The sequence below is a fragment of the Leucopleurus acutus genome (genome assembly GCF_964270905.1).
Source record: "Leucopleurus acutus genome assembly, chromosome: 19".
NCBI classification, from domain to species: domain Eukaryota; kingdom Metazoa; phylum Chordata; class Mammalia; order Artiodactyla; family Delphinidae; genus Leucopleurus; species Leucopleurus acutus.
Window position 1 is genome coordinate 6,526,994 of NC_139161.1, and position 124,211 is coordinate 6,651,204.

The 124,211-nt window shown below is 55.8% G+C and overlaps 5 protein-coding genes across 5 annotated transcripts in view; 3 read left to right on the forward strand and 2 right to left on the reverse strand.

Annotated features, from left to right (window-relative positions):
* CD300LF (CD300 molecule like family member f) overlaps positions 1–7,869 on the reverse strand; it is a 17,824-nt gene extending 9,955 nt beyond the window's left edge. Inside the window, exon 1 of the mRNA XM_082860659.1 lies at positions 7,761–7,869. Coding sequence (XP_082716785.1) covers positions 7,761–7,803 — 43 coding nt within the window. The 5' untranslated portion in view covers positions 7,804–7,869. The remainder of the gene's footprint in view (positions 1–7,760) is intronic.
* Positions 7,870–30,780: 22,911 nt separating this feature from the next.
* Positions 30,781–37,513, forward strand: RAB37 (RAB37, member RAS oncogene family; the record flags this gene model as incomplete). Its single annotated transcript, XM_082860660.1, has 9 exons — positions 30,781–30,873; positions 33,559–33,669; positions 34,661–34,702; positions 35,212–35,278; positions 35,380–35,432; positions 36,371–36,436; positions 37,006–37,062; positions 37,136–37,212; positions 37,408–37,513. The coding sequence occupies 9 exons, from the start codon at positions 30,781–30,783 to the stop codon at positions 37,511–37,513; spliced, it is 672 nt and encodes a 223-aa protein (XP_082716786.1).
* A 2,651-nt stretch (positions 37,514–40,164) lies between these two features.
* On the forward strand, positions 40,165–57,305 carry NHERF1 (NHERF family PDZ scaffold protein 1). The gene is made up of 6 exons (XM_082861739.1): positions 40,165–40,827; positions 51,286–51,447; positions 52,491–52,644; positions 54,905–54,945; positions 56,095–56,184; positions 56,396–57,305. The coding sequence occupies exons 1-6, from the start codon at positions 40,366–40,368 to the stop codon at positions 56,585–56,587; spliced, it is 1,101 nt and encodes a 366-aa protein (XP_082717865.1). The 5' UTR covers positions 40,165–40,365; the 3' UTR covers positions 56,588–57,305.
* A 2,157-nt stretch (positions 57,306–59,462) lies between these two features.
* Positions 59,463–62,611, reverse strand: NAT9 (N-acetyltransferase 9). Its single transcript, XM_082861234.1, has 6 exons — positions 62,529–62,611; positions 61,501–61,610; positions 60,781–60,924; positions 60,112–60,171; positions 59,809–59,903; positions 59,463–59,701 (listed from the first exon to the last, which is right to left on the reverse strand). Exons 1-6 carry the CDS (start codon positions 62,603–62,605, stop codon positions 59,567–59,569), a joined length of 621 nt encoding a protein of 206 aa, XP_082717360.1. The 5' UTR covers positions 62,606–62,611; the 3' UTR covers positions 59,463–59,566.
* An 838-nt stretch (positions 62,612–63,449) lies between these two features.
* On the forward strand, positions 63,450–119,303 carry TMEM104 (transmembrane protein 104; the record flags this gene model as incomplete). The annotated part of the gene is made up of 10 exons (XM_082860695.1): positions 63,450–63,536; positions 64,134–64,250; positions 71,587–71,708; positions 74,423–74,504; positions 74,964–75,060; positions 76,034–76,114; positions 80,281–80,380; positions 80,822–80,930; positions 104,068–104,161; positions 118,543–119,303. The coding sequence occupies exons 2-10, from the start codon at positions 64,206–64,208 to the stop codon at positions 119,301–119,303; spliced, it is 1,491 nt and encodes a 496-aa protein (XP_082716821.1). The 5' UTR covers positions 63,450–63,536; positions 64,134–64,205.
* Between the last annotated feature and the right edge of the window lie 4,908 nt (positions 119,304–124,211).

Consider the following 124,211-nt stretch of genomic DNA (forward strand, 5'->3'; position numbering starts at 1 on the left):
GTAAAAAGGACTTAAATTTAATAAACATATATTTCAGAAGTTAAACGAAAAACAGAAGGAGGAGTAGGAGGAAAGAAGAAAGTAGAAGAAAGGAAATAATGAAGTTAATAAAAATTAATGAAGTGGAAAAAATCATATAATAAGGAAATCAAAAAAGCCTAGAGTTGGTTAAAAATAAATAAATAAATAACCCTAATTAGATATTCATTACAGAAAGAGGGAGGTCTAAATAATGAATATCAGGAATGAAAATGGGGACATCAGTACATATCCTGCACACATTAAAAGGATTATAAGGACTTCCCTGGTGGCACAGTGGTTAAGAATCCGCCTGCCAATGCAGGGGACACAGTATCGATCCCTGGTCCGGGAAGATCCCACGTGCCGCGGAGCGTGCGCCACAACTACTGAGCCCGCGCGCCTCGAGCCTGTGCTCTGCAACAAGAGAAGCCACCGCAGTGAGAAGCCCGCGCACCGCAACGAAGAGTAACCCCCGCTCGCCACAACTAGAGAAAACCCGCGCGCAGCAACGAAGACCCAATGCAGCCAAAAACCAAAAAAGCTAACAAGAGGATAAGGCAATAATAGGGTAGGATAATAAAAGGATATCTAGATAAGATTATGGCAATAAATTTGAAATTTTTTGGAATAAACAGATGCCTAGCAAAAATAATACAATGTGCTAAAACAACACAAAAAGAAAAAGAAATCTGAATAATCTTACAACTAATTAAATAAACTAAATCCATTATTAAAAACCTCTCCAAAAGAAAACTCGAGACTTCTATAGCTTCAATGGAGATATCTATTTACTAAACATTGAAGGAAGAAGTCATGTCTACCTTACACAAAAGAATTCTGAAACAAAGGAAAGGAGGATGCAATCCCAAATCCATTTAATGAGACTGGCATAATCTTGATGCCAAACCCTGACAAGGGCAGTGCAAGAAAGAAATATTATAAGCAAATATCACTCATGAATATAAGTGCAAAGGTCTGAAATGAAAACTCAGCAAGCTGAATCCAGGGCATCTTTTTAAGATTCATGCATATGTTATAACGTGTGTCAGTATTTCATTCCTTTTTATGGCTGATCACTGTTCCATGGATCTGCCACATTTTGTATATCCATTCATCAGTTCACAACATTTGTTTTTCCCACTTTACACTAAGATCCCACATGCCGCGAGGTCAACACCCATTCATGATTTTCTAAACATTCTTAGCAAATGAAGCGCAGAACATGCTTCATCTGATAAAGACCATCTATTAAAAGCCCCAGGGCTTCCCTGGTGGCGCAGTGGTTGAGAGTCCGCCTGCCGATGCAGGGGACACGGGTTCGTGCCCCGGTCCGGGAAGATCCCACATGCCGCGGAGCGGCTGGGCCCGTGAGCCATGGCCGCTGAGCCTGCGAGTCCGGAGCCTGTGCTCCGCAATGGGAGAGGCCACAATAGTGAGAGGCCCGCGTACCGCAAACAAACAAAAAAAAAGCCTCAGCAAATACCACAATTAATGTGAGACATTAGCATATACTTTGTAATAATGTGTTAACCTGGACATTGATTCTGTATCCACTTTTCTGTACATGTGCTGTTTTCTGAAATTCTGACCAACGTAGTGAGACATGGAAAAATATAAAATATATAATTATTGGGGGGAAATAATAACATTTATAGAAAATTTTTAAATCTTAAGTTTAAAAGGATTTTCATTTATAATGGAATTCAATAGAGTGGCTAAAGCCACAATAAATATATTAAAATCAATGGCTTTCCTATAAACCAGCAACAAGTAGTTGGAAAATAAAATAGAAAAGTGCTCATTTACAGTAGTAATAAAGGTGTATTAAATACCAAGAAATAACTTTAACAGAAACAATCAGGACTTATAGAAAAAAAACCATACACAAACACAATGAAGTTTTCTTGACAGACATAAAGGTTTAAATATAAGAGAAGAGCTCTGTTATGATCCTGAATGAAAATGCTGTATACTGTAAAGATTTTCCTCCTTCCCAAATACATTTATAGATTTAACTCAAAACCCCCAGAACATTTTTAGAGCATGTACATTTTTTTTCAGATAATCTCCATCTATACACATGTGTGTATATATATGAATATGTATGGCTATGTAATAAATATTATATTTAATATGTGCTAGAGATTATTTGAATAAATGAAGAGACAAGAATTTTTAACATATTAAAGATGAGCAGTAAGGAGGGACTTGCCTGCCAGGTATCAAAATAGTACCAGGCCAGGGGCTTCCTTGGTGGTGCAGTGGTTAAGAATCCGCCTGTCAATGCAGGGGACAAGGGTTCGATCCCTGGTCCAGGAAGATCCCACATGCCGTGGAGCAGCTAAGCCCATGTGCCACAACTACTGAGCCTGCGCTCTAGAGCCCACAACCCACAACTACTGAGCCCGCGTGCCACAACTACTGAAGCTCTCGAGCCTAGAGCCCGTGCTCCACAGCAAGAGAAGCCACCACAATAAGAAGCTTGCACGCCACAGCGAAGAGTAGCCCCTGCTCTCCACAACTAGAGAAAAGCCCATGTGCAGCAACAAAGACCCAACGCAGCCAAAAATAAATAAATATTTTTAAAATAAATTAAAAAAAATAAAATAGTACCAAGCCATAATAAAGAAACCAGTTTGTGAATATAACAAGACTGTATACACATATCAATAGGACACAGTCAATAGCCTAAAAACAGACCTAGTCTATTTAAGAATTTCACATATACCATAGAAGACTAAAACGATAAACAGAGAAGGGAAGGGTTAAGGCATAACCCTATCCTGTCACCTCTCAGTGTGCCCCATTTAGGTAAATATAGAGAGATTAAGGAGGTCAGCATAAAATAGCAAAGCATTTTTTAAACTGAAAGAAAACAGAAGTGAATCTCTATAAAATTCCTGGATGACAGGGAGATCTTTCGAAACTTGAAATCAATGGACAACAGGAAACAAGAAAGAGTTAGTAGTGAATTTGACTGCATGCAAATATAGCACTTGGACATACCAATAAAAAAAGACTGAAAAGGCAAAGAACAGACTGAGAGAAATATTTAGAACAAACAACATAGAAAAGGATTAATAGAGTTTCTCTCGATTAAGAGTGTATAGAAGAAAAACATTAATACCCCATTTGGAAAACTGATGAGAGGTAAGAGGCAAGTCACAAAGAGGAAATTCAGCAGCTAATAAAATTCAAATGTTTCATTTAAATAATCTAGCAAATAAGAAATGTGGAAGACAACACCTTTTTTCACATAACAGACCAATCAAGTTTTGATGACTCACTTTTTTGCTGACGGGGGCCAGGTGGTCCAGGCACTGTGAGAATATGCTGGAAGGAATGTAGCTGGTTCAGCCATACAGAAAGCCATATGGCAGTCATATGTACCAAACACAGTCATGCCCTTTGCTCCAGTAATGCTACCTCTAGGATTTGGTTCTCAGGAAATAATCAAAGAGGCTAACAAAAAGGGTGTGCACGAAGATTCATCACATAATTAGCAAAAATAAAGGAAACAAAGTTAACTTCCACCAATTAGGGAAATAAGTATATAATGAAATATAATGCAAACACTGCTACTTATGCTTAGAAATATTTTTAATTATGTGGAAAATTCTCATATGAAGTGAAAATAAGGGTGTTAAAAAATTGTATGCAGTATAACACCAATGAACTTTTAAAATATGCATAGAAATCAAAGCTTAAACATAAATAAACCAAAATCTTAACAACTGGTCACCTCGGGCATTAAGACAGACATAAGGTTTTTTTGCTTTTGTTTTTGTTTTGATTTTTATTTATTTATTTTTGGCTGTGTTGGGTCTTCGTTTCTGTGAGAGGGCTTTCTCTAGTTGCGGCGAGCGGGGGCCGCTCTTCATCGCGGTGCGCGGGCCTCTCACTGTCGCGGCCTCTCTTGTTGTGGAGCACAGGCTCCAGACGCGCAGACTCAGTCGTTGTGGCTCACGGACCCAGCTGCTCCGTGGCATGTGGGATCTTCCCAGACCAGGGCTCGAACCCGTGTCCCCTTCATTGGCAGGCAGATTCTCAACCACTGCGCCACCAGGGAAGCCCCAGACATAAGGTTCTTTTATTTTTCCTAGTTCTTCATTTTTTTCCTGTACTTTCCCAAGTGTCAACAATGAGCATTTACTACTTTCAAAATCATAGGAAAAACGAATGCCTGGACAGGGCTGTTTAATAGTGTGGTAGGCAGAGCAATGGCCCCCAAGGATGTCTGTGTCCTAACCCCCAGAATCTGTGAATATGTTCACCCTTACATGGCAAAAAGGGACTTTGCAGATGTCATTAAATTAGGGATGTTGAGATGGAGAGATTATCCTGGATTATCCCGGTGGCCCAATATAATCAGAAAGGTCCTTAACTGAGGGAGGCGGGAGGGTCTGAGTCAGGGAAGGAGTGATGATAATGGAGCCGGGGCTGAAGTGATGTGGGACCACACGCCAAGGAAAGCAGGCAGCCTCTGGACTTCCCTGGCGGTCCAGTGGTTAAGACTCCGCACTTCCACTTCAGGGGCCGCAGGTTTGACCCCTGGTGGTCGGGGAAGTTCCGCACGCCACAGGGTGTGGCAGGCAGCCTCTGGAAAGCCTCTGGAAGTCGAGGAATCAAATTTTCCTCCTAGAGCCACCAGAAGGAGCGCTGCCCTGTTGACTCATTTTAGACTTCTTATCTCTAGACTGTAACATTATAAATTTGTGCTGTTCTAAGCCACTAAGATTGTGGTCATTTGTCCCAGCAACCCTAGGATTCTAACGCGGATGGCCATTCCATCTTTAGTTGTCATTGAGTAACAGATCTGACCCTTGAACTCGACTGAGCATTTAGTATCAGCTCTAACCCTTGGACCATCTGCTCCACTCACTTCTTGGACCCCTCTTCCAGGTCCCCACTCCCCATCAACCTGTGCTGTGGGAACCCTCCTGGCACAGAGGCAGCCTGGAGCTCCAAGAAGCAGCATCCTCCCTGGGCATGGTTACTCGCAGCCCAGATGATCAGGAATAATCCTAGGTCAGGTGGAAGCTAAGCCCCAGGGGGAGGTGAGCGGCTCACGGTCAGTGAGTGACAGTTGGGACTGGACCCCATCTCCGGCTCAGCAGGGGACATCAGCTAATTTCCACTCTGGGTCAGCACGTCTGGGGTCTTGTCCACCTCTGCCACCACTTACGGTGAGGCTTAAGTTGGACAAGACAGCTCATTTTTCTCTGAAAAATAGCGTCATTAAGACTCTTTTCTCATAGAAAATGAATGCTATAAAGCCCGGTGGGAACTTTCTGGGGTATCTTCTCGTGTACTTTTAAAACAATGAACCCTTGCAAAGAGGGAAGTAGTGTGGGTTAAATGTGTTACTTGCAATCGGAAGTTCTATGGGAAAGGCTGATGACAGGTGGCACAGAGGTTCCCACTTGAGACTGGCTTCCTGTTAGTGCACAGCTGAGCCTGTCCCACTTCAGACAGATATTCCCGCTCTGCCTCAATCACTCCTAAACCATATACACACGCGTGCGCGCGCACACACACACACACACACACACACACACTACTCTCACATCTGCTCACCGTCAAGTTCCCCTGTTCCCAGAAGTCAGGGAAAAAAGCAATCCTTTACGTGCATTCCCTGCTTTGCTTGTCAATTTGTCCCCTGACTTCTCACCCCAAATCTATCTTCTCTGTTTCTACACCGAAACTCAAGGCTGAGCACCCACAAGCCACCCGCAGCCACCGGCAGGAGGAGAGCCACACATCTCTCTCCTCCCCAGAGACCTTTTCCCCAGAGATAATAGTATCCTCCCAATCGGCCCCAGCAGGCTGTTGTGAAGTGTGTAAGGAAGCCACAAGGCCTCTCTGTTCCTCAAACGTACCACGGCCAAGCTCATTTCCACATCAGAGCCTTGCTGTGCCCGGTGCCTGAAAAGGCGTCCCTGATCTGAAGTGCCCGTTCCTTCTCGTCTCCCAGGTCTCAGCTCAGAAAGCGCCTCCTCAGAGGGCTCCTTCTAAGCCCACCCTATCGAAAGCACAGCCACCACCCCCCGAGTCAGGGCATCTAGCTCAGCTCTGTTCACAGCACGTGTCACTGCTTGGAAGCATCATTTTCATTTCTATGCCTGATGGAATGAACGATCCAATCAGACCACATAAAAGAGTCACGGGTCACAAAGGGATGTCCGGTGGTCACGCCCTCTGGAGACTCAGGTCCAAACGCAACCACAGAAACTTTTCTCAGGAGAACACGACTGCTCCTAATTCTTCTCTCTGCTCCTTAATTATTTTCTTATGGAGATATAATTCACATACCATGTAATTCACCCTTTTAAAGTGGACAGCTCAGTGCTTTTGTAAGATACTCCCAAAGATGTGCAAACATCACCACTAATTCCAGAACACTGTCATCATCTCAAAAGAGAAACCCCATACTCATTAGGCGTCCCTTCCCCTTCCTCCCTCCCCCAGTCCCTGGCAACCACTAATCTACTTTCGGTCTCTATGAATTTACATATTCTAGACTTTTCATATGAATGGAATCATACAAAGTCCAGCCTTTTGTGTCTGGATTCTTTCACTGAGCTTAATCCAGGTTGTAGCAGGTGTCAGTACCTCATTCCTTTTCATGACGAGTAGTATACCATGGTATGAGTATACCACGTTTTATTTATCCATCCATCAGTTGATGTGCATTCAGATTGTTTCCGCTTTTTAGCTATTATGGACTATGTTGCCCTGAACATTTGCATACCAGTTTTTTGTGTTTTTTTGTTTGTTTGTTTGTTTGTTTGTTTTTGCAGTACGCAGGCCTCTCACTGTTGTGGCCTCTCCCGCTGCGGAGCACAGGCTCCGGACGCGCAGGCTCAGCGGCCATGGCTCACGGGCCCAGCCGCTCCGCGGCATGTGGGATCCTCCCGGACCGGGGCACGAACCCGTGTCCCCTGCATCGGCAGGCGGACTCTCAACCACTGCGCCACCAGGGAAGCCCCCCCCCTTGACTTTTAATCAAAATGGTATCCATGGGACTTCCCTGGCGGTCCAGTGGTTAAGACTCCAAGCTTCCAATGCAGGGGGTGCGGGTTCGATCCCTGGTTGGGGAACTAAGATCCCACATGCCACACGGCGTGGCCAAAAAAAAAATGGTATCCATCAACCTCAAGTTGGCTTCAACCCTGTGTCTCTGCTCACGTCCCTGTCCCCTTTTCCTCTTCATTCTACAAAGCTAACCTCCTCTCGACCTTTCCATTCTACTATTTCCTTCCCCAAAAGCCTAGAACTGCCTCTCCCTCTCCATCTGGCAAACTCCCGCTTCCCTTCCTTCCAGGCCCCCTTCACCCTCACCCCTTCCCGAGAGCCCTTCCTTGCTCATAAAACTTTCTGGAAGGCGACAGTGCAGGAGCGATTATTCGCCAGTTCTCCTGAGCAGCTAGGGTGCCTCTGCTTTTCTGTGACCAGTGGGGGCCATCCGTCTGTCCATTTTGAATGACCAGCCCCTGGGTGGTTCTAGGTTCATCATGAAGACCACGCCCCATATTTCTGCATCGGCCGCTGTGGGCACCGCAACACAAGGGTGAGGGATTGAGTGGATGAAACACACAGGCTCACGACTGGGAGGAACTACTTAGAAAGGGGGTTGGTTTCTCAGCAGGACACCTTGCTGGGCTCCCCCCTCCCTCTGCCAGCCACTTCCTCCTGCCCCATAGGCTTTTTCCGAGAGAACAGACCCAGGCCCAGCTCACCTGCGAGCCGGCGGAGGAGATAGAACAGCAGCAGCAGGTGCATTTTCTCCTCACACGGGTCCTCCTTGGTGGAGCGTGTCAGCGAGAACCAACTGCAGTCTGCTTCATCTTCCAGCCCTTCTGCGTTCACTTATTCTCACTCTTGAACTTCCTCCTTCAGGCCCTTCCCACTGACGAATGAGACTCAAAGAGGAAGGAGGTGGAATGGGTGAAATTTCAAGGCAGTTGGCAATTCAAGAAGTGATCACAAATAAGCTTTTGAGAAGTACCTCCCTGTCCGGAGCCATGATGGGTTCTCTAAAAGGAGAACTTTGCTCCTTCTTGGCCTTGAAGTTTGCAGACCCACCAGTTCTGAGCAGCTCTTACTCAGTCCTTCTCTGTTGGTGGGAAGACTGGGATGGGGGAAACCCAGCCCCACTGGAGAAGTCGCGGGGAGCTAAGGCTGATGAACACAATGTCCTAAATGTGTAATTTCAAGCGTAGCCAAATTCTCGGGAGCCTGGAAGGTCAGGAGTTCCACTGTATCACAGGGAGCTTGAGCCAAAGTCAGAGAAGAGATTGTAGGTTCCAATCTAGACCAGAGATTGGAATGAGGGGGTGAGGGGGTAACAAAACCCAGACTACCTACTAAAAGAAAGGGGCTCAAAGAGTAGGGACACAGGTATTCCCCGGGGGTCCAGTGGTTACGGCTCCGCACTTCTTCCACTGCAGTGGGCACGGGTTCGATCCCTGGTCGGAGAACTAAAAAACAGAGTAGGGACAAGTGAGCAGGGAACTACTGGTCCAATGGGCAAGAGGGGCCTCTGTCCTGAGAACATACCAGGAACTCTTGTTGCTGTGCCCCAGTTTACAACGTGAGAATCCGTGGATATCGATTCCAGCCTGAATCCTCCAGAAACTTGTCAGTTATACCTTCCTGAAGAAACCAGCTCATTGTTCATGGCTATTACCCCCAGCTCCTCTCACCCCCTGACACACACCTTGTAATAACTATCTGTTGCAGTGGGAAGAAAGGATGCACCAGCTTCGCCTGCCTGACTCCCTTTCTTTTTTGACAATTTTGTGCCCATCTCCCACCCCTCTCCCCCATCAGAATCCCAGCAGCACCTGGGGTTAAGCACAGAAATTAGGAAAGAATTGGACGTTTCTCGTATTTTGTTCCTAGAGCCACTTTTGCTGTGTGTCACACATACCTTGTGACATCTTGAAGAGCGAGTGAATCCCAAGGAGAGATATAAGCCCTCACAGGCTCATCAGGAGTGAGTAGGCATCAGGAGGGTTACCTGCGCTGAAAAACACAGCAGCTGATAAGCCAGGATGTGGCCAGAATTGGCCTCTCACCTTACATACCTCCAGACCGTAAAATAAGGTCAACAGTACAGGGTGAGAGCTCGGTCAGCCCTTGGTCCCCGCTGCTCAGCAAAGCCATCCTTGGCCTGTGGCACTGAACAGCTATGCCAAGAGACATGGGGCCCCAGCAAACAGGAACACCATTTGGCTTCCAGGGGAAATGACCAAGGCATTAAGCAATTTGGAGCACCCTGAAAAATAAGGGACAGGTGCTTTGAGGGATGTGGGGTAGTCTTTCCTTTCTTGAGAGCAGGCAGTAGGAGTAAACAGCCTCTGAACTACCCCAAAACTCTGCCTGTGGCCTGACCCTCTGCTCCTGGGCCCTTCTGGATCAAGAAGAGAAATTCTTCTTTGAATCAAGAAAAGAGAATTCTTGGGCTTCCCTGGTGGCGCAGTGGTTGAGAGTCCGCCCGCCGATTCAGAGGACACGGGTTTGTGCCCCGGTGCCCCGGTCCGGGAAGATCGCACATGCCGCGGAGTGGCTGGGCCCGTGAGCCATGGCTGCTGAGCCTGCACGTCCGGAGCCTGTGCTCCGCAATGGGAGAGGCCACAGCGGTGAGAGGCCTGTGTACCAAAAAAAAAAAAAAAAAGAAAAGAGAATTCTCTGAGCATCTCTGAGTGATAGCAAGTCTGTTCCTCTAAACAAATGCCTCTGGGCACTAGGGGAGCGTCAGGCTTTTCTGGGGGCCCTCTGTCCTCAAAGACCCATTTGAGGTCCTCATCCCGGCTTGGCCATTGACGTCTACATGAGCAGTAACCTTCAATGGCCTCCAATGTCCCCATCTGCGAAGGAAGGAATTGGACAGGTCCTCTGAGATTCCCCTGCCCCGAGGCACCTGTGGGTGTGTGCGTGAATATGTGTACGTATGCACACATGCGCATGCACGTATGAGCACATGTGGTGTGTTCCTGTTTGTATGTGGGCCCATGTGTGGGAGCTGTGTTACAAGTGTGCAATGCATTGTGCATGCTAGTGCTGTGTGTGCATATATGTAGTGTGTGTGTTGTGTGTGTGTGTTGATGCAACCGTCAGGTTCTCCTGGTGACAAGGAGCAAGGAGCCTGCTCAGGCTACTTCTCTAGGTCATGTTGGACTTACAAACTACAATCATTTCAGAACCCAGTCTGTGCTCAGTGGGAGGAGCTCCTGTATCGAAAGGGCCGGTTTTGTTGAGTCTCTCCCACTCTGGAATAGAAGGCCCACGAGACGTCTGTTCCAAGACCCACTGGAGAATTACAAAACCAAAGTCTAAACCAGGCGGAACTGAAGAAAACCAAGGAACTAAGCCTCTCTATGGAGGAACAACAAGAAACAGCCAGACTTCACCGGGACCAGAGCAGATGGGTGTCCAGAAGCCAGGCACCCCTGGGCTGAAGGAGCCTCACTCTGGGCTCTGCCACCAGCACGGCAGTGGCTCTGCTGTGCTCCCCTTCTCAGCTCTTCTCACTGGGGTGGCTAGATTCTCGCTTCTTTGTGACAGTGAGGAAGAGGTCCATTTGCCATGAATCGATGGTGTCAGCACCCCTCACTTGACCAGACCCCTATATCAAATTTTGTGTTCATAATTTGGGGATCCTTTTTTTCTTCAAAAGGGCCCCCAACATTGTATAAGCTTCAGGCCTGTGATAGATGGTCCCACCCTGGATATCTACCCTTTGGCTCCCTAGCCCTTCTCACAAAGAGGCAGAGTCTCTCCCCCCTCCACTCGAGTCTGGACCAGACTTAGGATCTACTTTGCCCAAGAAAATGCAGCAAAAGTGATGCTGGGACTCCCCTGGTGGTGCAGAGTTAAGAATCCACCTGCCAATGCAGGGGACACGGGTTCGATCCCTGGTCCGTGAAGATCCCACATGCCGCAGAGCAACTAAGCCCGTGCGCCACAACTACTGAGCCACACTCCAGAGCCCACGAGCCACAACTACTGGAGCCCACGAGCCACAACTACTGAAGCCCATGCACCTAGAGCCCTTGCTCTGCAACAAGAGAAGCCACTGCGATGAGAAGCCCGCACAGCACAATGAAGAGTAGCCCCCTCTGGCTGCAATTAGAGAAAGCCCGTGTGCAGCAATGAAGACCCAATGCAGCCAAAAATAAGAAAGAAAGAAAGAAAGAAAGAAAGAAAGAAAGAAAGAAAGAAAGAAAGAAAGAAAGAAAGGAGGGAGGGAGGGAGGGAGGGAGGGAGGGAAGGAAGGAAGGAAGGAAGGAAAGAAGAAAGGAAGAAAGAAAGAAGTGATGCTGCACCGTTTCCAAACCCCAGCCTGCGGAGGCCTCCTGCACTTTCTCTTATTCTCATGCTCTTCTGCTTCTGCCACGAGAACACGCCAGGCTAACCAGTGGCTGGATTGAGAGACAGGTGGAATGGAGCGAGGCGGCCCTAGCCAACAGCCAGCTGACCCCCAGACGCGCAAGGGAGCCCACCTGAGGCCAGAAGGACCACCCAGATTAAACTGCCAATTCACAAACTTATTGCATGCCACTGAGTTTGGGACAGTCCATTGCGGCATTATTGTAGCAATCAAAAACTAAAAGAAGACCCCACAAAATCCAGACCCGCCCTGACAGCAGCTCATCCTCCACTCCATGGTTTTATCTGCCCCATGGTTTCTGTTCACTCCAATCCTCTCTGCCCTTCTGACTTTTCCTTGCAGCTCCTCAAGGATGGCCTGTCCTGGCCCTTCTGTCTGAAGACTCTCACCCTCACCTCTTCCCCAATGTGGCTCAGATCAGAACAGCCTTTGGACCACTAGAGCCATCCGTGCCTTGTGATTCAATAAATTGGTCTAAATTACAAAAGCAATACATGTTCATTTCAGGAAAGTAAATTGTGAAATAGAGATAAGGTCAAAAAAAGGATTTAATTGCTTCACTTTTAAGAGATAATCACTTGTAACATTAAGGTTTATACTTCACCCATCTTTTTTATCTCTTCCTGCAGAAATGCAACGTTATTCCAGAAATTAGGTAGAGTCACTAATGTATGAGTTCATGTCACTCACTGCTCAACAGATTTCCACCGCAAACAACACTATCTCCTTCAGGGAAAGATGTCCTATAAAACAAATATCCTCAAGGAGGATGGTTTTAGGGAATTCCCTGGTGGTCCAGTGGTTAGGACTCGGTGCTTTCACTGCTGTGGGCCGGGGTTCAATCCCTGGTCAGGGAACTAAGATCCCGCAAGAAGCGTGGCACGGCCAAAAAAAAAAAAAAAATGAAGGATGGTTTTAAAGCTTTGGAGAGTAGAACCAGTTCACATTTCTTTTTGGTGGAAATGCCTCCAGCAACTATATGACCACAAATTCCTCTTCGTCCCGTTGCACTTGCAAACTACAGTCTTTTCAGAACATAACTTGTCCACAGGTGAAGGAGCTCCTGTGTTGAAAGCACCAGGCTCGTTGGGTGTCTCCCACTCTGGATTAGAAGATCTGTGAGGGCTGTATCCCCACTGGCTAAAACCACATTTGACCCTTAGTAGATTCTCAATAAAGTAATTGGTGGAAAATGAATGAACGAATGAACCATTTTTACTGCATTGTCATTCTTCCCCTAGCCATGTAACCTCTGCTAAGAAACTCTGTCTAGCACCTAGGAACCAGTCATAAACCATAATTGTTCTCAGCAACTGTCCCCAACCCCTTTCGGTTCACCTTGGACCCAACCTCACTCCATCTTTTCTACCCACTATGTGCTACGCTCCGTGTTTCATATCGTTACATATTGAACCCTCACTACAAATCTAGGGGAAAGGTGATGTGATTCCTATTTTTTAGGTAAAGAAATTAAGGCTCAGAGAGGAAGTACCTTGTCCAAGGTCACACGGCTAATAACTGGCAAACCCAGGATTCAGCCCCAGGTCTGGCTCGTATAAGCATGCCATCCTGCTTCCTGCTGGAGAGGTTGAGGAAGAAGCCAGCTGCCCTTTGATCCTGTTCGGTGCTGACAATGAAGAGGAAGGTCAGCATCAAAGAGTGAATAAGACAGAGCATCCTTGAGCTGCTTGTCTTCAGGGTATCCACTCCAACGCTGTTTTTTCTTTAATTTTATTGAAGTATATTTGATGTACAGTGTTGTGTTAATGTCTGCTGTACAGCAAAGTGATTCAGTTATTTATATACATATTCTTTTCCATTATGGTTTATCACAGGACTGAATATAGTTCCCTCTGCTATTCCGTAGGACCTTGTTTTTTATCCATCCTATATATAATAGTTTGCATCTACTAATCCCAAACTCTCAGTCTTTCCCTGCCCCCCACACTTGGGAACCACAAGTCTGTTCTCTATGTCTGTGAGTCTGTTTCTGTTTTGTAGATATGTTCTTTTGTGTCATGTTTTAGATTCCACTTATAAGTGTTATCATATGGTATTTTTCTTTTTCTGACTTACTTCACTTAGCATGATAATCTCTAAGTCCATCCATGTTTCTTCAAATGGCATTATTTCATTCTTTTTAATGGCTGAGTAATATTCCATTCTGTATATGTACCACATCTTCTTTATCCATTCATGTGTCAATGGACATTTAGGTTGTTACCATGTCTTGGCTATTGTAAATAGTGCTGCTATGAACATAGAGGTGCATGGATCTTTTCGAATTATAGTTTTGTCTGAGTAAAGACAAAAAAACCTTCTCCAAAAGTGAAAGAATGTGTTATCATGAACTGGAAACTGATTGAACAAAGCAAGTGACTGATAACACCGGCGTTGAACATTTTCCAGGTCTAACGCCCCTCTAGTCTGCAGTCTATGGAATGAGAAACTGAGTCTCAACCAACCTCTTGTCCAGGAATTCAGGCAGAGGCAAAACTTCTTTTTTAGAAAAACATAGGTCTCCAGAGAGTGAGTTTACCCCCTACTAGGATCAGAAGATGAAAGGGTTCTTTGATTTTCAGAACAGAGTGTCTGTCATCTCTGCTGCCTGCTCCTCGGGTATCCAAGGGGTGCAACACCTGCTGAAATTGATGAAACGGAATAGCTGCTATTCAGGTTCCCTTTGCCCAAAGAGCCTGATCCATTTTAGGGTGCTAGATTTGTTTGCAAAAATAAAATCAAGTATTTTTAACCAAAAGTTAGGCTAAATATTGGCATTCTTCTTGGCTTTTACCAGAGTTGTCCTAGCTCACCATGTTTCCCCAACACAGACACAGACTTTTTCAGATTACAAAAGTAATGTGTGGGACTTCCCTGGTGGTCCAGTGGTTAAGATTCCATGTTTCCACTACAGGGGGCATGGGTTCGATCCTTGGTCAGGGAACTAAGATCCCGCATGCTGTGTGAGGCGTGGGCAAAATTAATTAATTAATTAATTAATTTTTTAAAAAAGCTTATGCAAAACCAGCATATACACCTAAGTGAGGTACACATAGGTCATCATACAAGCAGACCTCTCTGCCCCTTCTTCTTTTGCTTAATAATATAGTTTTTCCCAAACAGCACATATAGATCTTCCGCATTCTTTTATCATTTCCAATATTGCATTGCATGTACATTCTAGAGTTTATTTCACCTATACCAACTGCTTAATTATTTGCTCCTACAAATGCTACAATGAGCAGCCCTGTACACATATCTTGGTGTACTTTTGCAAGCAAAGCCATAGAATTGCTGAATCAAAGGAATTTGCTTTTGTAACTCTGCTATTGTCAACTGTTCTCCAAAATGCCCCAATGTAGACTCCCACCAATGATGTATGTGTGAGTACCTGCTTCCCCAAGTCTCAGCCAATATTGACCATTATCAAAGTTTTATCAAACCTTTGTATATTATTTTGTATCAGTCAGAGTTCTCCAGAAAAACAGAACCAGTAGGGAATATATCTATAAAGATAGATTTCATTCAAGGAGTTGGCTTACACAACCGTGGGAGTTGGCAAGTCCAGAATCTGTAGGGATGGCCAGCAGATTGGAAATTCTCAGGCAGGAGCCAATACTACAATCTTGAGGCATAATTTTTTCTTTCTCAGGGAAATCTCAGCTTTGCTCTTAAGGTCTTTCAATTAACTGGATAAGGCAAATGCAGATTATTGAAGACTTACAAGTCAACTCATTGTAGATGTTAATCACATCAAAAATATGCCTTCACAGCAATCTCTAGATTAGTGTTTAATTGAATAACTGGGATTATAGCCTGGCCACGTTGACACATAAAACTAACCATATATACACACACATAAAATATATCTATTCATAACCTTTGTTCATTTTTCTATTGAGACTTTCTTTTGAGAGCTCTTTATATTACTTGGTGTTTTAACCCTTTGTCTGTACACGTCTTGCCAATATTTTCCCTCTGTCTTTTCTTTTTTTTTTTCCGGTTTGTAACTGCATTTTTTTCTTTTTTTTTAACATCTTTATTGGACTTAATTGCTTTACAATGGTGTGTTAGTTTCTGCTTTATAACAAAGTGAATCAGCTCTAGAGCTGGCGAGCCACAACTACTGAGCCCTCGAGCCACAACTACTGAAGACCATGTGCCTAGAGCCCATGCTCTGCAACAAGAGAAGCCACCGCAATGAGAAGCCCACGCACCACAATGAAGAGTAGCCCCAGCTTGCCGCAACTAGAGAAAGCTCTCACGTAGCAATGAAGACCCAACATAGTCAGAAATAAATTAATTAATTTTTTAAAATGGGCATTTGTAATTTTGCAGAAGATGCAGAGTTTTTCCTATAGTTTTTGTATCGACCCTTGCTAAAAGCCAGGGACTAACATTAAATCACATTTCCATAGAGGCCTCTCAACGGGAGCTGGGCTAATGCTGTCTAAATACATTGCTTTCCTGTGACTTTGTGATTCAGGGGAACATTTAGAAAGCAAGATGAATGCGGTGGTTACCATGGCTCTTACAGAGCCTCTGAGCGACCTTTTTTTTTTTTTTCTTTTTTAACATTGGTGTGTTCGTTTCTGCTTTATAACCAAGTGAATCAGCTATACATATACATATATCCCCATATCTCCTCCCTCTTGCATCTCCCTCCCACCCTCCCTATCCCACCCCAGCGACCTTTTAAATAAGACAGGAAATTTAGATGCCATAAAGAAAAAGATCAATAGATCTGATTGTATAGAAAAAAATACTCCGGTCTACAGAAGATACCAGCAACAAAATCAAAAGACAGAGGGGGACATATATACACTACCAAATGTAGAATAGATAGCTAGTGGGAAGCAGCCGCATAGCACAGGGAGATCAGCTCGGTGCTTTGTGACTCAGTAGTTGTGGCGCACAGGCTTAGCTGCTCCGCGGCATGTGGGATCTTCCTGGACCAGGGATCGAATCCGTGTCCCCTGCATTGGCAGGGGGATTCTCAACCACTGTGCCAACAAGGAAGCCCTACAAATGCCCATTTTGTCATTCAGGACCTCTTGTATAAGAATCTACATAAGAGATTCCTCTCAGCAGCTCATGCCAAGAGAAAATACTCATTGATTGACAGGACTCAAGTACCACACACCCCTTCTGGTTTCCCATTTTGTCTTGACTGCCAAGAAACCCAGAATCAAATGTAATTCTCAAATGCAGGAAAAACCCAGCCTCACTCTGGGGCAGAAATTCCTCGGGCAGCATCATTAACTGCCCTCTTTTATGGTGGGTTTTGTTGTAAATCACCTCAAGTCCCTTTTGGATGTGGATGAGGCACAAATACGGACATAAACAAAATGACTTAAGAAGAGAGAACAGGGTTCAAGATGGCGGAGTAGAAGGACGTGCACTCACTCCCTCCTCGAGAGCACCGGAATCACAACTAACTGCTGAACAATCATTGACAGGAAGACATTGGAACTCACCACAAAAGATACCCACATCCAAAGACAAAGGAGAAGCTGCACTGAGACAGTAGGAGGGGCGCAATCACAATAAAATCAAATCCCATAACTGCTGGGTGGGTGACTCACACACTGGAGAACACTTATACCACAGAAGTCCACCCACTGGAGTGAAGGTTCTGAGCCCCACGTCAGGTTTCCCAACCTGGGGGTCTGGCAATGGGAGGAGGAATTCCTAGAGAATCAGACTTTGAAGGCTAACAGGATTTGATTGCAGGACTTTGACAGGACTGGGGAAAACAGAGACTCCACTCTTGGAGGGCACACACAAAGTAGTGTGCACATGGGGACTCAGGGGAAGGAGTAGTGACCCCATAGGAGACTGAACCATACCTACCTGCTAGTGTTGGAGGGTCTTCTGAAGAAGCAGGGGGTGGCTGTGGCTCATGTGGGGACAAGGACACTGGCAGCAGAAGTTCTGGGAAGTACTCCTTGGTGTGAGCCCTCCCAGAGTCCGCCATTAACCCCACCAAAGAGCCGGGTAAGCTCCAGTGCTGGGTCAGCTCAGGCCAAACAACCAACAGGGAGGGAACCCAGCCCCACCCATCAGCAGACAAGCGGATTAAAGTTTTACTGAGCTCTGCCCACCAGAGCAACAGCCAGCTCTACCACCACCAGTCCCTCCCATCAGGAAGCTTGTACAAGCCTCTTAGATAACCTCATCCACCAAAGGGCAGACAGCAGAAGCAAGAAGAACTACAATTCTGTAGCCTGTGGAAGAAAAACCACATTCACAGAAAGATAGACAAAATGAAAAGGCAGAAGACTTTGTACCAGATGAAGGAACAAGATAAAACCCCAGAAAAACAACTAAGTGAAGTGGAGAGAGGCAACCTTCCAGAAAAAGAATTTAGAATAATGAAAGTGAAGATGATCCAGGACCTCAGAAAAAGAATGGAGACAAAGATCGAGAAGATGCAAGAAATGTTTAACAAAGACCTAGAAGAATTAAAGAACAAACACCTAGAAGAATTAAAGAACAAACAGAGATGAACAATAACTGAAATGAAAAGTACACTAGAAGGAATCAATAGCAGAATAACTGAGGCAGAAGAACAGATAAGTGACTGGGAAGACAGAATGGTGGAATTAACTGCTGCAGAACAGAATAAAGAAAAAAGAAATGAAGACAGCCTTAGAGACCTCTGGGACAATATTAACAACAACATTCATATTATAGGGGTCCCAGAAGAAGAGAGAGAAAAAGACCCGAGAAAATATTTGAAGAGATTATACTCGAAAACTTCCCTAACGTGGGAAAGGAAATAGCCACCCAAATCCAGGAAGCGCAAAGAGTTCCAGATAGGATAAACCCAAGGAGAAACACGTTGAGACACATAATAATCAAATTGACAAAAATTAAAGACAAAGAAAAGTTATTGAAAGCAACAAGGGAAAAATGACAAATAAAATACAAGGGAACTCCCATAAGGTTAACAGCTGATTTCTCAGCAGAAACTCTACAAGCCAGAAGGGAGTGGCATGATATACTTAAAGTGATGAAAAGGAAGAACCTACAACCAAGATTACTCTACCCAGCAAAGATCTCATTCAGATTTGATGGAGAAATCAAAAGCTTTACAGACAAGCAAAACGTAAGAGAATTCAGCACCACCAAACCAGCTCTACAACAAATGCTAAAGGAATTTCTCTAAGTGGGAAACACAAGAGAAGAAAAGGACCTACAAAAACAAACCCATAACAATTAAGAAAATGGTAATAGGAACATACATATTGATAATTACCTTAAACGTGAATGGATTAAAGGCTCCAACCAAAAGACACAGGCTCGCTGAATGGATACAAAAACAAGACCCATATATATGCTGTCTACAAGAGACCACTTCAGACCTAGGGACGCATACAGACTGAAAGTGAGGGGATGGAAAATGATATTCCATGCAAATGGAAATCAAAAGAAAGCTGGAGTAGCAATACTCATATCAGATAAAATAGACTTTAAAATAAAGAATGTTACAAGAGATAAAGAAGGACACTACATAATGATCAAGGGATCAATCCAAGAAGAAGATATAACAATTATAAATACATATACACCCAACATAGGAGCACCTCAATACATAAGGCAACTGCTAACAGCTATAAAAGAGGAAATCGACAGTAACACAATAATAGTGGGGGACTTTAACACCTCACTTACACCAATGGACAGATCATCCAGACAGAAAATTAATAAGGAAACACAAGCTTTAAATGACACAATAGGACAGATAGATTTAACTGATATTTATAGGACATTCCATCCAAAAACAGCAGATTACACTTTCTTCTCAAGTGCACATGGAACATTCTCCAGGATAGATCACATCTTGGGTCACAAATCAAGCCTTGGTAAATTTAAGAAAATTGAAATCATATCAAGAATCTTTTCTGACCACAACGCTATGAGATTAGAAATTAATTACAGGGGAAAAACCGTAAAAAACACAAACACAAACACATGGAGGCTAAACAATACATTACTAAATTACCAAGAGATCACTGAAGAAATCAAAGAGGAAATCAAAAAATACCTAGAGACAAATGACAATGAAAACACGATGATCCAAAATCTATGGGATGCAGCGAAAGCAGTTCTAAGAGGGAAGTTTATAGCTATACAAGCCTACCTCAAGAAACAAGAAAAATCTCAAACAATCTAACCTTACACCTAAAGGAACTAGAGAAAGAAGAAAAAACAAAACCCGAAGTTAGTAGAAGGAAAGAAATCATAAAGATCAGAGCAGAAATAAATGAGATAACAACAAAGAAAACAATAGCAAAGATCAATAAAACTAAAAGCTGCTTCTTTGAGAAGATAAACAAAATTGATAAACCTTTAACCAGACTTATCAAGAAAAAGAGGGAGAGGACTCAAATCAATAAAATTAGAAATGAAAAGGGAGAAGTTACAACAGACACCGCAGAAATACAAAGTATCATAAGAGACTACTACAAGCAACTCTATGCCAATAAAATGGACAACCTGGAAGAAATGGACAAATTCTTAGAAAAGCACAACCTTCCGAGACTGAACCAGGAAGAAATAGAAAGACAATATGGTACTGGCACAAAAACAGAAATATGGATCAATGGAACAGGATAGAAAGCCCAGAGATAAACCCACGCACCTATGGTCCACTAATCTATGACAAAGGAGGCAAGGATACACAATGGAGAAAAGACAGTCTCTTCAATAAGTGGTGCTGGGAAAACTGGACAGCTACATGTAAAAGAATGAAATTAGAACACTCCCTAACACCATACACAAAAATAAACTCAAAATGAATTAGAGACCTAAATGTAAGACCGGACAATATAAAACTCTTAGAGGAAAACATAGGAAGAACACTGTTTGACATAAATCACAGCAAGATCTTTTTTGATCCACTTTCTCGAGTAATGGAGATAAAAACAAAAATAAACAAATGGGACCTAATGAAACTTAAAAGCTTTTGCACAGCAAAGGAAACTACAAACAAGATGAAAAGACAACCCTCAGAATGGGAGAAAATATTTGCAAACGAATCAATGGACAAAGGATTAATCTCCAAAATATATAAACAGCTCATGCAGCTCAATATTAAAAAAAACAAACAACCCAATCAAAAAATGGGCCGAAGATCTAAATAGACATTTCTCTTAAGAAGACATACAGATGGCCAAGAAGCACATGAAAAGCTGCTCGACATCACTAATCATTAGAGAAATGCAAATCAAAACTACAATGAGGTATCGCCTCACACCAGTTAGAATGGGCATCATCAGAAAATCTACAAACAACAAATGCTGGAGAGGGTGTGGAGAAAAGGGAACCCTCTTGCACTGTTGGTGGGAATGTAAATTGATACAGCCACTATGGAGAACAGTATGGAGGTTCCTTAAAAAACTAAAAATAGGATTACCTTATGACCCAGCAATCCCACTTCTGGGCATATACCCAGAGAAAACCTTAATTCATAAAGACACATGCACCCCAATGTTCATTGCAGCACTATTTACAACAGCCAGGTCATGGAAACAAATGCCCATTGACAGACAAATGGATAAAGAAGATGTGGTACATATATGCAATGGAATATCACTCAGCCATACAAAGGAACAAAAATTCCTTTCGTAGAGACATGGATGGATCTAGAGACTGTCATACAAAGTGAAGTAAGTCAGAAAGAGAAAAACAAATATCGTATATTAACGCATATATGTGGAACCTAGAAAAATGGTACAGATGAACCGGTTTGCAGGGCAGAAATAGAGACACAGATGTAGAGAACAAACGTATGGACACAAGGGGGGAGAGTGGCGGTGGGGGTGGGGGTGGTGGGATGAATTGGGTGATTGGGATTGACATGTATACACTCATATGTGTAAAATGATAGCTAATAAGAACCTGCTGTATAAAAAAATAAATTATATAAAATTCAAAAAAAAGTCCTATGATAAACAATAATGGAAAAGAATATGAAAAAGAATATATATATATAACTGAATCACTTTGCTCTACAGCAGAAATTAACACAACATTGTAAATCAACTATACTTCCATAAAATTAAAAAAAAAAAAAGAAGGGAGAACAAAGACACTTGTCTGAATGGTGGCGAAGCTGACACAGATTTCTGTCACAACCACAATTAATTAGCAGTTTCATAAATGCTCCAAAAGAGGGAAGGTGGAGTAGAAAATCTAGATCTGAGGCTGACATCTGGCTTCTCCAAGCAGTAACATTCGGAGCCCCCCTGGAGGAACTTGAGGAAAATCCTGGCAGCTTCTGAGTGGAGAGAGAAACTCCTTTGTGCCTCTAAGGTAATAGATTAGGCAGACCCACCTGTAACATTTGGGAGACCAGGGCTAGAATACAAATGGTGGCCCATAAACCTTATGTCTCAATATTTTCATGTTCTAAATCAAGCTAAAAAGACTATCCAATCAAGTGCATCTGATCTTCCTACCTTGACAAAAATACCGGCCTACTGACCCAGAAGGATTTGAATGTAGGATTCTCAGAAGTTCTGCACCGAAATGTGGCAGCCTAGTGACAGCCATCTCCCGGTCCTTAGCCCGCCATCCACAGACACTCCCCTGCCCTTCTCCCTCCTGCACATTCCACACCCCAAAGGTCCTAAGGAGGATGCATGTAGACACCCCAGCCTTCACATCCAAGCTCTGTTCACATCCCTGCAAAGAGCCACCCCTTGGCCACTCCTCAGGCAACTCTAGCAGTGAGCTGGGAGCAAAGTAGAGTCTATAGGAGGGACACGGGTCTTTGGACCACTCATTTCATGGGGAGGGGCACAGGCAGAGGATGACCAGGGCTAAGGGTGGTCCTGGATTTAGGGAGAAATCATTCAATTTGTAAATTGATCCACTCTGAGCTCCCCATGGTGACCCAGGAAAAAAGTCTGGGTCATCAATTGATTTCCTGATGTGATCATCTTCACGGGGCTGATGTTTCTAAAAAGGCCTATACAAGAGCATCGTCCTGGCCCTGCCTCCAGGCAGGATTCACCTGGATCTGAAATGCTGAACCCCGTCACCCCGGACTGTGAGCTCACTGAATCAGAAGACGTCCTAAGAAGATGGAACTGTTTTCATATGAGAGAAGAAAGTGATGAGAACTCTTCACCCTGGAGAGGAAAAGGATATATCCTTTAGTAAATGCATGAGGTGGGCACAGATGGACAGATTGACCCCTCACATTCTGGAATATTCTCTCTAGGAAGCACTTCCTCCAGCTTGAGGAAGTTTGATTTGAGACGTGAATTATTAAAGCCGCTACACACAACAAACAAATGGAGCCTTTTAACCCGGGAGGAAAATAAAAGCTGAATGGAATTTGGTTCGCGAAGTGTGGGTGGGGGACGGTAGTCAGAGGAGGTCCAAAGGCAGCATCATGGATAACCCCATGTTTGCCCTGCTATCGAGTCAACGCCACGGTCAGAGCAAACAGGGCTGGCGCCCACGGCTCTGACCTAAGGAGGCCTTGTCAATCTTTATGCTTTTAAATTTTGGTTTTTTATGTCTTTATGTTTTTCCAAGTTGAGCTAAAGTTGGCATCTCCTAAGCCTTTCCAATGACTCTGAATGCTTGCCTTTGGAAAGTGGCTACTGTCCTCTTTGAAACTAAGGCATTTACCCATTCATTCATTCATTGAGCACCCACTGGGTATCAGCCTCTGGGTGCATGTATACTTCTTCCCTGCTGCTTATGATTTTCTTTCAAATACAGCACCTGAACTTCCAGCTAATTCTCCCCACTTACTTCTTCCAAGTTCAAAAGTAGCCAGACCCTTCTTTCCCAGACTCTGCTTCCCTTTGAAATGCTGTCCTCTCCAAGGCCAAGTGCAAACTCTTCCCAAGATCTATATGCAGACATCCTGATTTTTTTTTATTCTATAGATTTTCCCATACAGGAAACCCATTGTGTTAATCCAGGTCTTCCAAGAAGCAGATGCCAAAAGGGAATTAAATGCGCGAGGATTTTATTAGTGGAAACACCTACAAGATAAATGGGGTGGGAGCCAGGAGAGGTAGGGAGAGCGGTGAGGCCATGGGGGAGGGCAGGTCTGACCCCAGGTGAAGGAGGGAGAGCAGCAAGGTTGGGTAGAGGCTGCTGTGAAGTCTCTGGAAGGTTCTGTAAAACGTAGAGAGAGTCCTTGAGCCTAATTCGGCTTTTAGGGGAGTCTTGTGTCTCCCAGGAACAGATCTGCCTCAGTGTTCCCGCCACGCTCCACCTTTGGCCAGGAAGTTCCCGTGGGAAGCATGGCCTCAGCACAAACACATCAGTGATGGATTGGATCACAGAGTGCAGCCACGGGGGCCTCAGTCAGGAATGCCCCTGTGTTCGGAAGTCTGAGAGGCACATTCTCAAGGTCACCTCAGATGCTAATTAACTTGGGTTGAAACGAGGTTTCCTCTGTGCTTTCACGCTGTCCTCAGTGGTTTCAATAGGAAATCCAGAGTTTGGCCTGTGTCTGTGTGTGTGTGTGTGTGTGCGCGGGGGTGGATGTGTGTGCACACATGTATATGTGTATTTAGAGAGCCCACTCCCGCAGCCACCAGGACCACTCAGCAGCCTAATCTACACCGCAGGCCCTCAAACCCCTCTGCTGCTCCCTTTCAGACCATCCTGGTGGGCGACAGCGGCGTGGGGAAGACATCTCTGCTCGTTCAGTTCGACCAGGGCAAGTTCATCCCGGGATCCTTCTCAGCCACCTTGGGCATCGGATTCACAGTAAGTACCTCTGGGCTCGGGGGCCCTGCTGGGCCTCTGACAGGGTCCCGGCAGGAAACAGGTGGATGCTCACATTGGATCATTCAGGAGGTTTAATAGAAAGGCTATTTACCAAGATGTAGTCCATGGGTGGGGAAACCAGGAGGGATGGCCCAGGGCCCTTGGGCAGTTTCAAGGCGTCCATCCCACCCCGAGCCTGAAAATCAGTGAGGAGGGCACCGTCACCAGAACCAGGGACAAAGGGGGCTGCGTGGGCAGGGCTGGGAGGAGCTGCCACCCTCGGTGGTGGAACGGAGCAACCAGTGCAATAAGTCGGCCGCCCTCCCGTGTTGCTCTCCTCCTGCTTCTCCTCCATCTTCTTCCTGGGCTCCGCTCCAACTAGTAAGCAAGGGAATATCTTGATACAGACACAGGGCAAGAAGAGCCTGGAGAGGCAAAGGGATGCCTTAAAAGTTTAAGCACAGGGCTTCGCTGGTGGCGCAGTGGTTGAGAGTCCGCCTGCCGATGCAGGGGACACGGGTTCGTGCCCCGGTCCGGGAAGATCCCACATGCCGTGGAGCGGCTGGGTCCGTGAGCCATGGCCGTTGAGCCTGCGCGTCCGGAGCCTGTGCTCCGCAACGGGAGAGGCCACAACAGGGAGAGACCCGCGTAACGCAAAAAAAAAAAAAAAAAAAGTTTAAGCACAATCCAAACTTGGCATTGTCATGTGGGTCCTAGGGCGCTGGCAGGTCAAGGGTTAAAGTTCAGGTTTTAGCACTCTGTCTCTCCCTGGACACAGCCTCAAGTTTCCTCTATTCCCAGCCCTTCTGTGGGCCACGAAGCCCTCGCTCTAGCTCACATCCCCACTTTCACCATGGCTGCTGGCTGCTGTCAGAAGACCTTGAACCCTGGGGAGGCCTTTGGAAGGGTCTCAGCCCTCTCTTGGACAGTGGCAGGAGCAGCAGGACCCTCTTTTGGGGTCTCCAGAATCCTCATCCCCAGAGATGCAGAAGAGCAAATGTCATTTCTTGGGCAGCATGGGTATTTGAAAGGCCAGCCCCCGGGACCGAACAGAGCACCAGGCCTGCGAGGTGCTGGGACACAGCAGAGCCACGCTGGTGGGAAGAGAGAGGGGACCCCCAGAATCTGGGCCTGCCCACCGGGTCACAGTGCAGAAGGCAAGGGCCCACGACGGAGCAGAAATGAGAGGCTGGCCAGGGTGTGCGCCAGGGCCTGGAGTGATGGGGGGGACCGAGCCCCCGGAGGGCGGGGCTGAGTCCAGGGGGGCGGGGCTGAGTTCCAGGAGAGTGTGGCCCATCCTGGCAACCCCCAAGCCTTGGACCAGGCTGCCATGAAATGAACCAGGATGGCGGTGTCAGGCGTCCTCCACCGCGGGCCCACGTCACCTGCCCCTCAGCACCCAGGGCACACGGTGTCCCCACAGTCACACTCCTCACTCATTCCAACCCCGTCCTTCCGCCTGTCAGAGGACAGGAGGCAGAGAGTGGGGTGGGGAGTCTGCTTCACACTCCACAGAGGCACAGGGGTGGGACCTCCAAATTCTGCCACCAGCCTGGTAAGAAAAGTGAGGCAACTCGCCCGTGAGAAGGAAGAAAGTGTGTGGTCCACAGGGCAGGCCGGGCTCTTCCCCTCTCCTGGGCCAGGGCCTTCCAGAGGCTCAGCTGCTCGCCTGGCTGAGCACCGGTCAGCACCTCAGGACAAACCCGTGGGCAGCTTATGCTGAGTGAGGGCCTGAGTGCCCAACTCAGGCCTGAACCTGGGCTCTCCTGTGTCAAGTACATGACCTGGGAGCAAAATGGCTACATAGTCTACCCCTCAGCTGGGACACAAACCTAGGGGAACCCCCATACTGGTGGTAGAGGGCAGGGACAACAGCCCATGATGGGAACCACACCAAGGACAAGTGACTGACCCTGGGCCTAGACACACTGCCCAGTTATATACAAAGAGGTCTGCGGCTCTCGCTGAGAAAATGTCTGTCTCCTCCGCAAGCCCCCTTCCCACCCCTCATATAGCACTAAGGACCCTCAATTCCTTTCCTTTCAAGAGACAGGTCTCTTTCCAACCCTCTGTTCAGAGCAGCTCGATCTTTGTGGAGCAGCTGAAGTCTCCTGTGTTGTCTGACAAAGGGGCTGGAGGGCATTGGGGTCTCCTTCCAATATCAGTGGTCTGGGGAGCCCCAGAGAGCTGGGCTGCAGGACACTCATTTGTCTGTCTGTCATTTGCACAGAGGTTTGAATCACTGCCGACAGCTGGCCATGTGCAAGTGCCCTGTGGCCAGCCCTGGTTGTGGCTGAATTCCTGGTAACTGAGGTCCTGCTGGCCTAGCTCATAAGGCTGAGTGTGGCCTGGGCAGCAGGAGAGGGGAGGAGTCCTTGATCTTTACTTTAAAGGAGACAGAGGTGGGGAATTCCCTGGTGGTCCAGGAGTTAGGACTCTGCACTTCCACTGCAGGACAGCAGGGGTCACGGGTTCGATCCCGCATGCCATGCGGCCAAAAAAATAATACTACTACTAAAAAATAAAGGAGACAGAGGTAAGTGGGGGGAACCACCTGGTGTCTGTCCTCAGGCCACTTCTCAGAGCCTCTGGAGCCCACTGCTTCCGGAAGCGGGACCGGCCCAGGTCCTGGATAGATGCCCCTCAAACCAGTATCTTCCCCAACTGCTCCCTCATCACCTCCATCAAACTGGCTGCTGAGTCCTGCGGATGGGTTCACTGGGGTGCTGACACCGACCGGGCTCACACACTAGTTGCTCCAGCTGGCCCCTCCCCCATGCCAGTTCAGGTCCTCCTGGCTACCTCTTGCCTCCGTGTGCTCCAAACTCTGCAGTCTTGCCTGAACACTGCTGTAAAGTTCATCTTCCGAAAGCCTTGCCCCCGCGCCCCACCACCAAGCACCATCAGTCTCACTACCGCCTTCCAATAAAGCCAGAACCCCTCATCTGTCAGCCGAAGTCTTGCACAATTTAGCCTGGTGGTTTTTCAAGCACTCATGCAATGCACATGAAAACCTCCATTTTGTCTGCGGTGCAGATCCCAAGCTCACCCACGCCCACGTGGGGACCAGGATTTGCATGTTGTCAGCCGCCGCGGACTCTCATGCAGATGCTCCACGTGCCTCAGTCCCCCAGCCTCTGTCTTGGTCTCCCCTCCACATCCTGACCCAGCACTCACAGGGCTGTGCACCTTTCCCCCCAGCTCTGGGGGTTTCTTCCAGCCCCCTCTGCTCGTTCCCCGATCTCCTCGGCTGCACACAAGGGCCCCTCTCTGAACCACCATGAGGTTTCATGAGGCATCATCACCTGCTGTATCAGGAAGGGGTGTGGCTGTGTGGGATGACTTGTGCACAGGCGGGCAGGGAGGTCTGTTAGGGGTAATGGGGGGTGTATGTGCCTTCTGGATTTGGAGGTGATAGGAGGGGCTGGGGTCATTGAAGAGGCGCTTTCTGGGAATTCCTCGGCGGTCCAGTGGTTAGGACTCCTCGCTTTCACTGCCAAGGGCGCGGGTTCGAGCCCTGGTAGGGGAACTAAGATCCTGCAAGCCCCATGCCACGGCCGGAAAAAAAAAAAAAAAGAGGGGCTTTATTTGGAGGGTGATTTGTACATCTGGGGACGGCGTGAGACATGGGGGCCAGTTAGGGGTGTATGTTGGTGGTGTGGGATGAGCTGTGTCTGTAACTGTGATGTGGTGAGAGGTGTTTAGGGGGACGCGAGGTGTGTGTTTGGGAGGGGTGGTCATTTAAGATGCGTGTTTGGGGGGGCCGTGTAAGGCATTGTGTGTTTATGGTATGATATGAGGTGTGCCTGTGTTCATGATGTGACATGTGTGTTTGTGGGATGATGGAGGGTATGTGTGCTTGTGGTGTGTCATGAGGCGTGTGTGTGTGATTGTAGCTGATACAAGACGCTGTACGTGGCTTGATCTGCGATGTGTCTGGTGTGAGGGGTATGTGTTCCTGTGACGCTGCATGTATGTGAGATTTGAGGCGTGTGTGTGTGCTGTGTGCATGATGTGAGGTGTCTATTTGTGGTGTGGTGTGAGCTGTGTGTGTCTGTGTGGGTGTGAGGTGTGGGTGGGGTGACGTGTCCCTGGTGTGAGTACTTGGGGAGATGCAGGCTGGCCCAGCGTGTACACAGCACTAGAGAGGCTGTCGGGAGGCCTGGACCTCCAGGTCACCCATCTAGAGCCCCCATCCTTGAGTGGGTTGTGCTCCCTCCCTTTGGGGCAAAACCTGCCTCTCCTGCACCCCCAATTCTGAGCACCCCTGACCCCCTCTCGCTCTGCCTCGCTGGCCGCTGCCCTTGAACACCCCGCCTGACGCTGCAGTGTCCCAGAGGACAGTGTGTAACACTGCATACAACACAGCCCACAGGCCCCAGACCCAGCGGGCCACACAGGCATGACCCAGAAGAGGGCGGCCGGGCCTCCCCGGTGCCACCAGCCCACTCGGACTCCACTGCAGCGTACAGCAAGACAGTGCTTGTATTTCTCCCCTACTTCTGGAGCGTTCACACTGATGGGCAGCCGTCTCCGTCCCAAACCTGTGTGCCACAGGACAAAAAGGGTCTTGGTGGAGCCAATATAAACCACAGCCGGAGGCCAGAAACCAAGGCGTCGGCAGGGCCACGCTCCCTCTGAAAGCTCAAAGGGAGGGTCCTTCCTTGCCTCTTCCAGCTTCTGGTGGCTCCCGGAAATCCTTGGCGTTCCCTGGCTTGTAGCTTCAACACTCCCATCTCTGCCTCTGTCTCCACATGGCCATTTTCTCCCCGCGTGTCCTCTTCTTATAAGGACCCCAGTCGTACTGGATTAAGGGCCCACCCTACTCTCTATGACGTCATCTTAAATAATTACATCCGCGATGACCCTCCTTCCAAATAAGGTCACGTTCTGAGTTACTGGGGTTTAGGACTTCAGCATCTCTTTGGGGAGTGGGGGGAGCACAGTGCAACCCGTATCAGCCTGGTTGGCAGTGGAAGGCCCGGGAGGACCAGGCCAGGTCCCCTCTCTCCTTCCTCCTTGGTCATTACCCACTGGCGCTGAAACCTGCTCCCCTGCAGGGTTCCTGGATGAACCCTCAGGAGCCCGGAGCCCAGGACATTGAATGGACTGGGGTGTTACGTACAGCCAGAGCCTCTGGCACCCGAACAGCAGGCAAGGACGCACACCTGCAGGGCTGTGTAGAGCTGCTCCTTGCCCAGGTATGGCTCCCCATATGAGTCCCTCCCTGTGTGCAGATGAGGTTACGGCACACCACTTCCGGCAAACAGCTCCAGCTGACGCCAAAAGTCACGTGGTAGGAGGCGGGTGCACACACAGTCCCCTCGGGGCCTGTGGTCACCCATAAGCCATGCCTGCCCCTTGCCCCTCACCCCAACATGTAGGTAAAGAGGTGCAGGGCCCCTGCCTCTCCTCACACCCTTCACACAGTTCCTTTGCATTGCACCCACCCCGTTCCGCGGGAACCTGACCTCACTTATATAAGACGTTGGGACAGCGTAACTGAATGGTTAGCCCAGGCCAGGGCCCCTGAACTCTGCTATGGACAACCCCGGACATACTCTCACCCTCTGTCACCAGGAGCTGCAGGGTTCGTTAGATGTCCTGGAGACTCTGCTCAAAATGATTCACCACAGGGACTTCCCTGGCGGTCCAGTGGTTAAGACTCTGCGCTTCCATTGCTGGGGGCGTGAGTTCGATCCCTGGTGAGGGAAGTAAGAACCCAGGTGCCAGTGCGGTGGAGCCAAAAAAAAAAAAAAGATTCAGGACTTCATGAATTCTTTTGATACCAAACGTTTAAGGCCTACTCGGTGCCAGGGGTCAGCTCTGCCATCGGGAGCGCCTGGATTGGGAGGTGTGCAGGGAAGCCCACCTCGGAAGGCTCTCCGGGGTGGGTACATTCTGGGCGCAGCCCAACAGGGCAGGCAGAAATGGGAGGTGTCAAAGTCCAAGCACCGGCCAGGGGCCCCGAAGTGCAAATGTGCTGCAAGGTGAATATCCATCGGTCGGTAAACACAGTTACATTCAGATGACGTCGAGCTGGGGTGCATTAGCAAAAGCGAAACTGCCTGAGAGCTGCGCTCGGAACGCACGCCTCCTCGTGAACCCCGCGCCGCGCTGCCCAGGGGCGTCTCCAGCCTCCCCCGCCCCCGCTCCCGGAGCCACCTGTTGCCCGCCAGCCGGATGGAGCCCGGGCGCCGCCTCCTGGCCACGCTGCGCAGTGGCAACCCGGGCGCGGGTCCGCGGGTCCCAGCGAGGCCAGACCTTCCCCTGAAGGCGGGGTCTCCAAGGACAGCTCCCGGTGGGAACCGAACCCCGGCAGCTGGCAACCCTGGGGACCGGTCGGTCCTAGGGCTGGATTTGGCCCACGCCCTCAGGCCAGTGTGGCGCACGGGGGCCCTCCTGCCCCTCGGGAGCTGACCCTGCGGTCCTGCGCGCCCCAGCGGGACAGCCCGCTCCACGCCAGTGTCTTTCAGGTGGCGGACGGAGGGAGGAGCCCGTCGGGGTCCGGGCCGGGGGCGGTGGAGGGGAGAAGGAGTGGGTGGAGCCTAAGGCGAGGCGGTTCCTGCGCCGTCCCTCGCCCGCCGCCTACCCCAGCTCACCTCTGGTCCAGGGACATGACGGGCACTCCTGGCGCCGCTGCCACCCGGAACGGCGAGGCCCCCGAGCGCTCCCCACCCTGCAGTCCGAGCTACGATCTTATGGGCAAGGTGGGTGGGCACTGCACCCAGCGCTGGGGACTCGGTGCCGGCTCTGGGGGTCACCCCTCCCCGCGCTCTTCGCCCTGAGACCCCGGCCTCCCCGCCCAAGACCCTTTCTGGCTGCGCCTGCGTTGGACTCATCCCTTCCCCCCAGGCAGCCGGGTCTCCCAGAATAAGGAAGGAGGGTCGAGACAGAGCCCTGGGCCCATGCCAGCGTCCAGGGATCTGGGCTGGCTCCGTGGGAGAAGGGAGAGGAAGGTCGGAAGGAGCGAGTGACTCCCCACCCAGAGGACCGCAACCCCATTTTCTTCTGCCACACTCCGGCCAATACGAGCCCCAGGAATCCCATGCTTCTAGGTAGGGTTTGAGCGCACAACCCTCCAGGGTACAGGCACCCGAAGCGCTGGGAAATAGGGCTGCCTGGCGACTTGGAAAGGACGCCTCCTGGCGGCGGGGAAACTTGCAGTTAATGCCCTTCTCCCAGTTTCCAGGCCTTAGGACTGAAGATCTTTAGGACCCCAGCTGCCCCCAGGCGCTACCCCTTCCCTTTCCACCCCTGCAGTCACTGCCCACACCTTCTTCTGGGAGGATGTTGCTAGCCAGAATGCAGACCCACATGGGAATTTTTAGAACCTGAGAAAGACCTGGGGCGTTAGGCACAAGTCTCCCACCTGGGAGAGCTTAAGTCAGCTGTCTGGGGCTGGTTCCCTCTGCGGGTGGCCCTGAACGGAAGCAGGTGGGGCTGGTGGTGGACACTGGTCTGTATGCCCTCCCTCCATGCCCTTGGAGCAGGCAGGTACCAGGAACTCTGAAAGAGGTGCTGAGAGAGCCCAGAGCCTCCACTCTTCCTCTGTACGGTTGGGGATAGATTAGCGAAGGGGCCGCCCATCTCATGCTACATGGCCTTGAAGGAGACCTGCCTCTTTCTGCGCCTTGGGTTCCTCCTGCAACCCCCCTTGTTTCAGAGGAAGCTACTCTGCAAGTCACCCACCCAGAGCCGTTGCGATAAGCGTCCTCTGTGGGCTCCAGGCAGGAAGTTGGCCCCCACTGTGTTCAGGGGAGGGGAGCTGCTGAGGGCCAGCCCCAGGCCGCTGGGAACTGCCTGACCTCCTTGCCTGACACGCCAGCTGGGTGTTTGCCTAGGAGGTGGCAAGGCTGAGCAGCTGTTTGGTGGACTTGCCTGGCTGGGTGGGTGGCATCATTTGCTCAAGGCAACCGTCAACTGTAAAGTACACAGGTGCTTGCCCTACCTCCCTCTCTCCCTCCTTCCCCATCGGGTACTGGGACCCGGGAGCCAGGGAGCAATGCAGGCTCCAGAAGGCTCCTTAGCCCCCAGCCTGCCATCTGTCCCCTGGGCCAAGCGGCATCCGTGGAGAGTTGGCCTCTGGCCCCCACCAGCCTTCGTGCCCGAGGCCTGCCTAGGAGACTGAGTCCGGGATGGTCTGGGAAGAGCCTGGTGGGAGCTCCTTGGGGAGGATTAGAGGGGATGGGGCCACAGGCAGGCAGCACCCAGCCCGGGCCACTCTTCTGGAGTCAGGTGGTTCATGCCAACATTGTTGACCCTAGACGTTAACAGAGTCTAGAAAGGCCTCAAAGAAATTATCCCTCTTTCCTTCTAACCACTATGGAAACTGCCACAGAAGGGTTAAGAAATCTTCCCGAAGTCCCCAGTAACCCACGTACAAGCCAGGACCCCAGCCTTCATACACCTTTGGTTCAGCCCCCCACCTCTCCACCAAAGTTAGCTAATCCCATACCCCATGCCCACAGCAGGAAAGCCCTTGGGCTCCATTGTCAAGGTCAGAGCCTCAAAAATAACTCGAACCTAGTCCCTGCTCAGCCCATTAAGTATCGACTCGGCCTGTTGGGAAAGTTCCAGCATTAGGTCTGGACCTCTGTTCTCCAAGACTGAGGAGTGACAGGACAGAGGGGTCCCCTCCCCCGCCCATGGTCCCCAGAGAAGATGAGCAGAGACTGGACAGACAGGAAAGGGACAAACATACCCCCCCACACACTCCCTCCTGCTCTGCCACCTACAGTGACCAGGGATGCCAACTGTCAGCCATTTGTCCCACGTGGGAGGTTTCTGCGGAACGAACTTCAGACTAAATGTCTCTCCGCTTCAGTATAAATTTCAACCTTCCCTAATTCATGCAACGCTTTTATAAACATAAAATGTCATCAGGAACTTCCAAATAAATGTAACCAAAAGTAAAACACCTGAACAAAAGTAAGTTTAGAATATGGCTTTGCAAATGACAGAGCCGTGCCCCCAGCAGATTCTGATACACTCCCTTGGGTGGGAATCCCTGTCCGAGGTATTAACACTTCTCTTTCTGGCACCATAGCCCCACCCACGTGTGCACACATGCGTGGAACACACACAGAGAGGGAAGGGATCCTAGCACGGTGCAGAGTCGAGACCACATGAATGTGGTTGTTCTCTGGGGCCACCGAGCACGTTTGAGGTCCTGTTAGTGCTAAGTTGGCAACTCAGGCTTCCAGGAAACCAGATGAGGACAGGAGGGTCAGAGGGAGAGCCTGAGAGGCAGCCGGAGCCGGGGAGTGTGGAGAGGAGAGGCAGGGTGAAGGCAGCAGCAGGCTTTTCCAGAAGCAGGTGCCCTCGGGGCAGTTGGCATCCTTCCCTGGCTCTCCCTGGAAACCCAGCTAATTGCCTCTGCCCCCATCTCCTAGGTGATGCTTCTGGGAGACTCGGGCGTCGGCAAAACCTGTTTCCTGATCCAATTCAAAGATGGGGCCTTCCTGTCCGGGACCTTCATAGCCACTGTCGGCATAGACTTCAGGGTGAGGTGGCTGCAGGCTCCTCCTCCAGCAGCGAGCCAGGGGCTACGGCTCAGGCACGGGGGACGGTCCTCTCCTCACCTGCGCTGGCTTCTCAGGACCGCTGTGGCTCACCCTAGGGCACAGGATGCTCCCCTAGGGACCCCAGAGGTGGCCAGCTTAGAGGAGTCTGGGCTTGGGGAGGCTCTTGGCTCCCCTACAGGATGAGAAATGAGAGACTGAGTCTTAACATCCTGCCCCCAGCCGGGCAGACATATCCCACAGTGCTAGCTGGGCCCCCCCCGGCAAGACCTGAGGTCAGCCAGTCTTTCTGGAGTCCCGGGAAGCCCAGCACGGCACTAGGTGGAGGAACTGGGCTGGCCCTGTGGGGACAGAGCAGCTTGCCAGCATCCCTCCCTCTCACCTCGAAGAACCCATCTTTACAAATCGGCATCCCGGATGCCGAGGGCTCTGAGCACTGCACACGCGCACGGGCCAGGAGAGTGAGGGTCTAACCCTGGCAGGGGTGCTCTCAAAGGCCAGGTGCCTCCCTCCCAGTGCGAGGGGAAGCTTCACTGAGGAGAACTAGTGGACAGCCAGGGGAAAGACGGCCCTGCAGATCCAGCCTCTGCAGTCCCCGAGATGCTGGTGGGCGTCTCATCTCTAAGAGCTTGGAGGCTGGGCTCCGCCTGTGCACCTTGCTGAGCCCGGGCCGGGGCGAGAGGAGGGGTGCGGTCAGGCAGGTTCTCAGGCTCTCCCTGCCTTGGCGTGTTGTGAGAAGGGCAGACGGAGTCCCCAGAAGAGAGGACTCCAAAGTAGGGGTACCTGGGGACAGAGTCCCACTGCCCTGATGGGGTGATCTGGCTGGAGACGTCTCCGGGGCTCACCGGACCCCCGTGGCCCTGGGGAGCAACCAGACAGGATGTTTGCTGTACTGTAGGATTCAGCAGAAGGCAGAAACCGAGACTCCCCTGCCCTCCACGCCCACCTCTCCCTCTGCCCTTTTCTCTTTCAGAACAAGGTGGTGACCGTGGATGGTATGAGGGTGAAGCTGCAGGTGAGACCAGCGGCTGGGAGGGCTGGGGTGTGGGCGAGAGGATGGGGGAGCCTGCCCAGCCTCCGCACCCAACCACAGGAGGCCTGCGGCCCTGCGCTCCGCCTGGGCTAACTTCCTGTGGGGGTCAGGAGAGGAAACGGCCTTTGTTTGTTTGATGTCTGCAGAAAAAGCCGTTCCCAGGCACCCTCCCTTCTGTCAAAGGCAGCAGCTCTAAGTGCCTTCAGACAAGCTTAGGCTCGCTTCAAATCATCCCCAGGTTCCCAGGCCTCATCTACTCTGGGAGGTTGGACACCTCTAATCCCTGGGCTGGGCAAGAGGCAACAGCACCGAACAAGCTTGAGAACTCATTAACTACCGCCATCCGGGACATCACCAGATGTTCACAAGCCCATGAGAAACTAAAGAAGGAAACATCTCACCTCCCCGCCCATCTCTCGTACCACAACATGGCTTTCCTCTGCCCAGCACAGTCCCTGCCCCCTTCTGACCATTTGTCCATCCCTTCCTAGATCTGGGACACCGCAGGGCAGGAGCGGTTCCGCAGTGTCACCCACGCTTATTACCGAGATGCCCAGGGTAGGTCCCTCACGTGCTCCACCTCCACCCCCTCCCAGCCCACTTGTAACATCCACCGTTCTGCCCCAAGTTCCCCATGTGACCTCTCTCTCCCCCTCCAGCCTTGCTCCTGCTGTATGACATCACCAACAAATCTTCCTTCGACAACATCCGGGTAGGTCCTCCCCACCCACCACTCACGAGCAGGCAGGGCAGGGCCTGTGCAGGCCAGGGCTGCTTCCTGCTTTGTGGGAATGGGTGGAGCATGGAATACTGCTGCCTCGTTAAAAACACCGGAGCTGTGACTCAGAAGTAATAAACTACTCCTGGGTAGTTGATGGGCATGTGGGCATAAAGGCCAAGCAGGCTGTGTGCCACCTGCTCATCCCTGACTATGATTCATGGAGCATTTCATGACAAAATGTTCAGAAAGTGCCCAGCTCCACCCTGGACAATTACCCACAGAGACCAAGAGGAGAGCCCAAGCAGAAAAGTCTACCCATACATCCACCCCAACTTTCAAGAAGGTGACTCAGGCAGACAAAGCGAGTGGCTCCCTCCTCACAAGCAAACTATTAAATAGTCGAGACAGTAATTCAACAGATACAAACACTGACTCTGTGCGCAGCATCGTGACGATTTCACATGCTCCCTGACCTCAAGGGGTTGACAAGCAAACTGGGGGAACAAGACATACAGATATAAAACTGCTTATAAACTGGATGGAATCCATGGCACTCCTACTGCCACCTCCAACCCCATGCTCATGGCAGACATCACTAATCAATCACAGTATTTTTGATCACTAAGCCCTTATGGGGCCTTAGAACCCTCAACAGGGCACTCGAGGAGACTGCTGGTGACTACCAGCTGATTTATAAGATATAGCCTCTGTCGCCTCTGTCTTTCATAGAACTGAGAGCTACACTGCAAGGGGTTTAGAGCTACTCAGGACTGGAGAGGCCCAAACAAAGATGTCGATGAGAGAATGCACAGGGCATTATGATCGGTGTTCAGGGGCAGTGAGTAGTCCAGGATAATCCACAGGGCAGAAGAAGGAAAGGTAGGAGGGAGGAGGGGAATGGCTGGGGCTCAGCGCACCCTCTCCCACAGGCCTGGCTCACTGAGATTCATGAGTATGCCCAGAGGGATGTGGTGATTATGCTCCTAGGCAACAAGGTGAGTGGCTCCAGGGCAGGGTCAGCCCACCCTTCTCCCACTGCCGCAAGTATTAGCTGGACGTCCTTCCAGCAAAGCACTCTTTACAGCCTCCAGTTCAGGAGTCAGACCTATCTGGAGGCTTCAGTCCATCATATCTGCCCTCTTAAAGCTTTGGAAATGGCCCCCTGCAGGGAAAGGTCAAGCTGCTTCCTGAGAGATCCAGGGATGACCAGCTGCTCAGCCCCTATTAGATCCTAGGGACTAGATACACGGATTAAGAGCTGTGTGTGGAAAGGGTTAACCTCAAATACTGTCAGCCCTTCGAGGCTGGCCACCACCCCCTTGCCAAGCAGAGTTACCCACCTCCCTGAGTTGGGGTGAGATCCCCCTGCTGGGAGCTGGGTAAGAACTTGAAGAAGGCAGAAGCCCTGGCCCCAGGTGGATCATACCACCCGCAGTCCCGCAGGCCACCAGCAGAGGGCGGGAAGTACCTGCTCCCAGGGCAGAAACCTGGGCCCGCGGGGCGGGAGAGGGGCCATCCGGGGTCAAGGCTTCCTTCCCCAGAGTGACCCACCTGGGCTTGACAGGCGGATGTGAGCAGTGAAAGGATGATCCGTTCAGAGGATGGAGAGATGCTGGCCAGGGTAAGTGACTGCCTGGGGGGAGTGGGGGTGGGCAGCCGGAGACTGGCCACTGAGGCTAATCTCACCCTGGCAGGAGTATGGAGTTCCCTTCATGGAGACCAGCGCCAAGACGGGCATGAACGTGGAGTTAGCCTTTCTGGCCATTGCCAAGTGAGCGCTGAGCCGGGAAGGGAACGTGCAGGGCAGGGTGACACCATCTGGGAATTCGGTAGGGCCTGGCCCTTGGCCCAGTCCCCGGGCCCAACCATATTCTGCATTCGGAAGCCCCCTGGCCCCGGGCCGTGGGAGTGGGAGAAGGCTCAGTTCCTCACTGCCTGCCCAGCCCATTTCTTCTTCCTCTTCAAGGGAGCTGAAGTACAGAGCCGGGCGGCAGGCTAATGAACCCAGCTTCCAGATCCGAGACTATGTGGAATCCCAGAAGAAGCGGCCCAGCTGCTGCTCTTTCTTGTGAATCCCAAGGGGCTGAGAGGAAGCTCCAGAGACGCACAAGGATGCAGCCTTCTCCCTCAGACCTGGTTTATTCTAAGCGGCTGAGCCAATGAGGAGAGAGTTGGGGGACCCAGTGCACAGCCCCTCCGTACTCCTGCCCCTATTCTAGCTCCTGTAGCTTCCCTGCATCCCCGGAGGAGGGTAAAATATTTTTATTTCATTTTAATGATACATAATCTAATCAAAAGGGCACCAGAAAACGGAGGAAGGGAGCTGGTGCCCCTTTTGCCTTCTAGTGCTAGGACTCAGGGGCCTGGGCCTCCCACCTACCCACCATGAGGGTGATATTGCACCAGCTCAGCACCAGGGGGCACTGATGCACTTCTGGGGTATGAGGCAGGTAGTGACCCCATTCCCACCCTTCAGCTGGCAAGAGGCTGAGCAGACCCAGGCCTTCATTTCCTCCGGCTCCCCAGAGAACAATCTTCCCCAATAAGACAGGGCCCTTGTGCCAGGAGCGAGACCAAAGCCTCAGGAAGATAAGAGATGTGGAGATTGGGCAGGGACCCAGCTCCCCGGGGGGGAGGGGGGGAGAGGAGTAACAGAGATTAGGTCTGTTAGGCTACCTCTGGCCTTACTAGCCCCTCTCTGGGAGGTGCACCCCATTTCCCCCAGCCCACAAGCACATTAGGGCACCTGGAAACATCTGGTTCCTATTCACTGGACCTCAGATCCCAGGGGAGCCCCTCCTCCCTGAATCCCTGGCCTTATCTTCCTACCTTTCTGCCTGTGTCCCCAGACACCTACAGTTACTGATAGGGAAAGGTTATTCTTCTGTTCCAATCCTTTGGCCGGTATGCAGCCCACAGGCTACTTCTTCAAGCAGCTGTAGTGCTTCCACTGGATAAAGAGGCAGATAAAAAGAAAGCCCTGACTCCTGGAGTAGGTGGGAGGTAGAAGTGAGCAAACCTCACCCCATTGTGTAACCCCTAAACCCAAGGGCCATCTCCTCCCCCATCAGCCACATCCTTTTCTTCTCAGATGGACATTCGGGCCCAAACTGCTTTATCTCCCTTCGTACTGAGCCAGGTTAGGGAGTGAGAGGTCATCCATTTCTGGGAAAATCAATGCATTGTATGCAAAACAAGGTCCTGTGGGTGAGGCTTGGGGTGGGGAGACGGGCAGCAAGGAGTTTACATGCTAAAGGAGTTTACATGGGGCCAAGGTCACATGTCTCCCAAAGCCCTGACCCCAACAATGGGAAGAGGGCAGGAGACGTGCAGCTTATGACCTAGAGGCACCTTTACTCCAGCTCTGTTCACCAGGGGTGGGGAGAGGGGTGAGAAAGGTATGCACTGTACATTTCTGCAGCTGCTGCATTTGCTTTCAAGGCAGAAATCTTGCTCCCAGAGCAGAGTCAGCACGATAAGGACGCTCTCCAGGCCTCTCCCAGGCAGAGCAGGGAGGAGCCTGACCTTGCCGGGTTCTTCTGGGGCCCAAGGCAGGTCGCAGGCAATCCAATCACATGGGCTGCTCTGGGCCTTTGGCATTTGTGTTTTTCAGAAGTAAATGGCAGTATTTTGGAAAGTACACCCTGTCCATTGCTTCTTTGAGGTGCACATGATGCGGGGGTCGGGGGGGGGGTTGCGGGGGCGGATCATGTTGAAAGGATTGTCGTTGCTTGTCACTGATTGCCAAAATCATTTGCTTCTCATCCTTCAATGTCCCCAACTAGTCACCTCATCCCTAACAGACTGCCCCCAGCCTCTGTGACCAGCCTCTCATCTGAAAGTAGGAGCTGAAAGGTTTATCTTACGGTCCTAATCATTCTTCCTTCTCTATTGAAAAAAGCCAGGGCTCCTTTTCCTATGGAATGTACCCAGAGATTGGTTACCTGACTCTGATCTGCCTCTCCCCAACCCCACCTCCCTAGCCAAAGGCTGACGCCAATTCCCACGCCATTGTCCCTAGGTGGCCTGTCTTGGATGGGCAGCCCCGTGAAGCCTTGGGCTCTCTGCTGGACCCTCACACTGTCCCAGCGAGGATCAGAGCCCGCACCCCTATTAGCAGTTCCTGGGACAAAGCAAAGTGGCCCCACAAATGGAAAAATCTCGTTATTCAAACTACTCTGTTGGGTCCGAGGTGGACCTCGTTCTTATTCGTAAGACCGCTCGCAGCACTGGAGCGGCATTGATTTTCCTGGCAACAGTCGCCCCCACCCCCACCCCCAACTGGAGTTGCACACTTTGGCTGAAGGCTGTTGAAATGTTAGGGTCCTTTACCCGAGGGTTGGCTCTCAATCCCCGAGGCAGGTGGAGGGAAATCAGAAAAGATCCTGCGGGCCGCTCTGCCCAGTACCAGGAACTCGCCCCCGCCCGGCCCTCCCCCCTCCCCCTCCCCTCTCCCCCCCACCCCCGGGCCTCAACCGGCCACTTGGTAACAGACACTTCCACTTCCTGAGCCCTCTTTCTTCTCCCGCCGCGGGGCGCCGCGCTGAGAGCAGAAACTCACCCCTGCGCGCTCCCATTGGCCGGTGTCATTCACCCTGCCAGAGCGCCTCCTCTCCGTGGTGTCTGATTGGCCCTCGGTGGTCCACACCCTCCACGCGGCCCCGCCCCCCGGAATAAGCAGCCTGGGCGGGCTCTGGAACGCTCAGACTCCGCGCACGGCGGGGATTGGTCCGTGAGTTTCGGCTTCGGCTCCTCGCAGTTCGCCTCCGCCGCTCCCAGGACACCTGCTCGCTCTGCCAGTCCGGCGGCGCGGGCTTTCCCTGCCGCCCTCGCTCTCGTCACCCGGCCCGCAGGGTGAGAAGAAGGGGTGGACCGTCACGTCTCCGGACCCCGACCGGACGCCGCTGAGCCGTTGCAGGGCGAGATGAGCACGGACGCGGCGGCCGGGGCGCCTCTACCCCGGCTCTGCTGCCTGGAGAAGGGTCCGAACGGCTACGGCTTCCACCTGCACGGGGAAAAGGGCAAGGTAGGCCAGTTCATCCGGCTGGTGGAGCCCGGCTCGCCGGCCGAGAAGTCAGGACTGCTGGCCGGAGACCGGCTAGTGGAGGTGAATGGCGAGAACGTGGAGAAAGAGACCCACCAGCAGGTGGTGAGCCGCATCCGTGCCGCACTAAACTCCGTGCGCCTGCTGGTGGTCGACCCCGAGACCGACGAGCGGCTGCAGAAGTTGGGCGTCCAGGTCCGGGAGGAGATGCTGCGCCCCCAGGAAGGATCCGGGCAGGCCGAGCCGCCGGCCGCCGCCGAGGAGCAGGGGGCTGGCGGCGAAAATGAGCCGCCCGCCGCCGCGCCGGAGCCGCACGAGGCCGAGAAGAGCCATCAGGAGCGGGTAAGTGCGGGCCCGGGCCGGACGGCGAGGCTGGAACCGGGTGGGAGGGAGAGTAGTCCAGAGACCCAGGCGCCCCGGACGCCCAGCCCTGCTGCCGCCTTGTCTTTCTGAAACTGGATCCTCACGGGGGAGACTGCTTCCGCCCGCCAACCGGGCGAACTGGCAGTTACAGCCTTGAGGCTGCGTCCCGCGACCCCTACTCCCTCTCCCCAGACTGGGCTGGGACCCTGAGCGCCTTTGGGAGTGAGGGTGAGGGCGAGCGGCTCCAGGGAGCCCAGTCCCCTTTTCCTCGACTCTGTCGGTGGTGTCTGCTCCGGTCCCTTGGGACTCCCAATCCCGCCCCTCCTGGTGAAGTGACCAGCTTTCTCCACGGCCCCTGGGGGTGGTAAATGGAGCTGGGGTGAGGCTAGAGCGGCCCCGACTTCAAAAAGCTAGAGGAATAACTACGCTCTTTCTGTGTGGAGCTGCAGCGCTGGGAGGGGAGGGGAGGGGGTCACACGCTGGGTTCTCAGGCACTTCCCCCCTTCCCCACAGCCCGCTGGCTGGCGTGTGTATCATGAACTTCAGCCTGGCTGGACTTCATCCTCCTGAAGTCCGGTGTGACTTCTAAGAAAGAAGCTCCACCGTCCCAAGGCGATGTATGGGGGTGGGGCTCAGGGAGGAGGCGCAGAGGCGTCTGGTCTGGGGGATGGTGGCAGCTCTGCCACCCAGGGGGATTTATGATTCTCAGGAATGTGAGGAGTAAGCGCTGGCTAGTATCTGGGAGCGGGAGGGAAGACCTTGGAGGAGGAGAAACGGCGGCGGGAGTGGTCCAGCGTTCCTGGGCTGGACAGCGGACAGCAGGTGGTCTTGCCCGGGCATCAGCTGTCTCACTCCAGTCCCTGGACAGCAAGCAGACTGGTTGCTTTCTAACCACGTTTGGTGTTTCCTCTCATGACCCCAGTTTGGATCGGCCGTAGGAGGGGCGGAGGCAAAAGGGAAGTTGTACTGAGCCTGCCGTTCCCCGGAGAGTGAAGGGGGGGCCTCAGGGTGGGGTTGTGGGGAGCAGGACCAGGGCATCCCCTGGGCCCGTTTGGCTTCACCAGCTCTCCACCTGCTGGCAGGGGTGTCCGTGGTGCCAGTAGGAGCCTCCCTTGACAGAGAAAGGGCACAGTTCAGCCTTTAAGGGTAGTAGGTGGAGCCGGAGAGGGCCGGTTGGTTTGGTGGAGGTGAAGTCACCAGGAGCCCTGTCCAGCCAGAGCTGGGTGCCGAGAACGCCAGGGCCACCAGGCTCCTGCTTCCTGCTGCTAACAAGCTGGCATTGGCAAGGGTGGGGGTGGGGTCGGAGCACACCTGGCAGGGGTTTGACACTGGGGAGTTGGAACCCATGACCTCTGGTCCCAGGCAGAAATCCAGTTTGAACTTTGTGCCGAGGGCATCGATTGACCATTCCTGTTCTGTTTTTGTTTTTTTTGGACTTCGGCACTGGCACAAGTAACCGGCCTCCCCGACCCGCCCCCCTAAGTTGCAGTCATGTTTAGCTCCTCCTGGTGCCCTTTTGGTTTTGCTGCTGGGTGCAGGAGGGCCTGCGGGGAGCTGGGGGGCGCAGAGGCCAGGACGGAGGCTTGACCTAGCACATGTGCTCCCCACCAGGCCACCTGAGAAGCAGCAGAGGTTGGCTTCTGCTCTCTGGGTGAGCGCAGGATGGGGTTGCCCCAGGTAGTGGCGTGACACCTGCATTTGTGTGTATGCTCTGTTGGGCCCGTGGAAGGGAACAGAACCCTCCAGCCAGTCCCGGGGACACCATCACCAGGCCTCTTGGGGTTTCAGGTCAACGAGCAAATCAGAACTTCTCTGAGCCTTGGTTCTCCCATCAATAAAATGAGGGCGTTGGATTCCAGTGACACCTGCCTTCTCTAGAATTTTACAACTAATGGAAAGTCCTTGAGCCCCTAGTGTGCTGGACTGAGCATCTGTACGCCCAGGCATTTGAAACCCAGCTGTGAGCGGGGTGTCTCTTAGCCTCTGCATGGCCGCCGAGCAGCGTTAAGTCCTTCTGGTGGGAGGTTCCCACGAAATCTGGTACGGTGGGCCTGCAGATGACCCGCCCTGTCGTTGCAAAAAAAGAAGAAAAAAAAAAAGTTAACAGACATCATAAGAGTTCATCGTTCCCTGAAGAGACAAGGGATGTCTGTGTAAGGGATATACCCAGCGTTTGAATGTTAACTGACTAGTTTGAGTCTGAATTCGTTTACAAAGTGGGGGCTGTTAATGACATCATCGTTAGTTCTCAGAAGTGAAAAAGGTGTTGGTGGGAACGTGTCATGCAGAGTGGGTGGCGGGTGACATCTCACTGGGAAGAGCGGCCTGGGTCGAGAACGATGCAGGGCAGAGGGCGAGGGGTGCCCATAGTCCTGATCTCGGAGGAGGTGGCGGGGTGCTTCCAGCTCGGCACACCTCCACCCACGGGGAGGGAGGAGCAACAGCACCCCTGCTCACAGCCCCCCGCAGTCACAGGATGAGGCCTAAATCCTTGAGCTGGGCAGCCGGCACGGGGCCCACAGCGGGGGCTGGGCAGGCCTGAGGCAGCTCAGCTGCACTCGCTGGGCCACCACGAGCGAGCCAAGTTTCTCTAAGCTTCCATTTCCTCTTGTGTAAATTGGGGGTGACAGCAGGGGCCTCGTGGCGTTGGCGGGGTTACATGAGGATGCCTGTCGAGCCAGTAGCTCAGAGCCTCCACTAAGTCAATGCTCAGTGAACGTTGGTTGCTGAGATCTGAATTAATACATATTTCACAGTGACGATTACACGCCCACCCAGGGGGCAGCTAGCCCTGGATCTGCCTCTCCCGTAGGGCACGTGCTGCCGTGGCCAAGCCTGGCATCCGAAAGCGCTCCATCTGGGGTCGCTGTCATTGAAGAATCAGCCCTTCACAATCCGGCAGCCTTCTCTCGCCACCGCCCCTCTTGTCCCCACCAGCCCACCAAGCCACACCGAGGGTCCGAATTCCCTCCCAGCATGCCATGTGCTTTGAGCCTTCGCACCTGATATCTGCACGTGGGAACCCTCAGTCCTCTCCTGCACCAAGCACGCTCCCCAAGACCACTCACCTCCCAGGAAACCTTTCCTCGACCCCGCAGGCATCGTGAACTCTTTCCTCACCTCCTTCTGCCCCCTGTCCTTCCACCTTCTCTCACACGGAACACGCAATATCTCAATTATCTGTTCATATCTGCTCCACCAGCCCGTGCTGGGTCCCAAGGGCAACAGCGGTGGCTTATTTATGTTCATATCCCCATCACTGTCCCCGGCACCGAGCAGGGAGGGGCTCAGTAAATCATTTTTGCGTGAATGGATGAATGCGAAACAGCCATGGGGGACTTTGTCCTAATTCATCTCGGCCCAACCCACCTGGGCCTGTTCGTGCCTCGAGAGCACACCCGGAGATTGGAATTCCAGATAGAGGTTTACTCGCTCCTTTTTCTTGCCTGCTAGCAGCTTCCGTTTTAAAACTAGAGAGCCAAAAGTCTGTGAATCCCAGCCCTGTTGCCCTCTGGCTCTGGGACCCTGATTGTTCAGCGTTCCCCACGAGTCTCAGCTTCTAGCTCTGTGAAATGGGGACCCCGACCCCACCCTGCAGGGTTGTGGGAGAGATTTGATGAGATGATGCGGAAGGTGTGTGTTAAGTGCCCAGCGTGGGGTGGGTTCCCGCCACGCCTGACCTTGATCCCAGAGGTACCCCAGGTGGCAAAGTCGGGGGTGGGCACCATTAGCTGGCAGCCTCCAACCTCTTTCCCATGTTCCCGTTTCACACGGACCGAGCTGGAGTCTGCGAGGGCAGAGCAGGGCTTGAGCTGCAGGATGTTTGGATTGGAAATGGACAGGGTGTGACGGCTTGTGTGCTGGTTCCTCCTCTTAAGTCACATACTTGGGATTTCTTTCTCCCCTGGGATAGCCCCTGGTTCTGACCTTCTGGTTCCTGTTCAGTCCTGGAGATGATTCTCTTGGAAAGAGAAAGGGGCTTTTTTCTCAAGGAACCCCGTCCTGTCTCCATGGGGGGGCCCTTCTCTTCCTCCCCAGGCTTCCCATCCCATGGGTCCCTGAGGAAGTCAGGGAGCGCTTAGGAATTAGGGGAAGAAGGGGCCTGGCCAAGGTCTTGAGGGTGCTGTGAGCCTCTTACAGAGAGAAACCAGAGCTCTAGACCCCAATAATGGGAGCTACTCTAAGCCTACTAGTTGCCCGGCCCTAAAGATAGTGATACACACTTCACTGATTTTTTTCTTTTTCTTCCCTCACCACAACCCTGCAAATCAGGTATTATTTTCTCCATTTTGTAAGTTGATAAATAATAAGTAAATGGTAGTTATTATATGTGCCTGGCAATGTGCTGTGTACTAAACATGCCTTACCTCAGTTAATCCACATGACCACCCTACGGGGTAGCTACTAGCCCCATTGTCCATATGCAGAGACTGAGGCTCCATCAGTGCGGGCGGTGGCCCCACGGTTCTCAGTAGGGAGCCCTTACCCTGTAGCAGGGCTGTGTCTGAGAACTCCGCTCTCTCTGACTCCAGTGTCTGCACGTCCATCCGGCTTGGGTTGTGCTTAAGGGCCTGACCCTCCAGCTGGGTGTCTCTGCCCATCACATTCTGGGCCATACTAGGGCCATCACAGCAGCATAAATTCAGGCTGCTGGAACCAGCTCCCTGCAAGGATCCAGGGCTCCCAGGTGCTTCTGTCCCCAGCGGACACCATCAGGAAAAGTGTCAGCCCCAATGGAAGGCCTCGGCCCAGAAGGGGCAGGCTCCAGGCCCCATCCCTTCTCACACTATGGGCCCAGCCGGGAGTCTGGTAACCAAGTCTCTACCCTCATCCCCAGGGCCTGAGAACTGTCCTTGCTGGCTCTGGGGCTCCCTGTAGCACAAAGGACTCCCCCTGAGAGGCTGACCTTGGCTGTCGGCCTTGGCCTTCCTCCCCCACCCCTCAGGGTAGGACAGTTCACCACGTCCCCCGACCCCAGACCATGTTTGGCTTCCTGCGCCCTGAAAAGGACAAGTGGTACGGATTCCCCGAGGCCTGGGTTCTAGTGCCGCCCAAGGCTGGGGGACTGAGGCCGGAGGTCTGACTTTCCAGGGACAAAGGCTCCGGCCTCTCCCTGTGCTTGTTTATAAGGTCGTGATGCCCAGTTGAAACAGCAAAGGCCATGGGGACGTAGGGGACAGCCTAAGAGTTGAGCGTGAGACCTTCAGGGTCTGTACGGGCCTTTTGGGCAGCCACTGGCCACGTGTGGCTCTTAGCGCTTGAAATGTGGTTGAAATTGAGATGTGCCGTAAGTGAAAAATAAAATGCACACCAGATTTGGAAAACTTAGTACAGAAAAAAGGATGTAAAGTATGCCATTAATAACTTTTAAATAGATTACGTGTTAGAATGATAATATTTTAGATATGTTGTGTTAAGTAAGATATTAAAATTGATTTCTCTTGTTTCTTTTTACGTTTTAATTTGGCTACTAGAAACGTTTAAGTTACCTACGTGACTGGCGTTCTGTTTCTATGGGCACTGCTGCTCTAGAGCTGAGCTCAAAGCTGACCCTCTTCTCCCATCAGCTGTGTGTACTTGAGCGGTTTATGCCACCTGTTTGAACCTGAGTTTCCTCATCTGTGAAGTGAGGGCAATAATACCCTCCTCCCAAAGGGTTACAGTTGGGTCCTGACAAGAATATACACTTATAAAGCCCTGGTGGGGGTGCTTGGCACTTAGTAAGTGCTCACTAAACGTAGAGCCCCGATTTCACAAGCTCCGAGAAGGTCCTCACAGAGCCTCTCGGGACAGCCCACAGGAGTTAAATCCAGCAACTTCTGGAAGGAGGGTGAGGAGGGATGACGGTAGAGCGCCTGCCAGCCTGGGTGGTGTCCAGCCAGGCCGCAGCCCAGGTACCAGCCTGCTCTATCCCAGGCTTGCCCAGGCCTGGGGAGAACTGAGCCAAACTCCCCATCGGGTGGGTCTCTGGCCAGCACCGGGAGAAAAGAGCCAGAGGGAGAACCTGGCTCAGGGTCCCTGCGTGGGGGTGTCAGAGAAGCAGCCCCCACTTTATCATCTGGATCCCACCCTGTGGGTCTCCGGAGAAGGGCCTTCCCGCTGAGAAAGGGCAAAGCACGAGATCAAGGCCTAGAGTCGCTCCTTTTTTGCAGAGGGAGGTGGCCAGCGTTCCTCAGTGTGCACAGACCTTGGGCTGGGGTGTCTTCTAGGGAGAAATAAATGAAGCCAGAGATCATGGGTCAGTGACAGCCGAGCCCTTGGTCACCTCCCTTTGGGTGAGGAGAGGATGCCTTCAGCCTAGAGCCTGGACACTGGCCAGCAGTCTGAGCTCCTGGTCACTTCCCAGCCTGCCCTAAGGACAGTGCCCCTGTGCTGCCCAGTCACACGTCACCCCAGGCAGAGGCAGCTCGCTCCATCCTGGTTTCCTTGAAGAGTTGGCACCAGACCCAGGCCTGTGTCTCCAAGAGCCCCATGAAGCGGCCTGAGCTGCAGCCCGGGCTCCTTACACCCAGTATACCCCACCCCTCCCCCACCAGAACAGCCAGGGCTCCATCTCTCCACCCCCCCACCCCTCCTCCCTTTTGGGGCTGATTCCCCTGTGTGGGGGCAGGGTATCATTCTTATCTTATTTGCATAAAGAAGAGCCCTCGGCTGGCCGGGCTGGGGGGAAGGGCAGCCTTGGGAGGTGGCGAGTCACCTCTGTTGTTCCCCAGCCACCCCGGTGGTCTTGCTGCTCCTCCAGCCGCCCCTCTGGGGCCCGGAGCTGGCTGGCCTGGGAGAAGCAGCCTGGCTTGTTTTCTACAGGGCCCATCACCATGGCACCGGCCAGGCGGGGCTGGGCCCAGTGGGGCGTTGGCCCCCAGCCGCCCTCCCCAAGGAGGAGCAGGGAGCGGCCCTGGGCCTGCTCCCCAGAGACGGTCACCAGGATTAGGGTATCGACTTTCCCCAGCTTTCCAGGTGGCTGCTGGTGGTGCCTATTGAATTCCGTGCCCAACATCCGCTCCCTGGGCTGAGTGGGTGGAGGTGACTGGGCTCCCTGGGTGAAGAGGACGGAATGGAGCCAGCAGCCGGGGCAGGCCTGTGCAAGGCTCGGGGCGGCCCGAGACCCGCAGGGTGGGAGAAGCCCCCATGGGAAGAGTCTAGAGGCAGCTCTCCTGACAGGGTCTGTTCTGGAAGGCAGGTCTGGCATTGTCTGGAAGTGAGAGACTCATCCAGCCCCCAGCCGCCCCGGCCCATTTGCACAGCCCGTCGGCCACCACCGCCTCCTGGGCTTTCCTCTCACTTCTCTGCCAGCCCCCACACTGAGCAGATCCTGATCTTTACTTCCGAGCTGTCATCCACACTGGAAGACCTGCCTGAATCTCTGAACACGCTGGGGCCGTGTTCCCCTCCGGAGCTGCCACCATGGCACAGGTCCCCTCCTGAGCTCCTGGGAGCCGCATGCCACCCCCAGGATGTCCCAGATGTTCCAGTTCTTCCCCTTGCCCCAGCTCTGGGGTGTGGGCCCAGAGCAATGGTGGCCAAGCTCCGGCCAGCACCTGACACCTCCCCTCCCCATCTTCTCTTCTCAGTGCTGACCACACACCCTGAGGGAGCTGCCCCCAGGACTCCTGACAGCACCGGCCTCCACCAGGCTGGGATGGGCTCCTCTGATGGGCTGACTCAGCAGCTGGCAATGACGCCTCCTGGGGGCAGCTGGGGGAAGGGTGGAGAGCAACGCGGGAAGAATGGGAAGCCCCCCCCCAGCCCCATGGGAAGGGAGGGAGCCTCTGGGGACTGGGGAAGATGGGAGCTGGGTGGGGCTCTATACCTGTCTGAGCGCTTCGGAAAACGCCTGGGGTTTCCTTGTCCCCCACCCCAGCCACCCCAGAAAGCAACGGAACAGGTCCCGGTGCAGGGGGAAGGGAGCAGGGGCCTGGCCTCTGCAGGTGAATCTGCCCTGAGATCCTCACGGCTTGGCGCCAGCAGAAGGAAGTGAGGTGCATACAAGTCACCAGGCAAGGGTCCCCGGGGTGAAAGGTGCTGAGGATCAGGGAGGGAAGCCCGCGGCACAGAGACCCATCACGGGGGCAGCCAGTGCCGCCCCGCCAGCCAGGAGGACACCCGAAGCCGCCGGGCCTGCTCGCCGCCGTGTCGCCCCGCGAGAGGCCGCGAGCCTGAGCCTCGGAAGGAAGACTGCGGTTTCATCATCTCCTTGCCCCTCCCAGCAGAGGCTGCAAGCGGTGTTTGCAACTCCCCACCTCCAGTGGGCCTCCTCCCGGCCTGGGCTTGGGTCCTTCCAGGGATGGTGGCGGGAGCACAGGTCCCAAGTCAGAGCCCGGGGTGGCGTCCTGGCTTCTCCACCGTGAAGCTCTGACATCAGGCAATGGGCTTCCTGTCTCAGTTTCCCCATCTCGAGGATAGGGGTCAGGCTTAATCCTCACCCTACACCTCACCCTATCTCGAGGATGGAGGGAAGGCTCTCTGGAGTGAGGGGCGGCGGGGGGAGCAGAGACATCAGAGCTGCCCTCTCCCTTCCCCGTGATTCACCCTCCCCGCTTTCTCAGGGTGACTGCAGAGCACTGCCCGGCTGGGGCAGAAAGCTGCCTGCCCCGTGGTAGCAACTGGTCGGACCTGTTCCTGTTCCCCTGGGCCTGGGGGAGGGCTGGGCTGGCAGCTCCGCGGAGGGATTAGCTTGAGGGGAAAAGAGCCTCACTCCCGGAACTAGATCCCGGTGGGGGGCGGGGGCTGCAGGCTGCGGGAGGGCCTCCCCCCCACACCCCAGGGGAAGCAGCGGGAGGGGGGCATCAGCGGGGGTGGGGGGTGGGCCTGCAGTGAGGACCAGAAGGGATGAGGAGAACTGGAGAAAAGAGGGTGCCTCCGTGGGCGCCCCCCACTTTTTTATGCTCACTTAACTGTCTCAGCTGTGGTCTGGGGTGAAGCGAGAGCGCACGGGGCCTCTAGCCCAGATTAGGGTAAACCCAGGCCTAAATGTCGCCTCACCCCTCCTTCCTGTCTTGGCCTCTCCACACCCCCTACCAACATCCTGAAACACACAAAGGCCCACCCAGGCATCTAAAGGAAAGCAGAGTCACCCTCCTCCGGCCACCTCCCTACCCCTCCCGGAGCAGAGGGGTGGGGACTGAGGCGTCACTGCAGACGGCGGCCGCCTCCTGGGGCCAGCGATTTGGGGCAGGAGGCCTGTAAGCCCTCCTCTCCCTCCCCACCCCTCCCTTGCCTTCTCTCCCAGCTGGGGAGTGAGGTCTCAGAGCTACCCGGCACCCCACCCCACCCTCAGAATCTCACTTCTCAGCTTGTATTGATATTAGCAACGATGGCAAACCGGGCACAGAGATTTTAGCGTGGTCAGGTGTTCCCACATATGTTAATTACCCCCTGGACCTCCTAGCAACCCTGGCACTAAGAATGGTCTACGAACAATGAACCCTAGGCTCTGAGAAGGAAATTACTTGCCCCAGGTCACATAGCTCCTCAGCGGGAGATACCTGGCAGCCGGGTGATAACCCAGAGCTCGCAGGCCTGGGAGAAGGGGAAGAGGCACCCCAAGTCGGTCATGGGCTCAGGCCTCCGGCCCCCTCATACTGTATTCCCCCGTCTTGTAAACGTACCCCAGGGCTGCAGCTTCTAAGGTAAGCTGCTTAGGCTGGTGAAAACTGTTTTCAGCGGAGGGTCTGAGTGTTGAAGAGCAATCTTCCTGTGCCTTTTCCGTGGGTCCCCCTCTCTAGGCCATGGCCACAGCCACACGCGGCTCCCCTCAGCCCAGCCCTGCTCCCCACCGCTCCCCTCCCCATTCATGCTCCTTGGGGACCCACACGGTCTTTGGGGTTCTGTTGCTGCCTGTCCCCTCAGCCTTGGTTCTGCCGGTGGGATGTGCCTGTCCCGTGCGGGACCCCTGGCTGTGCCTCCCTCCGGTCTGTGGCCATCTGGCCCCCAGCTCCCTTCTGGCTGGGCCATTTTGCTTGGTGGGGACGAGACAGGAGTCCATGTGGGCGAGGAGACGCTTTACTGTAAACATGCTGACCAGCTTTGAGTAACCAGCTGCCCTTGCTTCCCCCGCTGCAGACAATAGCGTACAAAAGGGCTGGGAGTCCCCAGTCACTGTCCTAGGTACCCAGCCAGGCTGGCAGGGATGCTACCCCCTGAGACATGAGGTAGTGATCAAAATAACGTGATTACCCTTAGAATGTCAGAAGGGGAGAGACTTGAGCTAATCTGCTCCCACCCCGCATTTGCCGGTGGCCTGCCCAGGGTCACCCGGCCAAGTTGCTGCAGTGCGGAGTCTCGGGTCTCCTGAGTTCCAGGCCAGAATGTAGGGTCTCAGCAAGGTTGCGTCCTCCCCCAATTCTCCTCGGTGGGGAGGTGGGGTCAGGCACGGAGCAGGGAGGGCAGAACCCGGGGTGCTGTGGGATGACCGCGGCCCCTCCTTTCTCCCCGCAGCACGAGCTTCGGCCTCGGCTCTGCGCCATGAAGAAGGGCCCCAACGGCTACGGCTTCAACCTGCACAGTGACAAGTCCAAGCCAGGCCAGTTCATCCGGGCAGTGGACCCAGACTCGCCCGCTGAGGCGTCGGGGCTCCGGGCCCAGGACCGCATCGTGGAGGTAACGCTTCTTGCTTTCCTCCCAGGCTCTTCCTTCCTGACTGCAGGAGGCCTCCCTTGCGGCAGGCGTCACATCATTGCTCCTTCATTATTAGCCTGTGAGGCTCGGGCAGCCCAGAGATACCAGACAGATGGATGGATGGGAGACGGGGGAGGATGGTGGGGGAGTGGGAAGGAAGGAAGGACAAAAGGAAGGAAACATGGGGGACTTCCCTGGCGGTCCAGTGGTTAGGACTGTGCGCTTCCACTCCTGGGGCCTGGGTTCAATCCCTGGTTGGGGAACTGAGATCCACAAGCCATGCGGCGTGGCAAAAAAAAAAAAAAAATTTAAAAAAAAAAGGAAGGAAGGAAAGATGGGTGGTGGACGGATGGAGAGATGGACTGACTTCTCTCCTGCCTGGATCTCCCCTGGGCTCTTCGTCACCGAGCAGACACACTCAGCTGTCCACAATTCACCCGTCCATCCAGCTAGACTTCTGGGGCCACCGCCAGAGCTTCCCTCTGCCCGAGGCCTTCATGCCAGGCACGAGGATGGGGGCAGGAGGATGAAATCCTTCTCCCAAGTGGGGCTCTCAGGCACACTCTTACACTCTTGTGCTATGCTCGTTGGGAGAGGAAACGTGAACCAAGTGTCTTGGGGCCGGTCCCAGAATCTCAGTCTTAGAACCTTAGAGCTGGAAGCTCGGCTCTCCCAAGACTTCTCATTTTACATGTGAGCAAACCAAGGCCCAGGGAGGGAAGTACCTAGAAAAGCTGGGGCCCAACCCAGGCCTCCCAGATCTTTCCCGTCCCATGTCACAGCTGTGTTTGTTCAGTCTTGGCCGGCTATTTTCTTTGGCTTTTCCCACGTGTCCTGCCTCCCCATCTGACCATCAGGTGGGAGGATCACTTGGCCTGGTTCAGGACTCCACAGGCAAGGGGGGGCTGAGTGTCCCCCAGTTGCCAACTGGCCGAGGACAGAGAGGACCCCTTGTACTGCTTCCAGCTGCCCCCGCCCACCCCGGAACTGAGACCTGTGCCAGTAACCCCTGCCCCCACCCACAGGTGAACGGGGTCTGCGTGGAGGGCAGGCAGCACGGGGACGTGGTGTCCGCCATCAAGGCTGGCGGGGACGAGGCCAAGCTGCTGGTGGTGGACAAGGAGACCGATGAGTTCTTCAAGAAATGCAAAGTGATCCCGTCTCAGGAGCACCTGCATGGTGAGCTGGGCAGGGCGGCCCGAGGCCCCCAGGTCAGGGGTGCGGGCCGGTGCTCTAGACTCTGCTGTGTCCCACGGGACGGGAGGCAGCTGGTGTAGGTTGGGAGAGAGGGTCAGGGAGAGGACGCCGGCGCTGACATCGGGTCTCTGAGGGTGGCATATGACGGGGGGGAAGCTGGCACGAGGGAGGGCGAGATGGAAGCGAGCTGCCGATTCCCAGGCCAAAGCTGCAGCACCGGAGGGAGGCCTGGCCCCCACCCCTCTCCCCCCAGCAGTCTCTCAGGGCAGTGCTGATGCGAGGAAAGGGTTAAGTCTCGAGAGGCTTCCAGCCTTAGCTTGGTCAGATCAGAGTCCAATGACAGGGCCCAGTACCTCCCCTTCCCTTCTCTCAGGTTGTCTTGGAAACCCAGGCCCGCTGGCTCTAGAGAGCAGTGGGTCCCTGGGCCCCTGCCCTTCCCATCCCCCGCATCACCCTGCCAAGCCTGGCACCTCCCCCGCCCTAGCCCAAGCCAAATGGGGCAGGGCTGCTGCACCACGACAGGGAGGAGTTGAGTGGTGCTCTGCTCCCTGGTCTGGACTTTTCTCCCTGGGAAGATGGCTCCTGGAGGGGTGGGGGGCTGGGTGGTAAATCTTTGGACTTTGCAATGGGTGGGGCCTCCCTGAGGGTCATATTTGTAGCAGATGGGTCCACGCAAAGGTCCTGCCACAAACTTAGATCCCCAGCTGGAGGGGCCCAGTGGGTCCTGGGGGTTCCTGGAGGCAGGGATGGGTGAGTTAGAAGTCGCTAGCAGACCCTGGGCATGGGAGGTGGGTACCCCTTTACCCTTGGCTCCCAAGTTCATGGAAACCAGGTCACTCAGATAATCCCCTTTCTCCTTGAGGGGGAAACAAGCCAAGAGAAGCCCCCAGCCTTGTTCTTGGCAACATGGTGTGGGGAGACACAGCTGAAATCTGGATTCCCCTCAGCTGCTCAAATACCTCCCCCAGCCTCCCCCAGCATCCTTCTCTGGCCCCCACCCTCAAGTCATCAACCCTCAGACATTCCTCCCTCCTCTGTCTCCCTCTGGCTGGGTGGGAACGCCCTGGGAACCTCAGTGCCTGCAGCCTCTGGCCAGAGGACCTGCACAGGGAGACCTGGGGGTGGGTACTCTCCCCAGGTGACCCTCCTCCCAGCTGGATGTAACTCTCCCCGTGGAGAGGAATGCCCCCTCCCAGCGGCTGCCTCCGTACCACAGTGAGACAGCCTACAGCTCATGGGTGAGGGGCTGCTTGCAGGGGGATGGGAGTGAGTGTCCCCGTGTCCCAGCAATCCCCTGCCCAGCCACCGTGGGAAGGCTGGGTGAGCGTCAGGTATGCCTGCCTTGTGCCGGGGCCACGGTCCAGGGGAGGAGAAAGACACACACTGATCTTGAGCTAAGGGTTCAGAAGAAACCCACCCAGGCTGACCAGTCCCCAGAGACGGAACAGCTCCCCTTGCAGCCAGGTGGGGTGTCTACCCTGAGTGAGCCCAGGGAGGGTGACCCCAGGGCCCGGTGTCTCTCCCTCTGACCCCTTCTGCCACCACCAGGTTTCCCATTGGCTGGGGGAGGGCACACCCAGGACTCTGCCCTGAGCCCTCTGGTCCCCCCGCCCCACCCCGATCCCCACACTGGCCAGTAGGAGTTGGGCTTCTTTTCTTTCAGCTGATGCAGGTACTAATCATAACCAGGGTGTGGTCCCAGTTCTGGTGATGCCGCTGTCACTTAGGAAGCATTTGAAAGATATTGATTCCTAGGCCTGTCCCAGACCCACTGAAACAGAAACTGATACCAAAGCCCAGGAATTTGTATTTCTAACAAGCTCCCCGGGTGGCTGGTAGGCAGCCAGCCTGGAATTTCAGCCCCCTCTAGGACGGCGCTTTTTTTCAAACAGCTCCTTACTCATCGGTGGTTCTTGGGATTAATCGAGTAGGCAGAGGCCAGCATCTTTTTTTTCTTTAATGAAACTGAATAGAAAATATCAAAAAGCATTGCGACGTAGTAAGGGCAAGTTGTTTCGTTAAACTTTGGTCACACACACGCATAACATATGTGGGTGCTGGGTTGTCAAAATGTCAAAGGTACTCACGGTGGGTGGCAGTCAGGAGACTTTTAAACACTGACCTTGGGGAACGTGATCTGCTTATCTGCCCAAACCCCGCAACTTCACTGCCTTCCATGCCCCACTCCATCGGCATTCCCCAGAGCCTCTGCCTCACCTCCGCTCTTCTCTCCTTCGCCTAGGTCCCTTGCCTGAGCCCTTCACCAATGGAGAGATCCGGAAGGTAAAGGCAGACCCCTGATTGCTTCTCTGGCGCTGAGTCCTGGTGTGCAGGGGGAGGGGGGAGGTGGACAGCATCTGGCTCAGGTGGAAACTGCGGGTTTCCAGGCTGCTCCCTCCTGGGCCCCAAGCTATGTAACTGCCCGTGTATCCCTCAGCCCCCGCCTGGGCCCAAGGCAGCGGGGAGGGAGAGGGGCCTGGCCGGCCCGTCCGCAGCCCGCCATCCTGGGTGCCAAGCTCCGCCTCTAGCTCCCCACCGCACAGAGGCGGCCATTCTTCCCCCCAAGAACAGAGCTGCAGTGTCTGGCCGCGCGCTCCCCGGCCCCTGCTACTTCCAGTCTGGGCTGGAAGAACAAAGCCTGTCCTTCCCGGACAGAGGGAAGAGGAGGCAGCGGAGGATGGGGGGAGATGGCGGGGCCCGGTGGCAGCTGGGGCCACAGAGGAACCCAGGCAGGAGCTGAGCACCAAGCCACAGCCCTGGTCAAGGCCTTGGCTCTAGGATGGGCCGACTCGCTGTCGGACCACAGAACGGGAGCTCTCTGCAGGGTCTGCTCAAAGGCTTCCCTTCCCCGGGGGCTCCTGCTGGGGGACAGACACAGCAAGGAGCTGGCCCTGGACCACCTGAGCCTCTGTCACTTTGCCTGTGGGTCTAGAACTCATCCACCTCCTTCAAAGCCCTTCTTGGCAGCTTTGGGGTTAAGACTTCAAGAATCCCGGGGTCAAGTCCAAGTAAACAGCCAGATGGGCTGCAGGAGATTCAGGGAGCATGACGGGCGTTCCCCATGCCAAGCAAAGGTGCTCCCAGTGTCCCCACACTCCAGGAGGCCCCTCCCGGGTCGCCGTCCCAAAAGGCGAGTCAGCCCCAAAGGCTGCATTGGGAGGACTGGGGCGGGTAACTCGGCTAATCCCACGATGGATGGTTCCTCCTGCCTGGGTGGTGGAACCGGGCTACCCTCTGATCCCTGGAAGAATGTGAAAATGTAAATCCTCTAGGGGCCCTGGCAGGCTCAGGCGGTGGGGCTCTGGGGTGGATAGCGAGGGCTTAAGTGGAACTTCTCAGACCGAGGCGCCTGTCTTCCCTGGGAATGCCCTTCCTCGCCCAGGACTGCCCACCTCATGCCCTGCCCACCCACACGCCTCCTCTCTGTGCCAGGAGAACAGTCGCAAAGCCCTGGCCGAGACGGCCTCCGAGAGCCCCAGGCCAACCCTGGCGAGATCCACCTCCAGTGACACCAGTGAGGAGGTAGGCCGGCCGGCTGGGCGGAGGGGGGTGGCACTGGGTGACAGGAAGTCCATTCCCAGGCCACATTTGATCCTGGCACACCAGCCTGTGTGGAGGTCACATGCTGAGCCACGTTCAGTTCTTGTGACCTGGCTTCCCTGGGCACCGCCCCAAGGGAGCCACCTCGCCAAGGCACTAACTCCCGCGCTCTGCCGCCCCCTCCTCTTTACAGCTGAATTCCCAAGACAGCCTCAAGAAGCAGGACTGCACGGCACCCTCATCTACCTCCTCCTCCTCCGACCCCATCCTGGACTTCAACATCTCCCTGGCCGTGGCCAAAGAGAGGGCCCACCAGAAGCGCAGCAGCAAACGGGCCCCGCAGATGGACTGGAGCAAGAAAAACGAACTCTTCAGCAACCTCTGAGTGCCCCAGCCACCAGGAAGGCTGGCAGGGCCGGGCCAGCCCCACACCCCGACCCGGCTCCTTTTCCCTCTTCCCCACTTACCCCCAAATCGACATACAAATCAGCACCAGCATCTCCTCTCTTGGCAAATCTGACTTTTTTCTAGAGAACTGTGTTCTTCCCTTACTTCAGGGAAGGTGACTGTTTTTCTGTCCTGGCCCCGATCAGAAAGCAGACTGTCCCCCACTGGGTGCTTCAGCCTACCAGGTGTCCCGATGCCACCCTCCTGGGACACCACTGGGACCTCCACCGAGCAAGGATCGTGGGACTGGGCGAGAGGTCACCTTCCCACATGACCCCAAGTGATGACTGGGTCCAGGATTGATCGAGGACTCAGGTCACAGCAACATCTCAGAGTGGACGGGGGCCGTCATCCTAAGCCGTGGCTTGGGCATCTTACTTTTGTTTGATTTTTTTTTTTTTTTTTTTTTTTTTAAAGAGTGCAGTACCACAGACTTTAGCGGGACGTCCGTTTCCTTGATTAATGTGATTTACAGGTTGCTGCACCCAGGACATAGCAGCGGCCTTAGCCTAGAACATTTTTGTTTCTGTTCCCACCCCCCAGAGACCTGGGCAACACGGGGAGGGTTTCGCCACCCGCTGCCCAGCCCTGAGCCAGGCACAGTTGTAAGGAAATGCTATCGAAATGGAACCGGTTTCTCCAAACCGCCTTGGCCTCTGTGTTTTCCTTTGGAGCTCTGTCCACGGGTGTTCCCGGCGTGGCCTCTGGCAGAGAGGGTAGGGAACAACTGGAGGGAGGGGAGGTGGGGTGGCTTTATCCCGAGGGCCTTGAGCCTATAGCTGCTAGGTGGCCCTGCTGAGGTCCCCCCCGTCCCCCCGCCACCACCCCCCCATGTGCTTGGCTCACTGGGGCTGCCCTAGAGGGACATTCATCAGGGAAAGTGGGAGCTAAACCCACGTGCTCCGAGGGCGCCGGGAAGGCACCTCGGATTCCAGGAGCGTTCAAACTGTGAATTCACGATGGCGCCAGACTTGGAAAGAGAAGGCTTTTGGCTTTCATCTTTCCACCCACAGCCAGCGAGGTACAGGAGTCCCAGGAGTGACCTGAGCTGGTCCCAGATACTCTCATCTTATCTGGCCGTGGACCTGACTGGAGGGACTGGGGGAAAACAAACCTGGCCCACCGAGCCCTGGGACGTGCCTGTGGCAGGTGGCATGGAGGGGACTCTCCAAGGACTCACCCAGGTCCCTTATACCTCTGCCCCTGAGGCCACATCCTGGAGATCTGCCAGGGCCAGGTTCCTGGGCAGGTGCTCAGAAGCAAGGGAAGCTGGCCCTGGGCTGTTCTCTACCCAACCAGGAGACCACTCAGAAAAGCCAGGTTCCTGGGACTGAGGAGAACAAGTAGGGAGACAGTGGACCAGGGAGGGGACCCGTGGAGCCCCTGGGGTGGAGAGAAGGGCAGGTCACTATCTGGCCATCACTATCTGACCTGTTAAGGTTTGAATCCCACCATCGTTAAGAGAAACCTTTCAAAACCCTTATCACAGCACCACAGGCAGCAGTTAGGCTGAGCCTGGCCGGGCCCCCAGCCTGCCCTTTGACCCCTGATGGAGGGCCCCAGCAGGTTAGCAGGCCTGAGAAGGGGCCCCTCCCTACCTCACCTGCTGGGTGGGGAAGTCCTCAGGACTTTTGACTCTGATTAAGCTGGGGACAGGTGGGAGGAACACGTGGCTCAGAGGGAACTGTCGCTGAGGGGCTGGGGGCCCCAGCAAGCAAAGTTTGTGTGTTCGCTTCAGGCATGTTTCAGATTCGTAGTCTGCTGGGAGAGGCCAGGATCGAGAGGCCTGGGCGCTGGGAGCCGTCAGCCACAGTCCTGGCTCTGCCATCAGAAGCTCTGGGGCCTTGGGCGAGTGCCTCAACTTGCCTGGGACCATTTCCCCCCCTTGAAAATGTCCTAGGTGTCCTCGAGAGTCTCTTGTCCAATTGTGTTTTGAAACACGCCTGACTTTTTTGACGGCCACCCCGGATTACGACAGGGCATGAGACGGGGTTAGAAGTCAAAGGGTGTCCCCCTCGCTGTGAGGTGGGGAGCCCCGGCCCGGCTCTGCCCGTTAAGCCCCGGTTGCCAAGCAGCCGAATCGTCCGAACCTGTGCCTCTGGTACCCCCTAGTGGCCTCCGCAGGTGCAGCTGCTCCCAGAGGCAGAGGCCTGGAGAGCGAGGACGCAGGTGCCCTCGGGAGGCCACCCTGCAACTGAGGAGGCCCGGAGCTTCCTCGGCAGCGGGGGTACTCCAGCCACATGCAGCTGCATCCGAAACTAACCTACTCCACCCTCAAAACTGGCTCCAAAGAGGAAGGAGCAAGGACACTCGCCCACTTTCCAAGCCACCTGTCTGTCCGTCAAGGCCGAGCTCATTTATTTCCAGACCTCCCGGGGTCACACCCCCCCCCCCCCCCCCGCTTCTGCTGGATGACAGAGGACCGAGCTACCCCTCCCCTGTCCCTACGACGCCGGACCAGATGCCGCAGGCCGGCCCTCCTGGCAGCTCACCTCCACACGGGCCCAATGAGAGGACAGGGCAAGCTGCGTGCAGTGCGCTTGACTCCCGCAGAGCCTCGGGGGCCCCTCTGGCCCTCCGGGGGAAAGGGAGGTCCTGCCCATTCACCAGGCGCCCCCTCGTCTCCACCTACACCCTGCCTCTTCCCGTGGATTCATGCCGTCCACTCCAGATTCCAAGAGTCTGAGTCCAGCTTTGGCCCGGAGGAGGGGCTGGCCCTGGAGTGGCTCAGCCACAAGGCCAGCCAGAGGGAGGCCGAGGCAAGTCCAGCCCGGAGTCTGAAGGGCCCCAGGAGGAGAGTCCCAGGCCGCAGCAAGGCCAGAGCAGCCTGCCCCATAGGCCCCCTCTGTGTGCCCGCTGCAGGGCTCTGGTCTCACACCCCCATCCACACAGGGTGGCTGGTCCGCAAGGCCGGCTGTCAGCGGGGCTCCGACGCCCCAGCTCTGTAGGGCTTCTCTTCCACGTGGCTGGTCTGCTCGAGAAGCCACTGCCGCTCCGGCTCACTCATCGTCAGTCTGAGCGTCACCTCCTGGAAGACACTGCTCACAGCCACCTACGTGATCCAGACAGAGCAGGGCCGACTAAGTTACAGGCCCAAGTCCTAGCGCCACTGGGCCCGCCCAGACCCAGGCCTCACCCTCGCACTGGCACCATCCTCACCTGCTCAAAGTGAAGCTTTCGGAACATCCGGATGCTCGGTTCATTTCCTTGCCCAATTTTAGCCTCAAACTTGGTCAGACCTAGCTTGGTCACTCCTCCCAGAAGAGATTAGAGAGGGATGAGTGGCAGGATGAAGCCCTCCCCCGCCTCCCCAGCACCCTCGGCCCCCCTTTCCCAGCCCGCGATGGAAACGCCTGTCACCGGCTTCCACCCTCAGGCCCGAAGGCTCCCTCCCAACACGCCCTCGCCTTCTCCCGGGGCCTGGCCACTTCTCCCCAACATAGCCTGCTCGGCCTTCCTTACCATAAGACAGCATCATGAGGACGGCCTCGGTGCCCAAGCCCTGGCCCCTGCAGCTGGGCTCTAGGAGGAATGACAACAGTCACTGACAGTGCGTGCCCAGCTCACGTCATCCTCACAACCCCTAGGAAGTTCGCAGATATGGGTACCATTCTGCAGATGAGGAGACAGAGGCCCAGAGAAGTTAAGTGACTCGCCCGGGGTCGCACAGCTCAGAGGCACCCAGCAACCTGACCCCCAAACTGACCCCTTCGGCTCAGTGTGCTGCCCCAGGAGGACAGTCACACGGCCCCTTAGAAAGAGGCTGAGGACCCTGATGGACACAGAAACCGGAGGGGCTCCTCCCACGGCATGGGGAGATGCTCCAGGGAAGATCGTTTATTTTGGGAGGGTCCCCAGTCCACCCCAAGGATGGGGCAGACTGCAGTTTGAAGACCCTAAAACCAAAGGTTAAGTTCACACCTAAGCATAAGATGGGAATAAAATGAACTACCAGGGGTGAGCCGCAAGGCTAACAGGGTGCCAGGTGACAGTCTGCCCAGCCAGGTGCTAGGCTCACCAAGGCCGGAGCTGCCCATGAAGCTCTCTGAGTGCCCTACACAGCCTCGGTGGCTTCAGGTTCAGCGGCTCTGAGGACCAGAGGGATGGAGGGCAGGGCCCGGTGGAACAAACCTGCAATCATGACCTCAATCTCCCCCAAGGTGGGGTCCCCTAGATCCGTGAGGAAGAGGTTCACATCTCCCGCCATGCAGCTTTCCTCGCTGGTGCCTAGCTGGGCCTGCCACTTCTCTGCATCCAGCACGATGAAGGTACACTCTGAGGAAGGAGGCGACGGGATTATCACCTACACTCCCCAAAGGAGTGCAGGGAGGCCAGTCTTCCTACCCGAGCCAGAGAACTGCAGAGAACCACCACTGTCTCTGAGTCGGGCAGGAAAAGGGAGCCAGCACTTCCTTCAGCTGATTACAAAGCCTAAATCGGCCTCATGCAGGAGACGATGGCCTTCTGCAAACAGCAACTGTATTCTCAGAGAGCACGCACCACACGGGGCTTGTGGCAAGGGGCACAAGGGGAAGGGCCTCGATTTACAGCCAGAGCCCCAAATGCTTTCCTTTCTCTAAATCCCTTCACGCCTGGTGCAGGGAGTGGGGAAGAGGACGGAAGCGTCAGCCACAGGGACTTGCTTCAGGGGGCATCACAGCCTGAGAGCTTCAGGGGGCGTCGCAGTCTGAGGGCTTCAGGCACCTCCCAAGCTTTTCACGAAGTATTTTTTGCAAACTTTCTGTGGCTCCAGCGGGGCTACAGCTGGGAACAGTAAAGGGTGGGAACCCGGTAAGGCCTCTGGAATCAGCCCTCCCATGACCGGCACAGCCCGGGGCCTCCACTTCTCACTGTCTGCATCTTCCTGCCAGCTGTGCTGCATCACATACTCCTGCTCCAGGGTCAGCGGCTCGGAGGCTGTCAAACGTCGCAGCTCCTCTGATTTCATCCACTCGTGGTACCTGCGGGGACGGAGGGTCAGCCCTTGGCAGGCAGGACAAATTGAGAAGCCTAAGTCTGACGCTTTATGAGATGAAGAAATGGATGGCTGAGGGGAGAACCCTCCCCCCAGGGCTAACAGAGGGCTAGAGAAGAACCCCAAGAAAGAGTTATAATGGCTCCTACGGTAGAAGGCCACAGGCCCAAGAACTAGAGGCAGGCTAGTCCTAAAGAGAACCGCAGGAGGCAGTTCTATCCATCCAGCCTCCTCTCCTATCTCAGGGGTCAGTGCGGTGGAGCAGCCTGGAGCCGAACATTCCTCAAATTCCCCAGGGGAGGTCCTGGCAAGCCTGGACCTCAAACTCAGCAAAGAAGGCCGGACAGATCTCCACAAAGGCCAGGCACCAGGAACCCCCAAACGGAAGACCACAACTAGAGAACACACGCCTACAGCACCAGTATCCCTGTCTACTAGACATTCGTCACCTGGCCCACGACAGTCCCACCCTGCGACTCGGTCCTGCCCTTTCCAAGCAGTAGACATCACGACGACCCACCTGCTCAGTTTTATGACAAGCTAACATTTAGTTTCCAAGAACTCAGCCTAATTACTGGCCCCAGAGGAATGGCACTCATTTATAATTAGAAGACAGTATCTTTTTTTTTCTTGCACACGTGTAGTTTACATAAAAGAATGCCTGGCTGAAAGGCCAGAAAGGAAGCTGAGGGGATGGGGGAGAAACAGCGGGATGGATGACTTCTTCCAGGGAGGTCATAGCCCTCTGTTTCAGTTTTCACTTTTTCCCATAGGCAATTACTTCTCACACCAGTGTTTCTCCTTCTCAGAGAAAACAGCCTCTGAGATTTGGGTTAAGTCAGGCTCACCCTCCTCGCTGCACCTTGGAGAGCTGGCTTGCACCCCATGTCAGGGGAATGGTTACCTAGGCACATGCTCTGGGGTGTAGGGTACCAGCACCACCTTCTTTCCCAGCAGCAAGATGTTCTGATTTAACCTCATGGTAGCAGCCTGCGGGTGGGAGGGCAAAGATTTCAGCACCTGAGTTTCCTCCCACTTAGGGTGGGAGCCCCGGCTCTCAGTTCACTAAATGCCTCCTGGGGCTAAGCTGTCAGAAGAGCCTCTGTCCTTCTTCCTTTCCAAACACTTCAGAGAACACGGACTTTAAACCCTTTGCAAGAAGGGGAACACGGCTGGTGAAAGATGATTAAACAATCCTGGGCTCGCATCTCAAGGGGCCAAATGTGGGCTGCCTCTTCTGCCAGTCCCTTCAGCCCCATCACCCGGAACCTCGATGCCCCACACTCACCAAGACACATCACCAAAACTCCCATCACTCGCCCCAGTTCTGAGACTCCGCCCCACGGTTACTTCTCAGCCCTGTCTTGAACCTATTTCCAACCCCTTTTCCCAGCGACCACCCCACTGGGCTCGGGTCCTCCCTCTTCCTGCCCCCCAAGCCATCGGGGCCTCCCTGGCCACTCTTGGGTGAGGCAGGCTTAAGGCCTCAATCCCCTCCTCTTTGTGAGGAGTTACAGGCTACTCTTCTCGAACCCCCACAACCACTGGGGTCCCGCGACGGCCAAGTTCACACCCACTCCTCGCCGACGAACGTGTCCCCAGCAGGTGTGATCCACCCCTTCCAACCTACCCCGCTTTCCCACTGGCAGGCGGCCGCCCCTCCCGCATGCGCGTGGGAGCGCACCCCGCCCACTTCCGCCACGCAGACGGCAGCCGCCGGGACCTAATCCCGGTCCCGCCTCCGCGAGGCGCCCAATCAGCGGCGTGCGCCCCGCCCGAGGCGCGCACAAAAAAGGTGGGCTCCCGGCGCGGGCGCCTGCGTGCTGCCGGCGCTGGTGCGGGACAGCTGTTGCCGGCAGCAGCCCCGGGTCGGAGACAGCGGCCGCGGCAGCGGGAGCAAGCTTCGCTGCAGGTGTCGGAGCGGGAGGGTGGGATGGAATGGGGTCGTGCCAGACTCGGGGCTCCTCCAGGAGGGAGGAAGAAATGGAGGAGAGGCTCGGAGAGGGCCTCTTGGGAAGAGGGGGAGGCTGGAGAGCCCTAAGGCAGATTGGGAGACGTGGAGGCCCCGTTAAAAAGGAGAGGCTCTGGGGCAAGGAGTTGGGTTGGGGGGCGACCTAGGAAAGCCCCCAGCCCCTTGCTCTAGGCGGAGGAGGCAGACAGTTGCTTGGCTTCCCTGTGTGGTAGTGAGCTCGCTGTTCCTGGCATTAAGTGGGGGGTAACCAGAGTGGGTAAAGGGGACCCTTGTGGTGGGTGACTCTTAGTGGCGTCTGAGGCCCCTTAAATCACTTGGAGTCTGAGCGGTAATGAATAGAAGCCCTGCAGAGACAGGAAAAAGTTAGAAGAAACCACCCCGGTGTCATCATACAGGGAGGTCCTTCCCTCCGGGCTCTCTTTTGACAGATAAGGCCATAAGTGGCTGTGATTAAAGGACAGGGAGGGGGTGGCTCTGTAGACGTCCCTCCGCCCGCGTCTAGGTCCATCAGAACGCTGAAGTCTGTTTTTTTCCTAGGGAGCCGCGGCCGCCGCCGCCCGTGCACGGAAGGAACCTTGGCAGCCAACGGACCCTTCCTCGCTTTGGGAAATGGCGGGTGAAATCACAGAGCCCGGGGAGCTCTATTCTCCCTACGTGAGTTTTACTTTTGGAGATGTTGTGCCCACATCAGTGCCCTTGGCTTCTGGAGAAGCACACTGCTTCCTGTGGACCGTACTTGTGAGTCCAGCGGCTTTCATAGCTGCGGTCTGGGAACCCCATTCAGCAGCAGCCACGGTGCATGTATGGTGAGAGTCAGGCTTGTTCTCTCTTCACGTGTTGATCAGCGAGCGGTCGAGAAAGGAGCCCGGACTTGCTTGCTCGCTATCTTTGTCTCAGGGCTGCTAGCACTTGCACACCGAGGCCAGTTCAGATGGATGAAGGCTGTCGGCTGTTGACTCTGGGTTCTGCCCCCCTCAGCAGTTTGAAACCACTTCGGTTCTCAGCTGAATTTTCAGTTGCACAACTTTTATAGTCGTGGATGGCGTAAGAGGCTGAGAAAGCATACAGAGACCTTCAATTGCCGTTGGGTGGAGTCTGTAACTAGGACAACTAGAATGATTGATTTCTCACTGTCTTGGGTCTGCTGTACCCCCACCCCTCTCACGTGCACTCAGTTTATCTTCTTTGTGTAATATAAGATTGGTCGTGGTTCCATCACGGAACCCTTGCTGGGGTGAGTAGCTGGAGGACTGGAATAATCAAATGATTGATTCGTGTTGCTGCCAAGTATCCCAGAGAAAGGCAGCACTGCCTTAAGTAGCAAGAGGCCTCTTTCTAGAAAGTACCTAACCTTCAACAGCTGCCCTGCTCTGCACCTGCCTGGGGATCCATGCTCTGTTTCTGCCAGCTTCATAGACTCTAGAGCTGTGGTGTGATGCGTAAGGAAGCACCTCTGAGAACATCTGGCAAAAACCCTCCCACTAGGGTCCTCCTGCTGGGTCTGTGCCATTTGTGCGTGGCTCCAAGGGAGCCTCCTTCACCTGAATAATTTATCAGGGAAGTCTTTCTTTTTTTTTTAAATAAATGTATTTATTTTTGGCTGTGTTGGGTCTTCGTTGCTGTGCACAGGCTCTCTCTAGTTGCGGCGAGCGGGGGCTACTCTTCGTTGCGGCGCGCGGGCTTCTCATTGCGGTGGCTTCTCTTGTTGCGGAGCACGGGCTCAAGGTGCGTGGGCTTGAGTAGTCGTGGCTTGAGGGCTCTAGAGCGCAGGCTCAGTAGTTGTGGCGCGCGGGCTTAGTTGCTCCGCGGCATGTGGGATCCTCCCGGACCAGGGCTCGAACCCGTGTCCCCTGCATTAGCAGGTGGATTCTTAACCACTGCACCACCAGGGAAGTCCGGGAAGTCTTTCTTGAACCTTGGAATGAATCAGGTCATGCCCCTCTCATTAGTGGAATTGCGTAACAGCTCACAGCCTCCTCTTGGTATCAGCAATGACATGTCCACACTGTCCATGAAAGTCACCACGGTTCCTGCGTCATCTTACAACATCTGTAAGCTGAGAGGCGAGGAAATGAGTTATTTCTGTAGCTGAGTGTTGGGAAGGAAAACCTTTGATGTGCCCACTTTTCTCGTGCTTCCAGCTGTTCAGTAATTTCACATATCAGCATATGCTCACAGGAAATGGGGCGGCGAGACCTAAAGGTCTCAGCGGGTTCTGCTTTTTTAAAATTTTTTCCTCCATCTCCTATGTGTTTGGTTTTCTCTGAGGCATGTGTTCAAGGGCCGACTCTGGGCACTGGCCGTAAACAGCTGCTCGTATTCTCTTATCCTGCCGGTGAAAAGAGAGGCAGGGGGAAGGTGGGTGGCGCTGAGGGTGAGGTGGCATTAACCAGGATTAGTGGTCTCGGTTTGAGCCGAGAACACGCCTTTTGCCTGAGGTTTCCTTAACTCTGCCACCCTGCAAGAATGGTTCTTGATCCCCTGTGAGACCAGGAGAAGGGTGTGAGGTGCACCACCCACGGAGCCCAGAGAGGCTGCAGAATGGACTTTACCGCACGTGCTGCTCAGCACGATGTGGGCGGCACCTGCTCTGCCTGCCTTGGGAGACCATGACCCTGAGCGGTGCGTCAGCCCATAACCCGGGCATTCCCAGCACCAAGCCTCTCCCTACCTCTGCGGTGCCCTGTTGGGAGTTCTCGCCCCTCCTGGGTGTCAGGGGTGTTTGCCTTAGCCCGCATTCTTCTGCATAAACTGTGTGTGTGTAATGGGCAGACGAGCCTCGCAGGGGACTCGGATGACAAACTCTCTCAAGGATAGTGCCGGACGTTTAGGCCCATGCATCCCCCCCATAAGTGATCTCAGAACAGGCGTGTCTGTTTCCCCATTTATGGGGACCACGAGTGGCTCGGGACTGAAGGGGTCGTGGGATCAAAATAGAGGAAGAAGGGGGTCACTGCCTACATAAGGATAACTGCTGAGGCTGCCTTCCGCCGGCCGGTCTCGCGGAAGATCGATGCGGGTGCTTTCGAAGGAAAGAGGGCTTGTCTCCCAGCCTGAAACCCTAGTTGTTGCTTCCACATCTCTGCCACCTTCTGTTTCCTTTGACAGCTGTCGTTGGGGAAGCCGTTGAAAGGTGCCCGTGACCCCTGCCTCATGCACACCTGTGGGTGAGGCCGTGGGAACACTGCACTGAACCCCCTCGAGCACAGGGGAGCGGGTCAGCCACCCCAAGGGACAGGGACTGTGTCTTCTGCAGTTCAGCCACAGGGGAAGAGTCCAGAACAGGAGGAAATTCGGTTTGCATAGCCTTCTTTATTGAGACCACAGCAGGGTTCTATTTCACCACTTTTGGTCATGCCTCCCTGCAGGCTGTCCCCACAGAACTGTCCCCTAACAAACAGAAGAGCAGTTCACTCCCCCGTTTCCTTCTGCGTCACAACTGCCTTCCACCCGGCCTGTGGCTCAGCTCAGGTCTGCTTCCTGCGTCGTGCTCTTCTCCTTGGTATTGGTCCCTACTGATCCCCGTTACTGGAAGTAAGGAGGGTTTAACTCCGGCCAGGAAGGTGGAGAAGCCGTAGGTTTCCCTATGGGATTCCCTGCAGCACCACCAGGCCCGGAGTGCTTGCCTCAGAACTAAAACATAGCAACAACCCAAGACAGATGTGATGACTCATTTCTGCTCCTAACTGCCAGTAGTTGATCCCTAATTAACTTCCTTGTCACGTTCGTAGAGGGTCTTTTTCACTGAGGTTTATTGGAAGTTTCCATTGGGAGTGTGTTTACTTCACTGCATCTTTATCAGCGGTGGTTCTCAGCTGGTGGCAGTCTCGCCTCCCAGGGGACATTTGGCAATGTCTGGAGATGTTGTGACCATCACAACACAAGGGCAAGGTGGGGGGTACTGGAATCTAGTGGGTACAGGCCAGGGACGCTGCTAAACGTCCTACAGTCCACAGAACAGGCCCACAGCACGGAGTGAGCTGGCCCCAGGTGTCAGCAGCGCTCAGGCTGAGAAACACTGCTTGACAGTAGACCCTTGACCTTCACATCCCAAGACCTTCAGGCATCCCTGAATTCACAAATGCTTCTTGTACTAAATTTCCCCATAAAACTTTTTTTTTTTTTGGCCGCGCCCCGCGGCTTGCGGGAACTTAGTTCCCCGACCGGGGATCGAACCTATGCCCCCTGCAGTGAAAGCGCAGAGTCCTAACCACTGGACCGCCAGGGAAGTCCCATCCCCATAAAACTTTTGGCTGAGAACCATCACTTTCTTAGGCCTCTTTGCTTTCTCTTAACTTCTGTCACGAGCCCATCACCAGGGCTGTTTTCCATAAAGAAGTAAGGTTCTGCCCTTCAAAGTGTTATAGCTTCTAAAAGCAATACGCAGAGAACAGGGCTGCCGGGAGATCAGACGTTAGGTCATCGACCAGGGCCTGGCCTCTTAGTGTCCTGCTTACAACCCTGCCTGTGACGTCGAACTCCCTGTCCCGTGCGCCAGGGCCCGGGAGTCCGCTTGCAGCCACGCTGGCCTCAGAGTTCCTGGAAAATCCCTCCCCCTCTCCCACCTGCCAGTGTCTTCCCTGGCCCTTTGCCTGGGTGGCTCCTGCTCGGCCCTCAGGTCCCGGCTTGAACGTCACCACGAGGCCGTCCTCTGCTTGAAGTGCTGACCCACTGTTCTTTGTCACGGCGCCCCTTCTTTCCTTCAGAGCGCTTCTCCGAGGCGGTAATCATCGTTTGTCTTCTTGTCTGTGTCCTCCTGTCCGTCTTGCTCACTGTCATTCCCTGGGCTCTGAGCACAGGGCCAGGACCGTGGAAGGCTCTCGGTAGCTGTGCAGTAAGTGAGCAAACGAGCCCACGCCTGGACGTACTCGCCTCAGAGCGCCGGTGGTCGAAGTTAAACCCAACAAAAGGCAAAGTTAGTTTGCAGACGTTCCCATTTGTGAAAAGTCAATTCAGAAGGCCCGCTGTCACCCTCACATTTATTCTCATAACATCACCCTGGGCCCAGACTCCCGGCAGGGCAACCACATCATGGTTTTGTGATCCAGTCAGGAGCTAGAGGAAGACGATTCAGACTTGTCTTAATCCTTCTGGGATCTGCCTGGGGGATCAGAGCGAGACCGTGACGTTTAAAAGGGGCCGAAGACTGTCAGGTACACGGCAGAGAGGACCTGAGCCAGAGCCGTTGAGGACCCCCATCTTGAGGCCGTGTGCCAGGCGCCCCGAGAAATGCAGAGAGAAGTGAGTTGCAGGCTGTGACCGCAGCGAGCGTCAGATTTAATAGTGGGGAAAAGATAAACACATCAACATCAGAAACCCAAGCTAGGAAAAAAAAAAAAACCAAACTATGGCATAAGAAGTGTTTTTGCTCCAGGGCTTTGAGGGGGGGAGCAAGATGGGTTCGGGAGACTGGGAAGGGCTTTATGGTGGGACAAGCGTTTGAATGGGCCCCTCGTGGTGGGTGGGAGTTGAGGGGCTGGGTGCGAGGCACAAGGGCTTGGTGCCCTGTGTCAAGTGTACGTGGGCTCTGGGCAGAGCTGTTTCCTCTCTACAGGACGCCCTCCCGTTTGTCCAGCACTCACATGGCCAGTCGGCGCCTGCCCGGAATCCTGTCCCTCCCTGTCAAGGGCCCCAGAATGGTAGCTGTTGCTCCCTATCTCTGTTTCGTCTTGTTTTTTAGATCTGACTGAGGCTGGTCTGAGAATGGACCCTAATTTGTGTGTTTCTGATTAAGAATGCAGCACGTGGTTATCTTGAAAAAAATGTAAATACAGAAAAGTGCGTATTTCTCAGAAAGGGGAAGTGAAAACGGGCGATGGATAGGTATTTCTGGTGTTTGTCTTCTCATGACCAGAAACAAGTGGTAAAGCAAACTGTAAGTTAGCCAGTTTAGTGGAGTACAGGGAGACCCGTTAGGAACCTACTGTCATAGGCCAGGCCAGAAATGGTTCACTTGAATTGTAAATGGAATAGGAGTCAGAGGCACCCACAAAAGACTCTTCAGAAATAAAATCACTAGCCCTGGGATATGGAGGGGAAGCGGGGAGCTGAGGCCACGCTGGGGTGCCCAGGTGGAGGTGACCAGCAGGCAGTTGGATTTGAGGTCTGCAGAAAGCCTTGCACTAAGAGAAATACCGTCCGCCATGATGGTTAAAGCCTTGGGATTGAATGATGTTGCTGAGGAAAAGAAACGCAGAGAGAGAGAGAGAGAGACCGCTGACGTCAGAAGTCAGCACTGACGTCAGAGGTGCAAGAAAGATTAAGTCTAAGAAAGCCGTTGGATTTGGCAAATAGGAGGTCATTGGTGATTTTTAAGAATGCAGTTTCAAAAGAGTTCTGGGGGTGGAAACCACAAACTAGAGGAAGTCGGAAATGAAGGCGGAGGATATAGATTGCTCCTTCAAGGAGTTGGGCTGAGGGAAAGTGAGAGAGCACGTTCGCGGTCAGAGGGGGAGAGAGCTAGGAGGAGGAGAGGATTCCAGAGAGAGCGGAGCCCAGCTCAGGTGCAGGGCTGAGCCTGTCAGGGAAGAGGAAGCAGCCGTGCTCCCCCAGACATGGGGAGGGGGGCAGAGGGGAGGCCGACACTGACTTCTGAGCGCAGAAGGAGCGAGGCTTGGGGAGCGCATGTCAGACGGTCTCCGTCCCCTCCGTAGCGTTGGAGGTGCAGCCTTCACGTGGGAGAGATGGGAGCCGTGGGTCTGGGACTTGGAGACTGAGGTTTGGAGCCTTTACGTGCGTGGGAAATATTCGCAGGTCCACAGGGAGGAGTAAAGAGAATCTGTTGCTGCCGGACCGCAGCTGAAGAGACCATCTGTTGGGGGGACTCACAGTTGGAATTTTTTAAAAATTCCAGGAGCCTTCAGCGGCTTCTTATTAGGGAGTCGAGGAGGCGGGTGCCGGGTCGTCTCTGAGGCTGGGGGCCGGAGAGGTTAGAACGGGGAAGGTGTGGGGAGCTCGGGGCAGTGTGGGCTTTGAGCAACCAGCCGATTGTCAGTGAGGCCACCGTGGAGGTGGTGGCCTGGGTAGGGAGGGTTTGAGGGGACTGGACATCATGATGAGGACAAGGGCGGGTCAGTGGGAGTGCACAGGGTTGTAGGCGGCAGGGGCTTCAGGTCAGCGAAAGGGATTTCATGATCGAGGAGGGCCCGAGAAGGGAATAATTGTAATTAGCTGAGCTAGAGTCAAGTTGGTGTGAGTTAAGTTTAAAACCTGAAGTCAGTGACCCAGCAATTCCGCTGGGAGGTTGGTTGCCAGGGGAGAGGGGGAGGGGCTGCCGCTGAGTAGGGGGTTTCTCCATGGGGTAATGAAATGGAATTAGATGGTGATGCTGGTTGCAGAACTTGTGGAAATACTGCAAGGCTGTGTACTTGAAAAGGGGGAATTTTATGGCACGTGAATGATCCTTTTTTCTTTTAACCCCTGAAGTTAGTACGGGGCAGAGGACAGGAAAAGGGAAGCAGCATGTACGGCGACATCCCGAAGGGCATTGGCAAGAACGGGCGGAGAGGAGGATCAGGCCACGTGCTCAGTGGCCTTGGAAAAGTGGGAGTTTTTTGGGGGGGTCAGCGCTATCGGTTGATCCATGTGCCGGGTACCCCAGACGTGACGGCCCGTCTTCAGGAAACCTGCAGTCCGGTTGAGCCCAGAGCTATCATCTGAGACACGGCTCTGAATAATACGCACTGATGAGGGGATGGGGCTGATGACAGCCAAAGTGGAGAATCAAACCCAATGCCAGAGACATTTTGAAAAGACTGATGGAAGCCGGGCCTTCAGTCTTCCAGGTGTTCACATTTGGCTCCCAGCGGCCAGCTGCAGATCCCGCCTCCCTGGAACCTGGGTGGAACCCTCCCTGCTTACCTGATCGCCTGCCTAAGGCCTGGCCTCCCGGCCTCCACGGTTTTGCCGTTGCCCAGGGTCACCCTTGGGAGCCGTTCGGGGGTGAGGTTCGTTAATTTCTGGGCTCGAATGTCACCTCTCTCGCTTCCAGGTCGGACTGGTGTATATGTTTAACCTCATCGTGGGCACCGGCGCGCTCACCATGCCCAAGGCCTTTGCCGCGGCCGGGTGGCTTGTCAGCCTGGTTCTGTTGGTGTTCCTGGGCTTCATGAGGTAAGAGGCCACCCCCGGGGAGCTGGGGGCAGAGCTGGGAGAGTCTGCCCAGGAAGCCCGAGCTCTCTCCGTCAGTGTGGGGGAAGAATTCTGTGGTGAGGGAATCCTAACAGGTGCCCGGAGCCAGGAAAGGAGGCCCAGAGGTCTCAGGGGCTCGCTCTGATGGAGCGGTTGTCCACCCCCAGTCACTGCGAAGTGAAGACCTCCAGTTAGGCCGTGGGGTGTCTCGCCGTGGGGCTCGTGTGTTTCTTACCCAGCTGCTTTGCCTCCGCTGTTGTCCCCTTTCTCAATGGACAATTAGACGGACAATTAGTAGTGAAGATAACAAGTGTAGAGTACAGTTAGGTGATGAGTGATAAGGGGAAACGTACAGCGAGGTGAGGGGCTCAGGAGCCTGGGGTGGCCGCGGTTTGAAGTAGGTGGTCCCTGGCCATGGAGGGCAGCAGACTGGAAGGACGAAGGAGGGGGCACTAGTGGAGGAATGAAACAGTTTAGTAGCTGAAGTGAGTCAAGACCTAGAGGAGGCTGCACAGGATGGGGAAACACCCGTGTTTTTCAGTTTCTTCCCACGTTTTCTTCTGGGGGGGTTTGTGGCCAGCCTCGAGGGACTGTTGGCTCGTTACGTACTGCGAGCCCTGGTGACCGACAGCCCCAGAAGTCCTTGTCCTTCGGTGACCCTGCAGTCCCCTTCAGCGCAGGCAGCCACCTGAACGGGAAGTGATTACTGGGGGCCCCCAGCTAGGGGCCGCCACGCCCCAACCTCGCTCAACCCATCTGCGTTCAGACATGGCTTTGTGCAGCCTGGAGAAGCCTCTTTACGCCTTAAGATTGATTTTAGTTTTACTTCCCAAAAGAAGGGAAAATCTAAAGCCCTTGAAACGGTCACTTAGGCAAGGTAGTGAGAAACCTTTCTAGGAGGTGCTGCAATGGCCGGAGTGGGAGTTTCAGAGACGGCTTCCCCACCCGTACCGAGATGGAGTGGGTGTGGGTTAACCTCTGTGTCGTTCCCCCCACCCCCAGCCACCTGACTCCTGGGCCAGGCAGCCAGCCTGCAGCAGGTGACAGCGCCCGAGGCAGGGGCTTGGGGTCGAGTCTGGCGGCCGAGCCTGCCAGGTGGCTTCAAGAAACAGATACATGGAAACAGATGCATGTTCCACCCCGGGTCGTTTCAGCAGGGACGGAGTCGTTCCTCAGGCTTTATCAGCAGGAAAGCGGCCCTCCCCTGTACTACTGGCTGCTAGGGAGAGCCCTCCCGCTCTCTTCCGTGTCTCTCCCATTTCCTTAAGTAAAGATGATTTTTCACTCTAGTCTGACTTCTCAGCAAACGTCTGGTGCCACCTCCCAATTTCCCTTTTCGGACCAGATTATTAGGAAATTAAAATGTGAACGTATTTTAATTTATTAATACGTTTTAATTTATTAAATATATTAATTTATTGGTATATTTTAACTTAGTAATACATTGTTTATTGGGACTTCCCTGGCGGCGCAGTGGTTAAGACTCCGCACTCACAGTGCAGGGGACCCGGGTTTGATCCCTGGTCAGGGGACTAGATCCCACATGCATGCCGCAACTAAGAGTTCGCCTGCCACAACTAAGGAGCCCATGAGCTGCAACTAAGGAGCCCACCTGCTGCAACGAAGACCCAGTGCAACCAAATTAATTAATTAATATTTTAAAAAATACATTATGCATTAATATATTGTAGTTTATTTTAATAACTAATATTGAAGTAACAGTTACTTTAATACTAAACAGATTATTAGGAAAGTAAAGGTACCCCCCAAAAAAAGAAGGAGGGGATGATTCCAGAGCCAAGTGTCCTTTTCAATTATTATTATTATTTTTTAAATTAATTTATTTTATTTTTGGCTGCATTGGGTCTTCGCTGCTGCGCGCGGGCTTTCTCTAGTTGCAGCAAGTGGGGGCTACTCTTCGTTGCGGTGCGCGGGCTTCTCATAGCGGTGGCTTCTCTTTTTGTGGAGCATGGACTCTAGGTGCACAGGCTTCAGTAGTTGTGGCACATGGGCTCAGTAGTTGTGGCTCACGGGTTTAGCTGCTTCGCGGCATGTGGGATCTTCCCAGACCAGGGCTCGAACCCGTGTCCCCTTCATTGGCAGGCGGATTCTTAACCACTGCGCCACCAGGGAAGTCCCCCTTTTCAATTATATCCACACCTGTGCTCCGTCCATTAGTGTGTGTAGCTGGGAGTTGACCGCTTGGCTAGCGAGGAGAGGTGAGAGCTGCCTGCTGCCCCTCCCAGAAGCTCTGGGAGGGCCCCCTTGTGGACCAGTCTCCTCTTCCCAGCTTAGAGCATTACCTGGTGTCTGTCCTCCCATCTCTCCCACCTCTGCCCCCCGACAGGCGCCTTCTGGGGAGCAGTACCACCTTGCCTCCCGGGCAAGGGAGCACCTCTCCCCCAGGCTCATTCTCCCTCCTTCCCACCAGCTTACTTCACACCCTTCTCTCCAGTGCACTGGAAATACATTCTAAGTATAGACAGACGTCAGGAAGAGCACAAGAGGCACCGCGTATTCACACGTGCTTTTTTATCAGGTCAGACCCATCTCAGAAGTTGCCGTCCCTTCCTCAGGAGAGAGAATGCTTTGGGCTTACTGGTCGGGTCAGGTCTTAAAATGGCTTTTCCTTTTATTTGTACCTTCTCCAAACTCCTCCCTGCCTTTCGCAGTTAATGCGTGGCCTTCCCTTGCAGTTTTGTGACAACTACCTTTGTGGTGGAGGCCATGGCGGCAGCCAACGCTCAGCTCCGCTGGAAGAGGATGGAAACCCATCAGGTGTGTGTGCTGCTCCTGGCCCCAGGCAGTGCCCCCAGGCAGTCGTGTGCAAAGAGGTGGCCCTCAGCAGCCAGTCCTCTCCCTCCCGACGCCTGGAGGGCTCCTGACCACAGCGCGGCTCCAGGACCCCAGCCCAGAGCTGAAGTTCACGGCCATGTCAACTTACGGAACAAACGCAGTCTCTGCTCTTTTAACATCCCCTTGTTGGTCCCTCCTACCCCGGCCTTGAGCTGGCTCAGTCATTCTGAACCTTTGTACCCAGGAACTGTGCCGCAGCTTCTCCCTCCCCGTGTGTCTGACCCTCTAATGTGACAGCAGGGAAGTGTTGAAAGCTTCCTAATCAGGTACCTTCTAGAAGGAAATCACAAAGGAAGCAGGCTGTCCATTGGCCGCCCCGGGGGTTGCTGTAGAGCTGTGTGCCCTCTGTTTCCTTGTTTGTTCTCATCCCCCCCTCCCCAGGAGGAGGAAGACGATGGCTCCTCCACGGCCTCCGACAGTGATGTTCTCACCCAGGACAACGACGCGCGGGCAGAGAAGCGGCCCATCCTGTCTGTGCGTAAGTCCTGGGGTTCTGGGCTGGCCCGTGCTTCCCTCTGGTTCGCGGGCTTTCCCTTACTCGTGGAGAGGGCCCCGGGGACTCCCTACAGAGACGCTCTGGCATTTACCGCCTGAGGGTTGAGCCGAAGACGGCACCATGGGACAGTAGAGCAGAGCACCGGCCCTGCTGTCTCCGCTGCTAACTGGCGCGTGCCGCTTGGGGAGGTCCCTCCACCTCGGCCCCTGGAAGCTCAAGTAAATGTCAGTTCTCTGACTCTGTCCTTCCTCCTATCCCAACACACACACACACACACACGTGCACACGCGCCCACACGCACACGTGCGCGCACACACGCTCGCACGCTCACACACTCAGTCTCACACACTCTCACTAACACACACATACTCCCACATGTGCACAGTGCCCTCACGCACACACTCACACATGCACACACACACGCACGCCCACACACCCTCACAGACACACACGCACACACACGCTCACACATGCACACACGCTCACACACACACACTCAGCCACACACCCACACACGCACCCACTCCAGTTGCGCCAGGGCGAAGCATCCCATTCTTCCCTCTCACCCCACAGTGAGCACCCCTGGGATCCCTTTCTATAGACGATTTATTTATTTACTTATTTATGTATTTATTTACTTATTTAATTTAGTCTATTTATTTATGGCCGTGCCACATGGCATGCAGGATCTTAGTTCCCCAACCAGGGATCAAACCCACACGCCCTGCAGTGCAGGTGTGGAGTCCGAACCACTGGACCGCCAGGGAAGTCCCTCTAGATATTTCAAAATGTTTCAAGCAGGAAGCATTAGGAAAACTTTTCTCAGGAGTTTGAACCCATTGGGATGTCATTATTCTGGAGAATTCAGTGAACTCAGCACCCCTTCTAAGAGCTTTTCCTTGTGAGAGAAAAAAACAAAAAACAAAAAACTCCCTCTTTCTTCTTGGTTCCACAGAGAGGCATGGATCTCCGAACCTTTTTGAGATCACAGACCGGGTGGAGATGGGGCAGATGGCCTCCATGTTCTTCAATAAAGGTGGGAGTGCTTTCTCCAGGTGGGGCACGGGCAGGGGCAGAGCTGGTGCCTTCTTGGGGGCCGGGGCAGCCGGAGCGGGGGTTCCGCCTCAACTAGGGACGGGGCAGGCGAGGTGGGGGAGCAGATCCTCAACCCGGAGACGGCCTTGCTGAGAGGCGTGAACCACTTCATGGTTTTTCCTGGATTCCTCCCCGCTCGTCAGCACGTCAGGAATAAAGAAGCAGCTGCTTAGCGACTACAGCTCACACAGGTTGAGAGTCCCAGGCAGCTTTCCAAGGAAGGAAGCCAGTGGAGGCGGCTGGTGGTTCTGTGCCTCCTGCTCGATTACTTCTGACTTGTCTTCTCTTTTCTTCTGGACTGTTCTGTGTAGGACAGGACAGAGCAACCACCTTGTGACAGGGTGTGTGTGTGTGTGTGTGTGTATGTGTGTGTGTGTGTCTGTCTGTCTGTCTGTCTGTCTGTCTGTCTGTCTGCCTGCGTGTCTGTGTGTCTGCGTGTCTTCCTGGTGGCCAGGACACAGCAACCACCTTGTGACAGTAGGGGTGTATGTGTGTGTCTGTGTGTGTGTCTGTGTGTCTTCCTGGTGGCCAGCAGAGGGCGCTAGGAGCCCACACTCAGGACTGCTATCTGGACTCTGTGCATCTAATCCTGACAGTAGGGGTGTGTGTGTGTGTGTGTGTGTGTGTGTGTCTGTCTGTCTGTCTGTGTGTGTCTGTTTGTGTCTGTGTGTCTGTGTCTCTTCCTGGTGGCCAGCAGAGGGTGCTAGGAGCCCACGCTCAGGACTGCTGTCTGGACTCTGCGCATCTAATCGTGACCTCTCCGTGTGCTCCACCTGCGGCTTGGTGGGATCGAAGGATAGCACCCAGCTCGGGTGCTGCCTTGTTGGTTCCGGCAACAATAGCTTAGACCTCCGTTCCAAATCTTGTTCTTTTGGAAGATGAGCTATTTAGGGTTTAGTTTTTTAAAATGTTCGATCCTTCACAGAAAGTCAGACACATCTCAAAAAATCCTTGACCTTGCAGTTACCTTGGGAGATTTTGTGCCCCTTCATCAAAGCCCCTGTTTGCAGAGGGGAGCGTCTCCCTTGGTTCTTTCCTGTCTTGAATGTGGCCGCACTAAGAGCCGAGGGGGATTGTGGAAACTAGAATCTAGAATCTTCTCAATGGCTTCTTAGGACATCCGGCGGTCCGTTTATCACCATGGTGTGATGTGACAGAAGATCCTGATTGAGGTTGCCTCGGGGTCTGCCTCCCTCCGTCCTCCCCACCAGACCGGCCTCACTGAGGGTTCTCAGAATTTATCGAAACCAGATTGGGGGCTTCGCTCGTGGCACAGTGGTTAAGAATCTGCCTGCCAATGCAGGGGACACGGGTTTGAGCCCTGGTCTGGGAAGATCCCACAGGCCGCGGAGCAACTAAGCCCGTGAGCCACAACTACTGAGCCTGTGCTCTAGAGCCCACGAGCCACAACTACTGAGCCCATGTGCCACAACCACTGAAGCCCGTGTGCCTAGGGCCCGTGCTCCGCAACAAGAGAAGCCACCACAGTGAGAGGCCCACGCACCACAATGAAGAGTAGCCCCCACTTGCCGCAATTAGAGAAGGCCCGCACGCAGCAACAAAAACCCAACACAGCCAAAAATAAATAAGTAAAAATAAATATACTTATTAAAAAAAACCAGATTGGTTGTGTCTGGCGCACTTCTGTGCTTTTCCTTTGTTCCGTTTCTATCTCTCCCCGTCTCGTTAGACTCAGATCAGAGAAGCAAACATTCCCTTCTGGCTGCTGCACAGCCTCCTCCCAAATGCAAGCTTCTGAAATAAAATGCACGTTGGAGGGGGGACACATACCTCTTAAACGTCCTTCCTAATTTTCATGTTTCACAGTCCGCCCTGATTTCTTTAAGAATTCTAGGAACTTGTGGTTTTGTTTTGTATTTTAATTTATTTATTTATTTTTGGCTGTGTTGGGTTTTCATTGCTACGTGCAGGCTTTGTCTGGCTGTGGCGAGCGGGGGCTACTCTTAGTTGCAGTGTGCGGGCTTCTCATTGCAGTGGCTTCTCTTGTTGTGGAGCACGGGCTCTAGGCGCGCGGGCTCAGTAGTGTGGCTCGCGGGCTCTAGAGCACAGGCTCAGTAGTCGTGGCGCATGGGCTTAGTTGCTCTGTGGCACATGGGGTCTTCCCGGACCAGGGCTTGAACCCGTGTCCCCTGCATTGGCAGGCGGATTCTTAACCCCTGTGCCACCAGGGAAGCCCTGGTTTTGTTTTGTCTTTGTGTGTGTGTGTGTATGTGTGTGTGTGTGTGTGCCCCCCAGACTAGACTCCTAGTTTACCCAAATCTGATAGAAGATAAACACGTTCGTACGAGAGCAGCTCAGACTTAAAGGATGCTCTCTTCCCACCTGCTCCTGGGTTTCTCAAGCTCACCCCTAGAGCTGTGTGACTGGGTCCTTCTTCATTGCAGGGCCTGCCCTGTGTGTTGTAGGATGTTGAGTAGCATCCCTGGCTTCTACCCACTAGTCGTCGGTAGCACCACCCAGTTGTGACCATCAAAAAGGTCCTCAGACTTTGCCAAATGTCCCCAGTAGGGGGTGGGGGACAAAATCACCCCCAGTTGAAACCACTGCTCGGCTCTATCCTAATTCATAGACCGTCACCTTCACCTTTGGGAGGGCTGCCACACTCCACACAAGTCTCCCTTGGGGTCCAGACTCAGTCCTTGTCATGAGAAATGCCAGTCCTGGTCATTACCGTCCTCAAGGAAGTTCATTGATCCTCCCACTTTGTGTCTCGTAATGAAATGTATTGATCAGGGAGGGCCAGTGACAGTTTTATAAACAGCGGACATGAGTCCATGGCAGGTGGAGAAAAGGATGGGAGTGGGGAGGGGCAGTGCCTCCCTGCAGGAGCGACGGCTCAGAGCGAAAAGATGAGCGGGGGCTGGGCTCGGAGCCTGGGGGTGAGTGGCAGCTACGCCAGGGGCCACTGAGCTTGGACATCCAGGGTTCTTTCAAGAACTATATCTTCCGAGTCTTTTCCGCCTGGGCTCCTAGGAGCAGAGCCGACCTCAAAGAGCCCAGGAGGAACATGGCCCTGGCTTTCCCCCGGGACCTAGAGGCTCATCTGAGCCACCTGGATTAGAAGGGAACTGTCACTTCATTTTTCTTTCTGTTCTCGGAGACTCCAGCAGCTTAAGATCAATGAAACCAAAACCAAGCAATCAGTCTGAATGGGAGTTTGAGACTGGCCGTCTGGGGCCACGACCCTGAGGTTGTAGGGCCCAGAGGCTTTTTTCAGCACTTTTACCCCAGATCTTTGTAGCTGGAATCACGTATGGAATTTAGCACTGGCTGAATTCTTCTCACTGCACAGGATGAGAGACGGTCAGGGACTTGCCAGGGTCAGAAGAGGCCGATGGAATGAAGACCAGAGCCCGAGTTCCCGCCTGCCAGTCCAGGCCCCTCCTGCAGGGAGAGGGGACCAAGGTTTGCCTCTGCAGAGGGAGCTTCCTCGTCCCATGCCTTCCAAAGTCAGCATCCTCTCCTGCAGACGCTTCCTGTAAGGAGGGAAGTGCGCCGTCCCACTCCTGCCACTGTCTCCCTCCCCAGCGCCCCAGGCCACCCTTCTTCCTCTAGGGTGCTTGGTGACGGGCCACATTCAGAATGAGGCACTTGGTCTTTGGAAATCAAGAGCTTTTCACCCTCCTGATTTCAGCTTCCGGAGCTGGGCCACTTCCTCTTCTCTTCTTTTCAATCTCTCAGTCTTTCATCTTAGAGCCCTGTGTGCTGCTGCGAAGGAGGCCCTGGTCCAGGCAAGCCCGGGGGTTCAGGCCCTGACTCAGGCCATCCCTCCTTCTCCCCTCCGGGCAGCTTGTCCCGAGCGCGAAGACGCCTCCAGGTCCTCCCTGGCCAGTCCACGCCGCACACTCACCCTGGGTGCAGAACCTCTCTGATCCTGTCCCGCTCACCACCGGGCGACAGTCTCGAGCAGATGTGTCTCCCGCCAGCATCTCAGTGTCGGTAGCCAGAATGAGAAACAGGACTTGGGGGTTGTTTTCCCACTCTGCTTGGAGAACGAAAGCCGTGGATGAGGTAGAGCTGTAGTCATCAAAAAAGCAGGCCGGCTTCTCCCTGTGGCTCCCTGACCGATGGTTTTGTTGCTTTCAGTGGGGGTCAATCTGTTCTATTTCTGCATCATCATCTACCTGTACGGGGACCTGGCCATCTATGCTGCCGCCGTGCCCTTCTCTCTCATGCAGGTGACCTGGTGAGTGTCCCCCCTGCCCCCCACACCAGCTTCAGCCAGAGGGGCTTCCTTGGGCAGTCGGGGCAGTGTTTTCTCAGGGTAGAAGCCCAACACCAAGTGAGTCCATCATGTCTGAGGCCCTTTTCTGCACGCATCACAGCCAGCTGTGCGTCCTGGCCTTCGGAGACACACAGCTCACCGCTGACCCCATCCCTGCCCCGCTGGGAAGGTGACCGGGATTCCCACCAGTCGCCGGGAAACAGTGCAGCAGGAATAAGGAATAAGGTGCCTGCCCCCAGAGACAGAAAAACGTGGCTTGTGGAGAGTCGGAGCATGGAACCTGAAGCTGCAGCTGGGCGGGGGGTGGGGGGCGTGGCAGTTGCCCCTGATCAGTAAGGGCAGGTTCTCTCTGCTCCCGGCCAGGCAGGGAGGCCCACACTGAGCCATTGTTCTCTCTATCAGCAGCGCTGTGGGCAACGACTCCTGCGGAGTGGAGGCCGAGGCCAAGTACAACGACACGGACCCGTGCTGGGGGCCCCTGCACCGCGTGGACGCCTACCGCATCTACCTGGTGAGTGGTCGACCAGCTGGCCCGGGGGGCCAGGGGCCTGGGAGCCGCCCGCCTGCACTCTCGGCTAGAACCTTCCCCAGAGAGGAGAGTCTACACAGCCCCACAGCCTGGCTAATGACTGGGGCTTTGGTCCCGGGCAGAAAGTGGATCACGTGGCTACAGTGCCAGCCCCAGCGCGTCCCGGCCAGCGGGCTTCCATCGTATGTGGTTTGGAGTTGGCATTGGCGTTGGCGCCAGCTCCAGGGCCGTAAACTCTTCTAAACTCATCTAGGGGTTTGAAGGGCATGCTTATCAAAGCCCTGTAAGAGGGCCAGGGCTGGCTTTCCGGAAACTTTCCCTGTTTTGACCTTGCTCCCGGCCAGCCCAGGAGCACGTGAGTGGATGCCGGGGTTGCTGGCTAGGCAGGCGGGACTGAGCCATCTCACGGGTGACCCCAGGTACAGACAGCTCTCCAGATCAGGAGGGATCAGCCCAGCTCGCTCCCAGTCTCCCCTGCTCCTCGCAGACAAGGGAAGAAGATGAATGTCCAGGCTCCGTCTTGAGTGCTTTGTGCCGGGGGCGGGCCGGGTGTGGGCGGAGGGGGGAATTGGAGCTGAATAACGCGTCCCACGGGTCTCGGGGAATAAGACGCAAAACCAGAGGCAGGTGTTTGTCTGCCTGCTTTGCAGACACGACTCAGAAATGGTTCCCTTTCGCCCGTGCGGTGTCCGTTAATACTCTCTGCTTCCTCCTGGCCCTCCTCAGCCCTGACACAGATTCAGGTACATTAGGCGACACACAGCTTGACACGCGGCCACTTAGCTGCTGTGAAGTGGGACGCGGGACACGGGAGAGCCGGCCTCACAGGGAGGCTCAGGGTGTCGGCCTCTTGACTTAATTATCCCTATCCTGGCAGAGCTTCCCGCGGCCGCCACCTGTGTTATGCGGCTCTGAATTTGTTAACCCCAAGGACAGCGGAATGATGGTTTCACCTTCCCAGTCCTATCCTATCGACCTACCCCAGGAGTCCTGTGGCCCCAGCCCCGGGAGAGGTTTGTTTTCCTCTGTGCGTTCCTGGAGCAGTCGGTGGTCAGCTACGGCTAGGAGGGTGTCTTCTAGGAGGACTGTATCTCAGCCGAGGTCCGATGGGACTTCGGTGGCAGGTTAATTTCCCGGCCCCTTCCCCCCTTCCCCAGCCTTGGGGGCAGGCAGAGAACTCAGCAGGGCCACCAGGAGAACCCGGGAGAGCGGAGGCCTGTGAGCCTCTCAGCTTTCAACAAACCGTGATTGATACAATTAGCAGAAGTGTTGGTAATTGTAAGGACCCATCTGGATCTCTAACTGGCACAGTCAAGCAGAAGGAGGAGGTTGAAGAAAGGGTCCCAGGGGCTCAGCACAGACCCGGGAGCAGGTCCAGGATGGAGGGTCAGCGGCAGAGCCCCTCAGGCAGGTCTGTACCGGGGGCGCTGCTGGAGGCTGTGCAGGGTCTGCCTGGCTCGTTCCCCCGCGCGTCGGCAGAACAGACACGGAGTGCTGGGAATATTGCTGCCGCCATCGGCCCGATGAATTATTTAGCAGCATCGTTACTGCCTTATTAAACTGTTCTTCCTCTCATTCCTATAAACCTTCCACATGATGGAAGCCTCCCTGCCCGAGTTTCAATAACTGTCTGACCGGATAGAAGGAGCCCTTCAGGAAAGCAGACAGGCATTAATTACAGCCTTTGTCTCCCAGATGCTGCACTTATAGCTCATAAAGCTAATTGCCACCGGGCCCACAGAAGCCGCACGAAATAGGAGGGGGTGGGGCTGAGCAGAAACAGAGCCCTCTGGGTGGTTGACACCCTCCCACTGCCGGGGACTTCGGTTGGCTCAGAAGGTTTTCGGTTCAGACGTGCTCTTCTGCCTGGTTTGGAGAAATTCAGGGCAGGTGGACCTTCGCGTTGTCTCAGAAGTTACTTTACAACTTTGCATGTGGCTCCCGGGGTCCGCGGCTTCCACAGAGCTGTGCCTCCTGACCCTAAATACGGGGGGGGGGGGCTCTGTCCCTCTGCAGGCCACCCCCTCTTAGTGAGTCGGAAGCGGCCTAGCGACTGAAGGAGGGGGTTGGCAGACGTGGGTTTCCTTCCTCCGTCCTGGGCGCTCTGTGACAGGTGCTAACAGCATCTTCCCCTCCCAAGTCCGGCCCGCGGGGCTCATCCCTGCATCCTTGTTCCACCAAGTGGCCCCTTCAGATCATGGGAGAAGAGGGGCATCCTTTCCCCTCGCCCCCCAGTCATTCGTGTTTGGAAGATTGTCCATCGCACCTAGAGAATCCCGTCGCGCCTCTTTCTACCAGCTGTTTTGTTGCTGCAGCGTTGGCCACGGAGGCGGGCGGGTTTTAAGCTCCCTTCCCACCCCAGGCACCGCCTCTTCTCTGTCTCAGGTACACGATACACCTGTCCGGCCTGCATGTTCAGAAGGACCTCTAATAGCCACTTCTTTTCTATTCCAGGACAGTATTTTTCTGGCTTTAACTTTACGGCTTAATTTTTAGAAAGTCCTCTGGAAGCAGCCTCTTCCGTGTCTTCCCGGGAGTGCTGCTGAGATGCACACACAGAATGAGAATATTTGAGATATTAACTATCTCCAGAGGCCAGCCTGTGTAGCATCATGATTACTTGTCAGAAGGGAGCTTTCTCTACCACCAGCTACCGGTCGCCTCCCGAAGCCCTTGACCTTAATGAGTGGAAAATTCCTCCTCCCCTCCCGTAGCTTGTGACCTCTGTCCACATCCTGTGATTCCCATGCAGCTGATATGAGTCAGTTTCTCCCTCTCCCTCCTTGAGGTAGCCGCAGAGCAGGGCGCCGTGAGGTGGGGATGGTCCCGTGAGTCACACGTGCCCCCAGGGCGTCCCAGCAAGACGCCACAGCTGGAGCCAGCAGGGACCTGGGCCCCCGTCATGAGGGCCCGTGAGAATTAGCATCAGGATCTGATCTTCCGGGCCCCACCGCCCACCCCTCATGCTCCTTTGAAGTATCAAATGGGACAGTGTTGATGCCCCAGCGCTTTCAGACCCGCAACCTTGCCTCCAGGCTGGGGAACGTCATGGGATCTCTCTGCAGAGCATCTCTGGCTTGAGTAGGAAACAAAGTCAGAATTTAGCATTTCATTTTCTATGTGCTGAGGAAGAGTCAGGAGCTGCTGGTGAATGGCAGGGTCATGTGGAAATGAGTTCCATCCAGGAATCGTACTGTCCTGAGTGTCTGGGAGGCAGGACGTGTGTCGCTGTCCCCTTGAGTCAAGGGCACTGCCCGGCGCTCTTGTTCTCCTTCCTCATTCCTGCAGGGCCGTCCGGCCTCATTTGCGCCCCAGGCCCCGTCAGTACCGTCTCCTGGAGAGTGTCAGAGGGAAGTCCTGGGGGGACAGCGGGACTCCCCGAGTGCTGAAGCCTCCTCACTGCCGGCAGGAGCGGCCTCCACAGCTTACAGGTGGACAGGTGCCGCTACGGCACCGGTGGCCCAGCAGGCCCCGGCTGGGCAGAGCCGGGCCTGCAGATGGCAGAGCGGAGCTCATCCTGGCTGGAGACCCAGCCGCAAACTGGCAGCGTGGGGCAGGGGGCCCCTCGTGGGCTGCTTTGAGACAGGACAAGGTCACCCTGGCTTGCCGTGCTGCCTTGAACGCAGGAGCTGTGAGGTCCACCTCCGGGGTCTGGGGCTGAGCTGGGAGAGAGGTGCAGCCTGGCAGGTGACCTGCCACCCACTGCCGTACAGAGGGGCCTCTCCCTGCAGACACCCCTTGAAGAAACAGAGTATGTGTTGGGGGCTGCAGGGGGGGTTCTGCCTGCTGAACTCTCTTCCTAAAGGAGCAGGTCAGTCTGATTCGGGCTCAGGTTAGCGGTGAAGGGTCCTGGTCTCTCCTCCTCTGGCAGGAGGCTGTTTTCTGAATCCGTCTTGTCTCAGTCTCACACGGCAATGCTTGCCTGTGCCACTGGCGACGTTTAAACACTCGTGCTTCCCTTTTTATTTTTATTTATTTATTTGGCTGCTCCGGGTCTTAGTTGCGGGATGCGGGCATGTGGGATCTAGTTCCCGGACCAGGGATCGAACCCGGGCCCCCTGCATTGGGAGCACAGAGTCCTAACCACTGGGCCGCCAGGGAGGTGCCACACGATCCCCTTTTTAAAACCCAACAGTCTCTTTCTAGAACGGTACCTTTCAGGGGGAGAAACATCCCTTGTGTTGGGGGGTGGAGAACGGAGTGACGTACCCGCGCGGAGGCGCCAGGCCGAGCACTGCCAGGTCCTTCCTGCTGTGTGGTTTGCGTCAGTGTAGCGAGTTACCCGTTACCTTCTCATTTCCAAACAGTAAGGTCTGTGGCCTCATCCCATTTCACAGCAGAGAAAACTGAGACTTGGAGACCGTGACTTCCCCAGGGTCTCTGAGCTGAGGCAGAGATGAGAGCCCAGAAACGAGGGGGCAGGTCACACGTGCTCATCAGCCCTGGGAGCCTGACGTTTGCAGAGGTTGGGGCGACGCTGCCCCAGGATGGCATCTGCTCAGTGACCTGTGTCTGCGCATCCTGCCCATCTGCCTGACTGACCTGCTGTCTTCCTGCCGCCCCTTACTCCTGGGTAGCGAGATGGGCTTCTTCCGTTCACTCGAGTAGCGCTGGAACTCAGAGCGTCTGCCCAAGGACGTCTCCCTTCCCTGCCACCGTCTCTCTCTCTGTTCTTTCAATAGCAACCATGGTACCCTGGAACTGTGGCATCTGCTAATAAGTGGGTCACCACTGCCGTTGCTTGAATGTTTATTCTTAGCGACGCTGGGGCAGGAGGTGGTCTAGACGCCTTCAGGATCAGTGAGGAGGGAAAGTTAGTGTGAAGCAACAAGGCTCAGCGGCAGCAGTGACTTCACGGGACCTGGGGACTCTCGGGGACACCTCCAGGGGCACCAGCCTGTGCCCCTAGAGCACAGCCCCAATAGGAGACAGTGTGAGCGCCGCCCCTCGATTTGCACAACGTGGGGAACCCGGAAGGAAGCAGAGACCATGGCGAGACAGGCAGGGTGGTCCTGGAGGGCAAGCGCAGTGCTCCCAGGATGGGCCATCTTCATGCAGGAGTCTGATGGGTTGGCTCCGTCCGCAGATGGAGAGCAGGGCCCTAAGTGCAGTAAACGGACCAGTGGCAGTTTCCCTTCTTTGGGGACATCGCCCTCCTGTCTGCCTCCTGTGGGTTGGGACCTAGCCCAGCACCAAAGCGGAACAAGCCAAGAGGAGGTTCCCAGCCACCTGGGCAAGAAGTGGGTTGCTTACAGGGTCTGGGACATCAAGGCGCCTCCCTCATAGGATGGGGACTGTTTGGGGACCTACCTGGGCTACCAGGGAAGCCCGTCTTCTTTCCCTTCCTTTCCTCCCTTCCTAACCCTGATATCAGCTCCTCGTTTGGTTCTGGAGGCTCCTGGAAGGTCAGTTTTGTTGTGCTTCACCCTTTCCTCGCCGCTCGCCGGTGGGAAGATGCCGGTCATGCTGGGCAACCCCTTGCAGGTGCGGCGAGCAGAGTAGCTCTCCCGACCCGGGCCGGTCCCACCCCGACTTGGTGGGGGGTCTGCGGTCGTCTGCCAGCTCATCTGGCCCCCCGGGAGGCCTTGTGTCTCAGGGTGCTAGCCCCCCAAGTGCCGAGCCTCTGCTTTCAGCCCACGGTCCTGGGTCTCAAGGAAGAAAGCATTTCTGCCCAACACCCTAAAACTGCATGTACCCAGTCTGCAGACAGGCAGGCGCTCCTGCTGAGCAAATTCTAACTTCAAACGGTGGCCGGCGCTCAGGTTGAAAGGACTGACTTTAAAGGATAGGCGTGTCTCTTCTTTCTCAAGGATATCAACAATGCAGGGGCAGGCCTGCAGTTTTCCTCCTCCCTCCCTCCCTCCCTCCCTCCCTCCCTCCCTTCCTTTCCTAGGAAGCTGTCTCTATGGCTCATCCAGGGAATGGCTGCTTGTGTTTCATTGTGCTTTCCATCCCCCCCCCAGCCCTTTCTAAATGAAGTTCAGATCACGCTGTCACTCACTCTGACACTATGGCTTGTCTCTCCAGCTCCTGCCAAGGGACCCCAGGGGCACCCCCGTCACCGCCCCCCACTGCTACTGGTGTCTGGGCACAGCGCCCGGTCCGCCCCCAGTGCCAGCCCAGCTGCTGCCCAGCATTGCTCAGGACCAGCCCTCACCTTTCCGAGGAGACCTGGGTAGCGCCTCGCTGGACCACGGTGACCCCCTCCTCCCTGACCCCCAGTGCCTTGGGGTGTTTGGCCCGAGCTCCCTCCAGCTCAGTGAGAGGACTGTTTTTATTTTTAACGCGGCTCTCGGGGACATGGGTTCTGTCCGCCAGCGTTAAGCTCGCCATCCATCACCCCCCACATCCTGCCTCTGCGATGGCTGATGCCTGACACACCAGCTTAGAGGACGGCGCTGACTCCCCTGTGCCATCCGCTCCGAGCTCCCGGTAAAGATAGCAGGGGACGGGCGTCAGGATCACAAGACAGTCCACACCACCCCCTCCACGAGCCCTGGAAGCTGCTCACCGGCTGAGCGCGAGTCCTCTGGCCTTTCTTCCGTCCTAGTGGATGAAGGGAACTCGGTTGTAGCGCCTGAGCCAGGTGAACTGCCCAGACCCCCTTCTCACAGTGGCAGCTCGAGTGTCTCTCTGACCCTGTTAGAATGTCCCCGATCTCTACCCCCGTCTCCGTCGTCTGGAAAGTAACGAGTACATCCTTACAATAGGACTTGCCCAGGGCACAGGCCACTTTTACCCTGGGCACGTGGGAAACCGTCAGTTTGGCTCGTCTGGTGTCTCGTCCTTTCTCCCCGCCCCCTTCCCCAGTTCACTCAGGGGCGGGCACTGCTATGGGGAAAGTTATCTGTGCGCCACAACCGGGCCGCCCCTGCCAGCAGACGCGGCTTGTAAGAAGCCCCAGGATATGAAAATCCCAACGTATAAAACGAACTCAGCGGGTGATCATTTGTTACAAAACAATTTGATACTTTGCAGAAGGGCTCGCCGCAGGTTTCTCTCGAGCACTTACTTTCCCTAGTGCGCGTAAAACGTTATTCTGTGGAAATTAAGTGTCTATAAATAGAACTTCTAGAGGCCCATCTCTTGGGTAAAGCGTATCCACATGTTTGTATGTAAAGTGCAGGAGTCCAGAGCCCATTTCACGGAGAAATAGGCCGACATGGGCTTGGCGTGGACATCACAGACAGACGGATACACACACGCGCGCACGCGCACACACACGGGGCCCCAAGCCGGGAAGGCGTCACGGAGCTTGTTGAGAATATACCCACGACCCACACGCATGCACAGGCCAGTTTGGTTGGGAAACTTCCCAATAAGTCTCCTTGGGGAGTGTTCATCCCTGCTGGGGACCTTCTGCACTGTGCTCTTTGAGGACCGTTTTTACCCACACTTCACACTGATCCCGGGCACGCCCTAAGCTGGAGGCTTCTTTATTTCTGTGCAGCGTGATCGGTGACGCAGAGCTGCTGTCCCTTGCTTCATGATCTCCCCGGGCTGGTCCTGGCCACTGACCCAGGTGTGTGTGTCCCTGTCTGTGTGCTTTTAGTCAGTCCCCTCAGAAGCTGCTCTAGGCAAACTCCCAAAACGCCACAGCTGAGGCCGTCTCCAGACTCTGCATCCCCTCTGCTTGCAGACCTCCCATTTCTGGGCAAAGAGCTAAAAAAAATGACTTCGTATTCTTCAAGGAAATGTCCCAGTTGTCAAGTTCAGATCCTTACTCTCCCCTGCTCTTTTCTTTGGCTTCATTTCCCAAAAAGTACAGGAAAGAACTATAGGAAATACAGCAGCCTTCCAGTTGTTTTAAGAGTAATATGGAATGTTCTTAAACATCTTGTGCTAACGAGGACCAAAACTGTTTACGCTAAACCACGTTCCTCCTTCAGCTCCATGTCTCTCTGATGCTTTCATTCCATAGCTGAATCCGTGGTCCTCGCGACGGCCCTGCTGACTTCTGTGAGGCTGTGCTACCCCCTGAAAGACGCTTGCTCTCTGTTACAGGGTGTCTGTTATAAACAGAATCTGCTGTCTTTCTAAATCGTGTCCCAGGGCCCTGGCAGTAATTGTTTAATTAAATAAAGAGCTCATTCTAAAGTAATAAGCGTGCTCCGCCATGTGGCTGGTGTCCCAACCGGAGGCCCAGCAAACCGTGCGGAGACTAAAAGTATCCATGGGCACGTTCCCCAGCCTGCAGGCTGGCCCCGAGGAGAAAGCGGCAGCTAAGGAACCCCGAAGCGTTCTCAGCCAGCAGAAGGGTGCCTGGCACACGGACGTGGTTAGGCAGAGCTGAACAATTAGGGTGCATATCAATGATGACATCCGATTAAGTAGCACAAACTTGGGATGTCTCGTGAATTAGCCAAGAGTAGGCCAAGGTACGTTTTAATAAGCCTTCGCGTGCGAAGGGAGGTACCGCAGAGGGCACTGCTGAGCAGATGCTGTGTGAAGCCAGAAGGAAGGGTCACAGAGCACAGCAGGGCACGTTGAGTTGAGCTACAGGAAGAACTTCCTTTAGCCGCAGATTGAGACGCTCTCTGGAAACCTGGACAGGAGGAGGGAAGAGGCTGCCGGGCCAGGTTAGATGCTGACCAGGGCTGGAAGGCCCCCCCCACCCAGTTTGTGACATCCAAGCAGTTCTGGCAGGAGAACTTCTCACTGCTGTTTCAGGAGGCCGTGCTGCACCCGAGGGATGGGTCACCAGCCTCCAGGGACACTGCCCAGCCCTCTCCCCACCCCCGGTCAGGAACAATAACCTCAACTGAGTCTCAGAGCTTGGTTCCAGGACCACTGGTACTTATTAAAAATACAGATTCCTGGGTTGCACCCCAGGCCTAATGTAGCAGCACCTAGGACCGCAAGGCCCAGGAATCTGCATTTCCCACCTGTTCTGAGGGTGATTCTGTGTCCTCTGCCCTTTGAGAAAGTCTGCTGGCCGAGGCCCTCTCGCAGCGATAAGTGGTCTTGCTGACACCCAGCCTCCCGGGGAGAGGCCTGCTCTGGTCTCCCTTGGATCTGCTCCCCAAGCTGCAGCTGAAGAGGCAGCGGTCAGGGCCCCGCCGAGCCTCCTCCAGGGAGAGACGGGGCAGGCGTCGCAGGTCTCCAGCCTGGCTGCCGGGCGTCACTGCAGACAGGGAGCAGCTGCACTCCAGCTCTGACCAGACTGGTTTCAGACTTCGAGTGTCCCCAGGAGAAGAGGGCCTCCAGCAGTACCCCTTTGCCAGCGGCTGCTTTGTTACCTGTGGCCAACAGGTCCCGCCCGGTCCCTTCCTCCTGGAGCCCACAGCGTGCCAGCCCCACAGAGAGGCCTTGGCCTCTGACCATCCACTAGGGAGGGAGCCGGGGGTCCTTAGCGTGATTTCTCACACCCGACTCCACGGAGCTCGTTAATCAGCCCCCTTGCCTTGCCGGCTCCCCTCCCTCCCCACCTCCAAGGTTACTCGGTGCCCCGCAAAGAATCCTGCTGCTTTCCGTTTATTTCGAGGTCGGGGGTCAGCAGGGGAGAGGCGGAGCCAGTCCGCCCGTGCTCTCTGCAGGGCTTCCGCGTCCCGGGCCCTGACTTCCTTCCCTCCCTCCGCTCCAGCCCTGGCCCCGCTCTTCCTGCGCAGAGAACAGCGGGAAGAGTTGTGGGGGGCGGGGGGCGTGCCTGCGCATCCGCAGTGATTATCCGGCACCTCTCCTGGAGCATCACACAGGCATCAGGCAGTTGAGGTGACAGAGGGCAATGGCTCCGCCTCCTCGTGTCCCCGGGGCGGGGCCCGCGGAAGCAGTCAGATTCCAGCAGGTTACTGGAGACGCTAACAGCCCTGCGGGTCCTAAGGGTCCACGGGGCTCACGTCCCGCCCAGCACCCAGGGTATCTGAGCAGCTTCGTTCTTGACAGAATCCGGTGGTTGGGGGTGTGGGTGCTTTTTTCCGAGGGAACTGAGAGCCCAGAGGCTCCCCAGCCCCTGTTACTCATAACACAGTCCATGATATAGGGTGTTACCTGCCCACCCCCGTTCCCCTCAAGTCCTCCTGTTCTGAGGACCTGTAAGGCCCAGTTGATCTCTAGTCTGGCCGCGGCAGCTGTTCCCCAGCCCCTGGATCATGGGGCCAATAGCTCCAGCTTCCTCGTGTCTGTGAGGCAGCGTGTAAGTTCAGCCGGCCCTGGGGGAGGGACGCCAGGTACCCATCCTCTCCCCTTGTTTGACAGCCAGCAGAAATAGACCGGGCCACAGAGCTGGCTTTGATTCTCTGCAGACAGATTTCAGTGGCTAAAAAGTGGGAAGGGGTCAACCCAGCCTGCGGTGCCCAGGAAGTTGTCATCTGTGCAGCTGTTCACTGAGCCCAAGGAGAGGTTGCCGCGCTCTTCTGGGGCTTTCAAACTCTGCTGCCCGTGAGCAGAGCCCTGCCTCCCCGTGAGACCTGTTCTCTTCTCGCCGTAGAGGGCTGCTTCAGAGCCTGCCCCGAATTGTACACCTCCTTGCTCTGGCTCACCGCCAAGCCCTGGGTCAACGTTTTCATGCATCTGTCACTGCACCCAGCTGGACGGGGAGTCCCAGCCGTGCCCCCTCTCCTCCGGCCCCCAGAACTTACAGTTCTAACGTTCCAAGTCCCTTTCAGATCTCCTCCCGTGAGAACAGAGAGGACTCCCACGCTGGGGATTCCGAGGGGGGCCTTGGAGCCCGGGCGCCCGGGCTGCTTGTCCAAGGAAAGGTACCTCCTCCCAGCGTGAGGATTGCCCCAGGGTCCTGAGGCGTTTCTGTTTCTGACATTTCATTCTTTCAGCCTGGTTTTAGGTAAATCTGACTGCCATCTCCGTACTTAAAATCCTTTAGAAACTCCTCTCTGCAAGGCAGCTCTAAACTCCTTCACGGGACGTGGTCTGCTCTAATCTCCTCCTGGAACTTTCTCTCTCACCACCGCCCCACCCTCACTGGCCACTGTCCTCCACAGACGCCGGGTACTTTCACGGCTCTGTGCCCTTCACGTGCCTTCCCCTCGCTTCAGAGCCCGACAAGCACTCACTCATTCCAGACTGAGCTCAGGGACCCCCGCCCCTCACCCGCGCGTGGCGGTGATCGGACTCTTATCCGTGTTCAGTTCCTTGGCCTCACCGTGAGCTCCTCGAGGTTAGGGCCATGCCTTATCCACCTTTCAGTCCAGAGCCAGCACGGGGCTGCCCGCAGGGGGGTTCCTCCACGAGCATCTGAGTGGAGGAGACCCTTCAGGCGGGCCGCCGCCACGGGGTCTGCGGCCGGGCACGGGTGTGAGGCCCTCCATCAGCCCTTGGGCCTGCTGACGCCCAGGGCTCACCACAGCTGGCAGCCGCTGCTCCGGCCAGAAAACCTCCCCGTCCAGCCGACCCCTCCTTCCCCAGAGGCATGGCCGTCCTCTGCTCCTTGGTGCTGGGACAGAAGCTGCCCCTCAGCGAGGGCTTAGGGGCCCCCTATCTTTGGCGGCTGAAGGTAGCGGAGAGCAGTCCAAAGCCATCCAGGTGCCAGGAGGTCGAGGATGGCTCACCACCCATCTCCTTCTCTGCCACCTCTTGGCACCTGGAGTGTGAGAAGTGAAGTATTAGAACAGGTACCATCTCCAAAGTCCAGTCTTTTTCCCCAGGCAGAGCCCCCAGCCTTCCACCTGTTTCACCCCGCTTCCCACATCCTCACACACCCCCTGTCCCTCCCCAGCTCCTTGTCATAATGTCCTTAAAGCCCACCTAGTTCAAGGTCAAGCCCCTTGGTCTTTCGCCTGGATGTGGCAGGGTGGGGGGAGTGGACCCTCCCCTCCCCGCCCCGGTCTCTTTCACACCTGTGAGAAGCCAGTCCGTCCTTTTTAAACCCTGATGGCTTATCATCATTGAGTGAGTGACTGCGTGGGTTTTCCACAATATTTATCTTTTCTCCCCAAATCACAAGGGTTGCAGCTCTGGCATCAAATCCTTGGAGCTCTGCCCACCACTGGTTACCATCTGGCTTTTCAGCTGAGAAAGAGACAACACAGGCACCCAGGCTTGTCCTCCAATAAGACCACAAGGACGGCAGCAGCCGTGCCAGGCTGATGCCATCCGACCAGCCCAGCCCTCCTGGCCCGGCCCTGGGAGCCAGCCTGGAAGGGACATGGAGGGGGTGTTGGAGAGACTCTTTCTCTAGGACGTAATCGAGGGAGGCAGTCAAGTGCTCCAAAGGAGGACTGGGCCTTGGATACAGACAGCCTGACCTCTGATCTCAGCTGTCTTGGTTATTATGAGATCTTAGACAAGTTAATTAACCCCCCTCAACGTCAGTTTTTTTTAAGATGGAGACAGTAACCGACTTGTAGGGTGTCAGGATTCAAAAGCGATCTTAGGTGGAAGATACTGTTGTGTCTGGGCACTCAGTAGGCGCGCGGTAATGTTGGTTCACTTGCCCATTGGTTCTCTGAGCCTCCTTCTTCCCCACCCCCGCACAGAGCCTTCCTTCTCTGAGAGGTGGCTTAGTCTCCTGGGGAGTGTAAGGAAGCAGGAGTAGGCTTTGGGTGGAAGAGTGGCCTGATTGGGGGCAGAACCCTCCCTCGCTGCCAACAGCATCCCCTCAGAACTGGGGGCTTGGAGGTGATGTGGGCATGACACCTGGACCAGGTGCATGGGACGCCACCTGACTCCAGAGGCTGGGAGGGGATTGTGATGTGGTGGTGGAGACCACTGGCTGGGAGCCACAGTGTATGTTCTGGAAAGACCCGGGCTCCCTCCAGCAGTGGTCACAGCACACGCCAGGCCACCCTGCACTGGAGGAGCCTCCTGTAGGCTGTGACATTTCGCCCCCTCCCAGGTCGCTCCTCCCACCATCTCTAAAACTTCGTGAAGCAGCCAGGCTCCTTGGTAGGACATCACGGTGCTTGATCAAAGAAGTTTGGGATGAATTTCCCAACCTATCTTTTTCACCATCTATGGGTTAGGGAGGAGATATGCTCTTTTTTTAAATTTTTTTTTGCCTCCTAGAGCAAAAACCATAAAGCTGGGTACAAACCTCAGGTCCCTAAGTAGGGATTTTCTATCTCATCTGAGTAAGATGGGGGGTTGTTTAGAGAAGGGGGCTCGGAAAAGGAAGTTATAGTTTTTCGGGTTCTTTCCTAGGTCTGTTCTGTTTCCAGCTGTCTTGAAAGAAAGGGAAGCAGGCAGCTTTGAGGGAGGGATCTGGGGATGTTTTCAACTGTCAAACAGTCCGGGCAGCCTTTCAGTCAGTGTGTCTGGGGAGTCACAGAGGGAGCCTGAGACCTGCCCTCTGCGTGCATGGTTGTCTCTGGGCTGACAGGGCTGAGATCGCATCACCCAGGCTCCTTGAGAGCTGGGGAGCGATGCGCCGGGGGCCTGGGCCGTCCTGTGCCCAGCCCTCCCCTCTCAGAGCTGGAGCCCGCATCCTGTGCAGTTGCCGCGTCGGCTCAGTCCGGGGTCCTCTCTGCCGTTGCCTTTCAGGCCGCCCCCTCCCCAGCCACAAAGCGGCTGAACTCACAGCCTGTAGGAGGCAGCACTCTGGGCTTCGACAGCCAGAGCTGCCCGTGTGCACGGGGTTGGGGGCAGCCACCCCTTCTGTGGTCCCTCCCCGAAATCCCTCCCAGGCTCCCCGGTATCAGAGACAAAGAGCGTGTTCACCAGTACCTTGGCAGAGGTTGTTCAGGCACCCCCGCCCTGGCCAGTCTGTGTTGCTGCCAGGAAGGTGCCCCAGCATTTCATCCTCTTCTCGGTGAATTGTGCGTGGGGAGAGGTCTTTTGTCCCGGCCAGCCCCCTGATCCCCGGGTCTGACAGGCGGGCGAGTTCCTGCCGTGTGGGTTTGGTTTCTTGCCTCTGTTCTGTAGCTCAGTGGCTACTTAAGAACTCCCTGGGGAATCTTAACTTCTGGCCTCGGCCTGGGGCTCGGCGCCTTGCTCTCCTGGGCTTAGTGTCTGCCGGCAGCACGCGCTCACCTTTTGATGAGCGCTACAGATGTTACGAGAGTCTCGGAGCTCACTCAGTCCGAATGGGGCTGAATTGTTTGACAGGAGTGGACTTTGTTTTCTGCTGAAGGGCGTCATGAGATAACAGCTGGGTTTATAGAGTTGACGTCTATGCTCCAGAATCACACGCTGCTTTAGAATATCTGGGCATCAACCCTCCACTTTCTTTTAAATTTATTTTAAATTTATTTATTTTTGGCTGCACTGAATCTTCGTTGCTGCGCGCGGGCTTTCTCTAGTTGCAACGAGCGGGGGCTGCTCTTCGTTGCCGTGCACGGGCTTCTTATTGCCATGGCTTCTCTTTTTGTGGAGCACAGGGTCTAGGCGCGCGGGCTCAGTAGTTGTGGCTTCTGGGCTCTAGAGCGCAGGCTCAGTAGTTGTGGCTCACGGACCTAGTTGCTCTGCGGCATGTGGAATATTCCCGGACCAGGGATCGAACCCGTGTCCCCCGCACCAGCAGGCAGATTCCCAACCACTGCGCCACCAGGGAAGTCCTAGCCCTCCTCCACTTTCACCTTCAGGCATCACCTGAATCTTTCAGTCTTTCAACCCATTCAGCAAGCAACTCCGAAGTACCTTCTAGGTGAGGTTTGGGGAAGCTGGGGAGGGACCCAGGGACACTAAGACAGGGTGACTCGCCCTAAGCAGCGCATCTGGGGAGGGTGCCTGTCAGACAGGCCACACCTGCAAGGCTGGAGAGGCGTCCAGCCTCCATCCGTCTCCATCACTCCTTCTCCACCCGGTAAGCGTATTGGAGGGATCGGTGAGTAAGAGGTTGGCAGCGTCCCCATCGTTGCTGGCTTGGTCGTCTGAAGCCCAGCAGTCTATCCCGGCAGGAGCCCCCTCCCACAGCAGGGCTCTTCACGCTCTCAGGGTCAGCCCCTCCCTGCCCTGTCGGGGAAGGTTGTCATTTCTGAAACCTCATTCTCAGAGCTTCCTGTGAGTTTGCCGGTCCTCCTGCAGGATCAGGTGACCTCCTCTAGGTGGCGCGATGCCTCTCGTCTCAGGGTTTGGGCAGAGAGGCTGTGCTGATGGATGGTTCGCGGGGTCCCGTGCACAAGCTGCTGACGCCGCTCCAGCCCTACCCCCTGTTCTCATTCCCTCACATCATGCGTTGCATCTGCATCATGACTGATCCTCCATGCTTGGTACTTGAGAACTTGAACTCTCCCTGAAGAGCGCTTGGGGTGGAGGTGCTGGAAGTCCAATAGGAATAGTATCGCCCTAACATTCTGTGGCCGGAGGTCGTCACTCGGCTTCACTTGTTCCGAATTCCCCCTCCCGGGATGTTGGGAGGACAGGTGGGCTGTGATACCGCGAGGGTGTGCTGATCCTTGTTGGGGTCACACGGCCAGGGCTGCTGTGTATCGAGTACCTTCTCTGCACACGTAACGTGCTCTGGGAAGTTCACAAGTGCTCTAGGGTCTCGTTGTTAGCTGGGACAGCATTAGGATTCAGACCCCCACCCTGAGCATGTGACCCCGAAGCCTCTGGTCCCTCCACTGTCCTTCACTGCCTCAGAACGCACCTCCTTCTCGTGGCTGGATCACCAGACATTGTCATTCAAGTTGGGAAAATACAAACTCCCAAACCAAAACGTTCACAGCCACTTGAGGGATAAAAATAGAATCTTGAGCATTTCTTCGCTGCACCTCAAGGACGCGTTGAAAGTTCAGCTCCCGTCTAGGGACGGGTTCGTGCTGAGTTTCCATTAACCCCAATTAACCCTTAACCCTTAGCGCCCAACAAGGACAGCCCTGTCAGCAGCAGGGCGTCCGTTTCCTTTGTCATTTGAAGGAACCTCCAGGACCAGTCCACAGAGCTCAGCCGTGCCCTCGGTGTGTGGCCACCTCTGAGTGAACTGGCTCCCTGGGGCCCCGGGTACTGGGTCGTCAGCCCCACGGGTCCCTGTGTGTTTAGGTAGATCAGGCAGCATAGCGCCATTCCCCCTTCCAAGACTTTTTGCTTCGTCACCCCTGCTAGATTAACAAGAGAAGTCGGAGTCCCCCCAGCTCCCTAGTACAAGAAGGCTGCAAGTGGATCTGCCGCTCTTTTATGTTGAACGTCAGGAACTGACAGCTGAAGTGAGAGAAAGGTGCTGATGCCTGAATTCTTGTCTCTGGGAAGCTCCATCTCACTACACCATGGGAGCCACAGACAAACCAAAAAGGTGCTTATTTTTAGAGGGAAATAAGTAGGTAAGCAGGCAGTCCAAGGACTGGCCGTCCAGCCAGTTACCCAGCCAGGCAGGGCGTCACCTCCTTCAGCTCCAAGCCCGCTCTCGGCCCGGGAACGATGGGGCACCACAGAAGCGTTGCCTTGGTGCTTTGAGGGCCACTGCTGGCTTCCCTGACCATCTGGCCTCTGTCCCCCCGGATCCTATCCCTTTGCTCACGCCAACGTCGGGGGCAGGGCTGGGAGGGACCCTCCCCTGTTGGGTCAGCAGTCGGCTGACTGTTCCGCTGCTCTTCTAGGATGTTTTCTCACTGTCACTTGTTAGGGGAGGTGATTGGTGTATCGCCCTTTGTCCCATGGAGTTGCCCAGAGGCTCTTAGGACGCTTGTCCTGTACGGTGGCCATCACTTTAGCACATCATTCTCTCCTGCTTCCCTTTCCTCGAAGAAGAGCGTGCCCTATATCTCCTCCCCCCACCCCTTTTTCGAGGGGAATGAGATGGACTTATGGGTGTTGTTGAATTTCATCCAAGTTTAAGTTCTAATTAAAAACTATGGTCCCGGGCTTCCCTGGTGGCGCAGTGGTTGGGAGTCCGCCTGCCGATGCAGGGGACGCGGGTTCGTGCCCCGGTCCGGGAAGATCCCACATGCCGCGGAGCGGCTGGGCCCGTGAGCCATGGCCGCTGAGCCTGCGCGTCCGGAGCCTGTGCTCCGCAATGGGAGGGGCCACAACAGTGAGGGGCCCGCGTACCGCAAAAAAAAAAAAAAAAAAAAAAAGAACTGGTGGGTGGCCGGTGTACGGCTCTTGGGGAACCATGAATCCACTGTCTCCCAGAAGTAGGAGAGGGAAGAGCCGCTCCTCTGAAGACGTATAGGTTCTTGACTTTAGGTTTCTTGTAAGACGTCGCCCCTTCCTCAGTGGGCGTCCTGGGAGATACTGCTGACGGCGGGCAGCCGAGTACCCGAACTCATCTCAGACGGGCCTTTTCCTCCTCATCGGGGCTGCGTCTCACCCTCCCCTGGAGCCAGCTGCGTGCTCGGAGCAATGCCATTTCCATGCACTCTTCCTAAATCAAAGCACGTTGATTTCACAACCGTTCTGGGAAGGGAGCTTTTTCCCTGACAAAGTGAACTGCTTTCCGGCGAGCGGGTGACTTCTGCATACCCACATGCCGCTTGGTCTGCCAGCCCGGATGCTGCCCGTGACAGAGGGTACAAGGCGAGTCAGCAAGACTGGGGTGGCCTCTTCCCGCCCTGCAGGAGTAAACCTGCCTCTGTCAGGCACTTCCTCCACCAAGTTCAGTGCACGCTGTAAATGTTTACTCACTGAGCATCTCACGTGTGCGAGAGATGCAGAGCTCGCCATCATGGCGCTTACCCTCTGCTGGTGGCACAAGCAGCCCACGAACAAGGAGCGACACAGCACCTACAAGGATTACGTGATGTGGTACCGACCGCGCGTTCGGTGATTCAGTCAGGAGCCCCCAGGGAGGAATAAAACATTTGGAGAAACTTGCAGGGGAGACCGGCACTTGAGCAGGGCTTGAAAGGTGATAGGAATAAGGAAGGTAGAGAGGAAATTCTTTGCCAGCAGGAGGAATCACGAGGGTTAAGGCATGAGGGTGAGAATTATCTTGAATGTGGGGAAAGCAGGTGTCAGAGGGGAAAGCGGCCTCACACGGGATGCGGTGTGTGGATCACAGCGGTCGGGGCAGAGGGCCAGGAGCCCCCCAGTCCCCTCTGCCACTTCCTTACCCTGTCACCCAACCTCTCCAGTCCCTCCGCCCCCTTGTCAGTAAAATGAGACATCGTCAGCTACCTGGTGACCTCACAGATGGCAGTGAGCGTGACGTGAGACCGTGCCTGTGTGAGCACTTTGTGAAGCTCGGGGGGTCTGCAGCCCTGGGCAGCGACCTCATCACGGGACTCCTTTGATGGCAGCTGGGAGGACAGGGCTGAGGCTGACGTGACAGATGCACGGGCAGAAGGCGGAGCCCAGAGACTTGGCACCCAGGTCCCCTGGCGTCTAATTTGGGGTTCCCACCAAATTAACATTTTCATTCTCTGGCCAGCTAAACTTGCAGAGAAATTTGGGGGTGGGGAGACAGGCAGCAAGCTGCTTTACTACTTTGCCCCGATTCTGACTCGCTCCCGCTTTCTCATTTTGCACCATTGAGCAAAGGACATAGCACATGGCTGATCCCGGGCTCATTTTGTGTGTGAAGCAAGACTGAGTTGCACTGGGGGTCTCTCCTCTCCGAGGGCAGTGGGCGCAGCTTAGCCTCCGCACTTCTGAGCAAGGGACCCTGATTGAAAGGTGCTCTCCGAAGCAGCACAGCGTGTGTTCCTCTCTCCCGTCCCGTAGCTGCGGCTGTTTCCCAAGAGGAAGGCGGTGGCTCCAGTTGGAGACGAGCCTTGGGTTCCCCGAGGCCAGCCGGCTCGTGCGGGCCTGAGCGTCTGTACTTCGGGGTCTCAGCAAAGCCGCCGTCCTGTCCGGGGAACCTCCTGTCCCAGGCATCTCGGAGCGCAGCCCCCCTGGCCTTCCTCGCGTCTCTCAGACACTGACTCCTGCCTCTGGTGGACCGGGAGCTGGGAGTTAGGTTAGGACTGTCTTTATTCCCCTGTCGCCGGGTCTCATTTCTGGCAGAGGCTGGAGAAACGGGCTCATCCCTGCCCACCCCACCCTCCAGGCATGTGCCCGGTCAGCTCAGTCCCATGGGGGACACAGATGTGCAGGGAAACTCTGCCCACTCCAGTGAGAGGACTCAGGAGACAAGGGTGAAGGAGCAGACTTTTGAGCGGGACCCTGACCCGCAGAACTGGTGTGACGAGCTTGCCGAGCAAAGGCCCAGCAGCCGGAGGGGGCGGGCAAGTCGGGGACTCACGCCCCGTAGGCTCTCGGGGGTGGTGTCTCCAGAGACGAGGTTGAGAAAGGCAGCACCAGATCATGGGGCCACTGGACTTTGTCGTCTGAAGCGATGAGCCCTTCGCTCATCACGAGCGAAGTATGGTTGGGGCTGACCGTGGGGAGGCGGCCCTGACACCAGCTCGCTCGGGCCCGGGAGGGAGAGGACAGGGACAAAGGGGCCCGACAGCTCCCCAGTCCTGAACTGCCCGCAGCCCTCTGCCCCCCTGATTCCTCTTACTTTATGTATTGTTACCCCTGTGGCCCCCCGCTCCCCGGCCCCTCCCAGGCCGGCTTAGGAGCCCTTGCTCCGTGTTCCCCGTGTCCCCTCCAGGACTACAGAAAACACGTCCCTGCGGTTTTAAGCCACCAAGTTACAGAGGTCATGGGACATCAGCACAGAGAGTGAGGAAGGGGTCAGGGGTAGTTGGAAGTTTGGAGTGGGAGCAGGTGGACGTGGGTGGTGCCCTTAACCCGCCTGGGGATGTGGACGGAGAGGCAGCACTGAGTTCTAGACTCCGTGTCAAGTTCACGGTGCCACCGGGACACTGTAAGAGCCGTGGCCAAGCGTTGCCGGCCGTGCCTGAGGACGTGAGCTGCGTCCTGTCCGTCAGGACCAGCAGGGTTGCCACAGGGCACATCTAAACTCAGCAGCCAGAAGAGAGAGGCACATGGGCGGCCCCGTTTGCACCCTCCCGGGTCTGTCTCAGAGTTTGCTCCCAGGTCTGTCTCAGAGTTTGCTCCCAGTGACCAGTTTGAAGGTTTCATTAGAAACCAAAGAATTGTTCTTTTTTTTTTTTTTTTTTCAAGAAACACATTCGGGACTTCCCTGGTGGTGCAGTGGATAAGAATCCACCCACCAATGCAGGGGACACGGGTTTGAGCCCTGGTCAGGGAAGATCCTACATGCCGTGGAGCAACTAAGCCCGTGTGCCGCAACTACTGAGCCTGCGCTCTGGAGCCCGCGAGCCACAACTACTGAAGCCCACGTGCCTAGAGCCCGTGCTCCGCAACAAGAGAAGCCACTGCAGTGAGAAGCCCGCACACCGCAACGAAGAGTAGCCCCCGCTCACTGCAACTAGAGAAAGCCCACGCGCGGCAACAAAGACCCAACACAGCCAAAAATGAATAAATAAAATAAAATAAATAAATTTATAGAAAAAAAAGCAGCACACTCGGCTACAGCAGTTGGTGTCCCTACCTCCTGTCATGTGTCCGGCTCGCAGAGTCCTTGAACGAGACCGAACTTGAACTGATCAATGGCATTGGGGTGTTGGGAAATTGCTGGGGAGCCAGGTGATTTATAACGTCATACAGGCTGGACAAGAAGACCCAGGAGGACAGGCTGTCTCTCGGCTTTTAATTTCTTCTTTTTGTAAAAGAAAAGGGAGAACAGAAGGTGCCAAGCCTGGCTGGTCAGCTGGACCGTCGGGCCACCAGGGCCATTTCGTCCCCCAGACCTGGCGTCCACACCACGGTGAGGCCAGACATGCCGCCGCCGAATCCTCTGTCCTTCGCCACCCCGGAGGCTGAGTCTGGCAGGAACTAATTTGCAGAGGACACCTGTTCCTTAACTAGCCCCAGCTTGAGCCGTGTCTCAGTCTGGGCTCCCTGCGCTGCGTGAGCTCTGACCCGCGCGAGGGCTGCCGTTTGGCTGTCGGCCCTGCACCTTCCCGAGCCCTGTGTTCAGTCTGGGCTCCTGAGAGGGAAAGAAAAGAAAGCACTTCCCAGCCGCCGTCCAGCCACAGGTATCACAGCCTGTTGTCCGAATCTTCCAAAAGAGTCCTTCACCGCCAGTCCCCACCCTGAGGACAGACCTGCTGTCCCGGAGCTGGATCTGAAAGAGGGCAGCAGACCCTCGTTCTCAGCTCAACTCACGCTCCCCGGCCCGCGGTGGGCACCTTGCGTACGCTTCCGACTCTACCCTGGGCAGTGTGTCTGTGTGCTCAGTCCCTTTAGACGAGGGGTGCTCTCAGCGGGGTCCCATCCTACAGGGTCATATAAAACGGGGCCCCGTGCATAGTAGGATGTTGATGAACGCCTGCCGAAGAGGTGGATGAAGATGGATTCCCTCTTGGCGAGGAGGCCCCATGCAGCCCGCAGCAGCAGAATTCCCCACCTGCCTCTGCGGCTGGTTCTGTGATCTCCCTGCTTTTAAGCAACGGAACCTTCGAAAACCCAGTCTTGAGGCTTCCAAGGTCAGATCTGACCTCCCGCATAAGCCACCCACCAAGAAAATGTCCAGCACCCACAGCTGGAGCACCGTGTTTTCAGCAGGGGGCGTCGCAGGTCAGAGGTGAAAGTCCCCAACCTCTGGCCCGGCTGCCCCAGAGTCCAGTTTCTAGCAGGCCAGGGCCGTTTGGGAATGTTTGTGACAAGCGGCTTTGTACGTGTTCTTCCACGTGACGTGTCCCTCTCCCATCCTTCAAAAGAGAAATTCATCAGTGGAAAGTTTCCCTTAAGTGGTGATTTTCCTAAATGACTTGCTGATGGTGCTGTATACAGACTAGCTCGGCCAAGGGCTTCTGATCCAGTACCTCACTGTGTCCTCGGGCCAGAGGGGCACTGGCGAGGGCTGCCCGGAGAGCCCCTTGCCTCTGCCTCCCCCATCACCCCCGCCCGATGGAGACGCTGCTCCTTCCAGAGCAGAAGCAGGGCTGTCAGCCCCCAGGAGCAAAGCTCCTTCCCGAAGTCTCCCAGCCCCGGCGCCTGCCAGGAGGCTCTGCCCACCCCAGCTAATTAGAGCCTCTCCTTAAGCAGCGCTTCAGTCTCTCCTGTCATTCATTCTCACGGTGATAATGGACTTAGATGAGAGGTCACAGCCTCTCCCACATCCTGCCTTCCTTGCAGGCAGGGAGGGGAGAGACGGGCTCAGCCCACCTCGGGGGAGCCAGGGACTGGCCGCCAGGCCGAGCAGCCAGGAGCTATTCACCCGCATCACAGGGCCAGACCCAACTCCCCCAAAGCGGGCCCCGCTCCCCACTTTCGGGCCTCGCGCAGTCAGCCGCATCTCTGGTGAATGTCATTAGCAGTAACGTGATAAAATGGCACAGTGTAAATGTTAATAAGGTCTGGTGCCTCCGCTGCTTCCGAGTGGCAGATCGGAAATGGTACCATCATCGTAACTCCAACCAGCAGCTTCTAATTCCTCTGCTCTCTGAGCAGACGATTTGGCGTGGAGGTCCTCGCCTTCCCTCGGTTCCCAGCCCCAGTGTCTACAGTGCCACATCTACCCCCGTTTTCCTTTGCAAAGCGGGTTCAGATTTCCCACAGACCAATTCTCTAAGGCAGGGTTTGGATTCTCTTTTTTCCTCCTAAGTAAACGCTCGCTTTCCCCTGTTCTCCAGAGAGGAAGAGTAGTGAGGGGCCCAGTGCCAGCAGTTCCCGTTCCTCTGGCCGGGCTCCCACCCCTACCCCTGTCCAATCCCAGCTCCCTGGGGTAGCCCCTGCTTTTCCTGGTCCGGGATGTTTCTCTGACGGGTTTGCCCTGGGAGCCACCGGCTGTGGTTCTCCGGGCTTTCCCTTCTCTCGAAGTCCAGGACGTTGCTGATGAACGACATCCTGATTCATCCTTTCCTCTGAACCCTCCAGGATGGTGTCCTTCCCCCTGTGCCATGTCATCAGGGCCCGTGCGTCCCCCACCCCACCCCCGGTCCTTTCTTCCCAGTAAACCGAGAGGGTCCAGGGTGCACCTGGTGTTTGTGTTGGAGCCTCATCTTCCTAACTCGCGCTCGCACCAGCTCAGTGCCGGGCCCTCGACCCTTCAGTCAGTGCTTGCCGAAGAGAAGCAAACAGGGCCATGTCCCTAGGATGTCACCTGGATCTGCCTAGAAAGTAGCCTCAGGGCAGTAAGTGTGAGGAACGGCAGAGAAGCACAGCTCTGAGTTTCCCTTGCACCCCTGGCCCTGGGAACTCGCCAGGTGATGCTGTCTGACCCCAGGGAGGCTCTGCCGTTCCAGGTGCACACCTGGGTTAGGACCGGCCCTGGGGTGGCCGGGGGCTGCGTGCACGGTGTGCCCTCCCCACACACACGATGTGCCGTGTGCGCCCAGTCTCTGCACCCTCTCACTCTTGTTTTCGTCACCAGGCTGTCTTCACTCTCCTCCTCGGACCCTTCACCTTCTTTGACGTCCAGAAGACCAAGTACCTGCAGATCCTGACATCCCTGATGAGATGGATCGGTGAGTCTGAGAAACACCTCGGGTCTGACGCCCTTTCTCCCCTCCTGTCCTCAGCCACATGGGCCACGGCCACATGAGCTCACAGCCAGGGCTGCAACGTGGCATGGGCTTCCGTGGACTCCCGCGGGCCAGGAGGCGGCAGGTGCTCTGTGCCTTTCTACTGGTAGGGAAATCTAGTACCAAAAAAGAGAAGTCACTTCAAGGTCCCGTAATGCGAGCAGGGCGGGGCTCAGCCCTGGACTGCTGATTCCGAGTGTGCTGGGTCCGCCTGCAACCCACAGGTGGGCTCCGGGGCTCCTGGGGGCCTGGGTCAGGCTCAGTCCCCATCAGGGCGGGGGAGAAGCCTGCTCTTTGCTCTCTTGGGCGCACCGTGTGGCACAGCCATAGAACCCCGTGGGCCGTGGCGGCCACCTCTGCGTCCCCGGCCACCAGGGCGGGAAGAGACACCCCATCTGTAGTACCTTCCAACTGTCTGACGCCCTGCTGAGCGAGAGCGCCACCATCCTCAGGGGAGCTTGGGGGCTTCTCCCCCATACCAGGTCTGCGGCCAGGAGCTTGGTCACCCCCGACACTGTCCTGCCAGCCACCCGGAAGGGCCAGGCTGCTGACCCACCTGGACCCGTGACCGGAGGGTGTGCGGTCGCTGCTCCCCCCCCACCGGCAGGCGCTCTGGGATCAGTTGCGCGCCTGCTTTGGTCTAAAAACAAAGATGCTGATGCTGTTCTGGCTGACGGGCCTGGCAGAGGGGGTCTGCCCGGCCTCCAGGACCCCCGCGGGGTGCTCCCCAGGATCCCCCCTGCCCATCAGCACAGAGGTTCCCAAGGAACCCGAGGTTGGGAGGCGTCGCTCCTGACCCTCTGGCCCGGCTGCCGTCGCTGCTGCACCCGCCCTGATCAGGACTCGGGGTGCACGTCGCTCCGTATTCCGTGCTGGCACCCGGCACTGGATCGTGACGAGCTCAGGACAGTTTCTGATCCAGACGGTCTCCAGCAAGTCTGGCACCTTCAGGCCCCCGGCTCCCCCTCGCTCCAGGGTTCCAAGATCCCAGCGTAAGGAGCCGCTGCATCCCAGGAGTCCTGGTGCACCTCCATTTGGAAGGTGCCAGGCCTTCCAGCCCAGCCCCTCCCCTGCAGAGGCAGGCGCTGCAGCTCGAGGACGGGGCAGGCAGCCTCCAGCCCAGGAGCTCCCAAAGGGGGAAGGCCCCTGCTCCACCCTGAGGGGACGTCTGCCAGTGCCTTGTCTTGAGCCAGACTCGCCAGCCTGTAGCTTCTTCCCACTCTTGGTCCTTCCTGCAAGGAAATGAGAGCAGGACTGAGCCGTCTGGTGTGTGAGCTCTGGGGCCTCTGTAGCTCGATGAGCTGCCCTTCACCGTCCAGCTGAGACGAGGGAACACCTGGATGCGGCAGGCGTCCTTGTCAGCCCCACCCAGTTGGTCTGACCCTATAGGCTGCTTTTCCCAGATTTCATTCACAAGCTCCAAAGCCCTGGGTTAAACTAACATGACCACCTGGGGAAAAAACGCAAACTCCTTCCTTAGAACGTAAGGATCACGCTAGCTCCGGGGTAGGAAGCTGGAAGGGAGCCTCCGTGGGTACCAGGAGGGGTTGTGCCCAAAAATTGGGATCACAATTACTGGCCGTCCAATCTTCTCTTTGTAAGTCCGCTTCTAGGAAGTATTTGAAAGCCCCGGTGACCTCCAGAAGGAAAAGTTTTCTCTCGGTAAGCTGTATTTGGAGAAAACCGTCTCCCTCCTCGCTCCCTGGCCCAACTCTGTTGCCCCAACTCCTCCGGTCCCTGAAGTCGGGTCCCCAAGTCCTGGAGGTCTGGCCCCTGCCCGGCTCGGGCTTGGCTGTCCTTGACCTGCCGCATCAGCGGTGGAAGGGGCTCGTTAAGCGCTGGTTCCGTCGTCGGGGGGACAGAGCAGGGCGCGGGGGGTGGAGGGGACGACGTGCTGTAGCTGACATGACGGAGTCCCGGTCAGCCCACGCGGGGAGCCGCCTGGATAATGACAGTTAACGGCTTCTATAGCACCTGGGGCCTGTTTAGCACGAGGCATCTGGTGAGCGATGCATTTGTTAAAAGGGAGAAGGTTGTAAGAGGGAGTGGAGGAGGCTGACTGTCTGGGCACAGGATGCCAGGTGCCCCCAGGCTCAGGTCAGACCCAGCTCCCGCCCGCACAGGTGGCACCGAGCTCCCGTTGCTAGCTGGCCACAGGGTCCTCAGGCCCCTCGAGCGGCCCCTCCTGCTTCTGCGGTTGGAGTTCTCTTCCTCGTCCTCCAGAACCGGGCTCGCGGAGTGTCACCTGCGGCTCAGTTGCTTCAGAAACTCAGCTGCTCTTTCCCATGGCACAGGCCACCCTGGCCCCCGGTGACCCCATCCTGCCTCTCCTCCCAGCCAGAGCCCCCCTCCCACAGGGCAGCAAGGGGACTACAGGGGGACTCCTCTGGTCTCCCACCTGCAGCTTCATGGGCCCTCGGTGGCAGCCCTTGCAGTGCGACAGAGCCAGGCGGCCGTGGCCTTGAGAGAGGGTGCCAGGTGGAGACCAGCCCGTGAAGGTCATCCGCGCTCGTGTCTTGGTGGTGACATGGCTGTCTCTGCAAGTCACTCGCCTCTTTTCTCCCTCTGATCCTTGAGATAATCAATCGGCAGTAGCCTCTCTGCGAACCTTCTCCCCGAGGCGCTGCCGTGGGTGACGGCTGCAGTGGGTGACGGCACAGGCCAGTCGTTTGTCTCCGTGAGGGACTCAGGCCTCTGGGCTTGGGAAGTAGACCCGTCTCTGGGCTTGGGAAGTAGACCCGTCTCTGACACACACCCGTCTCTCAGGTGGAAGACAAATCGGCCAGTGAAGTCAACTCTCTAACATGTAGTGGAACCCGGGGTTCAGTTCCCAGCCTGGGGCGGTGGAGACACCTGGGCGTTTTCCTTTGGAGACCTGGTGGAAGGAGTTTCCCTGGTCCTGACCCCAGGCAGCAGGCAGCAGCAGGAGGGGGGGCAGGGAGTGGAGATCGTGGAATCCGAGGAGCCCCCAGGCAGCCCCGCTGTGGGAGGGAGTGCGCCCCGCCCACGGGACGTCCCAGGGGGGTGTCTCCTCTGGCCCCAGCTGACCCCAGGTGATTTTTCTAGAACTCCTCCAAAGGCAGTGAGCACCAAGGCCCCGTTAGCCCTCTCAAGTTTGCGCCAAGTTGTCAGTTTGCAATGAGCTCCCTCTTCATTTCGCTTCTGAACGGCAGCTGTGCGGCCATGCCCGCACCCCCCCGACCTCCCTCCTTCCCACGCACCCTGCCTCTTCCCGCCGCCCAGATTAGGGCCCAGACTGTCCAAGGGAGCCGAGCGGGGAGCTCAGGGTGGCAATAAGCTGGCTTGGGTTCTAGGAAGACAAAAGGGAAGAATGAGCACCAAAGGGACCGGAAAATCATAAATAAACGTGCTGAGCCGGCCGGAAACGTTCTTGTGCGTAATTAGGAATTTGTTCTGCCATCTGTTGAAATGAGGCTGGGGCAGACTTGCAGGGACCCCACCCCGAGCAGGGGCCCCCGGAGCTCCAGACAAACGGGGAAGCCTTTAAGCTGGTTCCTCCAGGGTGTTCACCATGCCCTCCGCCAGAAGCCCCTGGTGCTGCCAGGACGGGATCTACAAGTTGGATGGCCGTTGCAAAGAGCCGCTTGTCGGGAAAATGTCAGAACATGTCTGACACGCGCCAGCATCGATTCGTGTCTTTTGCTGCTCAGATAAGTTCTGGGGAGACCAGGCTGCCGAGTCTGGGAGACCCGGTTTGCAAATGCCCCTGAATTTGTGTGGACGAGAGCGATCGGTCGCCGTCCCGGCAGGTGAAGCTTGTTCAGGCCTCAGCAGACTCCCTGACCTGCCCCCCGTGCCGTCCACTGGTTCCTGAACACGCGGCTCCGGCCCGGGTGCTTAGGTCGGCCGGTATCTGTCGCCGGTGCGCGCTGACGGGCCAGGCTCCCTGTCGGGCGGTGGCGAAGGCCGGAAGATGAATTGGGACTGTGTGAAAAGCACTGTTGGCAGAGCGCTCAGCAGCGGGTCAGCATCCAGATGCCAGCCCCGTGCGCGTCCCTGCCATTGGCGTCTCCGGCCACTGCGTCCTGGGAGCGGCCTCAGAGTGGGCCTCCCTTGGGGCTGGCCCGGAGATCAGAGACGTGGCCCAAGCCACACGCAGAAAGAGCTGTGTCGCTGGATGGTCCCCGGAGAGACCTTGGACCATCGCCGGCTGCCTCCGTATGGCCTCCCCTCCGCCCCACCCCAGCACTGTGTGTACCTGGGGAACACCGGGCGGGGAGCCTCCCTGCCCCCACCAGCCTCCACCCCCATCGTCTTCAAGGAAGCCTGAGCCCAAGAGAAATGAGACGCAGGCCCACCTCACAGAGAGGCTGGGCTTCCTCCTGACCCCCAGCTCTCACCGTCAGCCGTAGGTCGACCAGGGACACTTAGGAGACGCCGACGACCGTGCTGTCCTTCACGTCCACAGGCCCAGCAGCGGTGGCACCAGAGCCTGGAGCCCTAAACCACGCAATGGGCCGCTGTGGACTGTTCTACCTGGGCCGCCCAGCAGGGGGCTCTCAGGCTGGAAGGGGCTGCGGCAGCACCATCACTTCACTCCCGTTACCAGCCCCCCACCCCCGCCCCCGCAGACGCCTCCCACTCGGGGACGTGAACAGCTGGCTCGGCTCGGGGCTCCCCATTTGGTGGTGTTAAAATAACGATTCTTTCTAATAAAGGCAGCCCTGGCTCAGGGCAGCCCTCTTCGGTCTGGGTTGTCAGGGACCCGCAGGGCTGCCTTCCCTCCGATTGTGTATTCAGAGCACCACGCACGTTATTCCCATCTCTGTGCTCCCTTCAAAGTGGGTCAGGCGCCGTCCTCCCCGACTGTTGGTGGAGAAACTTGAGGCTGCCTCGTGAATTGGCCCCGCTCGCCCCACCTTCCCTGGCTGGTGCCCCAGATTTGTCTTCCAGACCGAGCCAGCAGGGAGAGGTGGGACCCGGTGGTGGTAGCCCGAGTGGCAGAAGGTCCCCAGGAGGAGACCATCACCTGGGAACATAAGGGCTCAGGCTTCACCTGTCCCCAGAATGATCTGTGGCCGTGTGGCCTCCTCCCCCGCAGATCTATGACTGATCTCAGCTGTCTCCTGGCGGGACTGCCCTGATCTGTCACCACCAGCAGCCAGGGGTCTTCTACGTCTGAGCCATCTGTTCCCCACATCCTGTTGGCTCAGCAAGCCAGCTCAGCGTTTGAATTCCTTCAGGGTCACTCACTGCTGTCCCCTCACTCTCAACTGGTGCTCCTCGGGGGGCCAGGAAGGACCCCCGCTCCCTAAGGACGGTAGCACATGGGCCCCCCTCTGACCTTCCAGCCAGCCTTTGTCCTGAGCCTTTGCTGCTGCCCTACCTACCCTCTCTCTGGGCCACTGTCCAGGGCTCTCCCGGGCCATTAAGGGTCCGGCTTTCCCTCGTTACACAGCCAGTGGAGGGAATCCAGGAAAACCTTTTTATGTACATTTCATTTCAGTCTTATTTTATTCTTGGTTTTCTGAAAGTCCTCTCTGCAGACTCAAAGGTCAGTTGAAAGAAGAGGGACTGGAGGGTTCTGTCTTAAGGCTTTCAGGGTCGAGCGGACACCTAATCAAAGTCTGCTGAAGGGCCAGCCACGTGTCGCCAAGTGACATTAGCGGCAGGACTGACCTGAGAGCTCCGCTGGGCCCCAAGCAGAGGCCGTGGCTCTCCCGGCCGCACCTCCCCTCTGAGTGGCCTCTGTTGTCAGCAGCTCTGCTCTGCGTGTGGCTGATGTGTGCTGGCCCGGCCATCAGGCAGGGACTCCTTTTCCGCCAGGAGGTTAGCAGGCCAGCTGCCTGGACTCTGGCAAGGGAAGGGAGGGTGAGGCCCACGCGGGGCGAGGTGTCTGACGGACACTGATGGTTACAGTTTCGCCTCTGCTCGGAATTAGGCTGCACACGAGCCAGGGTGAACCCCAGGCAGGCAGCCAGGTCAGGCGGCCATATCGGTCTACAGAGCTAGTGTGGCCCAGGGCAACCCTGGAGCTCCGGGGTTTACATTCAGACCAGGGCAACCCAACGCCCCTTTCACAATACTACCTCTCCTCTTCCGCGCCTTCCTGTTTTCTCTCGGCATCCAGCCACTGCATAACAGCTGTCTTAGCTCAGGCTACTGTAAAATACCATGGGCTGGGTGGCTTAAACAGCAGAAATTTAATTTTTCAGCGCTGGGGGCTAGAAGCCCAAGATCAAGGTGCTGTCAGGGTTGGTTTCCGGTGAGGCCTCCCTCCCTGGCTTGTAGACGGCCACCTTCTCACCGTGTCCTCACATGGCTTTTCCTCCGTGTGTGCAGAGAGAGAGCACGTACTCTGGTGTCTCTTTCTCTTCTTAAAAGCTCACGTATCCCATCAGATTAGGGTCCGCCCTTACGACTTCATCTAACCTGTAATGCCTCTTTAGGGGCCCTGTCCCCAAATACAGTCACATTGAGGACTCAGGCTTCGACATACGAATCAGAAGAGGGGGACAGTGGCAAGAAGAAAGGGTTAAGAAAGGACTGAGCGGCCTTCAGGAAAGGTGACGGTGTGGAAGTTTTATATTTCCGGTCTCTGGGAAGGAGATTAGTCTACCAGCAGCCAGAGGGCCCTCGGGTGCGCTTTCCCAGCGATGACAAATGGAGCTGTGGCTCTGACAGCTTAAGAATGAGGAACCGAGAGCTGCCACCCCAGGCGCCGCTTGCCGCGCCTTGAGAGTGTGGAAAGTTGAAGGATGAAAAGGCCAGAACTCTTGATCTCGTACTTGAGACTTGATTGCTTCAGAGACTCAAATACCTGCCCTTTATCAACGACCTGCGCCTCCTGACACACTTGGAGGCGGGGAGGCTTTGCCCTGCGTCCTTCTGGAGTAGAATCTCAGTCCTGTAAGTTGATTATGTAAACATCCTTCTCTTCTGCCTCCATGATGATGATGACGACGACGATGGCAGCTACAGAGCTAGAATCCTCCAGAAACCACGGGGGCTGACCCTGCCTGGGAAGGCAGTCCGATTGGCTTTAAATTCCCTCCCTTCGGTGGAAACCCAGGTGACTCTTTTTGCAAGGGTAGCAATCACAGAATGTCTCATCGACCTGACGTGAAATGCGACCCAGGGCCAAGATGCTTCTGGAGCCGAGTGCATCTGCACGGGGAGCTTCCCCTTCTCCCCAGAGGGAGCCCCTCCCAGCCAGAGATGGAGTGTGTCCTGTCTTCTCGGAGCATGAAAGGAGGCCCCACCCCGACCACAGCCTGTGCGCAGGTGGGAGGGTGATGACAGAGGAAGGGTGGATGAACGTGAGCACCAAAGAACCCGAACAGAATTCCTTTCCGGTCTCGCCCAGCCCCCTACAGAGAGCACGTGCTGACTCCCCCCAGATGACAGGTGGAGGGGACGGCTTAGCCCTGTGTGGCCTTCAGTGGAGGGAGAGGAGGTGTCTCTGATTCACAGAGCAGATATGAGCAGCCTGCCCGGGGTCCTCCTGACCCCCCCAGAGCCCCAAAGACTAGCTGACCCCTGGGCCAGAGACGCTCAGCGGGGAAGGGTCATGGCTGCGGCTCCACCCGGCTGGGGTCACGAGGATGACCCCAGTACCCTCCTTGGAGCAAAAGGAGAATTAGGGGAGAACTCGGTATTGACAAGCTTTCCTGCTTGCCTGGGCTTTCCGGGTGGGAAGTCAGGTTTTTGCGACAAGAAAAGGGACTGACGCGTTTCTGAGCGACTGCTGTGGGCCAGGCCCTGCCCCTGTTCTTTATTGTACTAGCTTATTCCATCCTCCCAGCACCCACGAGCATCCCCCTTTTTAAAGGTGACGGAACAGGGGCACTGAGAAGTTGAGTGACTGCCCCGGGATCACACAGTTCGGTGGCAGAATCAGGAGTTGAGCCCAGAGTAACTTGAGAACTTAAGCTTGTTTAGAAGAAGGGCGGCGGCCACCTCTCTCCGTCTCTCCTGCTCTTTCCAAGGCGTTAGAGCTTCACGAGGTGAGCTGCCACTCACACCCCTGGCCTGGGGGTCTTGTGGGCCTGCCCAATGGCTCTCTGTTCACAGTCGGTCCTATTCTTTAAGGAATGGTTACACAGCCGCCTGCGCCCACTTCTAGGGCCGAGCAACTGCTTGGTCTTCAGTGGTTCTCAGCTCAGACTGACGTTACCCTATCAGTTCCTCCCAACTCTCCTGAATCTCGGGAGGCCCTGGCGCAGCTCTGATGACCCAGCCTAAGGAGAGACACATGCATGCCCCAGCGCCTCTGAGGACAGTGCAGTGGTGAAGAGGGAAGCTGGTGCCGGATCCTCCCCCGGATCCAGCTCCCAGCCTGGAGCGCCAGTGCCCGGGCCGGGATGGGCGCCCACGGCCATTCATTAGCATCAGCCCTGGCATGTTGATCCCCTTCTTGGAGAAGAGAGCGCCGTCCTCCTGACAGCCGCCTTGACAGGTGGCCTCCACCTCGCACGTGTCAGAGCAGAGCCACCTACAGGGCTCCGAAAACAGCGAGGTGTCTGGGGTCAGCATCAGGGCTGGTCCAGAGCTCCCGGGGTCAGGCGGCTCCCCAGGAGGCAGGCCCACCCGGGTGAGGCATGCTGCGGGGCTGGCTTGTGGGGAGGGCCCGGGGCTGCTGGCACGGGCCCCGGGGCTCCACTGGGAGGAGTCCATCAGCTTCGCCGTTGGCTGTTAATCACAGCTTCACATATATGTGTGCTCCGGGGCCCTCAGGGATTAAGGATGAGGGATCTGGCCTTAGTGGACATGTGTCCCCCTCCTCCGTGACAGCTGTGTTCCTTCCAGTGCCTGCAGAGGACACAGCAGGGGTCAGGGCCGGGCACGGGCCACCGGGCAGAGCCCTCCTGTGTTCCAGAGAAGCTCTGTTCCAGCTTGAACTCCCACCAGAATGTCCCTCTGACTCGATGACCCAGGACCACAGGCCACTTGCCCAGCCCCACCCAGCAGTGCCTTCCCTCTGTAGGGCAGGTCGCCCTGGTGGGCACAGCCCGGGGAACTGATAGCCTATTTTCCCTTTAGCTTTTTAAAGACTGGTCCAGTATCACACCTCGGGCCTAGGTTTCAAGTGTCTCGTGCAAATCAGGGCAGGTGACCGAGGGTTACAGTGAGGAGACCTGGGCCGAGGTTGGGGGCAGGGGGCAGAGAGCTTTCTGATTCCCAACAGGCCAGGTGCTTCCCTCACACACTGCCACGGAGCACACGGTCACAGTAAACCCACGTTGCCCCATCAAAATATAATGCGAGCCAACTGGGGACTTTTCAATTTTGTAGCAGTCACGTCTGATCATTTAATTAATTTTAATAATATGCTTATCCAACCTAAGATATCAAAAATACCTTTTCAACATGGAACCAATATGAGAAAATGATGAATGAGCTAGGTTACCTTCCTTTTGCACGCTGAGTCTCTGAAATCCGGTGTGTGTTTTAGACTTCAGCAAGGCTTGTTTGGGGCCGGCCGCATTCAGGCACTTTGGAGCCTCACGTGGCTCATGGCTGCCCTGGTGGACAGCACAGCCGCACGTGCTTCTCTTTCAGAGCTCGAGGGTTTTACTGCCCCCTGCTAGGAGGGCCCTCAGAGGCACTCGGCATGCCCAGAGGTAGCCCATGCATAATTGCAAAGCCAGTCTTGGAGAAGGAGCGGAATGGTAAAACCGTCATGAGGGATCCCGTGTCCCAACATCACAGTGTCAGCGTGACAGCCTAATGGGGGGCGCGGGGTAGGGGGCTCCTGGGAGAGCTCCGCCCTGCCCTCCTCCAGGCAGGGAGAGTCTTGGCCCGAGCTCCCCAACTCCCGTGATGCTCAGGCAGGTGGCCCGGCTCATGCCAGCCCCACACCGACCCCAGAATTCTGTAAGGAAGGCGGAGCTCTGCATAGCCTCACCGCCACTCCAAGTGCTTGGGAGAGCCCCACCACAGCCCAGAGGCCAAGGCAGAGGCCCGGAAGGAACTCTCCCCTCTCCAGCGCCAGCGCAACCCACCCAGGGCTGGGTTCCAGTGCACGAAGGCTGGAACTGGCTTCTGACCACTCCGATCTCTGCCTTAACCCACAGCCCCAAGACAGGCATACTGGGGTCACTGGTTGGACTCCCGGAGCCCCGGACCCAGACCTCAGACCCCTGCCCATCTCCACTTGGCCCCAAGAACGAGTCAGCTCCGACTCCTGTGAGGTCTGGGCCAGTTCACCTCTTTATGCAGCCGGGGCCCCAGGGTGGAGGGGGTCCGGGAGAGCAAAGGGAGGAACCAGGAGAGGCCGAAGCAGTCCAGATTCGCGGTCGTCTGTCTTTCCACTCTCATCCCCTTACAAGTCTGGACCACCTTTACCCTTTGGCAGGAGTTCAGAGGGTGTCGGCTCAGCGGCCCAACTCTCTGCAGAGGAGAGAGGCTCTGAGGTCAGATAGACAGACAGCCGTGAGGCAAGACAGCTCCCAGCTGGGGCTCCTCATCTGACTCCAGCTCACAAAGAAGGGGGGAGGAGCAGGGGGCCTCCGTGGACAGCGGTGCTTCTCCTCTGACCACGCAAGGGAACTCAGGCATGACTCGTTAAATGTCGTGAGAATGCATCTTGACATAAAATATGACCTTGACCTCCATCCTTGAGGCTGCTGACGCCCCCAGGACAGAAAGCTAGTACTGACATGACCCCACTGACCTGCCACCATCCTGATACTGTCACCCCGGACGTGCCTGTGCTGGAGGGGGAAAGATGTCTCCTCTAAGCAGTGCCCTCAGGGCTCAGGATTTGTACCGAGATTAGGACTTGCCTCCCCTCCTGTCTCTCTCCCTCCCTCCCAAGGCAGCGCATGTGGGGAGAGCGGAGAGCAGCTCCAGGCGGGTCGATATGCTGGGCGGAAGCGGTGAAGTCCTGGGGCCCCGACCCCCCGTCGCCACCCTCATCGGGCTGCTCCTTCCCTCCTGCGCCGCGAGGGGGACAGCAGACAGGTTCTTCCAAGTTGGCTCTGGCGCCCGGTTCCCCTGTGACCCCCCAGGTCTTCTTCCCTGGGCTTGGACGTCCCGAGACAGGGATCTCCCCATCTGCCCCCCTGCCCCTCCGCAGCTCATGTGGCTGTTAGGCAGTTCTTTCTGTGGTAGTAATTTGTGTCCTGTAAGTTCCACCCGGTGGCCCCCTGGACTGGGTTTTACTGCCTGCAGGACCGTAACTGCTGGCTCAGAGCGCCATCCCCAGATGCCCAGAATAGTGTCTGCACGGTGGGCTCAGTACGTCCTTGCTGAATGAACGAATGAGCGAATGAATGAGTGGTCCTGGTGAGCCCCTTGAGCCACACAAAACAAGCGCAGCTGTTCTTACGTGGGCTCTTACCGCAGATATTAAAAAAGAGGTCTCCTGATCCCCCACGTCACCTGGCAGCTGCATCTTCCGAGGCCGTCAGCCACTCCTCGTGTGACATGTGTCAGGCCCTCCCCTCTCCCCCCACAGCATCCTCCCCGGCAGCTCGCTGCACCTCCTCACCCCTTGGAGCATGACTCCTGTGCAGGATGCGGGTGGATGCGGACTGCTACCCTGTCCGTCACGTGGGCTCCCTGAGCACAGCCCGTGAGGCTCAGAGAGAAGCTCAGCCCGCCCTGCCCTCGGGGAACCGTGAGGCCTGCTCACCCAGACGTCAGGACCGCTCGCGCCCTGTCCCCCTCTCCCAAGCGGCCACCCCCGCCTCCCACACGGCCGCGACCAGGTGGCGCGAGCTGCCAGTGGCCGCGCCCGAGCCCCGGGCATCCTGTGTGCACTGAGAGCCCTGCTCTCCGCCGAACTTCCTGGCCGCGTTTGTCGCTCACAACCTGTCATCCTCATTTCGTCTTGATTTATCATCAGACCTAATGAGTTTTTGGAGCAGCTACCTCCCGGGGACGGGACGATCAGTCTAGGAGATGGCTGTTGAACTCTGCTTCCCCGGCAATGCGTGGAGGGAAGGGCCGGGAGCAGAGGACTGTGGTCCAGAGGGTAGGGCCGGGCGGCCCTCGTGCCAGGACCCCTCCCTCAAGGTCAGAGCTGCCGGTCAGGGCTGGCCAGACAGCTCGCCTTGAAGTCAGCGAGCCAGTTTCTGCCTGCGTTTCTTACAGCCTCTTGGAGATGTAGGGCTGAGGAGGTGAGTAGAGAAGCATCAGCTCAGCCAGCATCCCAGCTGCAGGCAGCAGTGATGAGCTCATGTCCCAACAGCCGACTTCTCCCTGCCTCCTCCACGCCCACCAGACCCAGGGCCCCGCGGCCGAGCAACAGACAGGATTTCCCCACTTGCCTCTTTGCCAGTCCGCGCTGGCCTCGGCCTGGGCCAGGAGTAGCGCCGGGTCACCGGGGGACGCTCCGCTAGTGGCACGACAGGATTGAGCTCTTGTCTTACAGCAGCTGCCCCCTTTGCCCCGACCCTGGTGGCCCAGCTCTGCTGGCGGAGGTGTCAGCTGCAGCCTCGTGAACAGCTAATCGGCAGGCGGCCCACCCGCTCAGCTCTGCTTCGTAACCCTTTCCGGCCCAGGACAGACTGCCTGGCACACGGGGGACTCCGCCTCCACCCCGTCCACCGTCTCCCCTGGGTGCTGCCCTCACACCCTGCCCCAGTGCACTTCCTGGGTGCGGTTCTGCCACACAGATCTCTGGCCCGCACACCCCTCCTGCACCCACCCTGAGAAATGTGACAAGCCAGACTGCCGGGGTCCTGAGTGTCCCCGAGGAAACAGGGAGGCCCTCACGGGGTGTCCTGTCCCAGGCCCGAGAGGGTTCAGCCAGAGGCAGCTCCTCTGGGAGGGACTGGGTCACCACTTGCCCCTTGACTGACCACAGCTGGCGGGATTTGTGACACCCCTCAGTCGTGGGGCCCTCGGAATCAGCAGCGGCAGGGCCGGAGTCGGATGACAGCATCAGAAACAAATCATCGTCTTTATTGGCAATTTTCACAGGCCTGTTCCCTGGCTCCCCTCCCCCGATCCTGTCCCCAGCAGTGTCAGCAGCTCTGATGAAAAGTAACAGATGACATTTCCGTTGAGCCCACTTCCGAGTGTCATTATGGGAAAACATTGGTCTGGCTTCCCGTGAATCCTGGAAGAAAGGCCTCTTCCTTCCAGGGAGCGGGGAGGGCATGACGTGGCCCGAGGGGACAGTGGGGAGACCCCCAGCCTCCCACTCGGGAGGAGCCCTGAGCTTCCCGTGGGCTGGCAGGCAGTCTCTTCAGCCACTGTTCCTTCACGCTCGCCTGCGTCACTCCCCGAGAAATGTCAGGTGTCATCGTGGGCTTTACCTGAGCGATGGGGGCCCGGGCTGGAGGGGCTGTCAGGTCTGGTCTGAACAGAGACAGCAGCGGTTTATGGACTCCAACACTGGAGACAGGGACACCGGTGGTCCCTGCGTGTGCCGAGTGGCTAAGGGTGGCAGTTCTGGGAGATCTGGATAACAGATGCAAGAAGCCAGAGACTCAGAGAGAGGCTGCTGGATCTGGAAGTATGTCTGTCTGCTGGGAGCAGCGGCTGGGAAGCCCGGCTCTGGGCATGAGACCCACAGGAGGGCCGCTGTAAGAGGTGCAGCTGGCCTGGAGCTCTCTTTGCTCTGAACAGATAGATCGTGGGTCCCCTACCGCTTCTGCAGCAAAGCCAGGTCAGAGTTACTCCCTGTACTTCTGTGCCTCCTACCTGTGCCACCAGGCCCAGGAGAATAGAGCCACATGCCCTTGGCCTCCAGCCTTGGACTCAGCTCCCACGATCCTTGAGCTTTGGTGCCATTTCTTCCCTCGAGTGAGCCCAGGTACCTTCCTTCCCGGTGTTGGCCCCTGGGTGCCCGCCTCCGCTCAGGGCTGCCCGCACTCTTCACTGCCGCCCCTTAGCTGTCCCTGGCAGATGCCCTGGCCCAGGAGGACACCTCCTCCCAAGTGCTCCGTGCCTCCACCCCTGCTCCTCAGACACACAGTCTTGAAACCAAAGGAGAGTCAGGAAGCTGGCAGGAAGCCCCCCAACCCCCAGACCCCTGGGGCCGGGAAGGGAGCCGGGAAGCGCCTGGCCAGGAGCCTGCGCTCCTCTGAGAAGACAGCAGGGGGCTCTGCTGCCGATCTCCCCGCGCAGCCCCCATCATGCCCGGCCCTCACCCCCAGACACCTTCCCTCACCTGCTGGCGTGGGGTGTGCACGGCATGTCCCCAGCAGCAGCGGCCACTGCTGACCTGCCCCAGAGTGTGACCCTCACGGCCACAAGAATTTAACCCTTAGAACCCATCCACAGACGCTAGCAGAACCCGCAGGTTCTCTCTCATGGGGCTCGGGTCCCTCGGCAGGCGCCCCCAGACCAGAGGCTGGCCCAGGTAGGGCTGCCCCTCCTTCCCTGGCTCACTCTCGTCCTGTTTCCAGCTTTCGCCATCATGATCGTGCTGGCCCTGGTGCGCATCGCGCATGGGCGTGGGGAGGGGCGCCCGCCGCTGGCCGACTTCTCCGGCGTCCGGAACCTGTTCGGCGTGTGCATCTACTCCTTCATGAGCCAGCACTCCCTGCCGTCCCTCATCACCCCCATCTCCTCCAAGCGCCACCTCACACGCCTGGTCTTCCTGGACTACGTGCTGATCCTGGCTTTCTACGGCCTCCTCTCCTTCACCGCCATCTTCTGCTTCCGCGGTGACAGCCTCCTGGACATGTACACCCTCAACTTTGCGCGCTGCGACGTCGTGAGCCTGGCCGCCGTGCGCTTCTTCCTGGGCCTCTTCCCCGTCTTCACCATCAGCACCAACTTCCCCATCATCGCCGTGACCCTGCGCAACAACTGGAAGACGCTTTTCCACCGAGAGGGGGGCACATACCCCTGGGTGGTGGACCACGTGGTGTTCCCCACCATCACCCTGCTGCCCCCTGTGCTGGTGGCCTTCTGCACACACGACCTGGAGTCCCTGGTGGGCATCACGGGGGCCTACGCGGGCACGGGCATCCAGTACGTCATCCCCGCCTTCTTGGTGTACCTCTGCCGCAAGGACACCCAGCTGGCCTTCGGCTACGGGACCGTCAACAAGCACGGGTCCCCTTTCCGCCGCACCTTCTGGGTGGGCTTTGTGCTGCTCTGGGCTTTCTCCTGCTTCTTCTTTGTCACCGCCAACATCGTCCTCAGCGAGACTAAGCTCTGATGGCAGGACAAGTCTGGTGACGAGAGGGGTGGGGCCCCCCCGCCCTCCCCGCTGGCAGAGCCAAGGGCTAGTTGCCTCCCAGGTGTCCGTGGGGCAGGCAAGGCCCGGGCTCTTGGAGGGTACCCTCCACGCCTCCAGCTGGGGGGCTCCCCCACCCAGGATTCCGCACAGTCTGCACCTCGCCTCACTTGCCGGGGTCACCCTCCTCCAGGTCCTCCTGCTGGGGCTGCCCCCAGCCAGCCGAGTCCCACAACCGGGCACACGGCTGCTCCTAGATTCTAGGACTGGTTACTGGGATCGAGCCCTCTGCTTTCACACACTCCACCACCAGGGCGGGCTCTTCCCCCGGAAGGGTGGAGACGCAGTGCTGGCACTGCCACTATTTATGCCAGACACGTGTCCCCCGCACCCCTTACCCCGCTCTCCCAGTCCCTCCCGCATCCTTGTCTGGGAAATCTCCATTAGGGCAAACCCAGGCCCTACCCCTCCTCTCCACTGGGCCTGGCAGCGCTCACCTTCCCACCGGGCCTGGAGGTGCCGAGTGCCTCTCCTAGGGGAGTGCCTGGCCAGCTGACAACAAGGACCATAAGTGCTACTTGGCACCAGGGTCCCCAGACCAGAGCTGGGAGGGCCCTGCTGTGGGCGCCAGCTCCTGTCCTGGGCTTCGGAGCCCATGATGACTCCGGAGCAGCGGGTGGGAGCAGCCTTTCCGCACGGGCACAGCAGCCCACGCACGGGGTTTAAAGCCCAGAGCTCTCGACCTCTGAAAGGGAGCCTCGGGCTTCCTGCGGGGGGGGGCGGGGGGGAGCAGCGTACAAGGGCCACCAGAGGGGAGCTACCCCCAGCTGTCACCACAGTGGCCTGGGAGCACCCCGGGCATGGAGCCCGTAGTTCCCACCCTGTGAGAGAGGTCGGGCCTGCCCCCCAGCACATGGAGCAGAAGCTCTTACCTTACAGAAAAAACCCTTAGAACCCATACACAGACTCTAGCAAAACCCTAACCATCTACATTTCCGTCTGAGTAAAGCGCAGCTGCGGGAGCGCCCGGCCCTGCCCCCGCTCCAGCACTAACGGCGGCTCCCTTTGGAGCCGAGCTGTGCGCGCTCAGCGTCCACGCTCTCCATGTCCCTTGGGCGCTGTGGGGTGAGACGGGGCCCCGGCCACCATTCCCATGGAAGGAGAGCCAGGTTCCCGGGCACGTCACCAGCTCCACGTGCTCCCCTCCCCCCCAACAATCGTGCATGCACCTGCTGGGCCAGCCTTCCTCGGAGACACATGCGACCCTAAAGAACTCTGCATTTTCAATGTGCCTTCTCCTGCGTCAGGGCCTGGAGGCTCCTCCTGACCCTCCCTCGTGTGGCCCCGGCCCTGGGCCTAAGCCCACTTGTCCTGGAGCCCACAGCAGCTGGGCCAGGAGCAGCCTCTGGGGTGGGGTCTCGGCCCTTCCCCCTCCCTCCGCTGATTTCAGTGCCTTGCTCCGCTCTCCAGGGAACCCCTTGCAGCCTCCCCCCTGCATCTCACCGTCATCGAACTTCGGACAGAGCGAGGACGCCAGGTCTCCTGGGGCCCACGGTGGTCTCAGGGCAGGGGGACATGGGATTTGCAAGAACACGGGGAGTCCGCAGGCAGCCCCAGCCCTCCCCTGTGGCCCCCTGGCAGCCCCGGCCTGTGAGAGTCCCGTGTCTTAATCGGCCGCGATCTGCTGTCTCTCTTTTGCCGCACATCTTCAGTTCTCACAGCTCATCCGGCGTGTTGTTATTTTTCCACCCTCGTGAATGAAGGACGCCTCTTCCGCATTTGCCATCGTGGCTGCTTCCCAGGAGGCCTTGCGGGGTGGGCGGGGCCGGGGGGGGCCTCCACGAGGCCCCGCCCCCCGTGGCACGGACCCCCGCCGGAAGCTGCCGGAATGTTTGCTGAAAATTAAAACATCTGTACTTACCCTTCTCTAATTACATTCCCTCTTGCTTAAGGACAAAGCAAATTAAATCATCCCGCCGCCTCAGGTTCCAATCCAAATTTTGGACACAAATTTACTAGCATGGTAAAGCCAGTTTGATTTATGGGGCAGTCTGGGGCCACACAGCAGTGGAGCCGGATGGCTGCATTCCCCTCCACCTCCGAGCTGGGCAACCACAGTCCTGGAAGGAATTGGCCGGAGGTGACCACGTCACTGGGTTCCTTTGCTCCTTGGTGGTTGCCTGCTGTCTGTCGTGCCAGAGGTCAGATGGGGTCAGCTTCCTCTCTACTGCTGATGGCCTGAGGGAGGGGGCGCGGGGACCCTGACAGCTAGACGTTCCCAGGTGAGGCTTGTTCACCTTGCCCATGCAGCACATTCGCCTGTGAGTTTTTACATCAGCTTGCGGAGGTGGGCCAGTTGGGTCATGGTTTCCGTTCTACCGATGGGCCCTGTGGTCTATGGTGGGGAAGCCAGAAGAGGAGGCCAGCCCAACCTGGCCCAGTTACAAGTGTTGCTGTGGAGGAGAACATAAACTCAGCAGGCTCCACCCGTCGCCATTCACCCGCACTGACCCAGACTGGCCCCGAGGGCAGGCCAGTTCAAGGTGGGAGGCAGCCTTCTCTGTCTCGTTCCCTGCCAAGGCACTGGAGCCTCGTGCCATCGCGCCAGCGGCTCCTGGCTGTTCCCTCACCTGAGGCCAGAGAGATGACTGCGGGCTTATGGATGGGACAGATGGCGGGTGACAGGCCGGGAGGCACTGCTGAGTGGTGGGAGGTGGGCAGCGGGCACCTCGCCAGGCCCTCAGACACACACCTGTTCCCGCCAGATGGGGGCCAGGAGCGGCCTCAGCTATGGGAAGAGGCTAAAGTCAGAGTGGGGGTAGGGCAGGGGCTGCCCCTACCTCATGGGGAACCAGCCCAGGGGAAGAGCCTGGTTGTGTGTGACACTGAGCCAGCGAAGGCTGAGGCCGTGCCTGTCTAGGGACCGGATCCCTGATCAGGGCTGACACCTGGCTCTTGCGCAACCAGGATCCAGAACTGCAGGAGGGAGCTTCACGATCCCTTCTCCCCGGGGCCTGGGGCTCACGGTGTCGATTGGAGAAAGGGGAAAGTGACATCTACTAGTGCCTGGTGTATGCGGGCACAGTGCTGGGCACTTTCCACGTGGACCTTGGTGGCATAACTCGCGGGTTAAGAGCGTAGACCGAGAAGTCGGACTTGCCACTTGCAAGGCAGCAAACCCCGTGCTCTCTCCTCCTGTCCTTTGTAACATGGGGAGGATAGTACCTGCATCACTGACCTGTATGGGGCTAAAGTCCTGAGTACCTGACACAGAAGTGGTCAATAAAGCTCTCAGGTACTGATGCCCAGCTCCCTTGTCCCTTGCCAGCCATACTGCACGTGTACCACATACCTCTAGACTGGTTGAAGACCCCTGGTTTGGGTCCTCACGCACCTAACCGGTTTCATAGCCTCCTGATGAGTCAAGTGGCTTCGTCTTAGCAACTGCCTGCCACAGTTCAGAAGCGGGAAATGGACTTGAATTCTTTAGGGCTTCGGGGAGGGGGTGGTCTCTGGTTCCCCAACACCCCCAGGAAACTGAAGGACAGCCTTCCCCCGTCACAGAGCCAGACTCAGGCCAGGCTGGGGAGTTTTGGAGCCAAGACTGAAGCTCAAGTATCATAAGTGAGGGCATCGTGCCCCCTTCCCACACACGGGCCCCAGGAAAGAGGGGGTGTGGACCATGAACTCAGTAAAGACAGAGGAAGAAACACAGCGATGGCAGCAGCAGGAGGGAACGGGGAAAGACAGTAGGAATTTCTACTGCTGAGATGTGACCAAAGGCCTCTCCCTGTGTCCCACAAAAAAAAAAACCCAGCATTTGGGTGTCTGGTGTCTGGGTTCAGCTGGCTGTGCTACACTGTCACACCCTTGTGTGTGATGACTGAACATCTGTGGCTTCACTCTCCCACACAGCTGGCTCCCTCCTCCCCTGCCAGGCTTTCTGTCCTCCCCTTGATAATGCAGGACCCTTCCTCCGTCCTCCCGCAGAGGGGCAGGAAGCATCCTTCCTGCCCCCACTCCCCATGGGACTCACTTCTCCTCAGAATACATTCTTAGAGAAGGAGCAAGGCGGCCAGGAGCCCGGCCCCAGGAGCAGGATTGGCCCCTCGTCAGAGCCAGTCAGAAGCAGGCTCAGCTCCACATGTGGTTCTTAATTATCTTTCCAGTTCTTGGTTATTAATGATCTTGGAGAGCGAGCAGAGAGCAGCCTGGCCCTCGCGACTCCTCCAGGCGTCACCTGCTGCAGCCTTCCGCCCAGCGCTGCGCACAGACCCTGACCCAGGGAGCTCAGGCCCAGGGGCTGGTGGCCAGCGGTTAACCCTCTCACCTCCAGTGGCTGCAACCAAGGTCAAGCTCCCTTCCGCGGCACTGGCCTCTAGCACCCCCCTTAGACTCACACTCACAACCTGTTTTTGAGCGCCCCCCCCCCATCCTGGACCTGGATCCGTGAAAATCCATGGGGCAGAGAATGTGAAATTGACTATAATGGGCTGGGGGGGCACACATTCTTGCGGTTGTCAGGCCCTCCAGCCAGGAACGGAGGGGTATTGGCAATTTCCGCCACTCTACCATTTCAGCGGCTCTCACCCCTAAAACTAAACAAAAAAACTTCCAGTTTTCATGGCTCCAGCCCCAGCAGTAGAATATTTGGAGACTGGAGAGGGGACCCAGCCTGCTGGGAGCCAACAAGGAGCCATGTGGGTAAGGGCACTGGGCCGTGGCCGCACGTGGTACTGGCATCCAGCACTGCCCTCCCCAGCCCCCTCCCTACTACATGGAGTTAAGTTTCTGCCCTGCTTCACCCAAATTGCCGGGGACAACAAGGCCTTGGACTTCACAGGCTCACAGTTAGAAAAGGCTCTAACGGCACCAATTATGCTCACCGTG

Bases quoted from the DNA above. Each gene is read 5' to 3' on its own strand.
- NAT9 (XM_082861234.1), bottom strand. From the start codon at position 62,605: ATGAGGTTAAATCAGAACATCTTGCTGCTGGGAAAGAAGGTGGTGCTG. The intron at 61,611-62,528 runs GTAACCATTCCC...CCGTCCCCGCAG, and splicing joins ACCCCAGAGCATGTGCCTAG to GTACCACGAGTGGATGAAAT. The intron at 59,904-60,111 runs GTAAGGAAGGCC...CTCTTCTGGGAG, and splicing joins CCTCATGATGCTGTCTTATG to GAGTGACCAAGCTAGGTCTG.
- NHERF1 (XM_082861739.1), top strand. From the start codon at position 40,366: ATGAGCACGGACGCGGCGGCCGGGGCGCCTCTACCCCGGCTCTGCTGC. The intron at 52,645-54,904 runs GTGAGCTGGGCA...TCCTTCGCCTAG, and splicing joins GTCTCAGGAGCACCTGCATG to GTCCCTTGCCTGAGCCCTTC. The intron at 56,185-56,395 runs GTAGGCCGGCCG...TCCTCTTTACAG, and splicing joins CCAGTGACACCAGTGAGGAG to CTGAATTCCCAAGACAGCCT.